This window comes from Staurois parvus, unplaced genomic scaffold (assembly GCF_062004578.1).
Source record: "Staurois parvus isolate SC_StPar_1 unplaced genomic scaffold, SC_StPar_1.0 ptg000669l, whole genome shotgun sequence".
In the NCBI taxonomy this organism is placed as follows: Eukaryota; Metazoa; Chordata; class Amphibia; order Anura; family Ranidae; genus Staurois; species Staurois parvus.
In genome coordinates this window covers 284,566-416,114 of record NW_028318465.1, presented here as the reverse complement: position 1 = coordinate 416,114, position 131,549 = coordinate 284,566, and the positions used below count along the sequence as shown (strand labels likewise).

Here is a 131,549-nt window from a genome sequence, read left to right as displayed (position 1 = left end):
AAAGATTTTAATTGTTCTTCACTTAATTTTAGTAATCATTTTGTTAAAAACTCTCCTCTTATCCTCTTCCAAGAAATTATTTATTCTTCTCTTTTAATTATTATCTTTTGCATCCCCTCTTTTGTTATTTTATTTTTATGTATCTGCTCTAAATTACAGAGTTCTCTAAAAAGTGTATTTATTTTTCCCCTTCTTTCCCTCTTCTTCTTTGCTCCTATCACTATTAGGATTCCTCTAATATAAGCCTTATAAGTAGAGATGAGCGAATCGAAGTATCCGAAGTGGAATTCGAGTCGAATATCGGAAAAATTTCGATTCGTGCCGAATCCGAAAAACAGCCTAATTCGGACGCGCGAATCGAAATTTTTCCGAAAATGGCGGCTGACATGTGCGGCGACGGAGCGGGGATGTCGGGGAAGGCGCGCAGACAAGGCGCGCTGCCCCATAATGCATTCCTCAACGACATGTGATCGCATCAGCCAATCAGCAGCCAGCCAGCCAGCACTGTGTAATGGTCGAGGTATATATAGCGGCCATTTTGGAAATCTTCATTTGCCTGCAGTCATTGAACAGAGGCAGACCGCTCTGTACTAGGGACAGGGACAGAGTTAGGGCCACAGAAACGAGAATTGGGGACAGAGAGAAGTTACTTAGGGACAGAGAACCATTACTCAGGGACACAGACTTGTTAATGAGGGCCACAGAATCGTTATTTAGGGACAAAGAAACGCTAGTTAGGGCCACAGAATTCATACTCAGGGACAGACAGAATTGTTACTCAGTGCCAGAGAATTGTTACTTAGGGCCACAGAAACGTTATTAGGGCCACAGAATTTTTACTCAGGGACAGACAGAATTGTTACTGAGTGCCAGAGAATTGTTACTCAGGGACAGACAGAATTGTTACTGAGTGCCAGAGAATTCTTACTCAGGGCCACAGAATTCATTCTCAGGGACAGACAGAATTGTTACTCAGGGACAGACAGAATTGTTACTGAGTGCCAGAGAATTGTTACTCAGGGACAGACAGAATTGTTACTGAGTGCCAGAGAATTGTTACTCAGGGACAGACAGAATTGTTACTGAGTGCCAGAGAATTGTTACTCAGGGACAGACAGAATTGTTACTGAGTGCCAGAGAATTGTTACTCAGGGACAGACAGAATTGTTACTGAGTGCCAGAGAATTGTTACTCGCACAGACACAAAATTGTTACTTGCACAGACACAGAATTGTTACTCGCACAGACACAGAATTGTTACTCAGGGCCACAGAATTCATACTCAGGGACAGACAGAATTGTTACTGAGTGCCAGAGAATTGTTACTCAGGGACAGACAGAATTGTTACTGAGTGCCAGAGAATTGTTACTCAGGGACAGACAGAATTGTTACTGAGTGCCAGAGATTTGTTACTCGCACAGACACAAAATTGTTACTTGCACAGACACAGAATTGTTACTCGCACAGACACAGAATTGTTACTCAGGGCCACAGAATTCATACTCAGGGATAGACAGAATTGTTACTGAGTGCCAGAGAATTGTTACTCAGGGACAGACAGAATTGTTACTGAGTGCCAGAGAATTGTTACTCAGGGACAGACAGAATTGTTACTGAGTGCCAGAGAATTGTTACTCGCACAGACACAAAATTGTTACTTGCACAGACACAGAATTGTTACTCGCACAGACACAGAATTGTTACTCAGGGCCACAGAATTCATACTCAGGGACAGACAGAATTGTTACTGAGTGCCAGAGAATTGTTACTCAGGGACAGACAGAATTGTTACTGAGTGCCAGAGAATTGTTACTCAGGGACAGACAGAATTGTTACTGAGTGCCAGAGAATTGTTACTCGCACAGACACAAAATTGTTACTTGCACAGACACAGAATTGTTACTCGCACAGACACAGAATTGTTACTCAGGGCCACAGAATTCATACTCAGGGATAGACAGAATTGTTACTGAGTGCCAGAGAATTGTTACTCAGGGACAGACAGAATTGTTACTGAGTGCCAGAGAATTGTTACTCAGGGACAGACAGAATTGTTACTGAGTGCCAGAGAATTGTTACTCGCACAGACACAAAATTGTTACTTGCACAGACACAGAATTGTTACTCGCACAGACACAGAATTGTTACTCAGGGCCACAGAATTCATACTCAGGGACAGACAGAATTGTTACTGAGTGCCAGAGAATTGTTACTCAGGGACAGACAGAATTGTTACTGAGTGCCAGAGAATTGTTACTCAGGGACAGACAGAATTGTTACTGAGTGCCAGAGAATTGTTACTCAGGGACAGACAGAATTGTTACTGAGTGCCAGAGAATTGTTACTCAGGGACAGACAGAATTGTTACTGAGTGCCAGAGAATTGTTACTCGCACAGACACAAAATTGTTACTTGCACAGACACAGAATTGTTACTCGCACAGACACAGAATTGTTACTCAGGGCCACAGAATTCATACTCAGGGATAGACAGAATTGTTACTGAGTGCCAGAGAATTGTTACTCAGGGACAGACAGAATTGTTACTGAGTGCCAGAGAATTGTTACTCAGGGACAGACAGAATTGTTACTGAGTGCCAGAGAATTGTTACTCGCACAGACACAAAATTGTTACTTGCACAGACACAGAATTGTTACTCGCACAGACACAGAATTGTTACTCAGGGCCACAGAATTCATACTCAGGGACAGACAGAATTGTTACTGAGTGCCAGAGAATTGTTACTCAGGGACAGACAGAATTGTTACTGAGTGCCAGAGAATTGTTACTCAGGGACAGACAGAATTGTTACTGAGTGCCAGAGATTTGTTACTCGCACAGACACAAAATTGTTACTTGCACAGACACAGAATTGTTACTCGCACAGACACAGAATTGTTACTCAGGGCCACAGAATTCATAGTCAGGGACAGACAGAATTGTTACTGAGTGCCAGAGAATTGTTACTCAGGGACAGACAGAATTGTTACTGAGTGCCAGAGAATTGTTACTCAGGGACAGACAGAATTGTTACTGAGTGCCAGAGAATTGTTACTCAGGGACAGACAGAATTGTTACTGAGTGCCAGAGAATTGTTACTCAGGGACAGACAGAATTGTTACTGAGTGCCAGAGAATTGTTACTCGCACAGACACAAAATTGTTACTTGCACAGACACAGAATTGTTACTCGCACAGACACAGAATTGTTACTCAGGGCCACAGAATTCATACTCAGGGATAGACAGAATTGTTACTGAGTGCCAGAGAATTGTTACTCAGGGACAGACAGAATTGTTACTGAGTGCCAGAGAATTGTTACTCAGGGACAGACAGAATTGTTACTGAGTGCCAGAGAATTGTTACTCGCACAGACACAAAATTGTTACTTGCACAGACACAGAATTGTTACTCGCACAGACACAGAATTGTTACTCAGGGCCACAGAATTCATACTCAGGGACAGACAGAATTGTTACTGAGTGCCAGAGAATTGTTACTCAGGGACAGACAGAATTGTTACTGAGTGCCAGAGAATTGTTACTCGCACAGACACAAAATTGTTACTTGCACAGACACAGAATTGTTACTCGCACAGACACAGAATTGTTACTCGCACAGACACATAATTGTTACTCAGGGCCACAGAATTCATACTCAGGGACAGACAGAATTGTTACTGAGTGCCAGAGAATTGTTACTCAGGGACACCTAATCGTTGAATTAAATAGTATGTCAGACAACATGCAGAGGAGTGGCAGAGGAGGCAATGTTTTAGGAGCGAGCAGACGTGGCAGCAGAGGAAGGGGTCGAGGCAGCAGTATTCGCAGCCAGAGGCCAGTGCTCCCGGTGTCATCCAGCGGTCGTGTCTCCACCGACAACCCTGCCGTCATTGATTGGTTGGCTCGGTCGTCTTCCTCTTCCCAGGTCACCTCTGACACCTACAGCCAACGGTCGGTGGGTACGTCAGACACAACCGTTAGTTGGCATGGCCCGGGAGCAAGCCCACTGAAATCACGTGTCCTCTACCTGCCCCTGTCCTTTGCTGTTCCCTCACCAAGCGAAGTATCGCATGCTGTGGGCTCAGCCCCACTGTACAGTGAGGAAGAGCTAACAGAGGGCGGTCAGGAACGGGGGGAGACATCGGCCTTTTCAGCAGCCAAGCGAACAAGTACTGGCGAGGAGATTGGCTCGGTAGCCGGTCTAGAGACAGGTCTGTCTCCTGACCCAGACGCAGCCGAGGGGGCTAGTAGTGAGGCGGAGACCCTACTTGATGATGAGGAGGTTGATCGCACTTGGCAGCCTCGTCGTCATCAGGCAATTTCTTCCGCATCATCAGGAGAAGAGGGTGGCAGCTTGGCAGCGAGCAAAACAGTCGGTGGGTTGCCCAGGAGACAGCAGCAGGGTCGCATCAGTGTCAGTGGAGCCAAACGTCCACGGAGTAGAGCACCAGCTCCACTGCAGCCTACCACCACGGCCAGTAGTGGTGCCGTTGCGCACGGAGGAAGTAGCAGTCAGCCAGTGAAGAGTAGCGGGGGCAAAGTTTCCTACTCGGTGGTGTGGCAATTTTTCCTCAAGCCGCCCGAGGAAGTAAACGTAGCCGTATGTCGACTATGTGGCCAGAAATGCAAGCGTGGCCAGGGGGCCCATGTTGGGACTACAGCGTTGCGTCAGCATATGCAGCGTCACCATTCGGTGGCCTGGGAAAACCGTGATAAACATACGGCGGTTCTGCCTGCCCCAGCCCCCGCTCCATCACCCGCTCCGTTACTTGCTCCGTCACCCGACGTCGTCAATCGCCCTCTATCAGCCAGTCAAGGCTCCAACACCTCTGCTGAGGGGAGTTGTCGCTCATTGGCATCTTCCGCTCGTTCAGATGCTCCTTCTCCTGCTACTCCTCTTCTCGGATTCCGTCAACAGTCTTTCTTGGAATCCGTATCCAAGAGACAACAGTTTGCGAGCACGCACCCGACGGTGCAAAAGCTGAACGTCCTCCTGTCCAAGTTGCTGGTGCTGCAGTCCCTCCCTTTCCAACTGGTGGACTCAGCACCTTTCCGAGAAATGATGGCTTGTGCCGCGCCGCGGTGGAGAGTGCCAAGCCGTCATTTCTTTGCCCAAAAGGCAGTGCCAGCCCTGCATTCACATGTAGAAGAGATGGTGGGCCAGTCTTTGAGCATGTCGGTCTCTGCCAAAGTGCACGGCAGCGCCGACGTGTGGAGCTGTAACTACGGTCAGGGACAGTACATGTCATTTACGGCCCACTGGGTGAACGTGGTGCCGGCACAGCCGCACCAGCAACTTGGACAGGTCACGACGCTTTTGCCTCCACGTTTGCACGTCCTTGGTCCAGCAAGCATGTCCGCCTCTACCACCTCTTTTTCCGCCGTGTCCTCAGCCGCCACCCCCGTGCCAAGTCCCATTACCCGACCGGCATATCACATGTGCAGGGCGCAACGGTGTCACGCTGTGCTGCACCTGGTATGCCTTGGCGAACGTAGTCACACAGGGGAGGAACTGCTGAGTGTAATGAACAGAGAAATCGACAGATGGCTGTCTCCGCGCAAACTAAAAATCGGAACCATGTTGACTGACAACGGAAAGAACATGGTGTCTGCTCTGCGTCAAGGAAGGTTGTGCCATGCGCCATGCATGGCTCACGTGTTCAATCTGGTTGTCAAGCGGTTCCTAAAATCCACCATCCCACTGCAAGACATCCTTAAAATGTCACGTAAACTGTGCATGCATTTCAGCCATTCCTACACCGCAAAGAACACCCTCATTGAGCTGCAGCGGCAGAACGGAATTCCACAGCATCGCCTGATCTGCGACGTTGCAACAAGGTGGAATTCAACCCTACACATGTTAGACCGCCTTTACGAGCAGCGAAAGGCCATCACCGATTTCCTGATGTTACAAGCGGATAAAGGTACTCCCCTGTGTAACTTAGATGTCAGCCATTGGCAGCTCATGCGTGACACCTGCCGCTTGCTCAGGCCCTTTGAGGAGGCCACGCTATTCGTGAGTCGGCAGGACTATGGGATGAACGACGTCATTCCTCTGTTGCACGTCCTGGAACAAATGCTGTTAACAATGGCTGGTCAGGGTGCGGTAGACGTGGCGCACAGATCTCAACGCCACATGACCCCTGTGGGGGCAGGACAGGAAGAAGAGGAGGAGGTAGAGGAGGACATTTGTGCTCAGGAATTATTGAGTGAAATGGGTGGTTTTTCCACTCAGCGGACAGGAGTGGAGGAGCAGGAGCATCTGGTAGAGGAGGAGGAGGAGGAGACAGAGGACCCAGACGCACCGTGGCAGTATGCTGTGGAGATGGAGGCAGGGAGTCCCTCGCATTCCTTGGCACAAATGGCCCATAGCATGCTCGGTTGCTTGCGTAGCGACAGCCGAATAATAACCATCAGACAGAGGGATGACTTTTGGCTGTCCACCTTGTTGGACCCTCGCTACCGGTCCAAAATGGTGGCCTTTTTCACACCTGCTGAGAGGGAGGCCAAAATTACGTACTATAAAAACCACCTATGTAGTCAGTTGGTCTCTGCCTTTGTGCGCCAACGTCCATCCTCAGACACTGTGGGCCCTGTGCGCTCGCGTTCCGCTGGCATGGCAGCAGGGGAGGGGTGGGGTGGTAGGAGCAGTGGCAGCTCCACCAGCAGTGGCTGCCTCAGTCTGCAGTCGATGATGAGTAGCTTTCTTCACCAGCGCAGTGAGGAAACTACTAACCAGCCGCAGCAGCAGCAGCAGCATCAGGTGGACCTGGAGCAGGAGCTCAAACAACAGGCTTGGGCCTACTTGGACAGCACCCTGCCAACCGAGGTAGACAATCCCCTTGACTACTGGGCAACGAAACTTGACCTTTGGCCCCAACTAGCTGAATTTGCCCTTGAAAGGCTGTCATGCCCGGCCAGTAGCGTGGCATCGGAGCGCGTGTTTAGTGCGGCAGGAGGTATTGTAACTCCGCGGAGGACACGACTGTCCACCCAAAGTGTGGAGAGACTCACGTTTGTGAAAATGAATCAGGCGTGGATTAGTCTGGATTTCAAACCACCAGTTCCTGACACAACTGACTAAATCCGCCATGAATCATGCCTCAAACATGTGCCACTTTCAGGTCTCCTCACACTGCTGGTGTGTTTAATTTTTTGACATAGGGTGCTGGCAGATTACGGGCCTCCTATAGCTGCTGCCAGGCCCCTAATCTGCCATGGGCCCCTATATACCGCCTCCTCATGCTGCTGCCAAGTCCAGAGTCTGTCATGGGTCCCTGTATGGCCTCCCATTGCTGCTGTCTCCATCGCCACACTCTGCTGCCATGTGCCACTTTCAGGTCTCTTCACACTGCTGGTGTGTTTAATTTTTTGACATAGGGTGCTGCAAGATAACGGGCCTCACATAGCTGCTGCCAGGCCCCTAATCTGCCATGGGCCCCTATATACCGCCTCCTCATGCTGCTGCCAAGTCCAGAGTCTCTCATGGGTCCCTGTACGGCCTCCCATTGCTGCTGTCTCCATCGCCACACTCTGCTGCCATGTGCCACTTTCAGGTCTCTTCACACTGCTGGTGTGTTTAATTTTTTGACATAGGGTGCAGGCAGATTACGGGCCTCACATAGCTGCTGCCAGGCCCCTAATCTGCCATGGGCCCCTATATACCGCCTCCTCATGCTGCTGCCAAGTCTAGAGTCTGTCATGGGTCCCTGTACGGCCTCCCATTGCTGCTGTCTCCATCGCCACACTCTGCTGCCATGTGCCACTTTCAGGTCTCTTCACACTGCTGGTGTGTTAAATTTTTTGACATAGGGTGCAGGCAGATTACGGGCCTCACATAGCTGCTGCCAGGCCCCTAATCTGCCATGGGCCCCTATATACCGCCTCCTCATGCTGCTGCCAAGTCTAGAGTCTCTCATGGGTCCCTGTACGGCCTCCCATTGCTGCTGTCTCCATCGCCACACTCTGCTGCCATGTGCCACTTTCAGGTCTCTTCACACTGCTGGTGTGTTAAATTTTTTGACATAGGGTGCAGGCAGATTACGGGCCTCACATAGCTGCTGCCAGGCCCCTAATCTGCCATGGGCCCCTATATACCGCCTCCTCATGCTGCTGCCAAGTCTAGAGTCTCTCATGGGTCCCTGTACGGCCTCCCATTGCTGCTGTCTCCATCGCCACACTCTGCTGCCATGTGCCACTTTCAGGTCTCTTCACACTGCTGGTGTGTTAAATTTTTTGACATAGGGTGCAGGCAGATTACGGGCCTCACATAGCTGCTGCCAGGCCCCTAATCTGCCATGGGCCCCTATATACCGCCTCCTCATGCTGCTGCCAAGTCTAGAGTCTCTCATGGGTCCCTGTACGGCCTCCCATTGCTGCTGTCTCCATCGCCACACTCTGCTGCCATGTGCCACTTTCAGGTCTCTTCACACTGCTGGTGTGTTAAATTTTTTGACATAGGGTGCAGGCAGATTACGGGCCTCACATAGCTGCTGCCAGGCCCCTAATCTGCCATGGGCCCCTATATACCGCCTCCTCATGCTGCTGCCAAGTCTAGAGTCTCTCATGGGTCCCTGTACGGCCTCCCATTGCTGCTGTCTCCATCGCCACACTCTGCTGCCATGTGCCACTTTCAGGTCTCTTCACACTGCTGGTGTGTTAAATTTTTTGACATAGGGTGCAGGCAGATTACGGGCCTCACATAGCTGCTGCCAGGCCCCTAATCTGCCATGGGCCCCTATATACCGCCTCCTCATGCTGCTGCCAAGTCCAGAGTCTGTCATGGGTCCCTGTATGGCCTCCCATTGCTGCTGTCTCCATCGCCACACTCTGCTGCCATGTGCCACTTTCAGGTCTCTTCACACTGCTGGTGTGTTTAATTTTTTGACATAGGGTGCAGGCAGATTACGGGCCTCACATAGCTGCTGCCAGGCCCCTAATCTGCCATGGGCCCCTATATACCGCCTCCTCATGCTGCTGCCAAGTCTAGAGTCTGTCATGGGTCCCTGTACGGCCTCCCATTGCTGCTGTCTCCATCGCCACACTCTGCTGCCATGTGCCACTTTCAGGTCTCTTCACACTGCTGGTGTGTTAAATTTTTTGACATAGGGTGCAGGCAGATTACGGGCCTCACATAGCTGCTGCCAGGCCCCTAATCTGCCATGGGCCCCTATATACCGCCTCCTCATGCTGCTGCCAAGTCTAGAGTCTCTCATGGGTCCCTGTACGGCCTCCCATTGCTGCTGTCTCCATCGCCACACTCTGCTGCCATGTGCCACTTTCAGGTCTCTTCACACTGCTGGTGTGTTAAATTTTTTGACATAGGGTGCAGGCAGATTACGGGCCTCACATAGCTGCTGCCAGGCCCCTAATCTGCCATGGGCCCCTATATACCGCCTCCTCATGCTGCTGCCAAGTCCAGAGTCTGTCATGGGTCCCTGTATGGCCTCCCATTGCTGCTGTCTCCATCGCCACACTCTGCTGCCATGTGCCACTTTCAGGTCTCTTCACACTGCTGGTGTGTTTAATTTTTTGACATAGGGTGCAGGCAGATTACGGGCCTCACATAGCTGCTGCCAGGCCCCTAATCTGCCATGGGCCCCTATATACCGCCTCCTCATGCTGCTGCCAAGTCTAGAGTCTGTCATGGGTCCCTGTACGGCCTCCCATTGCTGCTGTCTCCATCGCCACACTCTGCTGCCATGTGCCACTTTCAGGTCTCTTCACACTGCTGGTGTGTTAAATTTTTTGACATAGGGTGCAGGCAGATTACGGGCCTCACATAGCTGCTGCCAGGCCCCTAATCTGCCATGGGCCCCTATATACCGCCTCCTCATGCTGCTGCCAAGTCTAGAGTCTCTCATGGGTCCCTGTACGGCCTCCCATTGCTGCTGTCTCCATCGCCACACTCTGCTGCCATGTGCCACTTTCAGGTCTCTTCACACTGCTGGTGTGTTAAATTTTTTGACATAGGGTGCAGGCAGATTACGGGCCTCACATAGCTGCTGCCAGGCCCCTAATCTGCCATGGGCCCCTATATACCGCCTCCTCATGCTGCTGCCAAGTCTAGAGTCTGTCATGGGTCCCTGTACGGCCTCCCATTGCTGCTGTCTCCATCGCCACACTCTGCTGCCATGTGCCACTTTCAGGTCTCTTCACACTGCTGGTGTGTTACATTTTTTGACATAGGGTGCAGGCAGATTACGGGCCTCACATAGCTGCTGCCAGGCCCCTAATCTGCCATGGGCCCCTATATACCGCCTCCTCATGCTGCTGCCAAGTCTAGAGTCTCTCATGGGTCCCTGTACGGCCTCCCATTGCTGCTGTCTCCATCGCCACACTCTGCTGCCATGTGCCACTTTCAGGTCTCTTCACACTGCTGGTGTGTTAAATTTTTTGACATAGGGTGCAGGCAGATTACGGGCCTCACATAGCTGCTGCCAGGCCCCTAATCTGCCATGGGCCCCTATATACCGCCTCCTCATGCTGCTGCCAAGTCTAGAGTCTCTCATGGGTCCCTGTACGGCCTCCCATTGCTGCTGTCTCCATCGCCACACTCTGCTGCCATGTGCCACTTTCAGGTCTCTTCACACTGCTGGTGTGTTAAATTTTTTGACATAGGGTGCAGGCAGATTACGGGCCTCACATAGCTGCTGCCAGGCCCCTAATCTGCCATGGGCCCCTATATACCGCCTCCTCATGCTGCTGCCAAGTCTAGAGTCTCTCATGGGTCCCTGTACGGCCTCCCATTGCTGCTGTCTCCATCGCCACACTCTGCTGCCATGTGCCACTTTCAGGTCTCTTCACACTGCTGGTGTGTTAAATTTTTTGACATAGGGTGCAGGCAGATTACGGGCCTCACATAGCTGCTGCCAGGCCCCTAATCTGCCATGGGCCCCTATATACCGCCTCCTCATGCTGCTGCCAAGTCCAGAGTCTGTCATGGGTCCCTGTATGGCCTCCCATTGCTGCTGTCTCCATCGCCACACTCTGCTGCCATGTGCCACTTTCAGGTCTCTTCACACTGCTGGTGTGTTTAATTTTTTGACATAGGGTGCAGGCAGATTACGGGCCTCACATAGCTGCTGCCAGGCCCCTAATCTGCCATGGGCCCCTATATACCGCCTCCTCATGCTGCTGCCAAGTCTAGAGTCTCTCATGGGTCCCTGTACGGCCTCCCATTGCTGCTGTCTCCATCGCCACACTCTGCTGCCATGTGCCACTTTCAGGTCTCTTCACACTGCTGGTGTGTTAAATTTTTTGACATAGGGTGCAGGCAGATTACGGGCCTCACATAGCTGCTGCCAGGCCCCTAATCTGCCATGGGCCCCTATATACCGCCTCCTCATGCTGCTGCCAAGTCTAGAGTCTGTCATGGGTCCCTGTACGGCCTCCCATTGCTGCTGTCTCCATCGCCACACTCTGCTGCCATGTGCCACTTTCAGGTCTCTTCACACTGCTGGTGTGTTAAATTTTTTGACATAGGGTGCAGGCAGATTACGGGCCTCACATAGCTGCTGCCAGGCCCCTAATCTGCCATGGGCCCCTATATACCGCCTCCTCATGCTGCTGCCAAGTCTAGAGTCTCTCATGGGTCCCTGTACGGCCTCCCATTGCTGCTGTCTCCATCGCCACACTCTGCTGCCATGTGCCACTTTCAGGTCTCTTCACACTGCTGGTGTGTTAAATTTTTTGACATAGGGTGCAGGCAGATTACGGGCCTCACATAGCTGCTGCCAGGCCCCTAATCTGCCATGGGCCCCTATATACCGCCTCCTCATGCTGCTGCCAAGTCTAGAGTCTCTCATGGGTCCCTGTACGGCCTCCCATTGCTGCTGTCTCCATCGCCACACTCTGCTGCCATGTGCCACTTTCAGGTCTCTTCACACTGCTGGTGTGTTAAATTTTTTGACATAGGGTGCAGGCAGATTACGGGCCTCACATAGCTGCTGCCAGGCCCCTAATCTGCCATGGGCCCCTATATACCGCCTCCTCATGCTGCTGCCAAGTCTAGAGTCTCTCATGGGTCCCTGTACGGCCTCCCATTGCTGCTGTCTCCATCGCCACACTCTGCTGCCATGTGCCACTTTCAGGTCTCTTCACACTGCTGGTGTGTTAAATTTTTTGACATAGGGTGCAGGCAGATTACGGGCCTCACATAGCTGCTGCCAGGCCCCTAATCTGCCATGGGCCCCTATATACCGCCTCCTCATGCTGCTGCCAAGTCCAGAGTCTGTCATGGGTCCCTGTATGGCCTCCCATTGCTGCTGTCTCCATCGCCACACTCTGCTGCCATGTGCCACTTTCAGGTCTCTTCACACTGCTGGTGTGTTTAATTTTTTGACATAGGGTGCAGGCAGATTACGGGCCTCACATAGCTGCTGCCAGGCCCCTAATCTGCCATGGGCCCCTATATACCGCCTCCTCATGCTGCTGCCAAGTCTAGAGTCTGTCATGGGTCCCTGTACGGCCTCCCATTGCTGCTGTCTCCATCGCCACACTCTGCTGCCATGTGCCACTTTCAGGTCTCTTCACACTGCTGGTGTGTTAAATTTTTTGACATAGGGTGCAGGCAGATTACGGGCCTCACATAGCTGCTGCCAGGCCCCTAATCTGCCATGGGCCCCTATATACCGCCTCCTCATGCTGCTGCCAAGTCTAGAGTCTCTCATGGGTCCCTGTACGGCCTCCCATTGCTGCTGTCTCCATCGCCACACTCTGCTGCCATGTGCCACTTTCAGGTCTCTTCACACTGCTGGTGTGTTAAATTTTTTGACATAGGGTGCAGGCAGATTACGGGCCTCACATAGCTGCTGCCAGGCCCCTAATCTGCCATGGGCCCCTATATACCGCCTCCTCATGCTGCTGCCAAGTCTAGAGTCTGTCATGGGTCCCTGTACGGCCTCCCATTGCTGCTGTCTCCATCGCCACACTCTGCTGCCATGTGCCACTTTCAGGTCTCTTCACACTGCTGGTGTGTTAAATTTTTTGACATAGGGTGCAGGCAGATTACGGGCCTCACATAGCTGCTGCCAGGCCCCTAATCTGCCATGGGCCCCTATATACCGCCTCCTCATGCTGCTGCCAAGTCTAGAGTCTCTCATGGGTCCCTGTACGGCCTCCCATTGCTGCTGTCTCCATCGCCACACTCTGCTGCCATGTGCCACTTTCAGGTCTCTTCACACTGCTGGTGTGTTAAATTTTTTGACATAGGGTGCAGGCAGATTACGGGCCTCACATAGCTGCTGCCAGGCCCCTAATCTGCCATGGGCCCCTATATACCGCCTCCTCATGCTGCTGCCAAGTCTAGAGTCTCTCATGGGTCCCTGTACGGCCTCCCATTGCTGCTGTCTCCATCGCCACACTCTGCTGCCATGTGCCACTTTCAGGTCTCTTCACACTGCTGGTGTGTTAAATTTTTTGACATAGGGTGCAGGCAGATTACGGGCCTCACATAGCTGCTGCCAGGCCCCTAATCTGCCATGGGCCCCTATATACCGCCTCCTCATGCTGCTGCCAAGTCCAGAGTCTGTCATGGGTCCCTGTACGGCCTCCCATTGCTGCTGTCTCCATCGCCACACTCTGCTGCCATGTGCCACTTTCAGGTCTCTTCACACTGCTGGTGTGTTTAATTTTTTGACATAGGGTGCAGGCAGATTACGGGCCTCACATAGCTGCTGCCAGGCCCCTAATCTGCCATGGGCCCCTATATACCGCCTCCTCATGCTGCTGCCAAGTCTAGAGTCTCTCATGGGTCCCTGTACGGCCTCCCATTGCTGCTGTCTCCATCGCCACACTCTGCTGCCATGTGCCACTTTCAGGTCTCTTCACACTGCTGGTGTGTTAAATTTTTTGACATAGGGTGCAGGCAGATTACGGGCCTCACATAGCTGCTGCCAGGCCCCTAATCTGCCATGGGCCCCTATATACCGCCTCCTCATGCTGCTGCCAAGTCTAGAGTCTCTCATGGGTCCCTGTACGGCCTCCCATTGCTGCTGTCTCCATCGCCACACTCTGCTGCCATGTGCCACTTTCAGGTCTCTTCACACTGCTGGTGTGTTAAATTTTTTGACATAGGGTGCAGGCAGATTACGGGCCTCACATAGCTGCTGCCAGGCCCCTAATCTGCCATGGGCCCCTATATACCGCCTCCTCATGCTGCTGCCAAGTCTAGAGTCTCTCATGGGTCCCTGTACGGCCTCCCATTGCTGCTGTCTCCATCGCCACACTCTGCTGCCATGTGCCACTTTCAGGTCTCTTCACACTGCTGGTGTGTTAAATTTTTTGACATAGGGTGCAGGCAGATTACGGGCCTCACATAGCTGCTGCCAGGCCCCTAATCTGCCATGGGCCCCTATATACCGCCTCCTCATGCTGCTGCCAAGTCCAGAGTCTGTCATGGGTCCCTGTATGGCCTCCCATTGCTGCTGTCTCCATCGCCACACTCTGCTGCCATGTGCCACTTTCAGGTCTCTTCACACTGCTGGTGTGTTAAATTTTTTGACATAGGGTGCAGGCAGATTACGGGCCTCACATAGCTGCTGCCAGGCCCCTAATCTGCCATGGGCCCCTATATACCGCCTCCTCATGCTGCTGCCAAGTCTAGAGTCTCTCATGGGTCCCTGTACGGCCTCCCATTGCTGCTGTCTCCATCGCCACACTCTGCTGCCATGTGCCACTTTCAGGTCTCTTCACACTGCTGGTGTGTTAAATTTTTTGACATAGGGTGCAGGCAGATTACGGGCCTCACATAGCTGCTGCCAGGCCCCTAATCTGCCATGGGCCCCTATATACCGCCTCCTCATGCTGCTGCCAAGTCCAGAGTCTGTCATGGGTCCCTGTATGGCCTCCCATTGCTGCTGTCTCCATCGCCACACTCTGCTGCCATGTGCCACTTTCAGGTCTCTTCACACTGCTGGTGTGTTAAATTTTTTGACATAGGGTGCAGGCAGATTACGGGCCTCACATAGCTGCTGCCAGGCCCCTAATCTGCCATGGGCCCCTATATACCGCCTCCTCATGCTGCTGCCAAGTCTAGAGTCTCTCATGGGTCCCTGTACGGCCTCCCATTGCTGCTGTCTCCATCGCCACACTCTGCTGCCATGTGCCACTTTCAGGTCTCTTCACACTGCTGGTGTGTTAAATTTTTTGACATAGGGTGCAGGCAGATTACGGGCCTCACATAGCTGCTGCCAGACATGTAATCTGCCATGGGCCCCCGTACCGACTCCTCATGCTGTGACGTTGCAACAAGGTGTAATTCAACCCTACATATGTTAGACCGCCTTTACGAACAGCTAAAGGCCATCACAGATTTCCTGATGTTAAAAGCGGATAAAGGTACTCCCTGTGTAACTTAGATGTCAGCCATTGTCAGCTCATGTGTGACACCTGCGCTTGCTCAGGCCCTTTGAGGAGGCCACGCTATTCGTGAGTCGGCAGGACTATGGGATGAATGAGGTCAAATCGGCCATGGGCCCCCGTACCGCCTGTTCACGCTGATGCTGGTCCCACAGTGTGACCTGGGTCCCTGTACGGCCTCCCATTGCTTCCACTCTGCCATGTGCCACTTTGAAATCTCCTCACACTCCTGCGGTTGTCCATTTTGTCATAGGTTGCTGGCAGATTACAGGCCTTCCATAGGTGCCACCAAGCCCCATATCGGCCATGGGCCCCCGTACCGCCTGGTCACGCTGCTGCTGGGCCCATAGTGTGACCTGGGTCCCTGTACCGCCTCCCATTGCTCCCACTCTGCCATGTGCCACTTTCAGGTCTCCTCACGCTCCTGCTGGTTTCCATTTTGTCATAGGTTGCTGTATGGCCTCCCATTGCTGCTGCCTCCACCGCCACACTGTGGCTCCAAACACTGGTTTTGGCCCCGTGACTGGCCAAAGGAGTGAAGTGTGCAGTGATTCTAAGATCGACGGCACTCATCTGCATGTCATACTGACAGACAGTATTATTTCTCTTCCCCAGCAGACTCCAAGGGCATTTAAATTAAAGGTACAGTGTTCTGCACTAATATTAAGTCTCTCTGAAGCCTAGAAACACCCTTTTTTAAGTTAAATTCACAGCGAATTTATTCGACTCGAATCGAATATTGTCCACGAATTCGCCGAATCAGTCGAATCGAATTTTTCATTTCTTCGCTCATCTCTACTTATAAGCTTCCCACACCGTGGCTACCGACACTTCGTCAATTCTTAATTTTTAAATCCGTCTCTTGATCGTGAAGGAGTGTCTCATTTAATCTCCATGATCTCCCTGCACTCTGCTTATTTCCCCATAGTAATTTCATTGTGATAGGAGCATGATCAGAAATCGACATGGTTTCTATATTTACTTTAACTATAGACTCAATAAGTCGATGATCCAACAGTATGTGATCCAGTCTTGAGTACATCTTGTGTGCATGAGAATAAAACGTGTAGTCTTTATCCTTCACATGCTTAATTCTCCATACATCTACCAGTTGACATTGATATAGCATTTTTTTTATATTTTCAAAGACCTGCTACCCTCTCTATGTACCGGAGAGGTCACATCCATACAGAAATTGAAGTCTGCTACAATCAAACCACCTTTTTTTAAATCCATTAATTTCCTCAGTGTATTTTTCAAAAATATCTCCGATTTCTTATTCGGGCTAGTGTGCATTCTACTTCCTGTAATCTTCATTTCAAGAACAAGAATCTCCCTTCAGGACCTGCCCATCTTTCTTCCAACTTAAACCTTATGTTTTTCACAAATCCTACTGTCACTCCCTTTGCCCGTTTAACTGGAGAATCTGCATAAAACCACTCTGGGTAATGCCTAGATCAGCAATGGGCAAACTACGGTCCGCGGGCCGTATACGGCTCGGCGGACCTTTAATCCGGCCCGCGGAGCATGGCAAACATCGGCTGTCAGAATGTGTGTAGGCGGGGCAGCGTGACGAACGTGAGGGGAGCTAGGCTCCTCTCACAGTCCGCCCTGAAGACCGGAACGGCGCGGGAACACGGCGAGAGGAACACGCGGAGCAAAGGTAAGTGAATTGACACAGGGGGGACTTGGGGACTTAATATGGGGGATGAATTAATATGGGGAATGAATTACTATAGGGGGGATGAATTACTATAGGGGGGATGAATTACTATATGGGGGATGAATTACTATGGGGGATGAATTACTATATGGGGGATGAATTACTATGGGGGATGAATTACTATATGGGGGATGAATTACTATATGGGGGATGAATTACTATGGGGGATGAATTACTATATGGGGGATGAATTAATATATGGGGGATGAATTACTATGGGGGATGAATTACTATGGGGGATGAATTACTATGGGGGATGAATTACTATATGGGGGATGAATTACTATGGGGGATGAATTACTATATGGGGGATGAATTACTATGGGGGATGAATTACTATATGGGGGATGAATTACTATGGGGGATGAATTACTATGGGGGATGAATTACTATATGGGGGATGAATTACTATGGGGGATGAATTACTATATGGGGGATTAATTACTATGGGGGATGAATTACTATATGGGGGATGAATTACTATATGGGGGATGAATTACTATGGGGGATGAATTACTATATGGGGGATGAATTACTATGGGGGATGAATTACTATGGGGGGTGAATTACTATGGGGGATGAATTACTATATGGGGGATGAATTACTATGGGGGATGAATTACTATATGGGGGATAAATTACTATGGGGGATGAATTACTATATGGGGGATGAATTACTATGGGGGATGAATTACTATATGGGGGATGAATTACTATATGGGGGATGAATTACTATGGGGGATGAATTACTATATGGGGGATTAATTACTATGCTTACTATGGGGGAATATTACTATACTTACTATGGATGACACATACACAACATTCATCTACTCTTGGTCCGGCCCCCGGGTCCAATATATGAACCCATTGCGGCCCTCAAGTCAAAAAGTTTGCCCACCCCTGGCCTAGATTGTAACTTCACATTTTTTTCTTGTACTAGATGAGTCTCTTGTAAAAACACCACCGAGGAAAATCTATGTTGAAGCTCTTTAAGGATCTTAAATTTCTTCCTAGGACTATTTAAACCTCTGACATTATGGGGTTTATTTACTAAAGCTGGAGAGTGCAAAATCAGACTCACTTCTGCATAGAAACCAATCAGCTTCCAGGTTTCATTGCCAAAGCTTCATTGAACAAGCTGAGGTTAGAAGCTGATTGGTTTCTATGCAGAAGGGAGTCTGATTTTGGACTCTCCAGCTTTAGTAAATAAACCCCTATATGTCACGAAGTGAATCTCTTCTATTTTTCTCTTTTTCTCTCCTCCTTTCATCCCTCTTTGCCCTCCTCCTTTCTCTCCCTCTCTCCTTCATATCTTCCCTTCGTTCTCTGAGGTTTCTCCAGACCAGTGTACCTCCAACTATCCCACATAATCTAAGGCTGCAAAAGAGTCCCAGGCTGTCTACTACCTCCCCAGAACCTTCTCCCTCCCTCCCTCCCTCCCTCCCTCCCATCCACCCATCCCAACCCCCCACTCTCCCTCCCCCCCACCTTCCCCTCCACCCCACCTTCCCCTCTCCCCATCCGCTTTTAGGCTACTTTATTGCCTATAAATCATTTGCGGTCCTAACCCCACCTTTGATTCAACTTTAGAGTGAAGGTGTACCATGTACGTCCCTCCAGTATTCATACCTAGACCTCCTTTCTCAGAAGAAAAAAAACAAAAACAAAAAAAACCCAAAATCCAAAGAGGGAGGCAGAAATAGAGGGAGAATATGATGATAATAATAAATATAATGATGAAGGCGGGAAGAAAGAGAGAAAAAAATGTAATTCATACATTCAATTTCCCCTCTCCCCCCCTCGTCTTAGTCCTATTTACCATTTCTACTCCCTATTCCTTCTTGACACAACCTGCCACCCCTCTATTCCTTTAGCCCTTATCTTCCCTTCTTCCACTTCCCACCCAGGAATATCTACTTTCTGTAAATCAAGTCTCTCACAAAAGTCACTTAAGTCTTCCGGATGTCTCAATCTTGCTGAACGACCATTTTTCCATCCATTTAAACACACTGGGAATCCCCAGCTGTATCGAATATTCTGCTTTCTCATCTGCTCTAATAATGGTTTCAGGGATCTCCTTCTTATCAATGTTTCTTCTGCTAAATCAGCAAAAATCTGTATATTTATTTCTCCAGATTTTATCCCAGTTCTTCCTTTTATCTTCTTCCAGATTTCTTCTTTATCTCGATAATTATGAAGTTGCACAATTAGATCTCTTGTATTTTCTTTTCTACCTTTTTGTTGATATCTTCCTATTCTGTATACTCTGTCCATTTTAAGAGTCTCTAATGTAGGTCTGTCCATTATAGTATTCAGAATTTTCCTTATTATTCCCATTAGATCTTCTTTGTGAGAGATCTCTGGAAGACCTCGTATCCTTAGGTTACATCTCCTATCCCTATTCTCCTGATCTTCTATTTTATATAGCAGATTTCTTTGTTCTTTTCTTATTTCTATCATCCTTTTTTCTAACTTCTGGATAATTTGGGCATGTTTATCCACCTTTTCTTCTGTCTCCTCTACTCTGGATAATATTTGCCCCAGATCTTTGTGTATTTTCGCCATTTCTTGTTTTATGGATTTCTCCAGTCCTTTGAACATTTCTGCTATTTCTGTTTTAGTGGGCATCTGTGAGCTCTTATCTTGTTCTTCTACATTTTCCATCCCCACTCCTTCTTCCGTTTGTTGACTGCTATTAGCTATTCTTAGGGATAGTCTGGAGTTTTCTCCAACACTGATTTCCATCTCATTTCCTTCAGATATTCCCTGTTGTCTTCCTGGGGTCTGTTTCTTCTGTGAGGGTATATATTTTTTAATTGAGCCTGTTTGGGAAGCCTTAGGCCCACCCCCTTTAAGCACTTTATTTTTCATAATGTCCACACTATTTTCAAATTTTTCGGGGGTTCTGGGGGGTTATTTTTGGAACTAAATATTCAAGTTATAGTCACTTTTATACTCTCTTCCAGGAGAATATTCTCACCACTTTCTTTCTTTTGCTTTTCCTGTCCCCCCTCTCCTAATCACCTCTGCCAAGTTCCACTCCTTCTGGGTCTTTATTTGTTTGTATCTTATTCTCCTTCCAATTCTTTTCTTTTATATCCATCTCCTTCCTCTCTCTTCCTTTAGACCCCCTGGGTGAACCCCCCTTTAGTTTTACATCACATCTCTATTCCCCCATGTTTCTTTTCCATCACAGCAATCAGCCGCTCACACTCACCCTCCTGTCGCGTTCTTCACTTTCTCCTGGGTGAGGCGGCTTCAGTTACTCTCCTTTGGGGGGTTTTGAAAGTCCCTTTAGGCAGGTTGCAGAAGGGGGTTCTCCCAGCTTCAGTGGGATCCTGGAAGCCACAGTCCCTTATGTGGGAAGGGGGATATCCGGTGTCTCCTTCCCTCTGAGACTGCCAGCTGGCTTCCCCATCTCCCAATGCTTCCTTGTGGCGAGTCACGTGACCGCCCCAGCGTCCTCCAAGCTCCAGGGAGTACCCGGCTCCAAAGTGAAAATGCGGCGATCCCCCTGCAGCAGCTGCTCCTGGGAGATCCCTGGTCTGACCGACCCTCACAGCTGGCTCACGCCAATAGTCTCCTCCACCGCTCCATGGGGCCCGCACTCCTCCATCGAGATCACCCCTCTCACCGGTGAGTCTTGTTCTCCAGGTGGGACAAACGGAGGTCTTGGGAGCTGAGAGCCCTCACGTCGGACTCTCACTCCATGCCATGGTCAGGCTCCCAACTCCTGGGATATTGATCTGGTCAGTTAAGTAGCAGAGGAGGTTGTTAATCAGTTTCAGCTGCTTTGGTGTTAATGAAATTAACAACAGGTGCACTAGATGGGCAACAACGAGATGACCCCCAAAACAGGAATGGCTTTACAGATGGAGGCCACTGACATTTTTTTTTCCTACTCATCTTTTTTGACTGTTTTTCACTATTTTGCATTTGGGTAGGGTCAGTGTCACTACTGGTAGCATGAGGCAATACCTGGACCCTGCACAGGCAGTCCAACTCCTCCAGTATGGCACATCAATATGTGCCATTGCTAGAAGGTTTGCTGTGTCTTCCAGCACAGTCTCAAGAGAATGGAGGAGAGTCCAGGAGACAGGCAGTTACTCTAGGAGAGCTGGTAGAAGGTCCTTAACCTATCAGCAGGACCAGTATCTGCTCCTTTGTGCAAAGAGGAACAGGATGAGCACTGCCAGAGCCCTACAAAATGACCTCCAGCAGGCCACTGGTGTGAATGTCTCTGACCAAACAATCAGAAACAGACTTCAGAAGGGTGGCCTGAGGGCCCGACGTCCTCTAGTCGACCCTGTATTCACTGCCCAGTACCATAGAGCTCAATTGCATTTGCCATTGAACACCAAAATTGGCAGGTCCACCACTGGCACCCAGTGCTTTTCACAGATGAGAGCAGGTTCACCCTGATTACATGTGACAGACGTGAAAGGGTCTGGAGAGGCTGTGGAGAATGTTATGCTGCCTGTAACATCATTCAGCATGACCGTTTTGGTGGTGGGTCCGTGATGGTCTGGGGAGGCATATCCATGGAGGGACGCACAGACCTCTACAAGGTAGAAAATGGCACCCTGACTGCCATTAGGTATCGGGATGAAATCCTTGGACCCATTGTCAGACCCTACTCTGGTGCAGTGAGTCCTGGGTTCCTTGGGTGGCCTCATGTAGCGAGAGTATGCAGGCAGTTCCTGGAGGATTAAAGAATTGATACTATTGAAGGGCCCCCACACTCGCCTGACCTCAATCCAATAGAACACCTCTGGGATATCATGTTTCAGTCCAACCCGACGATGCCAGGTTGCACTTCAGACTGGCCAGGAGCTCAGCAACACCCTGGTCCAGATCTGGGAGGAAATACCCCAGGACACCAATGTCAGTCAAAAGATACTCTTTTCATGTTTTCAGGGTACTGCTTTGCCATTAACATTTATAAATTGTTCCTATAATGTAGCAAATCTTCACTTTTTGAGTTCATCAGTTCCACTTTAAGAGAGACTTTACATCAGTTTGTGCTGAGACCATTTACTTGCGTATGCAAATATTTTTTTTAATGAAAAACAAGCACAGTTGCGTATACAATCACATGGGAGAATGTCCCCCTATACCTAAGATCTGTACAAATTATGCCGTATTCTAGTGGTAAGATCACATTTAGAGATGATGTGGATTATTGTAACACTTCTCTATGTGGAAATTATCTGCATGAACACTTCAAATGGGAAAAGGATTTGTAGTCCTCAATAAAACCAGTACAAGTTGTCTTGCACTAAAAATCAGGCTTCACAGGTGCATAATCTTGTATAGACGTCTATGAGTGTCATAAGGCTACTAAAGGCTACTAAAACTGTTCATGGGAAATAATCATGAAATCATAAAATGTTATCTCATTCAGAAGCATAGAAGTGTTGTACGCTTATATATTTTGTGTGTGATTATAGTATTTAGGGCATTTGTACTTAAAAGATCACACATGTCAGCATGTTTTAGATGAATCAAAAGTCGTTTTCTAGAGTAGAGTAGTTCTTCATATAAAGACATTTATGCTAAATACAGTTTACCTGCAATTTCATGCTACAGGATTGAATGTTAGCGTCAGAAAATGTTTGTCTTATAAGTTCTAAATGATAAGGCATCTTCTATTCTGTTCTCTGCAAAATTCAGCAGCTAATGTATTAAGGCAGTGCAAAATGTAATAATCCTGTCAAACTGCAGTTTCCTATGGCAGCCAGTAATGTTTCAGTTCACCAAAGCCAAATAATAAAAAAAAAAGATGAACTCTGAAGTATTGAACTTTTTAGGTAAAGCAGCATATATTTTTGCTATGTATTTTTTCATGTGTATGCAAATAATCTGAAAACAATGCAAAAAAAATTAAGATGTATATGTGTGTGCCTTTTGTTGATTAAGTAACTATAGACTTTATAGAAATTATAATGTATTGACAATATTGTATTTAAATGATTGTTTTTTTAACAGTCAAATTGATTTTTGTAAAGCAGAGTCAACTTGCGGAGTACTCATGTGGTCTAATTTAGCAAACAGTCCAAAGACTACAAAGTACAAAAGTATAAAATGGATCCTGATCAGTTGCTATGGGTACTGCACTTTGAACTTAGCATTTTGCATTTTGTAAATTTTAATTGAGTCGACACATTCAAGTTAAATGCTGAGTTGGGATTTTGCTATTGAACGCAGGCTTGTGTCTTTGTATAAAATGAAATCTTCTGCTGATAAGAATGTACCCAGTGTCTGACAGTTTACTTATCCTGCTCACATTATGTACGTAAAATCAGTTTAAGACATTACGCTCACAACGCCAGTATAAAAGGATAAGGATTACAGCCACATGCCTGAAAATAAAGATGCGTGTCCGTGTGTTAAAGCTTGTGAACTGAGCCTAGTCAACAACTGAACCTATTCTATTGATCACCAGATTACTTATAAATGAAAGAAGAGTGGACTGATAGACTATACCTCAGTGCTGTCTGATTACATTCAGTTTATATGTGTCCACGGCTTGAGTTTTAATAAAATCTATCTCAAATCACTCAGAATACAGTCATAAGGCAGCCAATGCAGAACTTTCAGCAAATAGTAATTATGAAAATAAAGTGTCTTTCTAGATCTCCAACACAAAATTATTAGTAAGAATAAAGCACACCCAAATTCTTAACCTTTCCCTCTTCTGAACCCTAACACATAACCCCTTACAGTTTTCTTATACATTCTTAACCTCTCTTCAACATTAAGGGCCGGTTCACACTATAGAAACACAGTCCAGATGCGTTCCGGATGCGTTTTTGCATGCATGTTTTTAGCACATTCCGGTTGCATTTTTAATGCGCTTTTTTATGCGTTCCAGTGCATTTTTTATGCATTCCAGTTCATATTTCCCCCTCTCCTTTTCTTCAATTTGAATAAGGACATGTGCGTTCCAGTGCGTTTTGGTGCATTCCAGTGCGTTTTGGTGCATTCCAGTGCGTTTTTGATGCGTTTTACCACATTCCAGTACAGTTCTGTGCAGAAAAAATGCAGCATGTTCTACTTTTTTGACATTGACAACCATATAACCTACCTTCTGTGCATTTTGGATGCCGAAAAAAAGCAACTGAAATGCATGTGAACTGGCCCTTAAAGAACTAGAGGCATTTTTTATTTTTTTTGGATAGAGCAAGGTAGGGTTATAACCCCTGTAAGATTTTAATTTGCCACATGTGTCCTATTCCAGAGATTCCCTTTCACTTCATGTCACATAGTCAAACAGGAAGTGAGAGGAAATCCCTGCAAATTAAGGGAATTATTGGGGGACCAACCAAGTCACCAGAAGTAGTGTCCCCATTAGAAGATTTCCCCTCTATTTGTAATTTTTTTTACTTTCACTTTCAATGATAATGGTAAACAGGACATATAGAGAGGACGAATCAGGGGCGGACTGACAACTCATGGGGCCCCCGGGCAGTAGGGGATCATGGGGCCCCTGTGTCCTTGCCCAAACTCAAAAAAGCCTATGAAAAGGGTACCAGGGGCATCTCATGGGGCCCCCTACTGACCCCGGGCCCTCAGGCAGTGCCCGAGTTTCCAAATGGTCAGTCCGCCGCTGGGGCAAATCTAACTTAATGGCAGGCACAGACAGCAATACATCTGACAGGTGTTCTAATCCCTCTACACTCTATCCAAAAGTAAAAAAAAAAAACTCTTGCTGTTTGGTATACTTTAACCTCCCTGGCGGTATGATTATTTCAGATTTTTGGTGCTGAAAGCGGTACCATTTTTTTGCATGGAAATACGTATTTTTTATATTGTAGGCCTGTCATTTAGGAATAACTTCCTGAAATCTGTCCGAACAAGAGTCTAGTAAACATTCCGGATATGATAAAACTTGAAACACAAAATCATAAATTATAATTTAATAAATACTCATAAAAAATAATAATATAATAATAATAAATTTAATTCAATAATATAATCAAACCAAAAACACTGAAATTTGAAATATAGTGCCAAGTTTGCACATCGCTGAGCAAAGTCGCAAAATCGTTTTCAGTGTCTGATGACGAATTTCCCCCATGAATCATTATCACTCAATTCTGCAAGTAGTTCTGATTTACTATCGCTGTTCTCTAGCCGGTCTAAAACCGATTTTGACCTAAAGGGACTCTTTTTGGACGCCATGGACTTTTCTAAGTTTCCAGGCAGAAAGAACAGTCAAAATGCAGACAGGGCACAGGACAAAGCAGTAGGGACAAAATGTATGTGAAATGGTTTGATACAGGAATGTTTTGCTACGAAATAATAATTTTACCACAAATTTCATTTTTTTTACATTTTCAAACTTGCCGCCGTCCCGAGGTCACAGGGACCGGAACACAGAAGCCGGATGCCGGCATCGGCCGGAGGAGATGGCCGGGGACGCTGCAGGGGACGCATCGCGGGAGCGAAGGACAAGGTAAGCGCTGTAGGGAATCCCTGAGCAACGCCGCATGGTAAGCCCGAGTGTAGCTCGGGGTTACCGCTTTTGGTACTGAAACTTTACCCCAAGCTACACTCGGGAACACCGCCAGGGAGGTTAAAACCAAATCCAGCCATTACCCTTGGCTTAAAATTTTGCTTACAAGTTACCCACCAAACACCATACTTAACTGCCTAAACCCTGACATTAACCCTACCAGTTAAACTAAATCCCCTAACCCCAGCCTAATCGTACATTTACCTAGCTCATAACCTGACCTTTAAAACCAAACCAAAGAACACAACCCCAAGATGCTATCATTATAATATCATGATCTGAATATCTGCAATCTGTCCAGAAATTTTTGAACAGTTTAAAAAGGATTATGCCTAAAAAAGGTGCTCTTATGGCAGCCTTGGTCTTTGTAGTAGCTTGTGGTCTTTGTTGGATGGTATGAAGGGAGCTGTTGGAGGTGCTGGACTACCAGCACTTATAATGACAGGATATTGTCTTCTCTAACACAGAAGCAAGCATTCAAGATGAAAATGATGCCACTGCATACAGGGTGTACAAAGACGGCATTGATTTTCTTACACAGGAAGTCCCAAGGGGCAGGTGTAAATATATTTTTATGACTGCAGGCTTGGCATAACAAATACAAAAAATAAAATAAGGGACAAAATAAAGAACTAAAAAAAGAAATATAAATCAAGGCATTTAACTGCATTTATTTTGTCAACATATATTTAAAAGTAAATTATTTAAAGAATTTTTTGAATTTTAAAAATAATTAAAAATTTTTAAAAGCCTTTTAAAATAATTTTAAAATGAAAATGTAAAAATGTAAAGTTAAAAAAAAAGCGGAAATCTCAAGGATCTCATATCTAATGATTATTGCTATGAATGGTGTTTTAAGAACTTAATGGCAGCAGCAAAGAAAGAGCTACAATTATTATTATTATTATTATTATACAAGATTTATATAACGCCAACAGTTTGCACAGTGCTTTACAACATGAGGGCAGACAGTACAGTTACAATACAATTTAATACAGGAGGAATCAGAGAGCCCTGCTCTTTAGAGCTTACAACCTAAGAGGGAGGGTCAAGTGATACAAAAGATAATAGCTGATGGAGAAAATAAAAGTACAGTTGTTAGGTGGGGGGCAGCATAGGCTTCTCTTAAAGTGTTACTAAACCCACACCAGTAAAATCATTCTGTATATGCAGTAAAGCATGCTTGTTATACTCACTGTTGAACCTGAAGGGTTAATCCTCTGCATTGTGTAAAAAGGCTGTTTTATCCTGATTTCTCTGATCCTCCCCTTCTTCCAGTGTCAGCCTCTTATCACCTGATAAGACATATTGTGTGGAGTAACTCTGCACAAGCTCAGTTTGGCATGTATTACTAGAGATGTTTTCTTTTTTTTCTTGGGAGAGTGCATGTGATCAGCACAGGGCCATTTAGCACTGTCCAGACAGAGGTCAGGGGTTCTGCATCCTAGAGCAGAATAAAAACTCCTCCTACACACTTTAACATGTGCTCTGCTGGACACTGATAAAAGTCACAAGACTGCTCTAACTGTTGATGAGAAAAGGTATTTAGCAGTTTATATTTACTAAAATAATTGCACTTCCATGTTCTGTGTACTGTGGGCGATCAGATTTTTTGAATGCAGGGTTTTGGGTTTAGTAACACTTTAAGAGAAGGCTTTTCAGGAATCGTCTAAAAGCAAATAGAGTAGGATATAGTCGGATGGATTAAGGTAAGGAGTTCCATAGGCTGGGGTATCCTCGGGAAAAGTCCTGGAGGTGAGTATGGGGGGGAGGTGATGAGGGAGCTAGAGAGCAGGAGGTCTTGGGAGAAACAAAGGCAATGATTATGTTGGTATTTTGAGACTAGGTTAGTGATGTAGCTTGGAGCCAGGTTGTGGATGCCTTTGTAAGTTGTTTTTAGTATTTTTAATTTAATATACTGGGTGCGTGGAAGCCAGCAGAGGGATAAACAGAGAGGAATAGCAGACACTGAACGGCTGGTAAGGTGGATGAGCCTGGCAGCAGCATTCATGATGGACTGATAGATCCTCCCGATAGCCTGTGTAAAGGTAATCCAGTGAGAATCCCCACCAATTTGAAATTATTTTGAAATTGGTAGTGCCATAAACACACACACAAACACACACACACACACACACACAGGATGAACTGGATGAACTGGTGTCTTTAATCAACATTAATAACTACAGTATATTGCTAAACGTCTTGGGACGCCGGCCTTTACATGCACTTGGACTTGTTTTCCCAGTCTTAGTTCATAGGGTTCAATATTGAGTTGGCCCACCCTTTGCAGCTATAACAGCTTCACTCTTCTGGGAAGGCCATCCACAAGGTTTAGGAGTGTGTCTATGGGAATGTTTGACCATTCTTCCAGAAGCACATTTGTGAGGTCAGACACTGATGTCAGACGAGAAGGTCTGGCTCGCAGTCTCCACTCTAATTCATCCCAAAGGTGTTCCATCGCGTTGAGTTTAGGACTCTGTGCAGGCCAGTCAATTTCCTCCACCCCAAACTTGCTCATCCATGTCTTTATTGACCTTGCTTTGTGTACTGGTGCACAGTCATGTTGAGACAAGAAGGGGCCATGCCCAAACAGTTTCCACAAAGTTGGAAATTTTCCAAAATGTCTTGGTATGCTGACATCTTAAGAGTTCCATGCACTGGAACTAAGGGGCCAAGCCCAACCACTGAAAGACAGCCCCACACCATAATCCCCCCTCCACAAATCTTTACACTTGGCACAATGCGGTCAGGCAAGTAACATTCTCCTGGCAACTGCCTAACCCAGACACATCTAATGGATTGCCAAACAGAGAAGCGTGATTCGTCACTCCAGAGAACATGTCTAAATTGCTGAGTCCAGTGGCGGTGTGCTTTACACCACTGCATCTGACGCTTTGCATTGCACTTGGTGGTGTAAGGCTTAGATGCAGCTGCTCAGCCATGGAAACTCATTCCATGAATCTCTCTATGCACTGTTGTTGTCCTAATCTGAAGGCCACACGAAGTTTGGAGGTCTTTAGCTGTTTACTCTGCAGACAGTTGGCGACTTCTGCACACTGTGCGCTTCAGCATGCACTGACCCCGCTCTGTCATTTTACGTGGCCTACCACTTCATGGCTGTTGTTGCCAGTTGCTTCCACTTTGTTATAATATCACTAACAGTTGACCGTGGAATATTTAGTAGCAAGGAAATTTCACGTTGGACTTATTGCACAGGTGGCATCCTATCACGATACCATGCTTGAATTCACTGAGCTCCTGAGAACGACTCATTTTTTTATAAATGTTTGTAGAAGCAGTGTACATGCCTAGGTGCTTGACTTGACTTGAACTTTGAATACCTGAATCTAATTATTTGGAGGAGTGTCCCAATACTTTTGTCAATATAGTGTATGTAACTATGTAATTTGGCAATTTGTTTTTTAGAGATGTCATGAATACATTTTCAATTTTCATTTCTGAAATATTTTTACTAGTTTTCTGTTATTTATCATGCGTACAAGAACTACAAATATGAGTAGATTTTGATACATATGTCAGCACTGTATGTTCAGTTAACATGTGTTTAACATTTAGATTTCTAGATAATTAGCATTTTCCAGTACAATGGATGTAGTTTTCACACCTGCCTTGGACAACAATGTTAAAGAGGACCTAGCTGCTCCCAATCAGAGAATGCAGTATGACTACATGTGATGGAATCCAACTTCATGTGTTTCTCCCCGTTACAATTGCTCCAAAAGCCCCAGGTATTTTCTGTTTTGTGAAAGGAGGCTGTAATATTGCTGTGCTGTTTTCACTCATCTTCTCTCACCATTCCACCACCAGTCTCTGTATCTTCTATCTTCCTTAAAAATTGTGCAACTTTGAGATCTATTTTGTACCTGATGACTATCTACCTTAGATCGCAGTCAATAGTTTGCCTACCCCCAACTCAGAGGACAGATGAAAAAGTTGATGTGATAGATGAATGATGTTGCTAAGATTGTTGCTAAGAAAAGCCTAATGTTTCTGTTCACCTGCATATCACAGGAGCGAGCTCTTTCTTTTATTCAAGCTCAATCTCTTGCGCTTTCACTCCTATGATGCAGTAGCTCAGCCTTTGAGAGCTCGCTCCTGTGATGGTGAAGGTGAGCAGTAACACTAGGCTTCTCTTAACAACATCTTTAGCAATGTCCTAGAAGTATTTCAGTCAGGCTTAAGAAGCTATGTAAAGGGCCTACACCTATACCAAGGGCATTATTCAAGTTTGGTCAAATTTGTTTTTATGTACAGACATCCCTTACCAGCACAGACAGTTTTTTGGTAAAGGTGAACTTACCCTTTAAAGCATTATTGGGGCTATCATTTATTGTTTTCATGCCATATCTAGTAGTATGTTGAATGTGCTATAGAAACTAATTTTTTTTCAAATTTACTCTACCAAGGAAAATTTTTATGCCAGGTCATTCTTATGTGTTACCTATTTTCCCCACAGCTGTACCAATGAATAATTGCAGCATACACACTATAGACACAGAATTCATTTTCACAGGATTGACTGACAATCCCGACCTCAAGATTCCACTCTTTCTAGTGTTTCTGATTATTTATGTTATTGCCATTCTAGGAAATGTGAGTATTATTGCCACTATTCAACTAGAATCTGTACTCCACACTCCAATGTACTTCTTTGTCAGCCAACTGGCGTTGCTCGATCTTTTCTGTACATCCATTATAACTCCAAACACACTGGTAAACCTAACCAGAAATATAAAATCTGTAACTATTGCTGGATGTGCCACACAGTTATTGTTCTTCGGAGGTTCAGCGACCACAGAGAGTTATCTATTGGCTGCAATGGCTTATGACAGATTTGTGGCAATACGTCGACCTTTGCTGTATGTTACTATTATGTCCAGCAGATTGTGTAAGCTCCTGGTAGGTGGAGCCTATTTTGCAGGGTTTCTCAACTCGGCCATCCACATAGGTTTTACATTTGCATTAAAATACTGGAAAGGCAATGTAATTGACCATTTCTACTGTGATATCCCACCACTGTTTAAACTAACATGTTCTAATACATTTCTTAATAGGGTATTTATTTTTATTTTTGGGGGATTTACAGCTGCCATCTGCATGTCAACCATCCTGTACTCCTATATCAATATCCTGATTGCTATTTTGAGCATTCATTCAGGCAGAAGTAAAGCTTTCTCAACATGTGCCTCTCATCTGACTTGTGTATGTATATTTTATGGTTCTCTGATTTGTGCATATCTTAGGACTCCATCAGACTATCTGCATGTTAATGATAAAATCATCTCCGTGTTCTATGCAGTAGTAATACCCACTATCAATCCACTCATTTACAGTTTGAGAAATACAGAAGTAAAAGAAGCTGTGAGAAAAATTGCCAACAAATATAATTTTTTTCAGATTTTTAAAAGGAGCTACTAACGTATTTTGAACAGTTTTTTAAAATTTTTTTACTATGCCTAAAATGAAGTGTTGCTGAATAATTCTGCTGTTTTTATCACTTTTGGTTCACAGCATGGTGGCACTGGGTATAGTAATAGTGGTGTGACCCTCCTGCGCTTCAAGTGTATGTTTAAAAATGATATTAAACCAAATGAATAAATAGGTGTATGTATCCCAAAGGGAGCTGCTAGCATTAAATCATATACCAGTGATCAAGTGAATATAAAACATAAGGAATGCTGCGCTACATTCAAATCAATTTGTGAATGTGGGATCCCAAAATATTAAATCAAAAGGTGTGACAATATTACAATATTAATCTATAGGTGCTTACTAATACTATCAAAATCAATTAAATCACTTAAAAATAATATAGAAACACAAAAAACTATATCCATACGTATGTGCATAAATACAAACACATATATATATACTTAAAACACACGTGCCTGTTGTGAAGTGAAAAAGAATGACCAAAATATTGATACACGCAAACTTATATCTCAAAGTCCAAAAATAGAATATTGTAAGTGAAAAACAGTAAACGGTGCTTCCAAATTATACTGTTAGTGACCACGAGTGAAAAAAATCGTGCAGGTTTCTGGGTGTATATAGATCTATGAATCCATCTTGGTACACCTGTGCATTCAGCTGTACACCCAACAGACATATCCTCATCTGAAAGCATGAGGCTTTAATGTGGACTGGCTGCTACGTGAGTTCTTATTTACACTTGTTACATGTTCCTATGGTATAATAAATATACTACACTATGGGAGGATTCTTTTGTCTCATTCTGAGAGATTGATATTTCAACTTTTCCTGGAGAAGAGCCTGACTGGGTATAGTGTAGAGCTGGTTGTTTCACAGGGATATATGCAGACCAAGAAACATTAAGATATGCATCTGTGGCCATATCTATATCTCTACAGGAGGGACTGTATGTAGGATATTTTTAATACTTTAGACCCAATTGATTTGGGCTACTATCAATATATCTTTTTATTTGCTGGAGAAACACATATATTCTTAAGGGTCAATGTTTGCGCATGTGATTTCTGCCTTGCTGGTGACCCTGGTGTACTTTTTGGTTTGAGTGGGTTTCCTATGTGTCGATGAGCCACTTTTATCACTCGTGTACCCCACTCCTAAGGTAGCAACAAGTGAAACACATTGAGAAAGGCCTTATCCATAGTCAATACCTCTTTATATGTGTAGTGTATATTTATGCTTTGTGCACTCCATTTTGATGTTCTGGGTGGCTTTAGGACAATGTGCCCCCTGTCTGAAAGTTATATGCTATACTATGGATGGGCCAATAATGGATCCTAGAAGGGGATGTATGTAGCATGTGTTTTATATATGTGATTTTTTTAATGCTCAATTTTATGATTTTGTATCAATAAAATAATTACATTTTAAGTGGTCTGTGATTAATTTCTTTAATAAAAATACACCTAAAGAGTCCCATCACCCACCTTTTGTACTTGTGGAATAGAAACTTGTCAATAAATTGGGATGTGGTGTTATACATATTCAGGGCTTTTTTCTCAGAGAACAGGTGCAGAAACTCAACCATGCCCCCCCCAAAAATGAAATAGTAGGTGTGGTCAAATTTCACTAAGAGTGGGAGGGTCTTAAAGGGACATTAAATAGCAGGAGTGCATTACATCCTGAGTGCAGAATTCAGGTGTGTGTTACACACAGAATGCAGAGTTCAGTAGTTCAGTAGTGAGTGCTATGAACAGAGTTCAAAGGTACACTACATATAGTGTGCAGAGCTCAGGGGTGCACTTCATACAGTATGCAGACTTGAGGTGTGTACTATATACACAGTGCAGAGTTCAGGGGCGTGATACACGCAGAGTGCAGCCCTCTTCCATTGCTGCTTACCTCTGCATCCCCCATTGACATCTCACTTTTGCCCCTCTTCAGCTCTGACCTTTGCACATAATCCCCCCCCCCCACCCTTACACTGCCCTCCTCTTTTCCCCTGCTCCTTAAAAGCGCCACCATCTTCCACATATCTTACTTTTGTTGCCGTATTAGGCTGAAGCACCTCTGCTCTATAGGTCACTGTCAGGACAAGGTCAACTAGAGCCCAGGGCAAATGTGCCAAATTGCGCCCCCAGCAAGGTGTATGTCCATTATGTATCAACAAAAATCCTCTACCCTCCAAAAAAGAGAATTGAGCACCAATCTACATGCTTTCCCCGAAGCATATATTCCCCCTACTCCCAGTACAAATCCATGCCCGTGCTGAAATCCCCCCTCCCAGCACAAATCTCCCCCCCATCTCATATCTTCTCTCCCCCCATATGCCCCCATCTCAAATCCCCCCAAAAACATTTCCACTTCCTAGCACAAATTTGCTGTCCCTCACATTTCCCCTCTAAGCACAAATCCTCTCCCCCCCCACTTCAAATCCCCCATACCACCACAATTTCCTCTCCTTGGTCCTAGCACAAATTCCCTGCCCCCAAAACTTCCCCACCTAGCACAAATACTCATCCCTACAAGCACACCCCCCAAAAAATGTTCCCCTCCTAGCACAAAGCCCCTCCCCCCTCTATCATAGTACCTTTTCTAGCACACACACACCCCAAATCCCCCCTCCTAGCACAAATCCTTTTCTCCCATCCCCCTCCCAACACAAATCCCCTCAAATCACTATGCCTAGCACATCTCCCGAAATTTCACTGCCTAGAACAATTATTACCTCCTGCCACCCCCCCCCCCCAATTCACCCTCTCAACACAAATCCCCTCCCTCCAACTTCCTTGTGGTGCCCCCCAATCTCAGTGCTCAGGCAGCCACCCCTCCTACCCAACCCTTGTCCTGGCCCTGCTGTAGGTGGCTCCACCTCTATCACTTGCGGGGAGATCATCCAGTGGGGGCATCTGGGCACCAGGAAAAAAAAATAAGGAGATCGTAGTAGGTGCAGCCAACCACATGACCTCTCCAACCCATGAATGCACTGCAAAAATATCACTTGTAAATACTGAAGCCAGACTTCTATGTTTACAAGTGATAGTGATGAGCAGGGAGCAAGGGGCCTGAGCCAGAGGTGGCGGAACTAGTTTCCACCAACTTCCAGCAGAAAAAAAGCCCTGAACATTATCACCAATTCCCATGGTCACTTTATATAGTGTAGGGCTGCTAAGGAAGAGGGCATCATTTATTCCCTTTCTGATAGGTGTGTAACAATAAATGATAGCACCCCTCAAATTCCTCAGAGAAGGCTAATACACTATCAGCACTCATGATACAGAGTAGGGCCAGCTGCTACTCCCAAGTATACAGGAAGACAGTTTCCCTTGTATTTAGGATAGTCTGACATGGCAGGGAAGATGGCATGGAAGTGTGTGGGGGTGCAACACCAGTGAGTGTATTTTATAATTGGTTTCTTGGATGTTCTGCCCTTAATTTATCCACTGCTATATGTGCTCCAATATGGAGACTAGCAAAATAAAAAAGTGTTCCCTTGAAATAAGGAGCCCAAAATATCTAACAAGTCTTTTGTTAAAAAAATAAAATCCCCAAAAATGTCCTTTCCTGTAAATCCTTCATCAATCATTGTGCCCATAATTCACTGCCTTGTCAAAAAAAAAACCAAAACAGACAACTCAGCGCACATTACTGATGTTGACAGTACACACAGCTGAATAACAGCTTCCCAACCTGTCATGAGCTACATAAGGGAAGGAGCAGGGACAGTAGTGACATCATTGCCCAATTACGGCCAGATTTTTACACTACATGATATTCGCTCAAAGGGTCATCAAGTACAACATTTCAGTAAAAAATACACTAAAATTATTTTAGGCTACACAAACACAGGTACCAATTTTGACTCAATCTTGGGTCACGCTGCCTGTGTCCATAGACACAGACAGCAAGGCTCAGCCCCACCCCCTGCTCTCTCATCACAGGACTTGATTTACAGCAGCAGGAGCCCATGACTCCTGCTGCTGCCAATCTGTTCTGTGAGGAGAGAGAGAGTGGAGAGAGGTGCTGTTCTCAGGCACATCTCTGGATCTAGATTGGACTCAGATAAGTATTGAGGGGGAGCTGGGGGGAATCTGGTTCATAGAGGGTATTTGGTCTAAATCAGTGAATGCAATAAGGTAAAAAAAACCCTTAAGCTTTTAGAACCACTTTTAAATTTTGTGCACCCGTAAAATGGTGACAAAAGTCGGTACCCTACATTTTCCATAGGTGCAGCTTTTAAAGCCCCTACAGGACATCAGTTTAGAGTTAAAGTGGTTGCAAAACCAAAAAATCTAAATGAAAGTGAACACTGCATCTAACTCAGCAGTACAGCAGAACTTTACTGTCCTCAGTTTGGCCGGGAAAAGAGCATCCTGTCATCTGTAATCCTCTCCTCTCTTCTACAGTAAAAAATTCCGACACCTAAGTTAAAAAGGTATTACCAATCCCCCTCTCCTTGACAGATTTAATCAGGAGACTCATGCATGATCATGAGTGAAGGGGGAATGTCTCATGCAGCCGCAGCCTCAGCACGGAGCCGCAGCCTCAGCACTATCACTTGCTCTCCGCTCCGCTGGATCTGTAGCACTACCATCCAACAGATTTGCCAGGCATTGAAAGTGACCAGCCAATGTGCACACTGCTAAACTGCACTAGGCAGAATGCCAGGGGTGTGTACAGCTATGAGGAGAGTCTAGTGACATCATTGACTTTGCCTCCTGAGCTCCGGGCAGTGTACACGCCCACAGACCGGGAGATATTCAGCGGGCTGAAACAGGACTGAAGAACAATTGATGTGCTTATCATGTTCATTCTACAAACTGTAAGGAGATGTGAGTGTTTGATATCTGTTAGACATTGGGCTTACAGCCACTTTAATTGTAAGTAATGCATTCTACATCTAATAACAATTCTATTATTGCTCTAGTGATATTGAACACAGCAACTGACAGCTCTGATGCATCTGACTGAGCATGTGAGTCTGACCTACCTTCCTTCCACTCACATGAGGCTTCACCATCCTTGCCTTACTTGCTGCAGTGCCTCCTGCTGACCGACCAGGGTTCCTCTTCCCCGGAACAGTCTTTACATCTGGCTACAGAGGTACCCCCCAGGGGCGGACTGACCATTTGGAAACTCGGGCACTGCCCGAGGGCCCAGGGTCAGTAGGGGGCCCTAGAGATGCCCCTGGTACCTTTTTCATAGGCTTTTTTGAGTTTGGGCAAGGACACAGGGGCCCCATGATCCCCTCTTGCCCGGGGGCCCCATGAGTTGTCAGTCTGCCCCTGGTACCCCCTATAAGCATAATTTACTGTTTGAAGATGTCAGTTGTTAAGCTTACCTTTTATTAAAATTTGTCACACAGTTTACACTTTCCCATTGGAACATCCATTTATTCAACATATACATGGACTGCTACATTATGCGCCTGCTATTCTCTTTGTACTTCCTTCCTCTCATGCCTCCCTTTCTTCCTTCCACCCACCTCTCCCTTCCTTTCACCCACCCCTCCCTTCCTTCCTTCCACCCACCCCTCCCTTCCTTCCACTCACCATATCTTCCAACCCTTCCTTCCACCCACCCCTCCCTTCCTTTCACCCACCCCTTCCCTCCTTCCACCCACCCCTCCCTTCCTTCCATTCCTCCACCCCTCTTCCTTCCTTCCTTCCATCCTCCCCTTCCTTCCTACCACCCCTCCCTTTCTTCCTTCCACCTCCCCCTTCCTTCCACGCTTCCTCCCTTCCAACCTCTCCTTTCATCTCTCCCTTCATTCCTTCCACCCACCCTTCCCTTCCTTTGTTCCTTCCTTTCCATTTCTCCCTTCCTTCATTCCACCCCTGCTCCCACCCTGCTTTTATCATACTGTGGCTACTTGTCACGTACTTGATGGGAGACTGAAATGATGAGGTCGGCCTCACTTGTGTCACTAGCCCTGACCCCACTGGAGTTGGAACAGAGGGAGTCTAGGGACCAGGGGGATAAGAGCGCCAGTAGTTCTGGTTGCAGCTCTTGCAGATGATGACCTTGGAAGACAGATGATCTTCGGATTCAGGCACAGTAGTAACAGGCAGAGCAGGTTTTGTAGATCGCCAGGCGTGCACCAGAGCAAGGCAGGCAGTCAGGGTAAGAGACAGGAGCAGTGTCATAGGAATAGCCAGGGTCATCAACAGTCAGGCAGCACGGTACAGAATCAGAAGGAAAGCCAAGGTCAGGAGCAGAGCCAAAGTCAGGAACCAGTATCAATCAGGAGAGCAATCAGAGTCAGGAGAGGAATAAGCCAGGTCAGCAACAAAGGAATCACACAGGAACAAGCAGGACACGGGGGAGCTGAAGACCAGTCAGCACCTAACATAGGCAGAGGCACTCTTTAAATAGCCCGTCTGGCCCCAATCTTCGCCGTGCGTGATCGCGCATTTCCGCATGCATGCGCACAACCGTCCACTCTTCTCCGGACGTTCCTATGCGCATGCGCATTTCTATTCGCAATTCTTCTTATCGGAAATCCCTTACACTACTCCTTACCAGCTGACAGTATTCCCCATGCCCTTCCCTGACCATCCCTCTCCAGTCCCCTTGATTCCCATCTATTTTCCTCTCCTCCTCCTCCCCTCATGCTAACACAAATCCCCCCCCCCCTTTTTTATCCCGATACAGACCAGGATCTCCTAGTTTCACTCCATTTCTTCTCTACCCATGCCCCCATCTCCTACCCACACCCCCCTCTTTTCCCCCTTGCGTCTATGGTTCCTAGTCTCACCCCCCCCCCAATTTTTTGCAGGAGCTAAGGAGTTGGACATTTGCACGGTCATGCAACACTGCACCCATATGAGATTTCTATCCTTTTTTCACACATGTGGAGCTTTCTTTTGGTGGTATTTAATCACTACCATTTTATTTTTTGCTAAAAAAAAACCCCGAAAAAAACCCACATTTTTCTTTGTATCTGTTATAAAATTTTGCAAATAAATAATCTCTTCATAAATTTAGGTCAAACTGTATTCTGCTACAGAAAATAACCCCGTATATTGTTTGCTTTGTAGGAATGTTACAGTCCACAAACTATGGTATATATCTGAAAATCAATCATTGCTGATGTACTAGATTTTAAGCTCCAAGGAGCAGGGCCCTCCTATCCCTCTTGTATTGAACTGTATTGTTGCTGCATTGTCTTCTGTTATATTGTAAAGCGCTGAGCAAACTTTTGGTACTATATAAATCCTGTATAATAATAATAATACTAATAATAATGTACTGACAGCTGATCTCATTTCTTCAGGTCCGAAAACAACAAGACAGTACAAATCCCCACCAAATGCCAGGACAGTACAAATCCCCCCCCCAAATGTCAGGAAAGTACAAATAAACCCAAACGGTATGACAAGACAAATACCACCCCCCCCCAAATAACAAATAACTCCTGTCAGGACAGCACAAATACCCCCCAATGACCTCTTTTTGGAAAGTAGACAGTCTGAGGTAATTAGTAAGAGGCATAGCAAGTTTTTTGAAGTTGTAATTTTTTTTGTCACAAATATTTGGACAATTAAGAAATTTTTTTTAATTTTTTTTTTCACAATTTTTGTTTTTACATACAGTGCATCCAAAAAGTATTCACAGCGCTTAACTTGCCACATTTTGCTATGTTACAGCCTTATTTAAAAATGGATTAACCCCCCTGGCGGTATTCCCGAGTGTAGCTCGGGGTAAACTTTCAGTACCAAAAGCGGTAACCCCGAGCTACACTTGGGATTACCCTGCAGTGTTGCTCCAGGATCCTTCTTGCACTTACCTTGTCCTTTGCTCCCGCGATGTCCCCACTGCAGCATCCCCGGCCATCTCCTCCGGCCAATGCTGGCATCCGTCTTCCGTTCCCTGCGAGCATCGGGACATATGGGACGTACGGGGGACAGAACCGGCAGGAAATTAAAAAATTTTAAAAGTGACATTCACTCAATACACTAAAATCACATAGTAAAACATTACTGTATCAAACCATTTCACATACATTTTGTCCCTAGTGCTTTGTCCTGCGCCCTGCCTGCATTTTTACTGTTCTTTCTGCCTGGAAACTGAGAAAAGTCCATGGCGTCCAAAAAGCATCCCTTTATGTCAAAAGCTTTAACCAGCTAGAGAACAGCAATAGTAAATTAGAACCACTGGCAGATTTGAGCGATAGTGATTCGTGGGGAAAATCGTCATGAGACACTGAAAACGATTTTGCGACTAAGCTCGGTGATGTGCGAACTTGGCGCTCTATTCAAATTTCAGTGTTTTTGGTTTGATTACATTATTGAATTCAATTTATTATTATTATATTATTATTTTTTATGATTATTTATTAAATTATAATTTATGATTTCGTGTTTCAAATTTTATCATACCCGGGATGTTTACTAGACTCTTGTTCGGACAGATTTCAGTGAGTTATTCCTAAAAATTACAGGCCTACTATAAAAAAATGACATATTTCCATGCAAAAAAATGGACCGCTTTGAGCACAGAAATATTGACATAATCAGACTACTAGGGAGGTTAAATTCATTTTTTTCCTCAACATTCTACAAACAATAACCTAGTGCTCAGACTTGAACCCGATTGAACATCTCTGGAGAGATCTTAAAATGGCTTTGCACGAACGCTCCCCATCCAACCTGATGGAGCTTGAGAGGTATTGCAAAGAAGAATGGAGGAAATTGCCCAAAAATTGGCGTGCCAAGCTTGTAGCATCACACTCAAAACGACTTGAGACTGCAATTGGTGCTAAAGGTGATTCAACAAAGTATTGAGCAAAGGCTGTGAATTTTTTTTAACACACTGTGGCCAGAGCAATATAATGTTACCATAATGACATTGTACTACTCTGGGGAAGTGGTCAGGATTTTTTCTTTTTATACACAATTGCTTATACCAGTGAATATCACGGTTATAGGAAACCATTTTTACTGAATGAAATTGATTCATTCAATGTTTACTATTGTGGCTAGTTGTGATTGGCACTGTCTGTACCATGTGATTGCTGTTACCAATTACAGATATCGACAAGATAGTACACAATGGATGGCATTCATTCATGCCATCCATTGTGTATAATTGTCATGGGATTTGCTGTGATTGGTCACAGCGATCACATGGTATCGGCAGCGGCCGGTACACTGATCAGTCATCCACTGTGCCTGGTCATATGACGTCCACCCAAAGCGGTGAATGTCTCGCCCAGCCATCATTTGACTATAGGCCGAGCAAGAAGTGGTTAATGTTGCCTCTTCACCGCCTGTTTAACCCCTAAAAACCTGCACCACAACCACATTGTGAAACATTGTGACACATTTGACGGGTGCTATTGCCTGCCCACTGAGTGCAAAAGCATTTATAGCTGTTGCCCCCGTCAGCTGCCTTTAGAGCTCAAAGGAGAGAAGTTGGTGGGGGGAGCATTAAAAATGCAGCTCAGCTGCAAGCTGAACCCCCCAGAAAAAAAAATGTCTACTTCCCTGTCCCCGATCCCATCCCAGCTCCATCCATCCCCAATCCCATCCTGCCTCCTCTGCAGCTCCCTGCTCCATCTGGCCCATGTGTAGGGAGAGGAGCCGGCTAGAACTAGTGGGGAGGAGGAGATTGCACACAGCTCAGACTGGACACCCCACCAGTCCCATTTTGGCCCGGTCCTTGGAGAATATCAGGCAGTGTGTGGGGGATGTGAATGGTTCATTGCCACTGTCTTGGAGGGATTATTGGGCGGTATGTGGCAGGGATCCAGTACTAAATGCAGAGGAACCCAGTCCTTGGGGTGTAGGGCTGTAAGCACCGGATACCCCCTAACACAGATGTAAGTCCCTAATACACTGAACCGACCTGCACTGCGATGGATCTGCTTCCTGCACCCCATGCATAGAGACCAGGAACTGGGACATCCCAGGTCCCATTACCAGAGAAGATCCCACTTCATTACATACCGCTGATCTACTGTCCTCTTCCCGCGGACCGCATCCTCTGTGTGTATATAGAGGAATCTTCTACAGACTGATCCTTGTCTGAGAATTGTGATATCCCCATTCTACAGCCTGTGCTCTGTTTTATCAAGATCATTCTGTATATAGAGAGATCAAAAAAACCCATACAGGCGGGCATCCCTCTGGAAATGCGCCTGTGAAACACATGCCTACAGTGTCTATTTGGAAATCCGTCCTTGTGTATAACTTACCTCCAGGGGCGGACTGACAACTCATGAGGCCCCCGGGCAATAGGGGATCATGGGGCCCCTGTGTCCTTGCCCAAACTCAAAAAAGCCTATGAAAAAGGTACCAGGGGCATTTCATGGGGCCCCCTACTGACCCCCGGCTTCCAAATGGTCAGTCCGCCCCTGCTTACAGCTGACAATTGGCTTGTCAGGTTTGCAAATTTTCCTAGCTGCTATAGCAGCAACGGTGTGCAAAACCCCCTGTTGCTGCGGATGTATGGCAAGCTTTGGTGGCAGTGAAAGGGTTAAAAGATTTCTATGGGTACAGCATTTTAATACCAATACAAACAATATATAATAATAATTTTGGACAATCCAAAATAAGCTTACTTATCTCCTTTCATATTGTGAGTGCTCTCTGTCTGCTGGCCCTCTTTTTCCACAATTTCTTGGATTCCCTGAATGCTTTGCAGCTTCTCCTCTACTGTTTACTTTCAATTTATAAGGACTACATATCCCATGGTACGTTGCTGCCTATAAGCAGTGATTCCTGTACTGACTTCGCCTCCTGAAACTCCTCTTCTCAGCACCTCTGTGATTCAAAAGGCAGGCTCTGTGAAAGAAATGACACATCAGTGCCTACTCACAGGGCATAGTGAGTGTAACAGAATTCAAGGAAGTAAATTTGTAGAGATCTTCACAAAGTAAGTTTACAAACTTCAAGATTGTTCAGATTAAAAGAAGTTGGCTAGAAATAACTCATGAAGATTTTGGAAATCAATATATGATTTTACAATTTGAACAAAAATACTTCTTAAAGTAGCCAAGGCACCAAATTTAGACACAGGAGCTTTTCTTTAATGCTATGGTTGTAAACAGATTCATCAGAATATCTGGTGTGTTTAATCACTGGGGAACAATCAGTTCACATTTAATTATTTCACATGACAAATCCGAGAAGGGCCTCCCACGAGGGTCATCAGTGGATGATCTGCAATTATATAAACATGCTCTATTCTTAGACTTGTAATGAATAAGCTTTTGTAGGGAAAAAGAAACATTTCATCTGTCCACATTCATTTCCATCTACACTAACTGTATTATTCATTAAAGCACGCACATCAGGCAAGTTCATTAAGAATTTCCTTTATTGAGGATTTTTTTCTTCTTTTTGTAAATAAGTGTTTATTTCAAGAGAATCAGAAAACCTAAAGTGTATTGGGAAATCTATTACCTAAAAAAGTTAGCATCTTCTTAGAAAATGCAATTATCAATGTCAACAGAAAGGGAGAAAATATTGGAATTCTTTTTCTCTACAAATTTGTAAGGGTTGAAAATTATGCATAACCGGGAATGATAGATTTTTCTGAAACGTGTCATCATATCTGAAAAAAATTTCGGGCAGCTGTTGAAGCACAATGTCTCTAAACCCAATATTGCAGTTTTTTTTGTAGTTCCTTTCTTTTAAATTTTTCTAGAATGGAATCAGCCTAGGCGCTAGAAGCTTACTACTGCAGATTAAAGACTTAAAAAGGGAGCTACTTATATCATCTTAGTGTCATGTTTATAAACCTGGTCATATATATCAAATTGTAAGGGGAGAAAAACAGATGCACGATTTTGCCTCATAGAGACCAATCAGCTTCCCAAATTTAATGGAAACTGAAGAGTTAAATGTGGAGCCTTAATGGTTTCTGTGGGTCAAGGCACACTATTTGGGACAATTCTCTAACACTTTCATGTATAAGGCCCATTATACTATGCAACTAAGAGACAAGTTCTATAGACCTGTTAGAGGAAACCTATGCATATAGAAATACTTAGCTGTCATTATTGACTTACTCCTGGAAATGCTAGTTGCTTGGTTGACTCGCTGGCCCATTGACCCTATTATTTACAGACATTGACCTGAAACAAGTATGCAGCAAATAAAATCAGAATCATGGTCTATGAGCCATTTGTGGATCTGGAAGCCAGGTGATAAGTGAAAGAGGTGTTGATACAATCTGTGTCCCTACTGCAAAATATTTCACCCCACTTCCTGCTGTATCAGGAAGTGAGAGGAAATCTACCAAATGGAGACACAGCAGGGTTGCCACCTTTCTGGCAATAAAATACCAGCCACAGCTGGTGTGGGATATTTTTAGGGTGTAGCCACATTTTTCTCCTTGCTATGTCACCATGCGAGTAAATATATTTATATATTGTGTGTGTGTGTGTGTGTATGTAGGGCTATATCACCTGTCATCATTTAGTGCCTGCAATGCATATGATCAGTCATATGTGGTGACATATTCCAATAGACGGTGATATAATGCAGACACTTTTTAAAGTGGTTAGTATAAAAATAGGGACAATTCCTGGATCTGTGTCTATGCATTGGAAGGGCATTGAACACTATGTGCATACATTGCAGCTCCAGCTCTTGGGGCTTATCAAACACTGGTCTAGAGTTTTCTGCAGGTGTATCCAGTAAATGTTAGTGATACATGGTGTTACATAAGACTACAAAGCATGCCCACCTGAACATCAACAGATGTGTGGTTCAAGTAAATGTTGTGTAGTTCTGTGGCTCCAAACTTACTGATCAAAGGGAGGAGCAATAGTGTTGCTGAGATGGCTTCCTCAAATAGCTGGCTCAAGAGTGAGGACCCTTTTGACGGTCAACGCAGGACTATCGGGAGACTTAGGGCACCCAGTTGGCCTTGTGAGAGGTCTCTAGCCATTTGTTGGAAATGTTTTACTAAGCCTTGTAAGATTACAAGTAGTCTTACCTAAAGGGAAAGGGTGAGTACACCAAACAGGACCTTGGGCCCCACTGCTAAGGAACCACTGGCCAGTGAAGGGTTAGGTCCCCATGTACTTCCTATTTTGTTTTGTCCCTATTTCTGCCCATAACACTGATGTCTGAACTCTGCCTCCACATTCCAGATTATTAGGTATAGTCTTGTTGGTAATCTGCCATGATCCTGTTACATTACAGTTTTTTGCTTTTCTGGACATTGTTGTGCAAATGTGAGTGTTTGTAAAAGATATTTTACTTTCTGGAATGAAGTCTCAGATGGATTTTATTTCCAAGTGCAGACCTAAAAAATACAGAAAAGTATTTCTCTTTTAGTGTTGAATATATTTTATTGTCATTTTATGAAAGGTTGTACAACAGGTACAGTACAAAACAACATAAGAAAGGACTGAGAATTCAAGGTCCATAAAAAAATATTTATCTCAATAAAAAGAATGAGTGCAGAGCAATGTAAGAAACAATAACTTGAACCATGTAAACAAACCAGTATTTCCATTACCACCTAGAAATCTCGTTACTAGTGTGTTAAAGTGTACACATTATTTAGTAAATTGAGCACTCTCATAGTTGAAACAATGGAGAGAGGTAAAATGGATGGTAAAGCAATGTTAGGAGAAGGAGATATTAAAGTGATTCTAAAGTTTGTAATAAAAAAAAAATTATACTTACCTTCTGATCCTATGCAGCCCTGATCCTCTTCTTTTTGGCTCCCCCGCTGGTGATCCTGGCTTCTCCACCTTGTCGAGTGCCCCAATAGTAAGCCTCTTGCTATGGGGCACTCGAGCAGGCTTGCTCCTGAGCCATGCTCCTGTGAATGGACATTGTCCAATCACACACACTCGCCCTCCACTCTCTCATTGGCTGCTGTGTGAGCCAATGAGGAGAGAGAGATGCGGGAGAGCTGCTGCTCTCATGCACATCACTGGATTGAGATGGGGCTCAGGTAAGTATAAGGGGAACCTGGGGGGGGGAGCAGCACCCAGATGTTTTTTTACCTTAATGTATAACGATGATTTATGTGTGAGAATAAAAGATTCATTCTTCAGGTGTAACCTCACGCCCCAAATCCCTGTTCCATGCTCTTATAAAGAAAAGAGGGTGATTGGCATGTATTTGCTGTAGTATCTTGTGAATAGTGGACAGCATGTGTTTAGTCTTTTCAGAGAGAGAGCACAGTTTTTTAAAGTCTGTAAGAGGGCACTGGGTCAAGCCAGAAGATTGGTGTTGTTTACAGAAGGTGAAAATTTAGTGCTGTGAGAGCAATTCTACCAGAGTAGGAGGAGAGAATGGTGAGAGAAAAGGTAGACCCAAGGAAAGATGATAAAGATGCCCTGCTTTTGGTCACAAAGAGCTGCCAAATGAAAATAAGCCTCCCAGCAAAAGTCTATGTTGCCAAACAAAAACATAAGAGGGCTAGGTTTTGATGAAAGCAAATGTTAATGCCTTAATTTGTACCATACTTGCAAGGTTGCTGAAGTAAACAAGAGAGGCTTGAAAAAGACACAAAAGAATGAGCAAATCCCCACAACAAGGCACACAGACCTAAGGTGGACAGGTCTCATTCTAAAACAGTCCAACCCTTAGGGTTCTGGTGAGAGAACCATTGAGTCAAACGTGCCACAGTATCTCAATGTCTGGAAGGCCTGCAGCACTTGAGGTTTTAGGATTACACTAAATCTAAGTCTAGAAAATTTGTTTCGACAAATAAACTAGTTGATAAGTGAACGTAACGTACCGAACAAAACAGAAGGGAGAGCAATAAGTAAGGTTTATAAAAAATAGCATAGTTGGGGAGGACATCCATTTTTAAAGTTTTGAATCTGACAAATCAAAGGACATTTAGGGAATGCCAGGAATCCAGTTCGTAGTGTAACTTAATAAGTAAAGGATCGTAGTTGAGGGAATATAAATCAGAAAGGTGGGGCGATATAGCAGTTCCCAGATAGGTAATATATTTATGTTTCTATTAAAAAGAGAAGTTTAGGGAACATTTAGGGCTGAAAACTATTTCTCTTTTAAATCAAGCTTCTAGTACCCCTAAGCAGATATTTACTTTCCACGTCTAGATTTTTATATTTGCTTTGTGTTATTATTATTACTTGTTTATTGCACATTACATATCACCTGCTATAATAATATAATATAATTTTCAACAAATCACCCCTTAAACGAAAACAATTATGTAGATAAAAACTTCTGACTTTTCTTTAAATTTCCTGAACTGCATTCTTGTTCTAAATAAGTAAGAAATTATTAAAGACGGGGGTTAGCATAACAGTCAAGCAATTAGCAAATTCAGAGAAAGGTCAACAATATCTGTCTCCACATTTCTATCATGACAGATTTACTTTGAGATGTCTGTACGTAGGAACATATTTGATCAATAATTATAAAATATGAGATATTTAATTGCAATTCCAAAAGTTATTGCCCTGAGTGAATCAGTATGTGTATTATTCATGCAGGAATGGAAAATGGGATGCTGCAGCCACTCAGGTTCTTAGTTTAATTCTTGCAGTAATAGGTGAAAGGCCAATCAATCTAACATTTTTTTCCTTCCCATTTCCTCTTTTCAGAAATCAGCCCCTGAGCATCTGATCAGCTATGAATAGAAAGAACATTGTTACACAGTTGAAAACTTGACTAATTTATCTATGACCTTTCATCCAGCATTGTTACTTGAAACTGAAATAATTGGATCAGAAAAGCTATGATTAGGGATCTGTCTTGCTACCCAAATACTAGTAGTTTGTTTATCTTTCTTTATTGTCTGCAATAGATCCTCATAGTTCCTTATAACCTTTTCACTTTTTCTACCCCACGTTACCAATGATGGATCTCTAAATGGGGGACACTTTCCTGACAGTGCCAGTGTTTTAGTTGTTTTCAGCTACTGACCACAGGATTTGATTGAAATTTGCATATTAAAGTGCCCCAGGCTAAGTGGTTGATCAGTTTCTGACCTTTAATAACATCCAATGCCTGCACTCTCTCTACTTGGATTCCTGCCACACTGTTGACTAGAGATTGTTTAAAGAATGCTGGAGAGCTGAGAATGTGGCCATCAGAGCATCTCTTATATAAACCCAATAACTTTACATTTTGAGCTCGCCTGATGTTTGGAGCTTTACGTCAGTCATACTGTTTCACTTCATTTTTCTAGAATATATTGCCATTTGTATTAAACTTTCAGATCAATCCAGTCCATTTAAATTAAACATTTTACATAGAATATATGGTGCATATTTATATGCTATAAGAAACAGTATTATCATAAAGAAAAAAATATTTGCTAAATCTAGTTTTCTTTTAGCCCATAAGAGAAATGTTTAATTACAGTGTCCCAGCAGCCATAGCTGGGTTTATTCTCACAGGAATGACTGATAATCCAGATCTGAGAATTCCTTTGTTCCTGTTATTGCTAGTGATCTACATTGTATCTATTTTGGGAAATGCAGGGATTTTTGTAGCTATCCTCCTGGACCATGACCTTCACACTCCAATGTATTTTTTTGTCCGCCATTTGTCAATTATTGATCTGATTTATACTTCCGTAGTAACCCCAAACACCCTGGTAAATTTTAATAGAAGAATCAAATCTATAACATTTAGCGGTTGTGCTACACAGCTCTTTTTGTATGGAGGTTGCGCTACCACAGAGAGTTATCTGTTGGCGGTAATGGCATATGATAGGGTTGTGGCTATATGCAATCCTTTGCTCTATGTGACCGTTATGTCTCAAACTGTATGCAACCTACTGGTGACTATGGCCTATTTTTCAGGATTTTTAAATTCACTTATACAGACATGCTGTACTTTCAGACTGTCTTATTGTGCATCCAACATCATTGACCATTTCTACTGTGATATCCTACCACTCATTAAGTTGTCATGTTCCGATACATTTATCAATGAGGTGGTGATATTCATCTTTGCTGGAATTGCTTTTATCATTTGCCTACCAACCATTTTGTACTCCTATGTCAATATACTAGTGACCATTTTAGGAATTTCATCTGCAAGGGGCAGAAGTAAAGCATTCTCTACCTGTGCATCTCACTTGATGTGTGTCTGTATCTTTTATGGAACTGTAATGTTCACATACCTGAGGCCTACATCAGACCATTTACTAAACAATGATAAAATAATCTCTGTGTTTTATGCAGTAGTGATTCCCATGCTAAATCCTATGATTTACAGCTTGCGAAACACAGAAGTAAAATTTGCTATGAGAAAAATTTCTGTGAAATATTTATTGTTCCATATTTGCAAACAACATTTCTAAAAGCTTTTCTGTGGAAAAAAATGATTTGGCATACTATAACATGGAAGACTATTCTATCTGATCTCTGGATTTAAAGAAAAAGTCCTTGCAGGAAAACAGCAAGCAGAGTATTCTCTATGGAACTACATATAGTACTATTTTTAATTCGGACTGTTTGAAACTAATAGTTGCAATACAATTAATGGACTGAATGTGTCAGCTGCGTTCTATGCTGATGCATTTAGAAAGAGTTCCCTATACCTGTGGAAGACATGAAATATGAGACTAGATTTATTTTATATATTCTCCTAGATTGTAAGCTCGAAAGAGCAGGGCCCTTGAATCCCTCGTGTTCTGTTTTGTTACTGTATTGTCTCATGTACTGTCCCCCACTATAATGTACAGCGCTGAGCAAACTTTTTAGTGCTATATAAATACTGTATAATAATAATATTCATTTATACCTACAGTGAAAATGTTATAGTCAAAAACACACTTTGGTTTATCATATTTGGGCACAGCTGTAATAAAAATAATCAGAATGTAAGGGTATAGTTCTGTAATTAAGATCTGTATTTACTTATACCAATACTGGACTTTGAAAAGTATCTTAAAGCAGCAAACCCCCCCCAAAAATGCAGCTCTGGCTCACCTCCTCATCGGTTGTTCCCCGTGTGACAAGAGAAGCATCAGACCACTGCCACCTTCACCAAATGGCTGGTCAAACGTACACCACGGCAATGCCACACCCTGCACAAATATTTTGCAGCTTGCGGGACCACAATCCAAGTGCTAATGGACTGAGAAAGAATGTCACTGAGTTTGGTTAACCATGCTCAACTCTGCCACCAGATATTTTTATTGTAAAATATTATACATTCAAAATATTAGTAATTGCAATAATGACTTAAAAATAAAGGTCTGTATCTGGGGTAGATTTACCAAAACAGGTGCACTCAGAATATGGTGCAGCTGTGCATAGTAGCCGGTTACCTTCTAACTAAAGCTTTTTCAACTAAGCTTTGGCAATAAAATCTGGAAGCTGATTGGTTTCTGTGCAGAGCTGTACCAGATGTTGCATGCTCCACTTTTAGTAAATAACCCCCACTATCACCACAGACAGGTATATACAGAGATTTACCATATTGTAGTGCTCTTTAAAGAGACAGGGATTCTTTAAGTTCTGTGTTAGTGCATTAGAGACAATAGTACCAATTTTTAAATATAGTGTATATCATAAAGTGCAGCGCTAAATAGTCAATAATATGATCACAATGAAATCTCAATATGAATAAGTCTGTAGAAATATGGTGTGATAAGATCCTAATGAGCAAAAATCAGGATGGTAGTGCTTGGGAGAAATGGTAAAATTGCGCACTTACCAGATGCGCATAGGATATGCGCATTAATGTATCCACCTCAGGATGCTTAGGATATGAGGTATGGTAGATATGTGAAGATCCTCCTTCAAGGAATGGGCAGCACAGCGGTATGTGGGTGAAGACTGTTAATCCAGAGGTCTCCTTTAGGATGGATTGGGTCTGCAACCTGCTTACAGGGATTCCCTTCCTCTGGGTACTGTGTCAATCAGCAAATATCCACTGGCTCTGAAACTTAATGGCTCCATAGAGAAGCCATAAAAAAGGTGCCCATAGTGTAGTATTATCTTAGGTAACTTTATTCAGAATCAAAGTAAGTAGTAGTGAGTACAAGGTATACTGACCTTTTTCTAAGATGGCTGCCGGACCAACACATGGCTCCAGTGGCGTGATGTCACAGTGTGTTGAGCCTCCTGAGGTCTTTCGTGCTAAAGCACATCTTCAGAGGGGGAACAACACTGCTATGATACTGGTTGACGATTTATATAGACACAGCGCATTCGTGCCGTATCGCTGCCATTTTTCCAAAGGGCATATGTAGCGTGCATGTGCGGTCAGGTCCACACCATTTTGTTGTGGATCATAATCACAGTCACAGCTGTTATGCTGTGCTGGACGGTAATATGAGGTAAAAACCGGTGTATACAAGTCAAGCAGGTAGTGGTGCCCAATTATACAAATGCCCCTGTTTAGAGGGTAAACATATGGGGGAAAAAAACAAAACAAAACCTCAAAACACGGAAAGGAGCTTGTGAAAAGCGGGTAAGCCGTGTTCTCATCATTCTCACAGGAGTGACACTAGGGAGGTATAATCCCATGGGACAAGAGTGTCAGTCCTTTAAAATAGTATAATTAAGTCTAATAGGAGATAGACCATATAATTCCCTCTATAATATACTGATGAAAAATTGAATAGAAATAAAATCTGGGGAATTATAAATAGATGGTGTAAAAATACACAATCTATATAAAACCGGTGCATAAACTGATAAAATCTATAAAATATATAATTAAGGGTATAAAAAAGATCCATGTCAAAATGAGCGCTAAGAACCATAAAACATAATATATGCCTGAAATATTATTATTATTATTATTATACAGTCTTTATAAAGCGCCAATAGTTCACTCAGCGCTGTACATTACAAAGGGGGACAGAACATGTGACAGAACAATACCAATACAATGCAAAACATGAGGGGATCGAGGGCCCTGCTCTTTCGAGCTTACAATCTAGAAGGGATGGGATAGTGGTACAGGAGGAGATAGCTGTGGGGGATGGAGTGGTAGGAAGAGTGGAGGAGGTCAGCAAGTTAGCAGGGGGTGAGGTAGGCTTCCCTGAAGAGATGGGTTTTCAGGGTGCGCCTAAAGGAGAGGAGAGTAGGTGATAATCTGATGGGTTGGGGCAGGGAGTTCCAGAGGATGGGTGACACCCTGGAGAAGTCCTGGAGGCGGGCATGGGAGGAGGAGACCAGGGAGCTAGAGAGAAGGAGGTCTTGTGAGGAGCGGAGTGTGCGTGCTGGGCGGTACTTGGATATTAGGTCAGTGATGTAGTTCGGGTCAGTATGGTGGACAGCTTTGTACGTCAGTGTTAGGATTTTAAATTTGATCCGTTGCGCAATCGGAAGCCAGTGGAGGGATTGGCAGAGGGGGGTGGCGGAAACGGAGCGTTTGGAAAGGTGAGTGAGTCTGGCAGCCGTATTCAGGATCGACTGAAGCGGGGATAGCCAGCGGCGAGGCAGGCCAGTGAGGAGGGAGTTGCAGTAGTCGAGTCGTGATATGATGAGGGAGTGGATGAGCTGTTTAGTGGTTTCTGGGGTTAGGAACGTGCGGATTTTGGCGATGTTGCGGAGGTGGAGTCTGCACGAGTTTGTTAAAGATTGGACTTGGGGCTGGAAGGATAGGTTGGAGTCCAGAATGACACCAAGTACTCTGGCCTGCAGAGCGGGTTTGATATTGGCGTTGTTGGATGTGATGTAGAAGTCAATGGGGGGTGGGGTTCGGGCTGGGGGGAAGACAAGGAGCTCGGTTTTGGAGAGATTCAGTTTAAGGAAGTGGAGCGACATCCATTCTGATATGTCGCTCAGTAGGTGTGTGATTTGGGCAGAGACCGAGGGGGTGAGGTGGGGGGTTGAGAGATAGATTTGTGTGTCGTCGGCATAGAGGTGGTAGTGAGAGTGTATGAGTTGGCCAAGGGAGGAGGTGTAGATGGAGAAGAGAAGGGGCCCAAGGACAGAGCCTTGAGGGACCCCAACAGAGAGGGGGAGTGAGGGGGAGGTGGTAGCATTATAGGTAACGCTGAAAGAGCGTTGTGACAGGTAGGATGAGAGCCAGGAGAGAGCAGAATCTCTGAGGCCGAGGGAGTGTAGTATTTTGAGGAGGAGGGGGTGGTCAACTGTGTCGAAGGCCGCAGAGAGGTCAAGGAGTAGGAGCACTGAATAGTGGCCATTAGCTTTGGCGGTTAGAAGGTCGTTGGAGAGTTTGAGTAAGGCGGTTTCGGTGGAGTGTAGGGGGCGGAAGCCAGACTGTAGGGGATCGAGGAGGTTGTTGTCGTTGAGGTGAGAGCATAGGCGGGTGTAGACGAGGCGCTCGAGGAGTTTAGATGTAAGTGGGAGCAGGGAGATGGGTCTGAGGTTGTTCGGGTCATTGGGGTCCAGGGAGGGCTTTTTAAGTATGGGGGTGATGTGTGCATGCTTCAGTGGGGAGGGGAAAGTGCCGGAGGAGAGGGAGAGATTAAAGATGTGGGTGAGGGAGCGTAGGATGGAGGGGGAGGGAGGTCGTAGGAATTGTGAGGGGATAGGGTCGAGGGGGCAGGTGGTGAGGCGGGCATCAGAGAGGATCTTGGAGACTTCCTCGATGGTAGTAAGGTCAAAGGTGCGGAGTGTTGGGGGAGCTTCAGTATGAGGAATGTAGGGTGGGGTGGGAGAGGAGGTCAGAGCAGTGGTGAGGCCGTGGGAGAGGGGTGAAGAGGGGGTAGCTAAGTGAGGGGGAAGGGGGTTGGAGGGAGTTTGAGCAGCGACGAAGTCCCTGCGGGTAATGTCGAGGGGGAGGGGGGATGATGGGGTAGCTGTGTGAGAGGGGACGGGTTGAGAGGGCGTGTGAGTTGCGGCAATGTCCTTGCGAAATGTGTCAATACAGTAGTAATGGCGACGATACGGAGTGCATGCGCTGTGTCTATATAAATCGTCAACCAGTATCATAGCAGTGTTGATCCCCCTCTGAAGACGTGCTTTAGCACGAAAGGCCTCAGGAGGCTCAACATGCTGTGATGTCACGCAGCCTGAGCCACGTATTGGTCCGGCGGACATCTTAGAAAAGGGTCAGTGTACCTTGTACTCACTACTACTTACTTTGATTCTGAATAAAGTTACCTAAGTGTCAGGGACCGCGGCTCCATGGTCCGCGATCGCGGCTCCGTCCCTCGCGCATGCGCAGTGGCGGCAGATCGCGCCGGGACACAGGCACTAGGTCCCGGCGAGCCGCGGCTGACAGGACGCCGCGCATGCGCAGTAGGAGCCGCGGGCGCGCCTCAGGCGTCCAATGACAGCCGGGGGCGCGTCCTAGCCGGCCAATGACAGTGCAGGGCGCACTATTTAAAGATGCCCTGCACTGTCACAGATTGCCGCAAGGTCTTCCTGTGATCCTGAGTTCCTGCACCTATCTTGTGACCCTGATTGACCCTGACTATTCTGCCTGCTCCTGCGTTTGACCCGGATTGTCCTGACTACTCTGCCTGCTCCTGCGTTTGACCCGGATTGCCCTGACCATTCTACGGATTGACTTCCCTGCTGACCCTGCGTGTGACCCGACTACTCTCGCCTACCGATTCTTTACCCCGCTTACCCTCACGGGCCCACGATCCGTTACTACCCTGCTGGGGCCGCCATCCTCTTCATATCTGGCTCTCCCGGTACCTGTCCCCAAAGGTCTCCTCAGCCACTGGCGGGCCTGCTCGGAGGTCGTGACCTGGCCCGGGACTGTTTCAAGTCCATCCCCACGATCAGGGGCTCTGGTGAAAGCACAGCCCGGGCTTAGACCCCACGCTCTGAGTAGGTCTGTCAGTTGGCAGCCTGAGGCACCACCTGGCGGATCATAACAGTACCTTGCGGCCATGACAGAGCCAGGAAGTGGACCGGCGTCCCTAGAGGATATTTGTCAGCACCTGGCCACCTTGACCCAGGCTTTTCAGAACTTCCACAGTCGCTGCGCCCGACTGGAGGACCGCATGGAGTCATTAGCCCCCCTGACTCCCCCTGCTCAGAGTCCTCCACCTGCAGGACCTCCCGCTAACCCGGTATCCGGAGCGGTTGCCACATCCCTAGCTCCTGAACCCCGCGTTCCTCTGCCGGAACGATTCCGTGGTGACCGGAGCCGCTTCCGAGCCTTCCGGAACGCCTGCACCCTATACTTTGACTTACAACCCCGCACGTTCACCACTGAGACCGTCAAGGTGGGGTTTATAGTCTCCCTCCTTCAGGATGAGCCCCAGGATTGGGCTCACCGTCTGATGGAGAAGCACGACCCCCATCTTGACTCCGTGACCGAGTTCTTTCGGGCCATGGCCGTCTTGTATGACGACCCTCAGCGAGCTGCTTCCGCAGAAGCGACTCTATACTCCCTGCGGCAGGGCCGCCGGACAGCCGAAGAATACGCGTCCGATTTTAGGCGTTGCATGGGCGACACCAGATGGAACGATGCGGCCTTATGTCACCAGTTCCGCATCGGGCTGTCTGAGCCTCTCAAGGACGAACTAGCGCGAGTAGGCCTACCTGACTCCCTGGAAAAACTGATTGAGTTGGCCATTCAAATTGACCGTAGACTAAGGGAACGTCGGCTGGAAAGGAGCAGTCAGGGTCAAAGGGTGGCATGGATTCCTTCCAGAGATACAGCTCCAACCCCAGGGAACCATCCGCGAAGCACGGAAACAGGGGACAACCCGGAACCCATGCAGCTGGGATTGGCCCGTTCTCACTAGGAACGTCAAAGGAGACTATCACAGAACCTATGTCTGTACTGCGGGGAAGCTGGTCATCAGGTGCGCTCCTGTCCTGCTAAAATGAGTAAGTCCACGCCCGTTTCTTTTACTCTACCCGCAGGAAGGGATGATCAGTCGAGTTACCTGGCCATTCCTGTGTCTTTACAGCTCCCCGGAGGAACATTGTCAGTGACCGCAATCGTTGACTCAGGAGCCTGTAGTTGCTTCATCGATCTGACTTTTGCCCACCGGCAAAAAATCCCTCTCCAGACCAAAGAAAGGGGGTTCAACATCTTCTTGGCAGATGGGTCCCGTATAAAATCAGGGGTGGTGGACCAGGAGACACCACCCATTTTCACCACAATGGCAGACCATCACCAGGAGTTCCTCCGTTTGGATGCCATCGCATCCCCCCTTTTTCCAGTCATTCTGGGCCTCCCTTGGCTGAGGGCCCATAACCCCCAGATTGACTGGGAAAAGGGAACAGTTCAATTTTGCTCACCCTATTGTTTGAGTCACTGCCACGTCACAGGATCCGTGGTTCCCCGGTTCCTCCTGTGCTTGGATGGTGACACCAATCTATCCCAGGTTATTCCCCCGGCCTACCATGACTTCTTAGACGTCTTTAGTAAGCGAGGAGCTGACGTTCTCCCTCCGCACCGTTCCTACGACTGCCCCATAGACCTCCTACCCGGATCTGAAATCTCATTCGGCCGTATCTTTCCCTTGTCCGAAGCAGAATCAGGAGTACTGAGGGAATACATTGATGAGAACCTTCGGAAGGGATTTATTCGTCCATCCACATCCCCAGCCGGGGCCGGGTTATTCTTCGTAGAGAAGAAGGACAAATCGTTACGGCCCTGCATAGACTACCGTGACCTGAACAAAATAACAGTAAAGAATCGTTATCCTTTACCCCTAGTCCCCGAGCTCCTCCAGAGATTGAGATCGGCAACGATATTCACTAAATTAGACCTGCGGGGGGCCTATAACCTTGTCCGTATCAGGGAGGGGGATGAGTGGAAGACGGCGTTCCGTACGAGATTCGGTCACTACGAGTACTTGGTGATGCCGTTCGGGCTCTGTAATGCACCGGCGACCTTTCAGCATTTTATCAACGATGTTTTTCGTGACCTTCTTGATATTTTTGTGGTGGTTTATTTGGATGACATCTTAATTTTTTCCCCTTCACTGGAGGTTCATCGGGGTCACGTGATACGGGTATTAGAACGGTTGCGTCAACACGGGCTATACGCAAAGGCAGAAAAGTGCTGTTTCGAACAGCACGAAACCACATTCTTGGGACTGGTTCTCTCTTCCGCGGGGGTCGCGATGGATCCCCAGAAAGTCACGGCGATCTTAGATTTGCCAATACCCGCCGACAAAAAGGGGGTACAGCGTTTCATCGGTTTTTCCAACTTTTACAGGAAGTTTATTAGGAACTTCTCCGGTCTGGTCTCCCCGATCACGCAACTGACGAAACAAGGGGTCCGCTTTAAGTGGACTCCTGAAGCGCAGACAGCCTTCGAAAAGCTCAAAGAATTGTTCACCTCTGCTCCCATTCTCTGCCATCCAGATGCTTCTCTCCCATATGTGTTGGAAGTGGACGCCTCCGAAAATGCTGTAGGGGCGGTTTTGTCCCAAAGGAATGGTACCAAGGAACTTCTGCACCCTGTGGCGTTCTTCTCCAGGAAGTTGACTCCAGCGGAACGTAACTACGACATTGGAGATCGGGAGCTCCTGGCCATTAAAACTGCTCTTGAAGAATGGAGGTATTTACTGGAAGGAGCCACACACCCAATCCTAATATTCACAGATCACAAAAACCTTGAATATTTGAGAACGGCAAAACGACTGAGACCTCGCCAAGCGAGATGGGCGCTTTTCTTCTCTCGATTCTTATTCCATATAACGTGCCGACCCGGTACTAAGAACACTAAACCAGACGCTCTGTCCCGCATGTTTGAGGACCCCGACGACGCTGTGGTACCTGACACCATCTTACCTTCTGGGAGTTTCCTCGCTCTACAAACGGAACTTCGCTCCCGGCTTCTTGATGCTTCTGTAGGACTACCAGTTCCGTCTGAATCACCCCTCCAGAGCCACGGTGGGCTAATTTGGAAGGAAGACCGGATCATGGTCCCAGAAGAAGTGCGAACCCTGGTCCTAGGGCACTGCCACGACCATCCTATGGCGGGCCACTTCGGGGTAACGAAGACTCTGGATCTGCTACAGCGCTCGTTCTGGTGGCCAGACATGATCAAGGATTGTGAGCAGTACGTCCGAACGTGTTCCACCTGTCAAAGGAACAAGCCCTCCAGGAGCAGGGCATGGGGATTGTTACGTCCATTACCCATACCCAAGCGGGCCTGGCAAATGATAGCCATGGATTTCGTGGTCGAACTTCCACCATCCCAGGGCTACACTGCAATAATGGTGATCGTCGACCGCTTCTCAAAGATGGCACATTTCGTGCCCCTGGAGAAGACCCCATCAGCACCGGAAACGGCACGGATCTTCATCAAGGAAGTGGTTAGGCTTCATGGTGTTCCCGAAGATATAGTATCAGATCGGGGGGCCCAATTCACCTCCAGGTTCTGGAACGCCTTATGTAAATCGCTGGGAATCAAGCTGTCGCTTTCATCCGCCTACCATCCACAGACCAACGGCCAAACTGAGAGGACAAACCAGACGCTGGAACAGTACTTACGGTGCTACACATCCTACCTTCAGGACGACTGGCTGTCGTTGCTGCCTTCCGCGGAATTCGCGTATAACAACTCGAGTCACTCAGCCACGGGTCAATCCCCGTTCTTTTCCAATTATGGGTATCATCCCACATTCCTCCCTGATCTGATGCCTGAGAATCCGGTACCAGCATCTCAAGACATCTTGAACTTCTTTTCTGTCAATAACATGACGATTCAGGAAGCCATCGCTAAAGCCCAAGAGGACAGTAAAAGGGCATTCGACCGAAAGAGAAGAGGAGAATTACTGCTTCATCCAGGGGATCAGGTTTGGCTAGCAACAACCAACTTGAAAATGCTATGTCCTTCAAGGAAGCTGGGACCCAAGTTCATCGGCCCCTTTCCGGTAAAGCGAGTAGTTAACGAGGTGGCCTACGAACTCGAGCTTCCGCAGACCTTCAAGATACATCCTGTCTTCCATGTATCTCTCCTGAAGCCATCCAGACCGGATCCCTTCCCGGACCGTGAATCCAGACCTCCCGAGGCAGTCACTATAGGTGACCAGGAGGAATTTGAAGTGGAGACTATCCTCAGTTGCCGAAGGAGGGGGGGCCAGACACAGTTCCTGATAAAATGGAAGGGGTATGGCCCTGAGGAGAACTCATGGGAACCCGCCCAGAACGTCCACGCGCCCAGGCTCATCCGGGAGTTTTTTCGTGCTCACCCGCGGTGGAGAGATCAGTGGGGCTCCCGGAGGGTGCCCATTGGGGGGGGCAATGTCAGGGACCGCGGCTCCATGGTCCGCGATCGCGGCTCCGTCCCTCGCGCATGCGCAGTGGCGGCAGATCGCGCCGGGACACAGGCACTAGGTCCCGGCGAGCCGCGGCTGACAGGACGCCGCGCATGCGCAGTAGGAGCCGCGGGCGCGCCTCAGGCGTCCAATGACAGCCGGGGGTGCGTCCTAGCCGGCCAATGACAGTGCAGGGCGCACTATTTAAAGATGCCCTGCACTGTCACAGATTGCCGCAAGGTCTTCCTGTGATCCTGAGTTCCTGCACCTATCTTGTGACCCTGATTGACCCTGACTATTCTGCCTGCTCCTGCGTTTGACCCGGATTGTCCTGACTACTCTGCCTGCTCCTGCGTTTGACCCGGATTGTCCTGACTATTCTGCCTGCTCCTGCGTTTGACCCGGATTGCCCTGACCATTCTACGGATTGACTTCCCTGCTGACCCTGCGTGTGACCCGACTACTCTCGCCTACCGATTCTTTACCCCGCTTACCCTCACGGGCCCACGATCCGTTACTACCCTGCTGGGGCCGCCATCCTCTTCATATCTGGCTCTCCCGGTACCTGTCCCCAAAGGTCTCCTCAGCCACTGGCGGGCCTGCTCGGAGGTCGTGACCTGTCCCGGGACTGTTTCAAGTCCATCCCCACCATCAGGGGCTCTGGTGAAAGCACAGCCCGGGCTTAGACCCCACGCTCTGAGTAGGTCTGTCAGTTGGCAGCCTGAGGCACCACCTGGCGGATCATAACACTAAGATAATACTACACTATGGGCACCTATTTTATGGCTTCTCTATGGAGCCATTAAGTTTCAGAGCCAGTGGATATTTGCTGATTGACACAGTACCCAGAGGAAGCGAATCCCTGTAAGCAGGTTGCAGACCCAATCCATCCTAAAGGAGACCTCTGGATTAACAGTCTTCACCCACATACCGCTGTGCTGCCCATTCCTTGAAGGAGGATCTTCACATATCTACCATACCTCATATACTAAGCATCCTGAGGTGGATACAATAATGCGCATATCCTATGTGCATCTGGTAAGTGCGCAATTTTACCATTTCTCCCAAGCACTGCCATCCTGATCTTTGCTCATTTGGATCTTATCACACCATATTTCTACAAACTTATTCATATTGAGATTTCATTGTGATCATATTATTGACTATTTAGCGCTGCATTTTATGATATACATTGTGCATTTGGGTTTCATTTGGTTACCTTGATGTGCCAGCTGCTCTATTAGGAAGCGCTCACTTTGTTTTTACTATTTTATAATTTTTAAATATAATTTAATAAAAATGATTGTTAAAAAAATGGCACAAACAAAACATTTACAGGGAAAAGGATATTACAGAGGAAAAAAGGCAACAATGGAATAGAAAACAAAAAGGGTCTAAGAATGAAAAATACTTATCAAGTCCTGTTTCAGCAAAGTCCAATCAATGAGCAAGATGGGTCAGTGGCTTTCAAGCCTTTGCAGATGTTCCTTGTTTTGATGGTAAAAGGAGACTGTGGATAGTGTTCCTCTTTTCTGGTCCTTGAGGAGGGTGTTGACAAATTATTTGGTCAGTCAAGAGGTCTGAGGAGTGGCCGATGGGATGTCAGAGTGTTTATGACCATGTAGCTGCCCTCCCACAGATACAGTTTTCTATAGGTACTAAAGCGGAGTTCCAATCAGTTTTGTGTTTTATAAAAGTCAGCAGCAACAAAAACTGTAGCTACTGACTTTTAATACACACTCACCTGTCCCAGGGTACAGCGATGTGCTCACCCACGCCATCCCTTCTCTGCCTCTTCTCTCCCCGGCACCATTATCACAACTTTGTGCACCAGGCTGTGACAGCTTGCGGCTTCACAGCCGGGTGCCCACTGCGCATGCGCAAGTCGTGCTGCTCATTCTCATTGGTCCGGCAGTCTTCTGGGACCTGTGAAGGTTCTCAGGAGACTGCGGGAGGAAGGAGGGGGCTGAACTTCAGGATCACTTTGCCACGGCAAACTGAGCCAGAAGTGGGAGTGGGTACCGGTCAAAAACAGGTATCCGTTCCCCCCTCCCCCCCAAAAGCTGCCATATATGGCAGTGGAGGGGGGGAGGAGGCAAATAAGCAGATCTTCTGCTTTTGAGTGGAACTCCACTTTAATGTTTTTAAATATCTACAGGTTACCGTCTGGTAACTTGTATAATATTGCCCAGCATGTAATCACTTTTTAAATGAACCTAAACATGATGGCTATTGGATGGCTATTTCACCTAGGAGAGGAGATTTAATCTAATTCTGGTACATTCTAGCATTGTGCTATTTGGGCTTAAAATTTTGCTAATTAACTGATATACTGTAGGTAAATATGTCCTTGTTCTAGATGCAATGTTATTATCTCAGGATTTATGAAATACAGTGACATTTTGATTATTTGGCTAGTAATGGCCAGTCAGGAATGCGTATTCAGCCATTCTATCAGTTGAGCTATTTACGACTGATGATGAGTCTGAGACCAGAACAGCTGGTAAAATTATAATTACTCTAGCTCAAAAGCGTCCTGGTTTTATGGTAAACCATTAGACTGAGATGAGCACTGGGTTTGATTCTGCTAATCCAATGCCTTCCTGGGATGATGTAAAGGGGATTACTGCTGTGATATGTCTCTTATTGTTACAAAATGCCATGGCTGCTTAGGGCTGATGAACAACATGGTTGGCTAAAATATTTTTTGCTACATTTTGTTTTTCAGTTTTTTTTTGCAACAAGTCAAATTATATACTGTAGATAATAGTGGTGTAGATTACTAATTTTAAAAAACAATACTATTACTAAATAATGTAGAAAATCCTGTAGGGGCCAGTTCATACATCCCCGCTTCTGAATCCCACTACATTTAAGATCTTCAGCGGGTACCAATAAAACTTTATTGACACCCCAAACGCAGGGTTCAAATGCAGGGCGTTTGTCCGCACCACATCGCATGGTACTTTTGTACCATGCAATCCGGTTGCAGTGCGTTTTAAAAAGTTATGCATGCATTACTTTTGGTGTGGTGCGATTAAAGGCAATTCAAAATGTATGGGCTGAACTCACACTGCATAGAACCGCAAGTGAAATGCACAGCAACGCAGAGCATGCTCCTGTGCAATTTAGATGCGGGCATGGTTTGCACTGGCCCTTACCCTTTTTTTTTTCATGCTGTTGCTCTAAAGTAATCAGCAGAGTTGCTACTAGCTGGTTGTATTTATCACAATGCGTTGTGCTTGGATTGAAAGCAGTTCTCACATGATGATGTTTTGTGTGTCATCTGTGTGTAATCAGATTTTCCTGATTAATTCAGAGGGGGGACACTCTAAACCTACACTCTTCTTAGGCAGAACTGATTAAACTGCTGGATTACAACACACGACGAGCTTGTTTAAAAATGGAGACAAAAATATGTTTTTATTCCTCCATTCAATCTATTTTCTGTAAACTGCTGCCTGATTGTTTTCTTTTGCTCTAATTCATTAAATACTGAAATAGAAAAGTGTAGTCTCTAAAGAAGTCCAATGAAAATAGTGGACTCGCTGGACTGACAGTCGGTTCACATAATGGAAATGCAGTCTGCTTCTGATTATTGTATTAAGTCAATGGTGGGGCCAATGAACAGGAAGCACTGTTGTACAGACACCTTGCAATGGATGGCAAAGTGGGCCTTGGGCAGAGATCCCCAGCAGAATGCCTATTGCAAGTGCTGATACCATTCACAACTGACTTGTCTCGCATTTATTTAAAAAAAAAAAGTTGACAGAGCTTAGGTCTGCTTAACTTTTGCAAGAATGCAGTATGTTAGGCAGTACATTAGTTTTCAGTTCAGAGCATGGAACATTACTCACAAAAACATTATAATACCATAAAATGAAACCTTGAAGTTGAACTCTGGGTAGAAAATACTTCTAAAACAAAGCTCTCAACTTGTCCATTAAGACTGTCCAGTGTTTTTCCAGTGATATAATTCTCCTGTAACATTTGACTCAATCAGTCAACAATAGATCACTATAACAGTGATCTTCTGCTTCTGGCTTCTCTAGATGCTGTTTTGTATAGCTCATTTAATGTTTGTAATGAGGTTGCAGGTAAGGCTTCCTTCTGTTCACTCTTCCATGTAGAACAAGCGTACAGATGTATGCAAGCAGTGCTGCACTGTGGACGATGCAACCCCACTCCCGTGTCTACCAAACTTTATAGCAAGTCATTAAACTTATAGGACAGTTTGGCTTTGACTAGTATATAGTAGTCTTGTGTTGGAAAGTTTTTTTTTCTTTTATCTTCCAGAACTTGCCATGACTGCCATAGTTTCCTTTAAAATGCACCTGTGCCCAGTCAAGGTAAGTAATTGAGCCCCACTGCAAGGGTAACTTTGAATTTTACCAGGATTTGAGTTTGGCTTTAAAAGCAGCTAGAGTGTTTAAGAATGACTTGTTTTAAAGCTCATTTACTGCTTGTTGATATGTAAATAGTTTAATCTCCATGATCTGATATACATAAAAAGTGCACTTTAATTTGACAATGTCACCTTCATTTTCAGTTCCCCACTCAGTTGTGTAGAGGAACACATTGTTAAAGTGGACCTAACCCCTCTTTCACTAAAAATCACTGCAGCATACAGCCTTGCTTTTACTTTTACAATTACCATTTTTTCACTTCTGGTTTCTTGAGGCACTGGTAATGAAACCAGAACCTCACAAATTCTTCCTGTGAAGTGCCTGTCTGATTCATTGGACCTTGTTTCTAGTGAACCTTGAACTCCTTGCTCCTCCCATAAACTTCCTATCTATGCCATGCCTTTTGCACTTCCTGTTTGCCAGATTATTGTACTCTTGTCTCTCCTGCTACTGTCTGTATCTCCACTATCACTCATTACCAACCTTTCGCTTGTTCCTTGACTGTGCTTGATGCCAACCAGTGACCATATGTTACCAACCTTTGACTTGTGTACAGACAATCCTAAGCACCACGACCTGGTACTAAAATGGCAAAACCCATCTCCACCATTAGGAGCTCTGGTGAACCACGCTTAGTGCTTACTCACCTCAGGTTAGATTGTGTCATTCCCCAGGCTGACCTGCTTGTATACGTATCCTGCTGGTTGGTGGGAGTCTCTCTACTGCAATAGCTACTGGCTTCTGAGCCTGACCCCTGACCATTACCGGCCAAATGTTTGCTCATGACAAAATTATTATTTTTTTTGCTATGTTTTAGAGCCAATTCACACCTATGCATTTTTCCTCCCAATACATTTTCCATTGAAATGTATGAAAATGCATCAAACCAGTTTGCATTGCAATCTCTTTTGTATCGATTGCCAATGTGTGTCATAACATATGTGTTGGCGTAATCAAACTTTATTGTGCAATTGTAGTGTCAGTTGGTAGACCCAGCATATGCAAATATTGGCTTGTTTGTATAACTATGTCCCTGATAATTACACTTAACTTTCACTCCCCCGACAGCCAGTTTTGTCTGGGGAGCAACTGTGGCCATGCAATAGCTTTTCTTCTTTCCAGCACCAGAGTATGGGCTGGCCCTCTACATCATCACGTAAAATGTAGGGCCAAAGGTCATTGTGGGTTATGGTGTTGATCAGAGGAATGGTGGCAAGACCAACTGGATCCCTGAAAGATGAGAGGTTTTGGGAGATCAGTCAACACAACTGAAACTGGTGGGCAGGAAGACTGCAGGACCATTGTCTAAAGCAGAACTCCGGGCAGAGCATTTATTAGCTGGCGGTATTGGTGCTGTCTTACCTTAGTGCAATATGCTGCTTGTCTGCTAATCCAGGGTACATTATTTGAATCCTAGTTTAAATCCTTCTGACATCCATTTTGTAAGACCTGTGGCAACTGTGCTCTGTATTTCACTGGTCTTGTCTCTGCCCCGCTGTAGTTCTTTGCAGTGAGCAGAGATGTAATTACGTCCTTGCTCACTGTAGTGGGTGGACTCGGTAGTCTGAGACTCTCGGTCTGAGCCGCCTACTGTGCATAGCAAATACAGCCCTCAGCTTCAACTCTGCCTACCACCTCCCCTCCAGTTTTCTGTACACTCTGCTTCTCAGTATAGCAGATACAGCTATCAGTGCCAACTTCGCCCTCCAGTTCACTGCACATTCTGACTCATTTCCTGCATCATGGAGAATGTAGTCCACATTCCCTGCTCGGATGTGATGTAGAGCGAGATTAAAAGTCCTCCTCCCGGCGCCAGGAGCGAGCACTTTTTTCCTAAGGAAATATGACATCACCGGGGCTGAAACTCATGGATTACAAGAAGAGTAAGGCACAATCATTTAAACTATGTTAGCATTTTAAGAGAACTTAGGGAGGGGATCAGTAATCACAGCAATAGTTGTAAGCTCCAAGGAGCAGGGCCCTCGAACCCCTCGTGTATTGTATTGTATTGTCACTGTACTGTCTCGTGTACTGTCTCCCATTATAATTTACAGCGCTGTGCAAACTATTGGCGCTATATAAATACTTGTATTATAATAATAATAATAATAGCTAGATCCTGGAGTTGTGCTTTAAGATAAATAACCCTCTGTATTAGGGTTCATGTACAAAGCAGCTCTTAAACTGACATTCAGGAGCTGCTCAGCGTTTTTTTCAGCAGCCCCTGAGCTCTCCTTAATGTTTTCCTATGTGTCCATGTACACACAGTCGTTTTCAGGCAGTTGAGTTTACAGTCGTTTTTTTTAACGCACCAAATTTGCGTTCAGGAGTAGAATTTACCAGTGTTTCAAACACCAAACGCTTGTAAATGTGGTTAACCGCGTTTATAAGTGTTATCCTGATGTTCCCCTATTAGAATTGGGTGATTATAAAAATTGCTTACTCCCTAGTTTGGATAGATTGCCCTTGGGCGGTAGGGGCAGACAATTATCCTCTCTGCCTACCCCATTTGCTAATTTATTGGTGGAATTAGGCCTCTGGGATGTGTGGCGGATGAAGTATCTGACCGCAAAATGTTATTCATGTTTCTCTGCTACTCATGATGGGCTTTAGCGCATAGATTTGGGGCTTGGGAACTTGATTATCCTGCCATGTGTTTTATGCTGCGTATGAACCCAGGGCTCTGTCTAACCATGCCCCTTTCTGGGTCAAGCTACAGGTGCGTGATACCCGCTTCGTCCACTGTGGAAGGTGAACCCATTTTGATTGACGCTGTTTCCAGCGTTCGAGTTGATTCCAGGGGAGTTGTCAGACTTTCTGCAGCGGAATGAAGGCCTGTCCCCACGAGGAATGTTTTGGGATGCGATGAAGGCCTTCCTGAGGGGCTTGATTATCCAGGAGATTTCAGCGGTTAAGCGTAGATCCAGGGAGTGGGAGGAAAAGGTACAGTAAGATGTTCAACAGCAGGAGGTTCAGATGATCCAAGACCCAAGCCCCTGTAACTGCAACTCCTGGAAAGAGGCCCAGGCCCTTTATGAACCAGTGCTTACTCAAGTGGCTGATAAGAAGCGATTTTTTTTGCAACAAAAATATTTTGAGGAGGGGGAAAGTACAGGGCACCTTCTTGCTCTTATGGCGAAGTCACAACAAGGGGTGTCCACTATAGACAAGATTGAGAATACTGGTGGAGTGATTTGCACGAGTCATGCGGAAATCCTGAGAGTTTTTCATCACTTTTACGACGATCTGTATGCTTCTAAAACTGTAGCCACCCATTCTGAGCTTTTGCAGTTTCTAGATACCTGCTCTTTGCCTGTTTTATCGAAGACTGACCAGAGAGAACTGCAGATGCCAATTACTGTTGAGGAGCTATATGAAGCTTTGGCAGGCACCCCCAATAATAGATCTCCGGGTTCAGATGGATTGCCATTTGAAATTTATAATAGATACGGTGTACAACTCCTCCCGGCATTGCTCAATGCGACGAATGCCGTCATGGATGGAAATGCTTTGCCCCCTCCATGAATTAAGCTGTTATTATAGTACTATTGAAGCCTGGAAAGATCGCTTCAAACCTGATTCCTACCGACCTATTTCCCTTTTGAATACGGACGCTAAATTGTTGGACTGCGTTCTAGCTACTAGACTGGTGCGGATAATTATTGGTAATATTGTACATAAAGATCAGTCGGGGTTTATTCCTTCTAGAGCAACGGCTAATAATATTTGCAGACTTTTTTTGAATTTGCAAATTCCAGTGGACAATCCTGGGGGGAAGGCAATTTTATCTTTGGATTATCTTTGGAATATTGTCTAGATTCAGCTTTGGTTCCAAGTTCATTAATTGGTGCTTCTTCTCTATGCGGCCCCTAGTGCCCAAATCCAGGTTAACGGGGATTTGTCAGATTCCTTCAGGTTGCAGAGAGGGACAAGGCAGGGCTGCTCTCTCTTGCCCCTTTTGTTCGCTTTGGCGTTAGAACCTTTGGCGATTTTGGTGCGACAGTCTCCGTACATCATCGGTTTTACAAGGGATGTTCTTTCGGAAAAGATATCCCTTTATGCGGATGACACACTGTTATATTTGGGCGATACTTCCACATCCTTAGATGCTGTTATGTCCCTTATTGAACGTTTTAGTAGATTTTCCGGCTTTAAAATTAATTGGCATAAATCAGTGTTGATGCCCATAGATCCTGTAGATCTCCCGCTCCCTGTCTGTGCACAACACATCCAAATAGTGTCTACATTCCTAAGAAATGGTTTCTTCGCATAGAGACCCAGTTTAGGAGTCTTATTTGGAAAAAACAGGTGGCTAGGATAAAATTGTCCATGTTGCAATATGGCAAGGAGTCGATTGGGGGGGGGGGGGGGCTGGCAGTTCCTGAGCCTAGATTTTATTTTCTGTCAGCCCAATTGCAGCAACTGGATGGCCTGATAATACTGATTCCATTATAAGTTTGATTTCCCTTCCGGATCCCACCATTTTGGTTCTTTCTCATCTTGAGATGGCTCTACCGGTCCTTCCATCCATGGCTCCAACCGTGGACTTCTTGAGGTGAGTCTGGAGTATAGTAAAAGCATCCTTTCATATTACTGGCTTTCTTTCATGTACTCCCTTGTGGAACAATCCGCAATATATAGAACTGGCTAAACTGGACGGTTTTCACAATTGGAAGGATGGAGGCCTGAAATTTATATCTCAGCTGTATTTGGGGGGTAATCCTAAAATCCTTTTCACAACTGCAAATGGAATTTACATTTACACATAAGCATTTTTATTGATATCTTCAGCTACGCCTTGCGATACAGGCTCAGTCTTCGCTCTCTAATCTCACATTGACATACTCAGTTTTTCTTAAGGATGTCACTCAGGCAACCCATAAGAAGGGCATGATTTCTCGGGTATACTCCCAGCTGTTGTCCACAGTACAGGATCAAGCTAGTCTCCGAAGTAGGGTGCAGTGGTCCCGGGATATTGGAGAGTTTGCTGGAGATGTCTGGGATGCTGCCCTGGAATCTGTTCAGGTGATTTCTCTTTCTCCATCTCATAAATTATCTCAATTATGCAATAGCCCTATTGTTCAGCCTTATACACAGGCCTATGCACTAGCCCTATGCACAGCCCCATACACTAGCTCAATGCACAGTCCTTATGCACAACTTTATTGATCAGCCCTATGCACAGCCTCAGCCAACAACCCTAAGCACCAGCCCTATTACTCAGCCCTATATGCAGCTCTTTTCTCTAAACCCTAGATCACCTGCCTGGTGGTGCTTACATCTCAGGCTGCACTCCAACACTGTGCCCAGACTCTCCCTTCCAACTTTTTCCTGCTGTATTAGAGGCACCATCCAGCAGAAGTCTCAGAGTGATGGCACCCTCTGCAGAACAGAAGGACCTAAGCAGCTCTAGTAGTGTTTACACAGAGTTCCAGATAAGATCTGGAATCCTGATCCTTCTATAGCCTTCTTCAGCTATGGACACTCTGTGAATGGAGGAGGGTTGGATCTCCATATCCCCCTTATCTATGCCCTTGTCTGATAGACAGTAGTAAAAACAATTGAGTTCCACATCTGAGGTGAAGCTGTGTAGAAAAATTGTCTGGCACATTTACAGTGCTTTATCATCAAAATAGGCTAGGAGAGGGGGCAGGAGCTAGTAACGATGGCATTACCCAATATTGTTTAACCTAGCAGAAAAAATATGGATAAATGTGAAATATAAAAATGAAACCTGTCCAAATAAAACTGAATAAAATGCGAGAAATAGATGGGGAGTGGGACAAGCAGTTAACCAGCAACTACAGTTGTTAACACAAAACAATAGTCCTAAAAAAATATTTAACTCTCCATACTGCAATCCACAGTAATTTAGTGGAATAGAACAGAGTACAGCACCATATAGCAACTAATTCTTATTTCACCTTTCTAAGCCTGCTGACCTAAGTTCCAGTATCAGGCACTACATTATGATTACAAAGAATTAAGTCTTTTATTAAATTATAAGACAATGCAGTGTGAGAAAAGAAACTCAAAAACTATACTAACCAATTGTTGTGTTCAATTTGTATGAAGTTGAGGGCTTTACCTGTATGTTTTTCAGATCATATTTTCTCATAGCTTTTAGATCTGTTTTGGATGGTACTTCCATCGGTCAATTCATGCCTATTACACCTTGATAAAAAAAAAAACCTAGGTACCACAGCCAAAACTACCTTAAAAATACTTTTTTTCTAATTGAAATTAATCAGATTGGGGTGCTGTTGTATTTAAGCTAAGCTCGATATAAAAATTTAAAAATCAGTTACAAACTCAAAATATGTGATGCCAGATGCTGTCTGTGAAAATCACACTGTTCCTTATAGCTTAACATACAGTTTAAAGACAATTTTCAAACATGCAATGTAAAAGGAATGGTGTTCTTTTTCCTTTGAAGTTGCATGAAAACGTTCCTCTTCCATCTGTATTTTTTAATATTTTTTTTGGCTTTGGTAAATGTTCCCCATAGTGGCATGCAGCTCCTCTTGCTCTTTTTTGACAATAGCTTGCTCAATAGCTTTGAAAATGGCCATAAACCTCAGTGGGATTCATTTCTAGCAAATTTCAAACTGGATTCCACAAACCACCATCCCCCTCCCCCATGAATTAAACCTGGGCAGATTCACCCTTCCCTAAATACAGGAAGAATTTAGCCTTAAACTTCATATTTCAAAATTTTACTAAAACCGTTGAAACTTTGTGTTTACAGCTGTAAGAGGACAGGTGCATTAATTAATATAAAGTCTATTATGGTTTTAAAAGAAGAAAACATCTAAAATGATCTGTTTTGTTCACTGGTTTTTTTGGTAACATCTGTAGAACTTTGTTAGCTACTTTTTTTATTATATTTTATAATATCTTTGCTATATGTTTTTCTCTAATTTTCATCAATGATCTTGCAACCTCCTTGTTTCGTAAACTATAGATCAGTGGATTTAGCATAGGAATGATCATGGTGTAAAATACTGAAGCCACTCTATCCTGGCTCATAAAGTAACTAGTGGATGGTCGCATGTACATGAAGACAATGGTACTATAGAACAAACTAACTGTCATTAGGTGAGATGTACAAGTTGAAAATGCTTTCTTCCTGCCCTGATGGGATTGGATATGCATTATAGCAGAAATAATATAACTATAGGATACCACAATTGTTGTGAGCGAACTAAATTCAGCAAGCCCTCCAAAGATGAACATCAAAAGTTCATTCATAGTAGTATCTACACAGGACAGCTTTAAAAGAGGGGGGACATCACAATAAAAATGGTCTATTATGTTACTTCTGCAGAATGGCAGATGAAAAGTACAAGAAGTATGAATTGTTGCATTGAGATACCCTCCAAGGTAGGCAAATCCTATGAGCTGTCTGGTAAACATCTTGTTCATAACCATCATGTACAATAGAGGGTTACAAATAGCAATATAGCGGTCATATGCCATTATCCCTAGCAAGAAACACTCAAGACTAACAGAAGCACCAAAGAAATACATCTGCATGACACACTCCAAGAAAGTAATGGACTTGGTAACTGACAATAATGTTGCTAAAGTCTTTGGTGTAATTACAGTGGAATAACAAAGATCTAAGAAAGAAAGGTTATTTATGAAAAAGTACATGGGTGTATGTAGTCGAGAATCTGCTTTGATGGCTGCCATGATGCCAATATTAGCCAGAAGAGTCATGATATAGAGCAGTAAAAATAATGCAAACAGGAAGATCTGAAGGGTAGGGTCATTAGTTAGTCCTAACAAGACAAAGTAAGAAGGTTTTGTGTTATTCCACATATCCATTTGATGCTTCCTTTTTCATGAGAAAAATGTATTTCTCTCTTCTTTCTCTGAAATATATGTAAACCAACACTCTGTTAATTACAAGGTTGCCTATTGTTCTAAATCCATAATTTAAAGTGATACTAAAGATTCAGAATATGTAAAAATAATAAACATGTCATACTTACCTGCTCTGTGCAATAGTTTTTCACAGAGCATCGCTGATCCTCCCCTTCTCAGGTACCGCACCAACGCTGCTGCCACCCCGCACTCGTGCATGTTCGCTCCCAAACCACCTTGTTCACTCCCCAGCTCAGCAGTGCCCCTGCTCCCTCCTCACTAGTTGTGATTGACAGCAGCGGCAGCCAATGAGGAGGGAGAGACCTGGGAGAACTGTTGCTTTTATGCACATTGCTGGATCAAGATCAAGATCAGGCTCAGGTAAGTATTAGGTAGGCTGAGGGAGAGCTGCACACTGAAGGTTTTTTACCTTCATGCATAAAACACATGAAGATAAAAAACTTCAGCCTTTAGAATAGGGGTGCTCAACTTGTGGCCCCATGGGCCACATGTGGTCTTTGGATCCCTCTGATGTGGCCCTTGAGCTCAGACCAAGGAAGCACACTTCTATTATATCTTGCAGGTTTGGTGCGCTTTCACAGTGCGAGTAAACTGCAGCCTTATAAGGGCTCAAATCAGTAAGGGCTTGTTTACATTTGCGTTTTTACCACACACCTTCTCCCCCAAACCACTGGTGTAGCATGGGGTCACAATATCAACCCTGCTTCATGTTCCAGGGGCCCATGCAACCTCCCTGTCACATTCTGTTTTCCACTTGAACAGGAGGGGTGGTGGGGGTGGCATATACAGGAATCGATCCTCTCCATTTTCCTCCTGCAACTGCTGAAAGCCGTCTTCTCCTTCTATCTCCCCCACCAGCATTCAGCAGCTGCAGGAGGAAAATGTTCATTATGCTACTTAATATAAAAAAAAATTTAATTCTGAACCATTTCATTTCATTGTGGCCCAGGACTGGATACCAAATCACTTAAGTGGCCCTTGCTCTTTAAGAGGTTGGGCACCCCTGCTTTAGAACCAATTTGATCTATCTATCTATCTATCTATCTATCTATCTATCTATCTATCTATCTATCTATCTATCTATCTATCGTTTACATAGTTTGTCTTACTCAATAAATATATTTTTTTTTAAGTAAAGTAACTTCTTAGATCAGTGCAAGATAGATCCTGATTTGTTCATATGAGTTACTACAATTAAAGCATACCTAAACCATGTACGTTGTTGCACATGTTCCTGTAAAAAAGTGTAATTCTTTTTTTATGTCCTGCTTTCAATAAATAATACTAGGAAGCGGGTTTGACCTGTGAACGCTATCCCAAACTAGCTGTTTTTCTGAATGCCCCACTATGGCTTAATCCTACCTTGCCCCATTTCTTCCTGTTACCTGAGCCACACGCCTGGACTAAATTTCATATCAAAAAAATTTCACAAGTTGTCACTGGTTCTGTCCTTTCCCCTTTGTCTACGCTCTCTTTTACCTATAATGTTCCTGCATCCTATTTATTCCGATATTTACAGCTTTTCCATGCCTTCTGTGCTCAATTCCCTCCTCCTACCCTTTGACTCACTCAATCGGCCCTGGAAGAGGTTTTGTTATCTGATTGCTCGGTGAAGCCTACTTCCCATCTGTACTCACACCTGTTTACGGTTTCCCTACCCGCTCTGGGCAGCCTGCGGGAGAGGTGGTCAAGGGATGTTCCGCAATTAGATGATGATGACTGGGATGATATTTGGAACTTGCCTTTTGAAATTGAAATTGAAAAAAACCTGCTCCTCCATCTGTTCTGCTGTATAAGTGGATAATTCATGTTCATTTACCACTTTATAAGGATACTTACATGCACAGGGGATGCCCTAAGAAATATGATAGAGTGTGGTCCAAATGGCTGGCCGAACCCTCCACTGCCTCTGACATGACAATGCCCTGAGTAATATTGTATTTTATGATGTTTTTTGTATTCTATCTGGTCTTGGGGACATAATATATGCCATAATGTACACTAGGATGGGAAACTTTATATCCACACATTTATTGGTTGGTGGTGATAGCCATGTGAGTGTTTCGGAGAATCTTTGGATGCAGCCTTTTGTTTTTAATTTCTGGATGTATAATTCACCTTCACCCCTGCGAGGGTAGGACACATGTGAACCTTTGTTTGTGTTTTTTTTTTTGTTGCTGTGTGTATGTCCTTAATATGTTAAACAGTTCAATAAAAAGATTAAAATAAAATAATACTAATACTAGGAAGGTGTATACATATGCACTTCCTTTTCTAGGGTGGACATGCTTACTGAGCTCAGATGCAGCATTGTCACCCTGCCCTGCACACTCCTTAGTGGCACAACACTGCAATGCATTTGCACATCCTACTATAGTCCTCAGAATGCACACAATCACAGAATGTTCTTGCAGTCTTCAAGATGTGCAGGGAGATAAAACATTGCAAAGTAAGGGGAAAACTGAACTTTTTAAAGGATAAAAATCCAATCCTCTTGTACCTAAAATATTCTACAAAACAACGTTTTTGTGGGATCTACATTTCGAACCACTTCTTAATAAAAAATGTTTTTTGAATATTGCCAAAAGTGTTTTTTCTTTTGCTTTGAATGAAAACCATTTAAAGACATTTACTACTTTCACTTTTACTTACTTTTCATAATCAAAAGTAATAGAAAAGTAAACTAGCAGCAATACTCCAGTCCATGCTGCTCTACAACACTGTGGTTTGATTTTTTTTTTATCTGGAAGGTTTGCTTTCTTACGTGCATACATCCATAGTAACACATACAGTACCTGCATAATGATCTCTCATCATCTTCATTAAAATCATATGACTGTGCTTCTTATATATCATAAAGCAGTTCCCAGAAGATTCTGATATCCTGCAGTGATTACCTTGTATGCTATAATTACAATCCCTAAAGAATATATTTGTGAATGACAGTTGAAAATATGTATCTTTTCATATTTGTGCAAGTATTTATGCAGATGCTGAACAACTAAAGTAATGTGAGCAAATCCAATTTTCAGTTTACTATATCAGTAAAAATTCACTGTATCAGTCATTTGTTTCTTGACAAACTGATGGAAAGATTGAGGGGGAGCAACAGGGAAACAATTAAAGAGAATGGGTGATGTGAGAAATACTTAAAGGGGTCTATTTATAACTGTTTTTTCACTCAAGATTTACACAAATTTATCCAAAATTAACACATTTTAAAACATGGATTGCAATGGAAAGTGCACAAACCCTGCGTGAAAATTGGTTGTGCGAATCTTGTATGAAAACATTAATAAATAGACCAGAAATGTGTGTGTGGTGTTTTATAAGTAGACCCCAAATGTGTGTGTGTGGTGCTTTATAAGTAGACCCCAAATATGTGTGTGGTGCTTTATAAGTAGACCCCAAATGTGTGTGTGGTGCTTTATAAGTAGACCCCAAATATGTGTGTGGTGCTTTATAAGTAGACCCCAAATGTGTGTGTGGTGCTTTATAAGTAGACCCCAAATGTGTGTGTGGTGCTTTAGCATATACTGCACTTGTGTAGTGTTAGTTTGGTATACACGCACTTCTTGTCCCTGCTAGCTGGGTCAGAAACCCCTGAAGTAGGAAATGGAGAGAGGGAAGAACTGAGCCACATGATCTCACACACACAGGAGCTGCTGTATATCTTCCAAACCAGAAGCAGAGACTGTTATGTACTATAAGGCTCCATGTACACTGCAGCTGATAAACTCACGTTTAGGAGCTTTTCTGCATTTTTTTCAGCAGCCCCTGAACTCTCCCTAATGTTTTCCTATGTGTCCATGTACACATCTTCGTTTGCAGTCGTTTACAGGCAGTTGAGTTTACAGTTGTTTTTTTGAACGCACCAAACTTGCGTTCAGGAGTAGATTTTATCAGCGTTTCAAACACCAAATGCTTGTGCGTTTGGAAATTTTTTTTTAACTCTTCCATTTCCAGATGCTGTCCAGAGCCTTTTTTCATCATGAAAAATGGGGCAAGGGTAATTTTTTTTAAATTGTTGCAGAGCGAAAGTTGGGAGTCCCCTCTCTGCTTTGAGGTCCCCATACCGCAGTACTGGAGGGTCATCACTACCCCTTTGTCAATTGCCCTAGTAGCATGCCTTGGCCTTTTGCCCTGCTGCCTATTCCCCCTCCATTTCTCAGCGATTCCTTGCTGTAAAAATGACAGCCATGCATTGCTTTGTAAGTACAGAAGCTATTACAGCAGCTACTGTTAAAAAAACCAACAAAACAATCTTTTTAAACGCTAACGATTAGGCACCATCTTTGTATGAAGACTAAAGCTATGTCTGTGCAATTGAAAATAGCAAGCAACCCTAACAGCATGCTTGGGCATATATAGGGGACTCTCACATACATTTGATGCATGGGCATAAATGTCAGATGTGGAATTCAGCTAGTAAAGATTGGCTAAATTTTAAGGCACTTGAGGGTTTTTTCTTGATTTGGATTGCTGTATGGTCTCATTTTAATACATGGACATTTTCTGTTAGAGGACTGTGTATAGAGAACAATTGATTTACTGTAACTATAACTGAAGTGGATCCTGAGGAAGTGAGCTTTTTGTCAATCGCGTCAAGCCTAGATGTCAAATACCACTCATTTGTTATATACATAAGATCATTCTTTTTAACAAGTTGTCTATTGTTTTTGTAATAAAAATTGATTTTGTTTGTGTGATTTCTCTGCTGCACATATAAAATCCCATATTTGACTAAATGGTTAGCACTTCCGCCAGGCAGAACTAGAGTCATTGGTTCAAATCTCAACCACAGCAGCAGCTTCCTGGAGCTTGCATGTTCTCCCTGTGCCTGCATGGGTTTCCTCCGGGTACACTGGATTTCTCCCACACTCCAAAAAACATGCTTGTAGGTTACTTGGATCCTGTCTAAATTGGCTCTAGTATGTGTATGTATGAATGTAAGTTAGGGACCTTAGATTGTATGCCTCTTGAGGGTTAGGGACTGATGTGAATGTGCAATATATATATATGTAAAGCGCTACGTAAATTGACAAAGCTGTATAAGTACCTGAAATAAACAAAATAAATAATTCTACCTTTATGGGGAGTAAAAGGGTTCTTCAATTTTCTTTATAAACACTGTTCAGATATGAGATACAGAGATGTTCTATGCACAGCCATGCAAAGCAGTGTGAAGGAGCTGACATGGAAGAGAACTGTAATGTTTACAAACAGTTCTCCCCCCCCCCGTTGGAGATGCTCGGCAATCACCGGGCGCTGGTGACCTGGTGATTGACAGCCGAGGCTGTGAATGACGGCTGGGTAGGGCGCGTGCGTACCTCATGTGAGCCCCCTACCCAGAACTGCAAAATCACACATATATATATGTACTTCTGCTATAGGGTGGACAGGAAGCAGTTAAGCAACCTGACAAATAAAAATAAACAAAATCTACCATGTTTCACCCTAATCAGCTTTAATTAATGTCTTCCCTTTTTTTTTATTTTTCTAACCATTATTATTTAAAGTTTTTAAAAAATTTTATTGTTTCTTTCATTCATGAAAAAAAACCTTGAAAAATAAAGTCTTATTTTAATTGTACAGTACAGGACACAGGCAACAGTAATACACTATGAGTTATTGGCACGTGCATTCAAGAGATTGGACATTAGCAAGCTTTTGAGGACATCCCTCCCAGGCGCCTTCTCTATGACCTCTGTTACACTTCATGAGTCCTCAGTTTTTTTGCTAGTGTCTGATGGACCCCTTCTCTTTCCTGGAAAAATCAACTTCACCAGTTTCTTATTTTTCAATCAACACCTGTCTTCTAATGCCTACACAGAAGCAGCATGCCTGGATCAATGCAACCTATGGGGACGATCTGTAATGTTGATTTGGCACTTCATCCTACACGGGCCCTCACCTTGGTACTTGGCACGTTGAGTCAGCCACAGGGTGCTATACAGGTTCAGGGCTAAGTTCCATCCTCATGGAAGCTAGTCCCTGATTAAGTGTGAACTCAAAAGTCAGTCCATTTGAACTATGCCTACAGTGATGGGTGAAGCCTGGATTTTATATGCAGTCCATGCGTCCATTGTTTGTATGCAATCATGAAAAGCCTTGTATCTCTTACCATTACTATAAAATAGGAGCCCTTAGCTCTTCTAAACACAGAGTACCTATCCACTCTAACCAAACTTCTACTTCAAATCCAAAGTTCAGCTCTTCCTTTCGGGCACAAGGCCTGGCCCATAAAGACCACCAAGATTTCCCCAAAGTCCTCTTTATAATAAAGGGGTGCTTTCAATCTTAATATTGGGGGAATGCTTGTTTCAGTTTTCTTCTCTCTGAGCCAGATACATCCCAGACCTGTGGTTTCAAAGAGGTAAAAAATAGAGTTTAAACCTCAACTACGTCAACACTTTCTTCTTTCGAATCAGGCAAAAACTGCCCAAGGACAGTTTTTCCTTTTGCATTGTATCTTTTTCCCAATTCCATTAAAGAACTTTCTAACAAAACATTTTGTTAGCCTGGAAAAAATAGGCTCTTTACCGCAAATTATCCATGCTCCTCTCCAGCCCAGCAAGAATTTCCTTATCTTGGCTGATTAGATTCAACAAAAAGCTACTTCTGTTTGTCACCAGAACCAGGGATTCTCCAGCCCTAGCCTTGGATGCCCTAATAATCCACTGGTCTCAATTCAAACTAATTTATGCCTTCCCTCCTGTGTGAATTCAGCCTCGCCTACTCCACAAAATAAAGCAAGAGAGGAAAGAGGGAATTCTAATTGCACCAAACTGGCCCAGAAGAACCTGGTACACAGACATATTCAGACTTCTAAGAGACAGCCCCTTGCCCTTCCCAGCAGACCAAATCTGCTGTCTCATGGTCCGCTATTCCAACCTGCTTCTCAGATTTTAATGACATGGCTTTTGAAACTCCAGTCTTAAAGGATATAGTGATTTCTGTTATTCCTACCTTGCTAAAAGCAACCAAAACCACTTTCAGGAAGATCTATTATTGCAACTAGTATCCTATTTTGCCTGGTGTGAACTCAAAAGTCAGTTCAGTTCCATGGTTCACCCTGTACATTACATCCTGGCCTAAGCACATGGCTCTAAGCAGCCTTAGGGCCAGTTCACACTGCATGCGTTTCAGTGTGCTTTTTTGTCTGCATCCAAAATGCACAGAAAGTAGGTTATATGGTTGTCATAGTTCACATCAGTGCTTGCATTTCCAGTGTGTTCCAGTTGCAGAAAAAAAAGCTGCATTTTTCCTGCACAGAACTGTACTGGAACTCAAAAATGCACCAGAATGCACTGGAATGCACCAAAAATGCACTGGAATGCACATATCCCTATTTAAATTGAAGTAAAAGAGAGGGAAATTTTAACCGGAAAGCATAAAAAACGCACAGGAATGCACATATCCCTATTTCAATTGAAGAAAAAAAGAAGAGAAAAATGAACCGGAAAGCATCAAGAACGCACCGGAACATGCCAAAAACGTGTCAAAAACATGCGTGCAGGAACGAATCTGGAATGCATTTCTATGGTGTGAACCAGCTATTAAAGTGTTACTAAACCCAGGAACCTGCATTCACTATATCCGGTCTTCCACAGTACACAGAACATGGAAATGCAATTATTTTAGTAAATATAAACTGCTAAATACCTTTTCTCATCAGCAGTATATAGCAGCGTTGAGACTTATGACAAGAAAAGGCAAAGCCGCTCTAGGTGGGTAATCAGGAAAATACCTGCTGCAGACTTCTCAGGAGGGTGCTTGCACAGCTCATCTGTAGATGCAAGGCAAAGGAAAAAATCCAGAATTTTGCTGCACTACCTCAATCCTTTATTGAATCTTCTATAAAACTATCACACAGTGCAGGAACAGTAAAAGTTAACAAGAGCCCATGTGTCCGGACAGCATTGACTGGCACTGAGCCAATCACATGCACCCCCCCCCCCACAAAAAAAAAAACTCTTTAGCAATACACACCAAACAGAGCATGTGCAGACTTGCCACTGCTGCTCTGTACTGTGGCAGATGGATTGGGGACAGTAGAAGAATGGGAGGATCAGAGAAAACAGGATCAAATAGCCTTTTTGTACAATGCGGAGGATTACAAGGGGGTGCTGATTAGTATTGAGTCTTACCCAGAAAAATTGAGCTAGCAAGTTGTAAATTGCAGGGTATCTGGCCAACTTGTCTATATTCAATGGTGCAAAAATCAACTACCTATGATTTTAACTGTCTTTTTCAGGTCCAAAGTGAACATGGCAGCACCTCCAGAAAAGTTCAACGTGTAAGAGCATAGGACCATAATCAATTTCCTGTTTCTTCAAGGGAAAGGTGCGAAGCAGATCCATGTTGAAATGTCACAAACTTTGTGTGACAGTGACCCTTCATATGCAACAGTTAAACATTGCGTTGTCAATTTTAAAACTGGCCATTTCGGTGTTGAAAGAGAAAAACCCAGTGGAAGGCCTGTTTCTGTCTCTGTGCCTGCAAATGTGAAAGCTAGCCATGACATGATCATGGAGGACCTCTGAATATCAGCCAAAAGTATTGCTATATATCTGGGAATATCACATGAGAGAGTTGGTGCCAATATCCACAACAACTTGGAAATGAAAAAGCTTGCAGCAAAGTGGATCCCACAACTTTTGACAACCGAACAAAAGAGGAAACGTGTGGAGACATAGGTGGTTGTTTTGGAACATTTTGCAAGAAATGAGTCAGATTTCCTGGACAATGTGGTAGCTGGTGATGAATATGGATCTACTGTTATGATCCTGAGACAAAGTAATGGTCTAAGGCAGTGGTGGGCAACCTTTTTTTTCAACTGAGCCAAATCTTGCCAAAACCACGATTGAAATTTATTTTGAGAGCCACATTTTTAAAACTGAAAATACATAGGATGGTACACTGTTTTTAGTTTCAATAAGTTTTTATAGTAATTCATCCCCCATAGTAATTCATCCCCCATATAGTAATTCATCCCCCATATAGTAATTCATCCCCCATAGTAATTCCTCCCCCTTATAGTAATTCATTCCCCCTATAGTAATTCATCTCCCATATAGTAATTCATCCCCCATATAGTAATTCATCCCCCATATAGTAATTCATCCCCCATAGTAATTCATCCCCCATATAGTAATTCATCCCCCATATAGTAATTCATCCCCCATAGTAATTCATCCCCCATATAGTAATTCATCCCCCATATGGTAATTCATCCCCCATATAGTAATTCATCCCCCATAGTAATTCATCCCCCATATAGTAATTCATCCCCCATATAGTAATTCATCCCCCATATTAATTCATCTCTCATATAGTAGTAGTAAGTAAGTAGCAAGTAGTAAGCCAAGTCCCTCCTGTGTCAATTCACTTACCTTTGCTCCGCGCGTTCCTCTCGCCGTGTTCCCCGCGCCGTTCCGGTCTTCAGGGCGGACTGTGAGAGGAGCCTAGCTCCCCTCACGTTCGTCACGCTGCCCCGCCTACACACATCCTGACAGCCAATCACTAGCTATCAGGATGTGAGTGGCAGCGAGACTGGCCAATCATTGCTGGGCTAGCTGCAGAGTCCTCGGCCGCCCGAGAGGAGGGAGGGGAGCGGGCGCCCGGCACACAGAAGAGCCGCATTAAAATGTGTAAAGAGCCGCATGTGGCTCGCGAGCCGTGGCTTGCCGACCACTGGTCTAAGGAATGGAGGCACAGTGGTTCCTCCAGGCCAAGAACTTCTGTGTGCAAAGGTCAGTACAGAAGCAAATGGCAACAGTTTTTTGGGATAAGAAGGGAGTACTGCTGGTGGACTACCTCTAAAAGGGTTCAACCATCAATGCAACATATTACTGTGCTTTATGAAGTTCAGGCAAATCATCAAGGAAAAACATTGAGGAAAGCTCTCCAAAGGTGTCATCCTGTTGCATGACAACACCTCATCACACACTGCAGTTTAAACAATGGCAAAACTGACCTCCTTAGACTTTCAAGTGATGCCCCATCCACCACAATCGCCGGACCTGTCTCCTTCTGACTTTCATCTGTTCCCCAAGCTCAAAAAACACCTAAAGGGACAATGATTTGGGAGTGTTCTGGAGGCAACTAATGCTGCAAATGAGTGGTTACACCAGCAGTCAGAAGAATATTATTTGCTGGGACTTAAGAAGCTGCAGGACAGATGTCGCAAGTGCATTGAATTCCTGGGGGAATATGTAGAGTAGTATGGCAGATACAACTTCCTAGCTCAATTTTTTCTGGGTAAGGCTCAATATTTATCAGCACCTCCTCGAAAACCCTTAGGTTCCACAGTGAGTATAACAAGCATGCTTTACTGCATATACAAACTGATTTAGCTGTTGTAGGTTTAGTAACACTTTAAAGGTCAGGTATCAGCATTATTTGTTTGTCAAAGGTATCTGCCATCACATTTCCTTATAAAAACCTTTTTTCAAAGGACTGGATTTTCTAAAGGCAAATAATCTGTGCACTATGCAACTGCAGTTGTGCTAAATTTCCCTACAGCTTAGTTAATGTGAAGAAGGTTCACTTTGTAAAGAATACCCAATCAGTTGCAAAGAAAATAAAAACCGCATTTTTGCTTGCACAAGATTGAATTATGGGAATCAGCAGAGCTTTACCACATTCACTGAGCTCTGGGGGAAATGAGTGCAACTGTACAGTCTATTTGCCTTTGGCAAATCCACCTCAAAGTTTTTATCTTATTAGGTCCCACTTGCAACACCCTGTGCTTCCCAGGGACCTTAATTTGGTTTTCTATGACTTGCAGAAACCACCCTTTGAACCCATCAGGGATATTCCCCTGGAGCATTTTTAGTAGATATCTGTCAGGCATGTTTCTGAACTGGCAGCCTTTTCCTATAAAAATCCTTTCCTCATTCTTTACAAAGACAAGGTTTTCCTATGCCCGAGACCCTTCTTTCTTTCAATGGTGGTTTCAGCGTTCCACTTCAATGAGGACAGTTTTCTGCCATCCCTGTGCCCTTCTCCTAAGCATCCAACTTAATTATCTTGTCATTGCCTGGAAATGGTCAGAGACATTAGAGTATACCTTAAAACTACAACTTCCAACAGACAAACGGATTCCATTTTTGTTCTTTTCTTGAGACCTTGCAAAGCACACCCTGCTTCAAAAGCCACAATTGCATTGTGGATAAGGAACTTGATTTGAAGAGCTTATGCTCTTAAGCAAAACCCTCCTCCTGCACTATTGCATTACCATCCCACCAGATTTGTAGGAGGATCCTTAGCTTTTCGACACTGAGCCTCTTTAGCACAATTGTGTAAAGCCACCACCTAGTCTTCTGTTTATACTATCTCATGGATGTTTCATTTTCTGAGGATACAGCTTTTGACCACAACGTTTTTGCAGTCTGAACTTGGGTCCTTTAACCTGTTTTCTTTTTGAGCCTATTGTCACATTTCTGTTTGCCTGGTTCCACATCTTGGAGTACAAGACACTGGCCCCCCTCTCTTCCTTCCTTGGTTTACTCTGCATTGTTTACTACAAAACTGAGGACTCCCAGAGAAGCTCTACAGAAGGGGGGAGAGTCCTCAAAAGCTTTTCCAGCATCCAGTCACCTGAAGGTACACACCTATAACTCATGGTATATGAATATGTTGCATGTGTTTCCTGTACTGTGCTTTAACTCTTTTGTCAATCCGCTTGGGCGTCATATGACGTCCTCCCAGATAGCCACCTCGCACATGCCCGTGGGGCCATGCTGCGGCGAGATCTATTACCTGTCGATGACTGATCTGTATACCAGCCTGGGCCAATCACAGCCCATCTTGGTCATGTGATTAGTGGTGGCCAATCACAGCTAACCACAACAAAACAAACTGAATAAAAACTCAGTAAAATGCTTGTTTATACCAATAAAATTCATTGCTATAAGCAATCATAATGTGTAAAAAAAAATACTGTTCACTTCCCCAGAGTAGTACAATGTTACTATGGTAACATTATATTACTCTGGTCAGAGTGTGTTATACAAAAAAAAAATCATAAACAAAGAAAAAAATTAATAAAAAAATAAAAAACAAAAATTTGTACTGCCACCAGGCAGTGTCTCCGATCACCGCCATTCATTGCAATAATCAATCATGATCTGTAAAAAACAAACAAACTGATAAATTCCTCAGAATAGTACAATGTTACTATGTTAACATATTACTTGTCACAGTGATAAAAAATTTATTCATAAATTTAAAAAAATATATTGTTTTTTTGTACTGTTACCAGTCAGTGTCCCTGATTACCACTACACCAGTTATATGATGATGCTTGTACTGCACTGGTGACGGTATGTTAAAAAAGTGAAAAAAACTTTTTTAAATGTCACTTTCCACAAAATTATGACAAACAAATGACAACTTGAAAAAACTCGCCATGCCTCTTACTAAATATCAAACTGCCTACTTTCCAAAAAGGGGTTATTTGGGGGATATTTGTACTGTCTTGACATTTTTGGGCCTCAAGAAATGAAATAGGCCGTCAGTACAGCATGATTGATTGATTTTCAAATATATTCAATAGTTTGTGGACTCTGTAACTTTAGTACAGACTAAATGATAAACACTGATTTGGGTTATTTTCACCAAGAAATGTAGCAGAATACATTTTGACCAAAATTTATGAAGAACAATTATTTATTTTCAAACTTTTATAACAGAAACAAAGAAAAACTGATCAAATACGACCAAAAGAAAACTCTAAAAATTCAGTTTGGATACAGTGTTACATGACCACGCAATTGTGATTTGCTAAAGGCAAATTGACTATTTATTTTGCAAGGGAAGTTGCAGTTTGCAATTTTCCCCATGACTTCCATCATACATTCATTTGCAAACAAAAACACTGTTGTTTTTTTATTTTACTTGCATACTGTATGAATGCGTATTCTTTACAAAATGTAATTTATGTTTTTATTGACTATATGCTTAGACATATATGGTACAATGTGCTAGACATGGAACAACATGTACTGTACATCAAATTCTAACTTTCAGAACTGAAAAATCAAATCTGTGGCATTCGATAATGGGAAAATCTTATTTTATATGTGGCTGACAGTTCCTGCTTCATTTTCAGCATTCACTTTACTACAACAAAGTGGAAGGTCCTCCTTGGATAATGTTGGTCATAAATCATATGTACAAAATAAGGTAGAAAGCAGCAACAGAAGCTGATGTTTCAGCATGTGTGCGTAAACCTTTAGTATCCACTAAATTCATTTTCACTAAAGCATTCTCTAAGTCAGTGGTTCTCAACCTGTGGGTCGCGACCCCTTTGGGGGTCGAATGACCCTTTCACAGGGGTTGCCTAAGACCATCGGGAAAACACACATTTCCGATGTGTAATGAGCAGCGTAGAAAGTTTTCTACTGTGTAGAAAGCAGCTACTGTGTTGAAAGCAGCTACTGTGTAGAAAGCAGCTACTGTGTTGAAAGCAGCAGTATTGGAGGTAAAATGACACTTCATGAATTATAATTACTGGGTAAATAATTTTATGGTTCGGGGTCACCACAACATGAGGAACTGTATTAAAGGGTCGCGGCATTAGGAAGGTTGAGAACCACTGCTCTAAGTGCTTTGCTTAGATCTTCTCTTAAAGTGATTCCAAAGGATTTTCTTCAAAATAACAAACTTTATATTACCTGCTCTGTTCAATGGGTTTTCTCAGAGCATCTGGGATCCTCCTCTTCTGGAGTCCCCCACCAGTGCTCCTAGCTCCTCCCCCCTGTTGAGTGCCCCTATAGCAAGCCGATTGCTATAGGGGCACACATGCAGGCTCACTCCTGAGCCATGAACTGTTCATTGACACACAGCGCGTGCCCCCCACTCTTACCTCACTGGCTGCAATTGACAGCAGCAGAAGCCAATGGTTTCCATTGCTACCTCTCTATACAGTGAGGAGAGAGATAGCTGAGAGAGTCTCTCATATGATCTCATTTGCCTGAGATCTAATCTTTCTGGTAAGAAGTGTGTGTTTCCTGGTGACATTTTTTTCACAACACTGGCTCCTTTTATGATCGGCGTGGAATTATGATTATTTACATTTGATTTTAATGTCACTTTCAGAGACCTTATTTCACTTTGGTGGGCTTTTTTGTTTTTAGATAATTTGTATGTAGATTGCAGAGAATATAAAATTGCCTTTTCAACAAAAAAGTGCAATAAAAAGCACCATTCGTACTGAAATAAAAATATTTAAAAAATATGTTTCAGTAAGACATTTGTATGGTATAAAGGTGTCAGAGATGTCCTTCTGTCTGTCTGTCCATCAGGGATGATTAATTCCTGTGAGCATTCAGCATGTGGAACGCCTGATCCTGGATAATTAATGCATAACCTGTTGTGACACTGTTGATGAGGTGAAGCAGGCTGTCTGTACTAGGATGGTTCAGGCATACTGACAAATCTTTCTATGCCAAAGCTTTCCAGGCATTAGTTAAATGCTGGGATAAGTGTATAAGTGTAGCAGGTGAGTATGTCAAAATAAATGCAGTTTCCACTCCTTGAAATTTGTTATGTTATTATCTCCTTTCCACCCAGCATATTGCAATATGATGGCCGAGCAGGAACTGCTCTGGCACGATCTGTCACCAGCTGTGTCTACGGGACACGGCCGATGACAAATCACTACCCTGGCCCGTTGCCAGTGTCATGTGATCCTGTGACCAATCACAGCAGATCACATGACAGTTGTAAACAAGGAATGGCTTCCTTTCATGCCATTTATTGCTTACAATTGTGCTGCGAGCTGTGATTGGTCACAGTGATCACATGTACAGACTGGGTCAAATCATAGCCTATGTGTAGCATGTGATCAGCTATGGCCAATTACAGCACATCACAACAAAAACTACAGATTGAATCAGTCTCATTCAGTAAAAATGCTTGCATATGCCAATGAAATTTGTTGGTATAAGCAATCACAATGTGTAAAAAAAAAAAAAAAAAAACCTGATCACTTGCCCAGAGTAGTACAAAGTTACTATGGCAACATTGTATTGCTCTGGTCACAAGAGTAGAAAAAAATATAATTTTTTTTGTAAAAAAGTAAAAAAATGTAATTAAATTAAAAACATTATTAATATTAAAATGGTGCAGTGCTGTTGTAAATATAATCTCCAAATAGATAAATTAAATTATGGTACATCAATACACAAAATTTGCACACAGTGTTAAATAAGGTGCCACGTGCAGTAACATAAAAAGAATACTTCCAATATATCTAATATATATATCATGTGCAAAATAAAGCGTCACGTGCAATATTATACAGAATGTCCTCTACATGCATGCACTGATAACTGCATGAAAAGTGCCACGTGCAATCCTGTATAAAATTGTCCTTCAGGTGACAATCCGAACAAGAATGAAGGTGAGGAAATCCCAAAACTAACTATATCCAAAAAGGTGTTACTCCTCCGTGCAAAATCCTCCACCATATTGCACTCACCAGAAAACTTGCTGGTCTATAGCCTATAATACAGCAATCGGTCTCTCGCTCTCCTTGAACCAACTGATGGTATGCCGGGAGCCTAAGAAGAAATGCTCACCACACGGAGCTCAGTGGCCGTATATAATGTAGTATTTAATAAATTAAAATATCACTACATAGAGTAAAATACAAACATCTTCCACATGGAATAATAAAACATTGGGCGTATCCCTGAGGATGTGTGTGTGCACGTTGGATGGAGCCTATGTGCTGACGTCACGCTGTCGTGTCTGAGTTCTGGATCAGCAGCCATCTTGGTATGTCCAGCAGCATTTGTTTGTTTTAATATTCCACTGTGTACCCAAAACAAAATTTATATAATTTTTTCACACAAATATAGCTTTATTTTGGTGGTATTTGATCACTACTGGGTTATTTTTATGTTTGGCAATATGAATGAAAAGAGACCAAAAATTAAACAAAAAAAAATATTTTTTTACTTTCTGCTTCAAAACATATCCAATAAAATTAAAAAAAAAATTGAATTTCTTCATAAATTTTGGCCAAAATGTATTCTGTTGTCTTTGCTAAAAAAAAAAAAGTCCCTATAAGTGTATACTGATTGGTTTACATGAAAGTTATAGCACCTACATAATATGGCACAGTATCTCACAGAAGTGAATACACCCCTCCCATTTTTATAAATATTTTATTATATCTTTTCATGTGACAAGACTGAAGAAATTACACTTTGCTACAATGTAAAGTATTGAGTGTGCAGCTTGTATAACAGTATAAATTTGCTGTCCACTCAAAATAACTCAACACACAGCCATTAATGTCTAAACTGCTGGCAACAAAAGTGAGTACACCCCTAAGTGAAAATGTCCAAATTGAGCCCAATTAGCCATTTTCCCTTCCAGATGTCATGTGACTCGTTAGTGTTACAAGGTCTCAGGTGTGAATGGGGAGCAGGTGTGTTAAATTTGGTGTTATTGCTCTCACTCTCTTATACTGGTCACTGGAAGTACAACATGGCATCTCATGGCAAAGAACTCTGAAGATCTGAAAAAAAGAATTGTTGCTCTACATAAAGATGGCCTAGGCTATAAGAAGATTGCCAAGACCCTGAAACTGAGCTGCAGCATGGTGGCCAAGACCATACAGCGGTTTCACAGGACAGGCTCCACTCAGAACAGGCCTCGCCATGGTCGACCAAAGAGGTTGAGTGCACGTTCTCAGCGTCATATCCAGAGGTTGTCTTTGGGATATAGATGTATGAGTGCTGCCGGCATTGCTGCAAAGGCTGAAGGGGTGGGGGGTTAGCCTGTCAGTGCTCAGACCATACATCACACAATGCATCAAATTGGTCTGCATGGCTGTCGTCCCAGAAGAAAGCCTCTTCTAAAGATGATGCACAAGAAAGCCCGCAAACAGTTTGCTGAAGACAAGCATACTAAGGACATGGATTACTAGAACTATGTTCTGTGGTCTGATGAGACCAAGATAAACAAATTTGGTTCAGATGGTGTCAAGCGTGTGTGGCGGCAACCAGGTGAGGAGTAAAAACAAGTGTGTCTTGCCTACAGTCAAGCATGGCATGGTGGTGGGAGTGTCATGGTCTGGGGCTGCATGAGTGCTGCCAGCACTGGGGAGCTACAGTTCATTGAGGGAACCATGAATGCCAACATGTACTGTGACATCAATATAAAATTGGGGGCAGCGCTAAATATATATTACACACAATAAAACGTGTCAAATACAATGATTAAATGAATAAATAAAACATATCAAAATATCCAATAAAATATAAAGTGACTAGTGGTGTGCAACAAGGTGGTACTTGAATAATAAACCATAAAGTGATTAAGTGATGACGTAAACTTTGTCACTGTGAAGTGACCACTGGTGCTAGATAAAGTGCCAATAATAATGGTTGAATGTCCATAGAGGTGATAAATGGAAGATCCAGTGATGATCTTCAATTCCTGGTGATCAATAGCATCTATCCAATGGAATGGTGATGTGCCCGGTAATAAAAGGATTCCGCACTCACCAGATGTGCAATCAAATCACGCATTTAGAGATATACACTCTCAGTAGGTCAGCTGGAGGTCCCTTTAAGACGGGGTCCTCAAACTTTTTAAACAGGGGGCCAGTTCACTGTCCCTCAGACCGTTGGAGGGCCGGACTATAGTTTAAAAAAAAAAAAAACTATGAACAAATGCGGACACAGTAGAGGAGATGACCAGAGACTGTGGACACAGTACAGGAGATGAGTATATCAATGTAACAAGAAACAGTGCAGCGCTCAAGAATTAATAAATAAATGAATGAAAACCAAGTATATATATATATATAAAAGTCTGTGCAATATCCGTGGTATCGTCTGGTAAGGTGAATACACATCCGGAGTATATACTGCCTCGAAATAATAGCAATGCGCACTCACCAGAAACGCATGGATTATGCGCATGTAGGGTAAATCATCCCAGATATCAGATCCAACGAAGACCGAGTGGTGGGCGTCCTACTCACGGTGGGTCATCAGATATTCAGCCACAGACCTTAACAAGAATTGGGGGATTTTGTTGATTTTATGAGAGTTCTATATAATGTAGAGCACCCACCTTGCTGTGGTCCGTGTACTGTAACTATATACCACTCACTATGGGGCCATTGAGAATGCCCACAATATATAATTAGGTACCTCACAGCTATATATTTTTAGATCTTTATTTAAAATGGAGCACTGTCACTTTATTGGACAGGAGTATACTGCTCCATCGATCTCCTGGGGTCTGTGGCTGAATATTCTGCAGCTACTCGGATGGATAAGCGGAGGAATCTCCCATCCCTCTTCTTCATATGACTTATACTGCGGATCCACGGCAAAATGGCGGTTCCGTTTGCGTGCATGCGCACTCCACGGGAAGATGGCTGCGGGTAACCGCGCATGCGCCGTCTTCCCCTATATATTATACTGACGTCGGTCACGCCTCTGTACAGCCTCCCCTCTGATGATGTGCCTGTAGCACGAAAGGCCTAAGGAGGAGCTGTGCAGAGCGTGACATCACTTCCTACCGCCGGAGCCACGAGGAGGCCCGGCAGCCATCTTTATTGGGGTCAGTAAATGCTGTCTTTCACCTCTACACTTATGTTGTGATATGCATACTGCCCTATTGCGATGTTTGACCAATAAAATCATTTAAGAGCATACTACACTATCTCTGGCACCTGTTTTTGGGGCTCCTTTGTGGAGCTGTTACTCCCACAGAAAGGGTGCCTTTACCAGCAAGAAGAGGGATCAACACCATCAGTGTGGATTATCTGAGTAACCTTAAGGGGACCTCTGGATCAGTCTTGGTGTATCTGATGACCCACCGTGAGTAGGACGCCCACCACTCGGTCTTCGTTGGATCTGATATCTGGGATGATTTACCCTACATGCGCATAATCCATGCGTTTCTGGTGAGTGCGCATTGCTATTATTTCGAGGCAGTATATACTCCGGATGTGTATTCACCTTACCAGACGATACCACGGATATTGCACAGACTTTTATATATATATATATATATATACTTGGTTTTCATTCATTTATTTATTAATTCTTGAGCGCTGCACTGTTTCTTGTTACATTGATATACTTATATTCTAAAGGTACTGTGGTTGCCTGAAGTGTTCCAGCTGCTATATATATCTAAGAGCGCTCACTACACATTTCTTTATTACTAGTACAGGAGATGACCAGAGACTGCGGACACAGTACAGGAGATGACCAGAGACTGCGGACCTACAATGGCGGCGGGAATACTGGGCCGGCCGCTCCATAAGACGCACAGACATTTCCCCCCAAGTGTGTCTTATGGAGCGAAATAGTGCCCCATCATTGGTGTCAGTGGGAGGAATAGTACCCCATATTTTGAGTCAGTGGGAAGAAATGTGCCCCATCATTGGTGTCAGTGGGAAGAAACGTGCCCCATCATTGGTGTCAGTGGGAGGAATAGTGCCCCATCATTGATGTCAGTGGGAAGAATCGTGCCCCATCATTGGTGTCAGTGGGAGGAATAGTGCCCCATCATTGATGTCAGTGGGAGGAATAGTGCCCCATCATTGGTGTCAGTGGGAGGAATAGTGCCCCATCATTGGAGTCAGTGGGAGGAATAGTGCCCCATCATTGATGTCAGTGGGAAGAATCGTGCCCCATCATTGGTGTCAGTGGGAGGAATAGTGCCCCATCATTAGTGTCAGTGGGGGGAGGAATAGTGCCCCATCGTTGGTGTCGGGGGGGGGGGGGGGGAATAGTGCCCCATTATTGGTGTCAGTGTGGGTGAGGGGGGAATAGTGCCCCATCATTGGTGTCAGTCGGGGAAGGGGATAGTGTCCCAACATTGGTGTCAGTGGGAGGAATAGTGTCCCATCATTGGTGTCAGTGGGAGGAATAGTGTCCCATCATTGGTGTCAGTGGGGGGAGGAATAGTGCCCCATCATTGTTGTCAGTGGGAGGAATAATGCCCCCAGTTAGTATCAGTGACCCCAATGATGGGGCACTATTCCGCCCACTGACACCAATGACACTTAACTTGCTGACCCCTGTTCCAGCATGGTGCTGCTGCAGCCAGCATACCTAGTTGCAGCAGCACCATCACCATCAGCATGGCACACTTACCTATCAGCTGTTCTTCTTCACTGCAGCCACTCCCTCACTCGATGTTCGTGGTGCCGCTTGGCTCCGCCTCCTCGCAGGTGATTGGCTGCCTGTGTGCCTTTCCTGAGCTACAGTTCTGGAGCCCAATCACCGGTGAGGAGGTGGAGCCGAGCAGCAGGAGTGAGGGAGTGGCCGGAGTGAATGAAGGAGCTGCGCTTCCTGGACTGGATCGTCGTGGGACTGGGACCGGAGCCAGGTAAGGTACAGCAGCCAAAAAAGAAGGGTTTGTGAAAAGGAATTCACAGAAAAGTGGCTACATTATGAACAGAATGTGATACTCAGAAAAATTTCCAAAAATTATGCTTTATTACATATAAATATTTGACATATGGGCAATCGCCCTGGTTTACCTTCACCTCAGTATGAGACAATACACATAGACCTAAAACCATATAAAATAACACCAAGACCGGTCTGGATAGATGTGCTGCAAAGACAATGACCACTAAAGTCTAAAGTCTTTGTAGCACTGGCACATAGGTTAACACTTCCCAAAGGAGGTGTACACAAAAATTATACCATAGGTATATAGTGTCACATGTAATAAATATAAAGACATGTGTCATGACCATATAGGTTCTATCCCATAGAGGGGAATTCCCAAAAATTATACCAAAGGTATGCAATATCACATGTATACAATGCAGCGAGCACAGTGTGCGTCAAAAGAGAGGCATAACCATAAGCCTATGTTAGGCAGCAAAAGGATATCACAAATGAAATGCAGTACAGTCCCATGCCGGCACATGTGGTTGGGGCCCATTCATCTGTAATATAAGTGACTGATTCTTAGGACTTTTAGATATAAATAACGCCCCAGTTGTTGCCTGGATGGAGAAACAGATGCAAGTAGCAGAACACTGCTTCAAGTGATTTCTTCACCACAGCATGTGGACTACACACCACTTTTTGTTGAAAACAAGATAAGGCCCAGCGGCTCCTCCGCCCGTTGAAATATATGTGGCATGCCTTGTTTCCTATATAAAGCACCATAATGTCCCCATCCTGTAGTAAGACAAACAATATGAGGGAAGTCACTGTAAGAGCTTTCACTCGATAATAGACGTTTATGCCATATAGGTCACAAGGGACCTTAAATCTAATGTCCTGTAACAGTCCACTCACCACCTGTGCAATGGGTATTAGGAAAGAAAAGGATATCCTTCATAAGTACTGCCCTTCAAAAGGTACTGCTGTATGGAACCAAGGAACCACCGCTAACATCAGCCGACATACCGCGGGTTCCGACCTCTCCATGGCGCCTGTGCCGCCTAAGTATGCCTCATGGCATGTGAAGATGGCTACCTCCTTGTAGGTCAGCGTGCGTTCCACCTAGTGCGCATGACCGGAAGTGACGTATCTGACGTATGACGTCAACGCGTTTCGCCGATGGGCGTATCTCACTCAGCTTCGTCAGGACCAATGGGATTCCTGCGTTTCAACCTTCTATTTATAGTGGATTAAGACCCACCCACATATGCAAAAAATTACATTGCAGTTATCCCCAATGGAAGAAAAGGGGCTAAATACTTAGCACAACCGCTGGTCATAGTTAAATTAAAAAGACAGGCGACTGGAAATATCAAAGGGAGGAAAGACTTGACAATTACAGCAATGCACACAAAAGTAAAAAACAAAAATTATATTCAATTGAAAATTACCACACTTTCACCAGGAGATGGCAGCGTTATTGAAAGGATCTCCAAACCTATTTATTAGGTCAAAAATACACAAGGACACAGTAAAAATTACCGCAAAACCACCACAAGATGGCGATGTTAATTAACAAATCCCTCTATAGGTTATTTTGCCCAGGGTTCCTAAACTTCAAATTATTCACTTATAAGTGTACATTTATTCTCAAAGGAGAGGAAAATAGTTCAAAGATTAGTCCCTTCTACACTTCTAGACCTATATTTCAATGTGTACCATCAGGTTATTAGATATCTCCCCAAAGAAGGTTAATCTTAATTAATTAACATATTGTCCTTAATAATTCAATTAACGCATTAACCAGCCATTGACAGGAGTGAGGAATTACCACAGATTGACCAACATATGGCAATATAAGAACATATATCCATACAGATCTATTTATCCAAAAATACTTGGAGATCACATTCCACATTTAACCCCTTTGGGTACAATGTATCAAGTTTATATATCCAATATTTCTCCTTTTTTAGCAGTTCTCTATCAAAATCACCTCTCCTTTGAGGGAAATGCAATGCATAGAAACCTTTCACTTTTGTACCATCCAATTTACCTCCATGATATTTAGCATAGTGTTGGGCAAGATTACTTTCAGGGTCATTAGATCTAATATCTCTGAAATGTTCACCTATTCGTACCTTAAGTTGTCTTTTGGTCTTACCAATATACATCTTTTTACAGGGACAAGTCAAAATGTATAATACTCTCACTGTAGAACAATTTATAAGGCTTTGAATTTTATAATGAGTGCTATTCCTTGAGTCAAAAAAAGAGTCTGTACGATCCACATATTTACAGATTTGGCATTTTCCACATTTAAACATCCCTTTAGTACGTGATTTTAACCATGTTGTCTGTTTTAACGGTTGATAGTCAGAATGAATAAGGAGGTCACCAAGATTTGGTGCTCTTCTTGCTACCATTTGGGGGCGCTCACCTACAATTTTATTCAATTTGGGACATTGAGTTAAAATCTTCCAATGTTTTTCTAATATTTGTTTTACAGCTTGCCATTGGGCTCCAAATTGAGTTATCATTCTAACAGGTTGCTCACTTAATTTGACCTTCTTCTCCTTTTTAGGAGATAATAAATCCTTACGGTCAGTTTGATATGCCCGTCTCCGAGCTTTTCTGATTTGAGAGTGAGAGTATCCCCGTTCCCTAAATCTTCTATAAAGATCCTGTGCTTCCATCCTAAAGTCATGAATATTCAAACAATTTCTCCGACATCTCAGAAATTGTCCCACTGGAATTCCTGAAATCAGTGAACGTGGGTGATAGCTTCTGGCCTCTAGTAGAGTATTGGCAGCAGTAGGTTTCCTATATGTTTTTGTGAGGAGTCTTCCGTTCTCAAGTCTAATTTCCAAGTCCAGGAAGGAAATACACCTTTCATCAAAAACATACGTGAGTCCAATGTTAAAGGGATTTTGATTTAACTCCTCCATAAAAAGTTTTAATTCCTCTGATGTTCCTCTCCATACAAGGAACACATCATCTATATATCTTAACCAAATCTGGACATTAACAAGGAACCTTGTTGATCTGAAGACAACCTGCTCCTCCCAGAAACCTAGATGCAAACATGCATAGGCCGGAGCCCACGGTGCTCCCATACTGGTACCTCTGATCTGTTGATAAAAGGTATTATTAAATTGGAAAAAGTTATGTCGTAACGCAAAGTCCAGCAACTCACTAATAAATTCATTCTGTCCTCCCAAAGTGGGGTATGTTTTATCAAGGAAGTAAAAAGCCGATCTCAAGCCACATTCATGTGGGATCGATGTGTAAAGTGATTCCACATCTATTCCCACTAGAATGGAATTTTCATTGATGATTAAATTTTCAATTTTAGCCAACACATCTTTAGTGTCTCTTACATAGGAGGGAAGATTAGGAACCATGTCTTTAAGAAACAGGTCAATATATTTCCCTGTTTTGTCTAGGGGGCCATTGATGGCAGAAACAATGGGTCTACCTGGGGGATTTTCCTGATTTTTATGTATTTTAGGGATAATATATAAGGTAGGGTGATTAAATTCTTCAGTTCTCAGATATTCATACTCTTTTTTTAGTTAGGAGGCCCACCTCTTTTCCCAATGTTAAGATGGAGTTTAGTTTTCTTGCCACCACATGAAACGGATTAGTGGCTACTTTCCTATATGTAGATGAATCTCCCAATAGGCGCTTCACCTCTTTAACATAGTTTTGTTCATTTAAAATAACTACATTGCCCCCCTTATCACTTCTCTTAATTACAATATTCTTGGTCTCTTTTAATTCTTTGAGGGCTTTTCTTTCCTTCTTTGTAAGATTGTCACCAATTGGCATTTTCCACTCAAGATTTTTAAGATCATCAGCAACAAAATCTAGAAATGTCGATATCCTCATGTTGGAACGTATTTTCGGCATTTTAGTCGACCTAATATTTAGATCAACTTTTCTAATCACCTCATTGTGATTATCCAGATCTAATTCATTCTCATCACCATCCTCACTTTCCTCCATGAGAGATATCAACACATCAAGCATCTTGCGGTCCTCCATGGAGGAGTCAGAAGCCATATCCTCCAACATAGTGGGATTACCATGTATCATTCTTAAAAAAACTTTTCTCAAAAATAAATTAACATCTTTAAATACTTCGAACTCATCCATGGGGGTCACTGGTGAAAAGGACATACCCTTATTAAGTAAAGAGATATGTTCCCTTCTGAGTGGAAAATTAGCCAAATTGATTACCTTCCTATCATGGGTAATTTCATCTACTGCCTCCTCTGACTTCTTGTTCTGCCCTTGTCCTCCTGATGTTTGCTTTTTGAGGATTCCTCTGTTTTCTTTTTGGATCCTCTTCCCATCTGTAGTTGATTGATTTGGGGAGATTCCCCATCTTGTTGGTCTAAAAAAGATACAGATTTCCCGAGATTCTCAGAGTCGCTTTCACTAGACACAGTTTCCCCCATTGATCTAGAATGTGAACGAAATATTCTTCGTTTAGATCGACTTCTACTTCTTTTTATAGTGAGATCAAAAATCTCTCCTGTTTCCCAGTCTTTAAGGTCACGCCTAAATTTAGTTTGCTTAGTGGTTCTAAGGGTTTTTTGAACTTTTTCAACTTCCTTTTTAAGTTGTTCATTGTATTTTTCAAAGTTCTCCTGATTTTTAAAGGGATCTAATCCTGATACACTCTTACTAATGGCCACATCTAATTCTTCAAGTTGCAATTTTTCTTCCTCAACTATGAGTTTCATACCATTAATCCCATGTTCTATGCATAGCATTTTCCATTTCTCTAGAAACCTTTCATTATGTAGATGTTCAGCCGGGACTACCTTACTTCTCAAACCGCGTGGGATAATACTCTGTTTGATGTAGGCTTCCAAGAAGCATACATCCCACTTCCGGTTGAGACGTTTAATAACTAACTAACGGCCTATGCATGTTTGCATCTAGGTTTCTGGGAGGAGCAGGTTGTCTTCAGATCAACAAGGTTCCTTGTTAATGTCCAGATTTGGTTAAGATATATAGATGATGTGTTCCTTGTATGGAGAGGAACATCAGAGGAATTAAAACTTTTTATGGAGGAGTTAAATCAAAATCTTTTTAACATTGGACTCACGTATGTTTTTGATGAAAGGTGTATTTCCTTCCTGGACTTGGAAATTAGACTTGAGAACGGAAGACTCCTCACAAAAACATATAGGAAACCTACTGCTGCCAATACTCTACTAGAGGCCAGAAGCTATCACCCACGTTCACTGATTTCAGGAATTCCAGTGGGACAATTTCTGAGATGTCGGAGAAATTGTTTGAATATTCATGACTTTAGGATGGAAGCACAGGATCTTTATAGAAGATTTAGGGAACGGGGATACTCTCACTCTCAAATCAGAAAAGCTCGGAGACGGGCATATCAAACTGACCGTAAGGATTTATTATCTCCTAAAAAGGAGGAGAAGGTCAAATTAAGTGAGCAACCTGTTAGAATGATAACTCAATTTGGAGCCCAATGGCAAGCTGTAAAACAAATATTAGAAAAACATTGGAAGATTTTAACTCAATGTCCCAAATTGAATAAAATTGTAGGTGAGCGCCCCCAAATGGTAGCAAGAAGAGCACCAAATCTTGGTGACCTCCTTATTCATTCTGACTATCAACCGTTAAAACAGACAACATGGTTAAAATCACGTACTAAAGGGATGTTTAAATGTGGAAAATGCCAAATCTGTAAATATGTGGATCGTACAGACTCTTTTTTTGACTCAAGGAATAGCACTCATTATAAAATTCAAAGCCTTATAAATTGTTCTACAGTGAGAGTATTATACATTTTGACTTGTCCCTGTAAAAAGATGTATATTGGTAAGACCAAAAGACAACTTAAGGTACGAATAGGTGAACATTTCAGAGATATTATATCTAATGACCCTGAAAGTAATCTTGCCCAACACTATGCTAAATATCATGGAGGTAAATTGGATGGTACAAAAGTGAAAGGTTTCTATGCATTGCATTTCCCTCAAAGGAGAGGTGATTTTGATAGAGAACTGCTAAAAAAGGAGAAATATTGGATATATAAACTTGATACATTGTACCCAAAGGGGTTAAATGTGGAATGTGATCTCCAAGTATTTTAGGATAAATAGATCTGTATGGATATATGTTCTTATATTGCCATATGTTGGTCAATCTGTGGTAATTCCTCACTCCTGTCAATGGCTGGTTAATGCGTTAATTGAATTATTAAGGACAATATGTTAATTAAATAATTAAGATTAACCTTCTTTGGGGAGATATCTAATAACCTGATGGTACACATTGAAATATAGGTCTAGAAGTGTAGAAGGGACTAATCTTTGAACTATTTTCCTCTCCTTTGAGAATAAATGTACACTTATAAGTGAATAATTTGAAGTTTAGGAACCCTGGGCAAAATAACCTATAGAGGGATTTGTTAATTAACATCGCCATCTTGTGGTGGTTTTGCGGTAATTTTTACTGTGTCCTTGTGTATTTTTGACCTAATAAATAGGTTTGGAGATCCTTTCATTAACACTGCCATCTCCTGGTGAAAGTTTGGTAATTTTCAATTGAATATAATTTTTGTTTTTTACTTTTGTGTGCATTGCTGTAATTGTCAAGTCTTTCCTCCCTTTGATATTTCCAGTCGCCTGTCTTTTTAATTTAACTATGACCAGCGGTTGTGCTAAGTATTTAGCCCCTTTTCTTCCATTGGGGATAACTGCAATGTAATTTTTTGCATATGTGGGTGGGTCTTAATCCACTATAAATAGAAGGTTGAAACGCAGGAATCCCATTGGTCCTGACGAAGCTGAGTGAGATACGCCCATCGGCGAAACGCGTTGACGTCATACGTCAGATACGTCACTTCCGGTCATGCGCACTAGGTGGAACGCACGCTGACCTACAAGGAGGTAGCCATCTTCACATGCCATGAGGCATACTTAGGCGGCACAGGCGCCATGGAGAGGTCGGAACCCGCGGTATGTCGGCTGATGTTAGCGGTGGTTCCTTGGTTCCATACAGCAGTACCTTTTGAAGGGCAGTACTTATGAAGGATATCCTTTTCTTTCCTAATACCCATTGCACAGGTGGTGAGTGGACTGTTACAGGACATTAGATTTAAGGTCCCTTGTGACCTATATGGCATAAACGTCTATTATCGGGTGAAAGCTCTTACAGTGACTTCCCTCATATTGTTTGTCTTACTACAGGATGGGGACATTATGGTGCTTTATATAGGAAACAAGGCATGCCACATATATTTCAACGGGCGGAGGAGCCGCTGGGCCTTATCTTGTTTTCAACAAAAAGTGGTGTGTAGTCCACATGCTGTGGTGAAGAAATCACTTGAAGCAGTGTTCTGCTACTTGCATCTGTTTCTCCATCCAGGCAACAACTGGGGCGTTATTTATATCTAAAAGTCCTAAGAATCAGTCACTTATATTACAGATGAATGGGCCCCAACCACATGTGCCGGCATGGGACTGTACTGCATTTCATTTGTGATATCCTTTTGCTGCCTAACATAGGCTTATGGTTATGCCTCTCTTTTGACGCACACTGTGCTCGCTGCATTGTATACATGTGATATTGCATACCTTTGGTATAATTTTTGGGAATTCCCCTCTATGGGATAGAACCTATATGGTCATGACACATGTCTTTATATTTATTACATGTGACACTATATACCTATGGTATAATTTTTGTGTACACCTCCTTTGGGAAGTGTTAACCTATGTGCCAGTGCTACAAAGACTTTAGACTTTAGTGGTCATTGTCTTTGCAGCACATCTATCCAGACCGGTCTTGGTGTTATTTTATATGGTTTTAGGTCTATGTGTATTGTCTCATACTGAGGTGAAGGTAAACCAGGGCGATTGCCCATATGTCAAATATTTATATGTAATAAAGCATAATTTTTGGAAATTTTTCTGAGTATCACATTTTGTTCATAATGTAGCCGCTTTTCTGTGAATTCCTTTTCACAAACCCTTCTTTTTTGTATGCCTCTTTGGGCTACTGAATGGAAGCCATATATTGGGTGATACAGTAATTTATTTTGTAACCTCCAAAAAAACTATCTTTAGTCAAGGTACAGCAGCCCCCTGCCCACCCCTGTACTTAGTGTCCCTTCATCACGGAAAATACGCCCCTGCCGGCAGGCCGGATAAATGGCCTCTGCGGGCCGCATGTGGCCCGCAGGCCATAGTTTGAGGAACCCTGCTTTAAGGATATGTGTGGTCTGGTCTGGAATTCCCTCACTGCTTCCTCTGCTGTCAGCAATATCTCTGCCGTCCTTCTAATGCAGCTCTGTGGGTTGTTCAAGCTCACAAAGAGCCCAAAAAAAGGAGGCCAATACTGTACTGTGACATACTGAATCAGAGCATGATCCCCTCCCTTCTGAGACTGGGCTGCAGGGCAGTATTCCAACATGATAATGACCCCAAACACACCTCCAAGATGACCACTGCCTTGCTAAAGAAGCTGAGGGTAAAGTTGATGGATTGGTCAAGTATGTCTCCAGACCTAAACCCTATTGAGCATGTGTGGGGCATCCTCAAATGGAAGGTGGAGGAGTGCAAGATCTCTAACATCCACCAGCTCCGTGATGTCATCATGAAGGAGTTGAAGAGGACTCCAGTGGCAATCTGTGAAGCTTTGGTGAACTCCATGCCCAAGAGGGTTAAGGCAGTGCTGGAAAATAATGGTGGCCACACAAAATATTGACACTTTGGGCCCAATTTGGACATTTTCACTTTTGTTGCCAGCTGTTTAGACATTAGTGGCTGTGTTTTGAGTTGTTTTGAGGAGACAGCAAATTTACTCTGTTATACAAGCTGTACACTCACTACTTTACATTGTATCAAAGTGTAATTTCTTCAGTGTTGTCACATGAAAAGATAAAATAAAATGTTTATAAAAATGTGAGGGGTGTACTCACTTCTGTGAGATACTGTATATATACTGGAATTTTTATATTGCTAATGGTGGTGATCAGCGACTTATAATGGGACTGCGATAGCGCGGCTGGCAATCTGACACAAACCGACGCTGGGAGGTACTGATTAACTGCCACTGACATCAACAGTGACATTAATAGAGGGATCAGTGATATTATACACTGTCACTGTACTAATGACACTGACTGGGAAGGGGTTAGCATCTAGAGCGATCAAGGGGTTAAATGTGAACCAGGGGCGGACTGACAACTCATGGGGCCCCCGGGCAATAGGGGATCACGGGGCCCCTGTGTCCTTGCCCAAACTCAAAAAAGCCTGTGAAAAAGGTACCAGGGGCATCTCATGGGGCCCCCTACTGACCCCGGGCCCTCGGGCAGTGCCCGAGTTTCCAAATGGTCAGTCCGCCCCTGATGTGAACTTAGCTATGTGTAATGTGTGTAAAGTGTGCTGCTTTTACTACTAGATCTCTAAATTTCTCACAGGGATAAAAAACAGAGAGACTGTTCTCTCTGTACAGAGCTCTGTTTTGATTGTAAACACAAAGCTCTGGGCTGTGATTGTACACAGCCGATCAGCAGGTCCCAACTGTGAATCATTGGCTGAGATTTGCTGACAGGCTCCAGCTGTGTACAATCAGTGTATGCCAACCAGGGGGGCGCATAAGGGTATGTCACTTTGCCTGCAGTGGCTGCGCATCCACAGTATATTATTATTATTATTATAATGTAGAATTTATTTAGCGCCAACAGTGTGTACAGCACTTTACAATATAAAGGGAGACAGTACAATTACAATACATTTCAGTACAGAAGGAATAGGAGGGCCCTGCTTGTGGAGTTTACAATCTAAAGGAAGGGGGAGGTGATACAAAAGGTGGTAGCTGCAAAGAATGATCTAATAGAGGTGGCTCAAGTACAGTTCTTAGGTGGCGGTGGGGTAGGCTTCCCTGAATAAGTGAGTTTTACTTTGCAGGAAGGGGTTGAAGCAGAACTGAATCCTCCTACTCTTTACAACAAAGGAAGCTTCCATCTTAGCCTGCGTTTGATATACAGTTGCCATGCCACAGCAGACGTGAACAACTATGAGCTACGTCCTGATGAAGTTTCGGAGTGGGAGGGATGAAACGTTTTGACATCATGGGGCATGCCCCCACCATGCTCTTGCTCCCTCTTGTAATTGGCTGGAATGCATGCCAGCCCGGACCGGCTTAATCCCCTGTCTTCACTACCTACCCGATGCCTGCGAGCCTACCGATTCCGCTGTCTGCATACACCACCATCAAGGAGACATGGATACATGCCATGGTGATGAGAAGATGGTGAGATTCCAACACACTATACAGCTTCTCGGCAGCTTACTGTACACATCTCTTTTGCATGCAGGGAACTCTGCTATATACAGCTTAGGGCAGCGGTTCTCAATCTGTGGGTTGCGACCCCTTTGGGGGTCGAAAGACCCTTTCACAGGGGTCGCCTAAGACCATTGGAAAACGCATATTTCCTATGGTCTTAGGAACTGAGACAACGCTCCTCTATCCGTCTCCAGGTGGGTCCGGCCACATACGAGAAAGAGAACAGTAAGCAGTGATGACACCTGACCCATCTGGCCCAGCCTATCATCTCCCACAATATCCGCCCCGCCCATTGTCTGCACTGCTCCTCCAATCATCACTGAGCGGTGACATCATCCCCAGCTCTAAATGCGGAGTGGGGCTTATCGGGATTAAACTAGAACTTGACCAACCAGACTCCTCCTCCTCTGTGTAGCTGGGGGTTTCTAGTGCTAGTCCAGTCCCAGGGAAGGTCTCAGTGGGTGTGTTGGGAATACCTGTCCTATATGTACGAAGGCCTCATTTATAGGGGGGTTAGTGTACCCCTGTGTGAGGGCCATGGATTGTGTAGAGAAGAACGTTAAGAAAAGAAAATATAGTGAGGACTTTTTACAGTATGGTTTTACCTCTAATTACAGCAGGAATGGAGAAACCGCATATCAGATATTTACATTACGATTCATAATAGTAGCAAAATTACAGTTATGAAGTAGCACTGAAAATAGTTTTATGGTTGGGGGTCACCACAACATGAGGAACTGTATTAAAGGGTCGCGGCATTAAGAAGGTTGAGAACCACTGGCTTAGGTTCATATCAGCTGCATTTTCATTCACATGAATTGGAAACACAAGCCGCATGCTGTCACAGCTGGGTGCCCACAGTTAAGTTGCTGGCACCAGGGACAGAAAATCTGGTTAAAATGGCTGGGCATACTGCTGGATCTTGGGACAGGCAAGTGGTTGTTTATTAAAAGTCAGCAGCTACAGTTTTTGTAGCCGCTGACTTTGCATTTTTTCACAGGAGACTAGAACTCTGTTTTAAAGATGGGATTGGACTTTTTTTATGCATGTTTCATGAAGTAGTTTTTGGACGACCTCTGCCACGTCAGATATGCATGCATTCCACAGGCACACATCAGATCCACCATATAGTGGATATACAGTATTTGCTTAGAGATCAACTGGCTTTCAAGGGCTTGACTGATAATAAATATTTCTCTCTGATAGTTGGGGAGTTAACTAGATGGTATTTTTCTATACCAGTTCCTTTTGTTTGATTTTACAGACTTTCTGCCAGAGTACTTGGCCTACCTATGTGGAAGGTCCTTTTTGGTTGGGTTCCTACCAGGATGGGTCTGAGTGCAGACAACCTGCGTACATGCCAGTTTGGAGTGCTGCATACTCTGTTGATAAGTTGCCAGTCCCACCCACCATAAGTGATGTATTGGCAGTTCCCATGAAACGTAAATTACCGGTAATGGAAATGAGATAAGGGTACAGAGTCCCTAGCTGGCTGTGGCATGGCATGTGGCTGATGGTTTGGCTGCTGGAGGGGATATTTTTCTGCCACTTTCCAGCACCTTACCTCCTTGGAAGGAATTTCAGTCCTCATTTTCATGAATGCCTCTGGTGTTCTAACCTTTGGGTTTTTATATTTATGTTGGACTTTGCAGGGGGCCCTAAAAAAAAAAGAGAAAAAAAAAAAAACCTTAAATGCAGATGTACTTTTAATTAAAGTGATTGTAAAGGGTTTTTTAAATAACAAACCTTTTCTACTTACCTGCTCTGTGCAATGCAATTGCACAGGACAGCAACGATCCTCCTTTTCTGCATTCCCCCTGCCGGGGTTCTCGGCTCCCCCCCCCCTCCAATCACCCCTAGCAAGCCACTTGCTATGAGGGTACTCATGTGGGCTCACTCCCAAGCTGCACTCTATGTATCCATTGACATAGAGCATGGCTTGGCCCCGTCCCCTCCTCACTGATTGTAATTCACAGCAGCAGGGGCCAATGGAGAGGGAGAGCGCAGAGAGAGACTCTGCTCTCCTGCACAGCGCTGGATCAAGTTCAAGAATGCTGTGCAGGTCTTTCTCATCAACTGATGACATCATTCTTTTTTTATGTTGGCGGCGGCTAGAAAATTGTAATGATGCACAATGAAAACCTGTGGCTTTGTGTAAATAAAAGGCAGGCTTGATCCAGCTGCTGACTTGTATACAGTTTTTGGGCAATTTTTAGGCATTTTTCCAATGCACCCCTGAAGAAACCTTAAGGCACTCCAGGGTGCCTGGGCACCCTTGCTGAAAAAGACTAGTCTAACTTGATACGCAGTACACATCATCACTACCTTATTCAATAGGCCTCCCAACCCAGCCTTATTCAATAACATCCCAACCCAGCACACAAAAGAGAGGCATACCGTACATGCCAAGCCTTTAGGGAGTTACACAGTTCTGGTGGCAGAGAGCTTAAATAAGCCATTTAAAGCACTTGCCGCATTTTGTGGAACCAGCTTCTGCTAAGAGACAGAATTCTTCCAGTTTGGAATAAGTCAGTTACAAAACAGAGTTTTCATTTTCTCTCTGCTGTCCATGAATACAACTTTTGTTTCAATTCCCCTCACATACACACATGCTTTTTATCATGTGCTCCAACTTTTCTCCTCCAAATCGAGTAATGCTATAATATAAAGCAGCAAATGCAATGAAATTATAGCATATTTCCAGTTGGTACTTACTGTAAAGTTTACCTGAAATCATTTATCATGATTTTCAAATTTTACTTTAGAAGAATAGAACGTTTTTTTTCTTTTTAATCCCCAGTATAAAGTATTAATTTACAAATAAACATCTATTATGGGGGTACATCCAGAATACTCAGCAAAATTTACCACTTTATTAGAAAACCCAGAATGTCCTTGCAAGCTCATTGTCAGCCCCAACTCTGCTAGGAAATGAGTGTGTCCCTCCTCTGAATCATTCAGCATCAAATGTAATTTGATTCATGCTACTATACCAAGTTGTTTAACACAGCAACTGTTGAAAGAGGTATGTTTGCAAACAGTAAATAAGATAAGAGATATTTAAATTTGTAAGAGATATTTAAAAATTATCAAACTGAAAAGTAAAAAAAAAAAGTGTACATTTTATTTCTGGCTATGCAATTTTATATAAAGTATATATGTTTTATTTTTCCCCTTTTACACCATTACTACATGGTAATAAGAACACGTGTTTCCTATCTGATATCTTACTTTGCACTAAAAGATCTTTCAAATTTGGCAGTTGAAAGATAACCATTTCCCTTTGCAGGCTTATGAAAGACTCCATGAAACACAAATCCAAACAGGATAACATACAAGAGCACCTTCAGGTCCGCTAATTCTATTCACCCAGCCACTGGATCACCAACCACAGGCCATGAGTTTGTAACATGCTCACTGAAACCTTTTGTGGAAGTGCAATATTTACATTTTTTCCCCTATATCTACAGGAAAAAAATGTGCAGTCACTATTAGGAGCCTGTAAAGCATTTCACCTGCAATTAGCAAGTTGTGGGTGCAGTGTCAGGCTGTTGCAGACTGTCAGTGTAGCAGTCTGTCCGTACCTTATATGGGCAGGCAGTTACTGAATTGCAGGAAGAATCAATGAACTACTACAGTGCTCACCAGCACCCTCCTTGTTCATCGAGAATTACAAGCCGTCAGCCGCAGTAGTTGACTGTAGTTGTAAGCAATTCATTCACAGACCTCCATGAATAAAGGATGCGACCAGGTGGGTGGAACCCCACACAGCCATGCTCTTTTAAAATTGTGACAGCTGGTTCAGGGAGAAGATCTCCCACCTGCTGTCACAACAGGGGCTCAAGAGATGCAGGAGCAGCTGATTTAGTAACCTGTTACATATTACACCTTGAATATGGGTGTAACATGCAACATGTTATGAAAGGTCCTTTAACATTTTTAATACGTATGTACTGTATGAGCTTATCCTGTGTTTTAAAGGCCTACGCAAGGAAAACCTTTTCACTTTTAATACAATGGATAAGAGTTAGAACTTATTTCAAGTTTCCATATCTGTTCATGTCCCCAGCTGGGAGATTTTTCTGTCACTTTCTATGCCTGTGAAACCTGTAGAACAAATGGGGTTTGCAGTTGTTACTGGCAGCGTAAGGCACAGACAAAAACATTGTTAGTTTTAACCTATTCTCCTGTGTTTTTTTCCTTATTGGAGCATATTTCCATTACTACCTGCTTTGATAGAAAGTGAGGAGAAATCTTCTCAATGCAGACACAGAAAGCAGAAAAAAAAAAAATTACAGAGGTTCTGACCCCTCACTACTCTATCTAAAACTAAATTAAAATGTCAGTAACAACTGATATCATGTTGACACTCATGCTTTAATACTTTGATTCACTGATCAAGAGTCAGTATGCAAATCAGAAAAGGTGGAGAAAAGTATACTTTATCAGAAACATAAAATATCAATGGCAGAGGGCCAGCTTGACAGCCAGAAAACCAGCATTTTTCAAACGTTGTAGGTAATGCCATTGAAAAGTTTACTTTAACCTCCCTGACGGTATTCCCGAGTGTAGCTCGGGGTAAGGTTTCAGTGCCAAAAGCGGTAACTCCAAGCTACACTCGGGCTTACCATGCGGCGCTGCTCCAGCATCTGTTCTTCACTTATCTTGTCATGCGCTCCCGCGATGTCCCTCCTGCAGTGTCCCCTGTAATGTACTCCGGCGGATGCCGGCATCTGTCATCTGGGTTCCGTCCCCTGCGAGCGGCGGGACGTACGGGGGACGGAACTGGTGGGAAATTTGAAAATGACAAAAAGTGACATTCACTAAATACAATAAAATCACATAGTAAAACATTACTGTATCAAACCATTTCACATACATTTTGTCCCTAGTGCTTTGTCCTGTGCCCTGCCTGCATTTGTACTGTTCTTATTGCCTGGAAACTGAGAAACGTCCATGGCGTCCAAAAGGTGTCCCTTCAGGTCAAAAGCGGTTTTAGACCAGCTAGAGAACAGCGATAGTAAATTAGAACCACTTGCAGAATTGAGTGATAATGATTTGTGGGGAAATTCGTCATCAGACACTGAAAACGATTTTGTGACATTTCTCAGTGATGTGCGAACTTGGCGCTATATTTCAAATTTCAGTGTTTTTGGTTTGATTATATTATTGAATTAAATTTATTATTATTATAATATTGTTATTTTTTATGATTATTAGTATGATTTCGTGTTTCAAATTTTATCATACCCAGGATGTTTACTAGACTCTTGTTTGGACAGATTTCAGTGAGTTATTCCTAAAAATTACAGTCCTACAATAAAAAAAATACATATTTCCATGCAAAAAAATGTACCGCTTTCAGCACAGAAATATGGACATAATCAGACCGCTAGGGAGGTTAAGGAAGCAAATATCTAAATGCATAGATTCACATAAGATTTTAGACTATTTAAATTTGCAGCATGACAGTAACCCGTTACTGATAGATGCATTGTTTACCAAAACATGCAGGACCCCCCCCCCCACCTCTTATACTTACCTGAGCCCGATTCAATCAAGCGATGTGCTTGAGAGCAGCAGCTCTCCGCTGTCCCCACTCCTCTCTGGGCAGATTGATAGCAACCGAAGCTATTGCTCCCACTGCTGTCAACCTAATACTGTGCCAAGGGAGAAGGGCAGGGCTGAGCCTTCCACTCTCTGTCAATAGATGCAGACAGGGTGGCTTGGGAGCGAGCCCACGTGGCTGCCCCCATGGAAAGCAGCTTTTCATGGGGGCACTCACAGAAGAGGCCAGGAGCGCCAGCAGGGGAATCCAGAAGAGGATTGGGGCTGCTCTGTGCAAAACCTTTGCACAGAGCAGGTAAGTTAATAAAAAAAATGAAGCTTTAATGTTTCTTTTAGTGGACAAACTAAGCCATCAGTGGACATGGCATGTATATTACACATTGGTTCCAAACGAATGATCGCTATCACTAAACATGTCCTTGTTATAATATGAATCTTTGGTCAGTCTTAGGATCTCAACTGTGAAAGCTGTGCCCAGAAAAGACAAGTAAAGGGAAAGGGCTGGTCAACAGTATTGCCTGCAGGCTCCCTGCAGCTTATTTTGTTATGACTTACCATGCCATTTACACTTTGTTTGAGTGTATAAGCAGCTTTCTAAGTAAAAAAACAGGGATTGACTTGCTTGTGTCAGAGCTGTCCACCTGATAACTAGTAACCTAATGACTGAAGAGGTACTATTTACGAAGCAGTAGAGATGCAGAAAGCACAGATCCAAAGAATGTATAAAGCAGACGCAGGGAAATGCTTGCCTGCAGGTCCTCAGGTACAGCTTCCTCTTCAGCAAGGAGAATTGTTAGTATCAAATCTGGCTTAAATTGTAGTGAGTCTAGTAATCACAGGAACATTGCCTTAGGTGGTCTCACACTCCTGCACCTCTCTTATATTTAGTAGGCCACCCAGCACTTTCATGGCTGAGAAGTGAACTATGGAATGTGGATGAAGCTCAACTTTCTATCTAAAATTTTAAGGACTTCTGGGACAGTCAAGTGGCTCTCTAGAGATTCGTACAGGCATATTGCTCATTGGCTTGAAAAAAGACTGTAAATTATATTTGTGGTTGTAATTTAATCCTCGGGGTAATATTGCAATTAGGCTTGAAGTTTAACATACAATGATAACATCATCCATGCAAACTCAAGGGATTCCTCACTGCCAGAAAGCCTGAGAACATATATATATGTATATATAAATTAATTCCAGCACCATTCATAAATTGTCATATATGAAGATTCTCATATATTTAGGGCTGGTAAGAGATGCATAATAGAGAAATAAATATATCATACAGTATAACTGGATCTCACTATCAAACCCTTATAAATAATAACATGGGGTTGATTTACTAACGGCAAATATATGGTATATATACGGTATATGATCCAGGGTTTAGTAAATGAGGTGAAGCTTCACTTTGCAAAGATTACCCAATCACATGCAAGTAAAAAAAAAACAAAACAGCATTTTTGCTTGGAAATGATTGGATGATAAAAATCAGCAGGAGCTTCCCCTCATTTCAGAGCTACCCCTCAGACCTAAAGCAACAGCACTTGCAGTGCACAGACTATTTGCCTTTACTAAATCAACCCCAATAATTTCTTTGGCACTAACCGACTTCAGGGTGAAGACTACTAATCTGCTTACTTGTTATGTGACTCAGAAAATATTGAAGCCAGAGAATGGGCTTAAAGACCGACAACCAATAGGTAGGTAAACAATGGCACCCTGCAATTTGTTAACAGGTATTTTTGAGGACTTCCATTTTTTGTAAACTCAAAACAAAGCTAAAAAAAAATGCTGGATGAAAAACGCTGATAAGAGAGTTTTTGTGCTGGCTTGTAGTAGCATTGTAGTAGAACTAAGCGTTGAGGAGCATTAGTGTTTTATTAGCATGGTGGATTATATGCTTTCCAGTTCTAGAACAAAAAGTAGAACATGCTGCATTTTTTCTGCTCCTAAATCCTGAGCCTGGGTTCACACAGATGAGGTGCGGAATTTGCAGCAGTTTCTGTGAGAACTCTGCACCGCATCACAATCGCACCCCATTCATGCGAACCGCTGCCAGTGTGTATGTTAAGTTAACAATACCCCAAAATCAGTTCACAAAATGCGGTGCAATGCGCAGAATCGGATCACATAGGTGTGAATACCCATGCGATCCGATTCTAGTACAGACCCAAAAAAAGGGTCCTGCACCTTTTTGGTGCGGATGCACTGCAATTTGAGCCATACAAAATGTATGGCTCAAATCTCACCGCACAGAATTCGCATGTGATTTACACAGGAATGTGGTGCATTTCCAGTGTGAACCACATGCGATATGCCGCATCGCACAACTGTGAACCCAGGCTTAAGCTTGAAAAGATCTTCTAGCATAAAACAGTGTTGCATGGACACATAGGGGGAGATTTACTAAAGCTGGTTCACTCAGAATCTGGTGGAGCTGTGTATGGTAGCCAATCAGCTTCTAACCTCAGCTTGTTCAGTTAAGCTATGACAATAAAATCTGGAAGCTGATTGGTTTCTTTGCAGAAGTGCACCTGAAATTGTACTCTCCAGCTTTAGTAAATAAATCCCATAGGGTAACACTACTAGCTTCTAGGAGCAGAAAAAAAATGCTCATAATAGCTTGGAGGAGCTTAAAAAAACCACTAGTGTACACGGAGCCTGAAAGAGGACTATAAAATAGAACATAAACTAAGGGGATGATTTACAGGATATGCATCTAACCGCCTAGTACATGTTAGATCATTACCTACATCTCTTCAATGTTTTTTTAGCTGTTATTGTTTTAGATAGAAAATTAAACTGAGTTTAGTACTTTTTATTGATTGTATGAGTATCAACTGTTTATGAACTAATATGTTTAGTTTGGCTTTTATTACAATGCTGATAGATGTATACTGCCGAACTTTTAAAATGTACAGTATATGTCCTTTGAATCAAGAATGCCCCTCTGAGTTTACTGTTTGCTGTTAACATTTATCTATTTACTTATTTGATGGTGCAGAGTCACATTGATTTCATTAGTGCAAAGTCCAAATGATAATGCTACATGACCTTCCTTTAAAAGGAGTACCCTGTTAAGGCTCTGTTCACAGCAATGCGTTTTTAAGAAAAAACACACTACAGTCCATTTAACATGGCTTCCTATGGCACATGTTCACATGTGTGCTTTTTTGAGCTGCTACATTTTTGGAAAGGGTCAGGGACTTTTTTTTAAAAGCAGCGTTTTTGCTACAATAGAGTTCAGTGGAGAAGCTGCTGAAATGTATGTGCATGGTAGTGCGTTTTTGCCATGCTTTGCATTTTTATTCCGCCCAGCAATGAAAAAATTTCACTTAAAAAAAAAAAAAAGAACAAAAAAACACAGTGAAAACATGTGAAAAACACATCAAAAACATGTAGAAAAATGCAAAGCAAACTGCGAAAAGCACTGCAAAATGAATAAAAAGCAAACTGCATAGGTGTGAACGGATCCTTAGGCTGGCCATACACTATACAATTTTCTGTCCAATTTCCTTTAGATTTACCTTCAACTATGTAGCCCAAGGGCCTGTCTAATTGGATACAACTGAAAGTGTTGTTTAGGTTTGACCTCATATTATATGGTATAATGTTCATGCCCATCCAGCACCCATTGCAGGAATCACCGGATGGACATACAGGAGCTTGACCTTATGTATTGTGAGGTTAAATATTCAAAATGATGAACTCCTGAATCTTATTCACAGATTGTGGATATTTCACTGTCACACCTCCCAACCTTTTGAGATGAGAACGAGGGACGCCTATTAGTAAAAGCATGTAGGCATAGGACACCAAGTGCCACATGCCCTTAATGGACACACGCACGTGCTTTTTTTTACCACTACTATTCCTTTATACAGGTTTCTGAAATGTACAAATGCAGCAATTTAGAAATTGGATGAAAGATTGAGCACTGGGAAACACTTTTTGAAAGATAAATAGTGCATTTTATATACAGGTATGTACCGCAGACCAAAATGAGGGACAAGGGAGAAGCAAAGACGGACAGAGACTTTGTTCCAAATCAGGGACAGTCAAGAGCTTTGCACTGTTGGACGTGAGAGTTGGGGAAGGTCAAAACTCTGCACAACTGTCCCACCCCCTGTGCAGTGGTGTATTTTGGTTTTGTGCTTTCCTAGGCAAGACTAAAATCAGGCACCCCCTGCATCTAAATTTGTCCCACCCTTTCATCTGCAAACTCCACCCCTTCCTCTTTAGGCTCCACCTCTTCCTATTAGAGCTCCACCCACTGACAACGATGGGACGCTATTCTACTTACACCAATGAAGGGGCACGATTCCTCCCACTGACACTAATGATGGGGCACTATTCATCCCACTGACACCAATGATGGGGCACTATTCCTCACACTGACACCAATGATGGGGCACTATTCCTTCCACTGGCACCAAAGATGGTGCCCCATCATTAGTGTCAGTGTGTGAGGAATAGTGCCCATCATTGGTATCAGTGGGAGGAATAGTGTCCCATCATTGGTGTCAGTGGGAGGAATAGTGTCCCATCATTGGTATCAGAGGGAGGAATAGTACTCCATCATTAGTGTCAGTTGGAAGAGTCATGCCCCATCATTGTTGTCAGTGGGAGGAATCGTGCCCCATCGTTGGTGTCAGTGGGAGGAATCGTGCCCCATCATTGGTGTCAGGGGAAGGAATAGTGCCCCATCATTCATATCAGTGGGAGGAATCGTGCCCCATCATTGGTGTCAGGGGGGGGAATAGTGCCCCATCATTGGTGTCAGTGGGAGGAATAGTGTCCCATCATTGGTATCAGTGGGAGGAATAGTACTCCATCATTAGTGTCAGTTGGAAGAGTCATGCCCCATCATTGTTGTCAGTGGGAGGAATCGTGCCCCATCGTTGGTGTCAGTGGGAGGAATCGTGCCCCATCATTGGTGTCAGGGGAAGGAATAGTGCCCCATCATTGATATCAGTGGGAGGAATCGTGCCCCATCATTGGTGTCAGGGGGGGAATAGTGCCCCATCATTGGTGTCAGTGGGATTAATAGTGCCCCATCATTTGTGTCAGGGGGAGGAATCGTGCCCCATCGTTGGTGTCAGGGGGGGGAATAGTGCCCCATCATTGGTATCAGTGGGAGGAAGTGCTCCATCATTAGTGTCAGGGGGAGGAATAGTGCCCCATCATTGGTGTCAGTGGGAGGAATAGTACCCCATCATTAGTATCAGTGGGAGGAAGTGCCCCATCATTAGTGTCAGTAGGAGGAATAGTGTCCCATCTTTGGTGTCAGTGGGAGGAAGTGCCCCATCATTGGTATCAGTGGGAGGAATAGTGCCCCATCATTGGTGTCAGTAGGAGGAATAGTGTCCCATCATTGGTGTCAGTGGGAGGAATAGTGCCCCATCATTAGTGTCAGTAGGAGAAATAGTGCCCCATCTTTGGTGTCAGTGGGAGGAAGTGCCCCATCATTGGTATCAGTGGGAGGAATAGTGTCCCATCATTGGTGAATCGGGGCAGCGGGACAGGAGGAGCACAAAGGGACAGGTGAGGGGCAGTGGGACCGGAGGAGCACAGAGCAACAGGTGAGGGGCAGTGGGACAGGAGGAGCGCAGAGGGACAGGTGAGGGGAAGTGGGACAGGAGAAGCGTAAAGGGACAGGTGGGGGGCAGCGTGGAGGGGATTCATGGGACAGGATCGGGGCAACGGAACAGGAGTAGCGCAGTGGGACAGGAGGAGCGCAGTGGGGCAGGTGAGGGGCAGTGGGACAGGAGAAGGAGCACAGAGGGACAGAAGGAACGCAGAATGATAGGTGAGGGGCAGTGGGACAGGAGGAGCGCAGAGGGATAGGTGAGGGGCAGCGGGACAGGAGGAGCACAGAGGGACAGGTAGGGGGCAGCATGATGGGGGGGCATGGGACAGGATCAGGACAACGGGATAGGAGAAGCGCAGTGGGACAGGAGAAGCGCAGAAGGATAGATGAGGGGCAGTGGGACAGGAGGAGCGCAGAGGGACAGGTGGAGGGCAGCGTGACAGGGGGAATGGGACAGGATCGGGCAGCGGGACAGGAGATGCGCAGTGGGACAGGAGAAACGCAGAAGGATAGGTGAGGGGCAGTGGGACAGGAGGAGCGCAGAGGGACAGGTGGGGGCAGCATGACAGGGGGCATGGGACAGGATTGGGGCAGTGGGACAGGAGGAGCGCAAAGGGACAGGATCGGGGTAGTGGGACAGGAGGAGCACAAAGGGACAGGTGAGGGGCAGTGGGACAGGAGGAGCACAGAGGGACAGGTGAGGGGCAGTGGGACAAGAGGAGCACAGAGGGAAAGGTGGAGGGGCAGTGGGACAAGAGGAGCATAGAGGGACAGATGGGGGGCAGCGTGATGGGGGGCATGGGACAGGATCGGTGCAGCGGGACCGGAGAAGCGCAGTGGGACAGGTGAGGGACAGTGGGACAGGAGGAGCGCAGTGGGACAGGAGGAGCGCAGTGGGACAGGTGAGGGGCAGTGGGACAGGAGGAGTGCAGTGGGACAGGTGGAGCGCAGAGGGATAGGTGGGGGGCAGTGTGACAGGGGGCATGGGACAGGATCGGAGTAGCTGGACAGGTGGAGTTCAGAGGGACAGGTAAGGGGCAGTGGGGACAGATGGGGGGTAGTGGGACAATGTGGGGGGACAGGAGGGGGGAAGTGGAACAGATGGGGGCAGTGTATCGGGACAGTGAGAAAGGAGTGGGGAAGCACCAGTCCTCCAAGCACTTACCTGTCCAGCAGCGGCTTCTTCAGATGGTGTCAGCACCACTCCAGGACGGCTGCCTGTGTCCCTTCTCCCCCAGGATCTTCGGCGGCAAAGGAGCGGGTGGGCACCTCCACCCTGACCTTGTCCTCTTCTGCTTCCTCCTTCGCTGGCACCTTCATGCACATCCCGGCACACTGACAGCGGGCCCCGCCCCTCACACGCTTCAAGCGCTCACCGGTGATCCGCCCACCACTCTGCTCTCCTCTGCAGGCGGTCCCTTGGCCCGGGTGACCCTCCTTGCTGTACCCTCAGCCATGGCGGCCCTGCCCCTGTCCCTTTCCCCCTGAAAAGTGCCGCCCTAGGCAAATGCCTTGTTTGCCTCGTGGCAAATATGCCCCTGCCCCTGTGCAAGTCTCAGCTATCTGGAAACTGAATGGGTTGGATTCAGTACATCCTTGTTTTTAGACAGCTACCTTACAACTAAGCTATGGATAGATTAATCCACAAGGAAGGAAACATCTACAGAGATTTTATGATTTTAAATTATACATAGTTTTTTTAAATTTAAACCCCATGGAAATTGTGCAGAATCTTAGGGCTGTTTCACACCACATGCAGTCTGGTACATTTGTTTTCTGCAACAAAAAAGCATGGACAGTGGGTTATATGGTAGATTATATGCTTTCCAGTTGTAGAACAAAAAGTAGAACATGCTGCATTTTTTCTGCACTGAACTGTACTGGAATGTGGTAAAACTTATTTAGGTTGAAATAAATAAGGGGGAAAAGATGCACCAGAAAACATTAAAAAAACCTCTCTGGAAGAAGTAAAAAATGCCCATGCAAAAACACATCCAGAAGCATCCAAACTGCATTTGTATGCTGTGAACCGGGCCTTACTTTTAAGGGTTCTTTCACATGGGTGGACCCGTTTAGTGTATCTGCTTGCTTAGGCTGGCCATACATTATACAATTTTCTTGAGATTTTTGGTTTAGATTGACCAAAAACCATATAATAGGAGGTCAATCCTAACAACTCTTTCAATTGTATCCAATTAGGCAGGCTCTTGCACTACATAGTTGAAGGTAAATCTAAAGGAAATTGGGCAGAAAATTGGCCATACACTATACAATTTTCTGTCCAATTTCTTACCAATTTCCTGTAGATTTACCTTCAACTATGTAGTGCAAGAGCCTGCCTAATTGGATACAACTGAAAGTGTTGTTTAGTTTTGACCCAATATTATATGGTATTTGGTAAATCTAAAGCAAAAATCTCAGGAAAATTGTATAATGTATGGCCAGCCTTAGCGACGGATCTCTCCACTGATTCTCATTGAGCAAGGGGGACTGGTCTGTGTCCGCTCCACTGCTGCAGAGCGGACGAAGAGCAGTTCGCTCTCCTCAATGGGCGGTCAGATGAAAATGGACAGCCTGTCCATTTCCATCCAACCCAAAGGACAGAAGGGGAATTGGATCCCCATTCATCTCTTTTTTGCAGGTCGGATCGGATTTGATGTCGGCGGGTGTAAACGGATACATGTCCATTTACACCCGCCGCTCCATATAGGAGAATGGAGGTTTCCGATCGGGTCAGCCTGAAAAATGGGCAGGTGGACCAAATCGGAACATCCATGTGAAAGAGGCCTTAAGGATAAGTTCATCTTCAGGAACATGTTACATCTGTTTTTAGGGTGAAACATATAACATGTTCACAGTGCTGACCCCCCCCCCCCATGACAGAAGTATGGGGAGAAATTCCCTGTACTAGCTGTCACTGTTGTCACTCCACTCATACGGCCGCACCATTCATTCACAGTGTTCTGTGAATGAATGAATGGCTTAATGGCTGTTGGCTTGTAGTTCTCATTGGACTACCACTACACTGTGTAGCACCATGGTAGTTCACTGAATCTTCCTGGCAGTATATCTGCTTGCCAGTACATCCTGTATGGGTAAGCAGATATACTGACAGGTCTGCAGGAGACCTGCATTACACCAGCGATCTGCTGATCACTGATGCAATGTTTTACAGGATCCTGCAACCAAAAAAATATATGCATTCTTACCTGAAAAAAAAGAGTGCATTTATCATTTTTGGTCAAAAGGTGAACTTATCATTTAAGGGTCAATAATACTGTCTTGCATTTTAATCTAACCAGATTTTTCTCGTTTTTTTTCTCACTGCTTCCATTTCTTATCTGTACTCTTTCAAGATATTTAGTTCCAGTTCACACTGCTGCAAATTCTAAGTGGATCAGATGCATTCAGAAAAGCATAGATTTGCATGTAATATCAAAAAGCATTATTTCCAATGAGGCCTGTTCACATATATGCGGTGCGAATTTAATGTGTCAGATGGGATGGTCTGAGTATTTCAAAAACTGCTGATCTTCTGGGATTTTCATGGACAAGCATCTTTAGGGTTTACAGAGAATTGTCCAAAAAAAAAGAGAAAATATCCAGTGAGTGGAAGTTCTGTAGAGGAAAATGCCTTGTTGATGTCAGAGATCAGAGGAGAATGGGCAGACTGGTTCAGTTCCGACATTCAGATGGTAGGGTCATTTGGCATAAACAACATGAAAGCATGGATCCATCCTGCCTTGTACAGGGGCGGACTGACCATTCGAGCACTCGGGCACTGCCCGAGGGCCCGGGGTCAGTAGGGGGCCCCATGAAATGCCCCTGGTACCTTTTTATAGGCTTTTTTGAGTGTGGGCAAGGACACAGGAGCCCCATGATCCCCTATTGCCCGGGGGCCCCATGAGTTGTCAGTCCGCCCCTGGCCTTGTACCAACGGTTCAGGCTGGTGGTGGTGGTGTAATGGTGTGGGGGATATTTTCTTGCCACTAGCAAGGTGTACCTAATAAAGTGGCCGGTTGTCATAAAAAGAATTAAAAAAAAAATCTTTAAAAGAATATTGATATATGTACATGATGGTTTGGAAGACTCTGTAACATTTTCCTGTAGATTTAATGTGTGTACTTGCATCCTTTAAAAAGAAAAAAAGAAAAAACAAAGAATAAAATAAAAATAAATAACGAACTGTAACGTGTCATATGAATATAGTGATATATAATGCAGCACAATCCTATAAAAATAACAAAAAATACCACTTAAGATACCACCAACAAATAACAACATAATTAAAATTTAAACATAGTGTGTTAGTGAATGGTGGTGACACCCACTGCTGAGCAGGGTGTATCTAAACACCTCTCAATTCAATATAGCAACAAAGAGTTTTATGATTCTAGGAACAACCTATTTTAAATAGTCAGTGCAATCTTACAATGACAACAGTATATGAACAGTGGTGACACCCCCCAATAATGACACCCTATGCTGTGTATGTCTGAATACCACTAAATAAATAATCTATTAAAAAATGTTATGCCTCTAGAAACACCTATTATAAATACTCAGTGCAATATTACAATGGCAACAGTATATGATCATGCCTTTAGATTGCAGGGCCCTCCTATTCCTTCTGTACTGAAATGTATTGTAATTGTATTGTCTCCCTTATATTGTAAAGCGCTGCGCATACTGTTGGCGCTATATAAATCCTGTATAATAATAATAATAATGTTGACACCACCTAATGAAATTAAGTCTGGTAAATGACACATATACAGTTGCAAGAAAAAGTATGTGAACCCCTTGGGATTACGTGGAGTTTTACATGAATTGGGCATAAAATGTGCTCTGAACGTCATCTAAGTCACAACAATAGAAGAACACAGTCTGCTGAACATAATACTACACAAACATTAGACGTTGCCATGGTTTAATTGCACATAACATGTAAACATTCACAGCGCAGGGAGGAAAAAGTATGTAAACCTTTGGACTTAATAACTGGTTGACCCTCCTTTGGCAGCAATAACCTCAACCAAACGTTTCCTGTAGTTGCAGATCAGACCTGCACAACGATCTGGAGTAATTTTGGACCACTCCTCTTCACAAAACTGTTTCAGTGTAGCAATATTCTTGGGATGTCTGGTGTGAATCGCTCTCTTAAGGTCATGCCACAGCATTTCAATCGGGTTGAGGTCAGGACTCTGACTGGGCCACTCCAGAAGGCGTATTCTGTGCTGTTGCAGCCATTGTTTTGTTGAATTACTTGTATGCTTTGGGTCATTGTCCTGTTGCATCACCCATCCTCTGCAGAGCTTCAGTTGGCGGACAGATGGTCGTACGTTTTCCTGCAAAATGTCTTGATAAACTCTGGAATTCATTTTCCCATCAATGACAACAATCCGTCCAGACCCTGAGGCAGCAAAGCAGCCCCAAACCATGATGCTCCCTCCGCCATGTTTTACAGTGGGGATGAGGTTTTGATGCTGCTGTGCTGTGCCTTTTTTTCTCCACACATAGTGTTGTGTGTTCTTCCCAAACAACTCAATCTTGGTTTCATCTGTCCACAGTATATTTTGCCAGTAGTGCTGTGGAACATCCAGGTGCTCTTTTGCAAACTTCAAACGTGCTGCAATATTCTTTTTGGACAGCAATGGCTTCCTCCGTGGTGTCCTCCCATGTACTCCATTCTTGTTTAATGTTTTCCTTATTGTAGATGTGTCAACAAAAATGTTTACATGTGCCAGAGATTTCTGTAGGTCTTTAGCTGACATTCTGGGATTCTTCTTTACCTCATGCAGCATTCTGCGCTGTGCTCTTGCAGTCATTTTTACAGGATGACCACACCTAGGGAGAGTAGCAACAGTGCTAAACTTTCTCCATTTGTAGACAGTCTGTCTTACCGTGGACACATGAACATCAAGGCTTTTGGAGAAACTTTTGTAACCCTTTCCAGCTTCATGCAAGTCAACAATTCTTGATCGTAGGTCTTCTGAGAGCTCTTTTCTGCGAGGCATGGTTCACATCAGACAGTGCTTCTTGAAACCAGTAAACCCAAAACAGGTGTGTGTTTTTTAAGGGCAGGAGAGCTGTCAGCAACACATCCAATATCATCACATTGGAGTCAAGGTTGGCTCACTCCTGGCTCCAATTAGCTCTGGGAGAAGTCATTCAGCTAGGGCCTCACATACTTTTTCCTCCCTGCACTGTGAATGTTTACATGTTATGTGCATTTAAACCACGGCAACATCTAATGTTTGTGTAGTATGTTCAGCAGACTGTGTTCTTCTATTGTTGTGACTTAGATGACGTTCAGAGCACATTTTATGCCCAATTCATGCAAAACTCCACGTAATCCCAAGGGGTTCACATACTTTTTCTTGCAACTATATATGAAAATAAGTAAATATAACATTCAGTCTACACTTCAAGCTTGCTAAATATTGAAAAAAAAAGTCCACCAAGATGTTCTTCCACAATAAGCCATGCTGTGACTTTTAAATAATTAATGTTGCTTGAGGTGATAGTACTGCTTGGACCTTGAAGAAAGGGACATTCCCCGAAAGCTTGTCCTCAAAATTGTATGTTAGTGCAAATAAAAAAAGTATCACGGACAGTACTCAATTGTTTCTGTTGTAAATAATTCATGTGCAATTCTACACCAGCTGTACCACCTGCTCACCTTATTATATGATCTACATCTAGTCTAGATCAATAAACGCTTTCTGCAATTTCACTCCACAATTTATTCCAGGTGTATCAAGGTAAGTACAGTTTATGGCAATCTTCCAGATTCTCCAAGAAATATGCTTTCCAATTAGGGTTGCCACCTCAACCCTTGAAAAGTGACCATTAATTACACAGGTAGGTCTGAGGCTTATTTAATGCAGATAAGGCACTAAGCCCCCGGTCACATCAGGTGCGATTTGGCATGTGATTTGCATGCCAGGCGACTTTCAAACGTATGCCAAGTCACACCCTATTGTCTGCTATCAGAGCAGTCATATTGGTGCGGTTCTGACTTGGTCGGAGCTGCACTAATTTCAAAAGTAGTGCATACAGTACTTTTGTTCAGATTTACATACACTGTGTCAGATGTCTTGCAAATCGCAAGGAAATCGGCAGGTCACCCGATTTTGAAATTGTGCAACTTCACTGTAATTTCAAAATCGGGTTTGATGTGACCGGGGTGTAAGTGAGGTTAATTACCACCATAATCAGCCACAGAACCTGTGTAATTAATATGTGCTCAGTTTTAAAGGGATGAGGTGGCAACCCTATTTTCAGTATGATCTAAACTCAGTATAGATCAATCCGCACTTCTATTGCAGATCATTTTTCTCCAGGTAAGGTTTTAGGCTTGGTTCACACTGGATGCGATTTAAAGTCGCGCGTTTCATTTGCAATTTCACCACGTTTTCTGAAGATTTCCCAATGATTTCTTGCATTTTCCAGGGCAATTTCTATTGTAGTCTATATGTGAAATCGCACCAAACTGCAGAAAAAGTAATACAAGAACGACTTTTGAAATCGTGCTGCAGCAAATGGCTTATGTTAAGACACTCACATTTCCATTCATTAAATCTGATTTCAGGTATGATTTCAATTCCCAAATCGCACCTGAAATCACGGCAGTGTGAACCAGCCCTTACACCAGATGCATCAAAGAAGATGTACGACCTCATTCAAGTGATTTGAAACCACAGTAAATTTTTTAAAATCTGATTAATACTGTATGCACTCACATGCATTTCTGCACTGCAAGCTAGTGCACATCAGAACGTAGCACATAGAAAAGCCATGCGTTGCCCCCTTAAGGAGTTGGAACATCAATCTCACATTATCAGGCCTCTGTTGGCATCACTTCCAGTTGTGTGCAGATTTCACTGGCCATGTCCTGACTTGTTTTGTCATTACACCATGACTTCTTCAAAGAAAAACGCATAAAGCGTTTATCGATCTATACTAGATGTAGATTATATAATTAAGGTGAGCAGGTGGTGCACCTGGTGCAGGAATGCATATGGTGAACAATTTAAAGGCACAGCATGGCTTATTGTGGAAGAACATTTTGGTGGACTTTTTTTCAATATTTATCCCATGCTGAAGTGTAGACGGAATGTTAAATTTCTTATTTTCATATACATTGTCACTTACCAGACATAATTTCATTAGGGGGTGTCTCCATTGTTCATATACTGTTGCTATTGTAATATTGCACTATTGCAGAGTATTTATAATAGGTGTTTCTTGAGGCATAACATTCTTTGCTGCATTATTGATTTAGTGGTGTTCAGACATACCCTGCATAGCAGAGGGTGTCATTATTGGGGGTGTAATCATTGTTCATATTGTTATATTGTCGTCACTCAACATGTGCAAATCGTTATGTTACAAAATTTGGACAAAATTTTTATTATTCGGAATTGTGGATGTATCCAAATTTACAAATCACAAGAGTAAAGAATTTCAACGAATCTGAAATAAAGTTAAATAAATTATAACAAAACAAATTATTCACATTTGAAAATGAATTCCAAAAATTTTAATTAGAAATGGAAACATATTGCAATAAATATTGCAAGGTATACAAGTAAAATAAGATGATGATTCTTACTTAGGCATCTTTATAGAACAGAACAGAATAGAATAAAGAGAATAGAATATAAAGGAATAGAAAATAAAGGAATATAACAGAATAGAAAAGAGTAGGATAGAAAATAAAGGCATAGAATAGAAAAGAATAGACTAGAATAAAAAAAATAGAATAGATTAGAATAGAATAAAATAGAACGAACATAGCCATCTTCTGAAATTCGAATAGATTAGAAAAAATGAATATACAAAACATTCTGAATATACAAAACAAATTCTGAAAATGAATCATTCTAACCTAAGGAATATAATGAAACAAAATGATAAACTTAATGAACGAATCTGAAACAAAACACATTTTTCCATTATACATATCTCTAGTTGTCATTGTAAGATTGCAATAAGTATTTAAAATAGATGTTCCTGGAGGCATAACACTCTTTGTTGCAATATTGGATTGAGAGGTGCTGCTCAGCAGAGGGTGCCAACACCATTCATATACACTAATTTGTTTTATTTGCATTGTAATTGTTTTTTTGTTTTCGGTACCCTAAGTGGTATTACCAGGGCTGCTGGTAGAAAGCACAGGGCCCCTCAAAAAAACAAAACAAAAAACACACAGTTTACTATGCTTCAGTTATGAGTGAATACAATGAGTGATCGGTACTGAAATTATTGCGTTCCTTCAAGAAGGGGCTGGTAATGTGACATATTTACCGGACCTTTCTCCCACTTTCCATCCTGAAGGATCCTATTGCGTGACTTCAGTTGCCGGGTGGAAAGGAGAGGAGGGAAGGCAGCAGCACTGCAGCAGTGGGGGCACATGGGGGGCTTGGGCAGCAGAGGGAAACATATGGTGCACAGGGAGAGTGATGGGTGCAGCAGGGAGGGAAATTAGTGGAACCGATCCCCTGTATGGCTCTCTCTGCAGCACATGAAAGCCAGCAGGATGGAGAGAAGAAGCTAGCTTTCAGCTGCTGCAGAGAGCCATACAGGGGATTGGTTCCAGTAATTTCCCCCCATCGTGCTGAACTCCCTCTCTGCCCACAAATCTGATTCACCCACTTGCCTGGGCCCCCCTGCTGGCCTGGACCCCATACAGGAGGACTGGTGGTACCCTTGTATCCAAGGCCCTGGGTACATGATTCCAATGCTTTTTTAAATAATTTTTTAAAGAGGATTGTGCTGCCTTTTCTTTCACTATATTCATTTACATAGGAGTAGGAACACATGTCAATGCTAGCAGCAATAAATTAGGTAATCCATTTACTCACTGAGGTATTCTACATTATCCATTGCGCCGTTCTTTTTTTTTAGATTATTTTGTAACATGTCATATCCTTCAAATCCTTGCAGACAGCCATGATATCTCTTGAGGTTCATGCTATAGTTTGCTTGTCTTATCAGATGTCATCTTTTCAAATACATTTTTATGTATACTTTTAAATCAACATTTAACATGAGCATGCAATTACCGTCACAAACAAGACATGAATTTTCTAAAAAATCTAACTTTATGGGACAAATTTGACCTGTTGGGTTTAACTAATGATCACAATATCCAGGCTTTTCTGTTTTTGCTGTTCTTACTTATATACACTCTTGCTATTGTGGGAAATGCTAGCATTATAATATTGTTTAAGTCTGTTCCTAGTCTTCATATACCAATGTATTTTTTTCTTAGTCATTTATCCTTTTCAGACCTCTGTTACTCATCCATCATTACCCCCAAACTACTGGACATCTTGCTTGTTGGGGACACCACTATATTATACGGTGAATGTATGCTTCAGCTTATTTTATTTAGTATATTTGGCAGTCTAGAGTGTTTGATCTTGGGACTAATGTCATGTGACCGCTGTGTTGCAATAAGCAGACCATTAAAATATCATTGTATTATGGCAGAATCAACTTGCAGACAGCTGATAGCAGTCTGTTACACTATGGCCATTGGGACTTCTTTGCTAAATGCACTCTATGCTTTGCAACTGACATTTTGTGGTGTAGTCATTCATCATTTTTACTGTGATTATCCCCCCTTGTTAAAGATTGCCTGTTCAGACACATCTGTTAACGAGCATGTGCTCATAGCTTCAGTCTCCTGCATCAGTGGCATATCAGTTGTCACCATTATGGTTTCCTATGGCTATATAATATACATTGTACTTGGAATTCGCTCTACAGAGGGAAGACGTAAAATCTTTTATACCTGTTCCTCTCACCTGACTGTTGTCTTAATGTTTTACGGCACAATATTGTTTATGTATCTGCGTCCTGGCGCACAGTATTTCACAGATCAAGATCCAGTTGTAGCAGTTTTTTATACTGTGGTAATTCCAGCACTGAACCCTGTAATCTACAGCATGAGAAATAAAGAACTCAAATCTGCAGTCAGTAAACTGACAAGAAGAATAAAGATAGGATAGTGAACTTTTTCTGGTTATTGTTGGTGTTTTTTTTCTGGACTAAATTTAGGCTATTTAATCCAGCTATTGTAAAATTGCATGGAGATACTGTATATTTTGTCTGAAGTAATGTGGATTAAGTTACAAATATACATCAGCAGATTATGTATAACACTAAAACATTATTCAGCTATTCATAATAAAATGGATAACATCTGATATTATAGGTCAATATTACCAAAAGAATCTTAAAAGACATTTAATGATGGTTTTGCACCCTTGTAGATGGGCTACCAAGTGATAGAATTTAGTTTTTGTCTGGGTGGTAGTTCTGATTTGTATAGTTGTGCACTTGGTTTCACTCTAAACTCAGTGGGGTTGTGATCTCCCAGTGTTCCCGGTAGGTGTCACTGGCACCACTATCTATAGTATGGGGTTTTTCTGCCATAGATTTCTATTACATTCTGCGAGTTTGGTGAACTTTCTGAAAGCACATCAAAACTCCTAAATGCAGGAGGTTTGGTACGTTTTCACAAAGTGCACCAGACCCACAAGATGTAATAGAAGTCTATGGCAAAGCGCAGATAACCCACAGGAAAGTCACAGGTGTACTGCGCTGCATCTGCGGTGAGGATAAACCGCTGTGCATCAATGTAAAGGCAGACTTATAGGGGGCTCAGCACAGTAAAGGCTCATTGACATTTGTGGTTTGCGGGAAGGTAAGACCCTATAGTCGAGATGTGTTTTTACAGCTCACCCTCAACCACTGGTATAACGTAAAGGGTCACAATGACAAAGAGAAAAGGGAAAAAACAACGGAAGTGTAATCCATTAAACTCACATTTCCTTGATGTACACAAGCCTGTCACAAAGGGCTGGTTGTCTGTGTTCCTCTTATCCATCAATCCTGAGCTGGGGAAAGTCCATCAGAATAATGATTTTTTAAGCCAATGGGCAACTCTCAGCAGTCAGACACTCCCCACAGCACATGGACCAGAAAACATGATAGGGCACAGGAAATGTGAATTTAATGGATTACTTTAAGTTTTGTCCTTAAAGGATAGGTTCACCTTTAAACAAAAAAATAATAAATACACATTTTTTTTGCAGGTAAAAAAATGTGCATTTATTTTTTTTTGGAGCCTCTAAAGCACAGGTGGCAAACACAAAGCCCTTGGGCCGAATCCGGCCCTCTAGGCCCTTTTATGTTGCCCTTGCACCTCTCCTGCAGGTACCTCCTTGTCACCGCCCCCACCTTGTCTCAGCAGTCAGCAGCAGAGAGAATGGAACTCCTCTGCCAAATCCTGCACATCTCAGTGGAGCTGCAGCACCCCCTCATCTCTGCCTCCCCTGGTCTCAATATTCAGCAGACTCTGGTAACTGACTCCACTCTTCCTCTGGTCCTCCTCCAGAACCTGTACTTTCTGCTTTCTAGCTCTGCCCCAAAGAGGGCACATGGTGATGTTAGGGAGTTTGTGGGATTCTTGACATCTGATGTAATGGGGGGTGCTCTGGACATCTAGACTTACATATACAACTGGCCCTTTGAGGGCAACCATAATGCGGATACGGCCCGCCATGAAATGGAGTTTGACTCCTCTGCTCTAAAGCATTGCACCAGAGATCAGCAGATTGCTGGTGCCATGCAGGTCTCCGTCTGACCTGTCAGTATATCTGCTTGCTCGTACATCCCGTACAGGCAAGCAGATATACTTGCTGACAGGAAGGCAAAACTTACTGACAGGAAGGCTCAATTAACTACCATGGCGCTCCATAGCGCTGTGGTAGTTCATTGAGATTTACAAGCCGACAGCTGCAAAGACTGTTGGCACTTGTAGTGTTCTCATTCACAGAACAGTTAAGCAGAGCCCCGCATGGGTGCAGTTTTTTTTAAATTGTGACAGGTAGCAGGGAGGAGAAGATAGCTGTCACAACAGGGATCGGCGAGGTGAGGGGGCCGGTCTGTTCGCAACATGTTACACCCTGATTATGGGTGTAACATATCACAAAAGGTGAACTTATCCTTTGATAAGGCTTTACACTAGGGGAGCGCTTCCCTTGTTTTTTCTCTTTGCCTTAGAAACACATTGCTCTGCAGACCGTGTTGGCAATTTAGGGTAAAGCAGCTGCACCTGGTAGATCATGTCCTAACCAGTGGATGGATGGGATATCCCACTAAAACAGGAGTGGATTACTTTCTCTGTGTCACAATGACGATTCAGCGCCATGCTACAGGGGGCCTGTACAGCCTCCCTATCACATTCTCTTTTACACTTGGACAGGAAGGGCAGCATATACAGGAACTGATCCGTTCCATTTTCCTCCTGCAACCGTTGAAAGCCAACTTCACATCTTCTCTTTCCTGCTAGCAGTCAGTGGCTGTAGGAGGAAAATGTTCATTATGCTATTCAAAATAAAAAATTCAACATTCTGAGCCATTTCATTTCACTGTGACCCATGACCGATTACCAAATCAGGTAAAAGGCCCTCACTCTTCAAAAGGTTGAGCAGTCCTGCTGTACAGTGTCCCTTATTTGGCCATTCCTTCTAATCTCAGGGATCAAGAAGTGCTATTTACAGAACAGTGAAGTTAGTGTCTTCTTTGGAACTTGCACTTACCGGAGTATCCCATGCTCTATACTGCTCCCCAGTTATAAGTTTCATCAGCATTAAAACCTAAAACGACATCACCTAGACGGGTTACTGGGTCAGTGTGCGTGGAGTCACTATTGTGTGTGTGTGTGTGTGTGTGTGTGCTGTTAGCCTCTGCACCATCAGAAAAGGAACTTTGGTGAACATCATCATCTATTTTGCAGTTATCAGGAGAGGTGCAGTGACTACGCTGTTATTAGGTTTGATCATCCTCAATCAGTGGCCCTGTTGGGGATACCGCAACAGTTTTTAAATGCAAAAAATGAACGTTTAGCTCTGCTGACCAAGAACCACTAACCACAATATTCAATTGTGCTGTATTGTAGCAAACAGGCCATTTGAAAAGGCCTTTTTTCATGTGGTATGTTTCAGGAGTCGAGGAAGTCATTCAAAAGTAAATCAGCATGGCAATTTGCTACTGGTGGGCCAAAATGTTGCTCATTCCACTCTGCAAATTGGTAAATCAGTACAAAAAATTATTATGGCATTTTAAGGGGTTTATGAGAGGGCAAAAAAGGCCAAGGTTCCTTTTCAGTCTCCGAAAATGTTGCACCCTTTATACTAGTGAAAAGGGTGAAGAATGAAGATTCTGAAAATGGGAGGCAGAAGTAACATTTATGGTAAAGATATGTGGCATGGGATTGGCTAGTTAAGAAAGTAGCCACGGGTGGTGGCAGTTCTGAAAAATGCTCAAAGTATTTAACATGAAAACCCCAAATTTGTTGTCATTCTCACCAGTCCGAGGTTTTAGTATGTTGTGTCCACATGAACAAAATATTTGTCAGCGCTCATGTCAGGACTTGGATCACCTGCTGGTTGCACTGTTGTTCCCAGAGCAGTTCTGGTTGCCCCCAGAGAGTGTCTCCAGCAGCCAGCCTATCCTAGTAATTAGGCTCCACTTGATACTGGTTACTGGGAAGGTATATAATCCTTCACTTAAAGGATATACTGTATGTGCCTCAATGTTTTGCCTGTTAGCCATATCCCTGCCTGATCCTGTATCCTGTGCTTTGTATCCTGTGACCTGCTTCCAGTACCCTGTACCCTACTCTGCTCCCCTTGTTTGCAGTCCCAGCCCTGATATTGCTCTGTTCATGTGAGCTCCCTCCATTTTTGTACACAGCGTTTGTTAGTTGGGCATTGTTATGGGTTTGCTGCACTGTCACATTTATTTCTCACTTTTACGTTATTTATGGTTTGTTGATGGGTGTTATTTATATTAATAAACTTTATTTAATCATACTTGGTCTGGTTCCTGTGCTGGTCATTCCTGCTGGATACCGGAATTTGGTATCCTTTACAATATTGTACTCATGAGAGTTTACAACTCCATTGGGAAAGATGTTGGATTAATGTAATCTCAATTTTCTAAAAAAAAATGGACGTTTCCAGGTGGGAAAGGGATCTTAAAAGCACCAGGGATAGGAGTTGCTGGTCACAAATTTGGACTACACCGACTTCCTAAGCTATTAAAGTTCTTTATTGAAACGGCTTTTAAAACTGTCACGTAATGGTACCTGGTCCCATCCTGCTTGGCACACCTGCATCCCTCTGCTCCTGGTACCTGTTTCAGGGGATGCTCTAATCCAGGAGATGTACTCCATGTATGGTGGACATGCCCTATGTTTGCCTGGTTCTGGACAAACGTTCTTAAACTTCTACAACCATTATTAACCTGTCCCTGTCCAAAAGACCCATGGCATGTCCGGTTACATCTGAAACCACTGGGCCTCACTAAATACCAATTTAAACTGGCTATGTATGTACTATTGGCGGCAAAACAAACCATAGCAAAAGCTTGGAAGCAACAGTTTACACCCTTTACAGAAGTTAGCCACTGTTTGGATTTCTTTTTCATTAATGAAATGCTTTCCAGGATTCTTTTAGATACACAAGAAATTTCCTAAATTATGGACCCCATGGATTAAACATACCCATTTTACTATGTCAATAGCCAGTTACACAATGCTATAAACACTGAGACCCAGGGCCCAGGTTTGAGTACGCTTGATGTTCCCTCCAACTTCTCTTTCTCTCCCATCTTTCCCCTTTTCTGTTATTTTCTAGGCTCTCCCATAGGGACGATTTGTTCTTATGCATTTTTCATTCTGTTTCTTGAATAGTGCATTTTACACATTGATGTCTACTTTACCAACGCCTGATTCCTCAATCAGAGCCTATGGCTCCTGTGTTGGTACTTATGCTGTTCTTTCTGTGATGGAACATGATCAATGAACCATTTTGATACACCATAAGCTTTGTTATTTTTTTGTTACAGTTTTGTATATGATATACAACCACTTTAGCTTGTATGTTATTGATCTCATGTACCTGTTTGTAAACATGACAGTGGTTAAAATGTATACCTGGAAAATTATTTCAAGAAACATTTACTGATAGGAAAGTAGAAGCCTTGAAAAATTAAATAGTGGCTGTTGCAATTTTTTATGTCAAATTACTGTATATTTGTGTAGCCATTTACCAATCACAAATCTTCAGGAAAAAATACAAAAAAATTATTTTAGTGCACCCAAACACAAAACAACCATTTTTTTGTAAAATATAAAAAATGAGGTTGAGTAAATACAGTAGATACTAAACATGTCAAGACTCAAATTGTGTACATCCAAAATAATGGTGACAAGCTACAGTACTTAAAAATTTTCATAGGCGTCGTTTTAAAGCTTTACAGGTTATCAGTGTAGAATTGTCACTGAGGCAGCACAGTGGCCAAATGGTTAACACTTCTGCCTGGCAGTACTAGGTCATTGGTTCGAATCCCAGCTACGGCACCACCTGCCTGGAGTTTGCATGTTCTCCCTGTGCCTGTGTGAGTTTCCTCCAGGTACTCCAACTTCCCCCCACACTCCAAAAGATGCTGGTAGGTTAATTGGATCCTGTCTAAATTGGTTTTAGTATGTGTATGTATGAATGTAAGTTAGGGACCTTAGATTGCACGCCCCTTGAGGGTTAGGGACTGATGTGAATGTACAATATATATTGGGCTGCGTAATTGATGGCGTTATAGAAGTACCTGAAATAAATAAATAAATGATGACCCTAGAATTATTGTTCTCACTTTGACATTTGTGGTGATACCTCACGTGTTGTGGTACAATCGCTGTTTACAAACGTGCATTTGTGTGTATGTGCAGGGCGCAGGAGCGCTTTATTTCATTATTTTTTTTTTCACTATTTTATTCAAATTTTTTTTTACACTTTAAATTTTTTACATTTAATGTGACTATTATAACAAGGGGGCTAACAAGCTTTGGACAGTGACAGGTACTCTTTATGTAAACATCTGGTTTTAGTCATAGAAGACAGCTCTGAAAATGAAAGTGACAAAATCATTGTCACTTCCAACTTCAGTCACAGCGGAGATCAGGGAACGTATATATTCCTTATCTCCTATTTGTAATGAGATTCTGGCCCTTTACCATAGTGCCTGGCTTTCTGGAGATATGGGAGAGCCCAGGAACCACCACCGGGGGGAAGACGTCCCTTCTTGGTACCATAAAAGTGGTCTCTTTTACAAGACAGACAATTGCCCGCTGTAAATAATGGTACCAACATCATGGCTTTGGCTGCAGCTATGATTTTGTAATAACCGTTTGCTGACTGGACATTTTTATGCCGCACATGGTTAAAGCAGGTTTAGATGCATGTAGTCAGTTTACACACATTTACATCCATTCAGTTACATTCATCTGCATAAAACAAAAACTAAACAAAACATGCATGGAAATTTTTCTGATTTGGTAAGTGCGTCAAGGTGATGAGCTTGTAAATGCTTCTGAAGGTCTAGCTTACAAATACACAGAAGACCATTGGATAAATTCATATTCATTTAGGAATGTGTGCTTTGTGGACCTGAACGGTCTGTATTCGATGTTAGTATGCATAAGGCATTAGCAATTACACATCCTGGGATAAAGAGAACTTTACAATGTACAAATCAACAGTGGTATACAGTAATCCATCTACCCTTTAAGATATGGGTTTCAACAGCCATGCTATTAAAACCAAAGACTGAGAAGGAGGATAGAATAGAGGACCTTGAGATAGCGGATTTGGCTTCCTAGGAAGAGGACAGGGGTTGTCTGCTAGAATTCTGAGTATGTCTGTGTACCAGGTTCCTCTGGGAAAGTTTGATGCAATTAGAAACACCATTTTCTCTCTCTCTATTTTTGGAGCAGACGAGACAAAATTTGCACAGGCAGCAAAGCATAAAGTATCCTTAACTGTTTGACAACAAACAGCAACAGACAGAGGTAGCTTGCTGTTGAATCTGGAGGTTAAGATGTTCACATCCGGAGTCCCCCATCTCTGGCATATCAGATTGAACACATAAGGATGTATAACTATTCCCTTTGTCGAAGTGGTGGTGGCTGAGATAATTCACCTGCCAATTGTCCACTTCTGGGATGTGGACTGCAGAAATCACTGAACAGTGAGTTTCTGTCCATGAGAGAATCTGGTTTGCTCCCTTCAATGCAGTTAGGCTCCTCATGCCCCCAGATGGTTGGCAAATGCCCCTATGGTGGCATTGTCTGACCAGGTATTGCTTTGGAAGGGGCGTTCAGTGCTACAGGAACAACCTGATTGCTCTGAGTTGCAGGATGTTGATGGGGAGCTTGGTTTCCGCTCTTAACAATGTCCCTTGAACTGTGAAGGATTGGAACACTCCTCCTCAGCCTGATAGACTTGCTTCTGTAAGGACTTTCCAGTGGTACAGGAGAGAGTACTTCCCCACTGTTAGGGCTGGGGTGGAGATCCACCAAGATAAAGAAGTTCTTGTGTGGCTGGATAGGAGCACGGGTAGGTTGGGGGAAAAGCCTGCTTTTCCCATGCCAAGAAAATGTTTCGTTTTTCTGGAATAAAAACTTATACTTGGAATGTGTCCAAGACCAGACCCAAGTATACCCTGTGACTTAAATGCCCTGGGTTTCTGGTCAGAGTCAGAAGAGGTGCTAAGACCTTTGTGAGCACTCTTGGAGCAAGAGGATAGGCCAAAGGGCAGTGCAATAAATTGGAAGTGATGAGATGACTAGATGGGTGGGTAAATGGGAACATGCAGATAGGCATCTTATACATCCACTGATGCCAGGTATTCCCCTTGTCTCAGTAAGGCAGTTACTGACCTTGCAGATTCCATGCAGAATTTTGGCGTTTGAAAGGATCTGTTGAGGGCTTTAGGTGAAAAATGGGGCAACTATCCCATCTGGGCTAGTTCAAATCTTCTATTGAACCCACCAGTTTGGGGCATCTGTAACTCAGACAGAGGCAAACCTAAACAGATTTCCCCACACTCTTAAAAGTGAAGGCACAAACTTTGTGAAGAGGCTTTTTGGAAAGGCTGGGTAGAGCATACAGGTGCTTTGCATTTTGATGAGCTAGGGTCTTCTGAGGAGGAGGTTTTTTGGAATCTTGGCATGGCGAGATGGAGTAGAGCCAATTTGCAGACTGTAGACTGCCCTTTAACGAATCCTCATAGTGAAAGGGTGGGAGGAAGAGCCTGAGTACCTTGTAAGGGCTGTAGGTGGAAGTGGCGATAAAGTGTAATGCAACACCTGG

General features: G+C 43.6%; 3 protein-coding genes and 1 long non-coding RNA gene across 4 annotated transcripts; 2 read left to right on the top strand and 2 right to left on the bottom strand.

Annotated features, from left to right (window-relative positions):
- Positions 1–30,094: 30,094 nt before the first annotated feature.
- LOC149447798 (olfactory receptor 5AP2-like) lies at positions 30,095–31,048 on the top strand. The gene has a single exon (XM_089652021.1). It carries the CDS (start codon positions 30,095–30,097, stop codon positions 31,046–31,048), a length of 954 nt encoding a protein of 317 aa, XP_089508147.1.
- A 10,583-nt stretch (positions 31,049–41,631) lies between these two features.
- LOC149447795 (uncharacterized) lies at positions 41,632–113,633 on the bottom strand. The gene is made up of 3 exons (XR_016305821.1): positions 113,486–113,633; positions 102,724–102,817; positions 41,632–41,847 (listed from the first exon to the last, which is right to left on the bottom strand). It is a non-coding gene; the product is annotated as an uncharacterized LOC149447795 (long non-coding RNA).
- LOC149447797 (olfactory receptor 5AP2-like) lies at positions 47,363–65,490 on the top strand. Its single transcript, XM_089652050.1, has 3 exons — positions 47,363–48,265; positions 55,868–55,928; positions 65,321–65,490. Exons 1-3 carry the CDS (start codon positions 47,363–47,365, stop codon positions 65,488–65,490), a joined length of 1,134 nt encoding a protein of 377 aa, XP_089508176.1.
- On the bottom strand, positions 69,239–70,368 carry LOC149447796 (olfactory receptor 5AP2-like). Its single transcript, XM_089652025.1, has one exon. It carries the CDS (start codon positions 70,366–70,368, stop codon positions 69,427–69,429), a length of 942 nt encoding a protein of 313 aa, XP_089508151.1. The 3' UTR covers positions 69,239–69,426.
- Positions 113,634–131,549: the final 17,916 nt, after the last annotated feature.

Coding starts and splice junctions, on each gene's coding strand:
- LOC149447798 (XM_089652021.1), top strand. CDS start 30,095: ATGAATAATTGCAGCATACACACTATAGACACAGAATTCATTTTCACA.
- LOC149447797 (XM_089652050.1), top strand. CDS start 47,363: ATGTTTAATTACAGTGTCCCAGCAGCCATAGCTGGGTTTATTCTCACA. Junction 48,266..55,867: donor ACACAGAAGTAAAATTTGCT/ATGAGAAAAATT, acceptor CATCGGGGTCAC/GTGATACGGGTATTAGAACG. Junction 55,929..65,320: donor CGCAAAGGCAGAAAAGTGCT/GTTTCGAACAGC, acceptor CGCTGTTTCCAG/CGTTCGAGTTGATTCCAGGG.
- LOC149447796 (XM_089652025.1), bottom strand. CDS start 70,368: ATGGATATGTGGAATAACACAAAACCTTCTTACTTTGTCTTGTTAGGA.